The 144179-nt window shown below is 42.2% G+C and overlaps 1 protein-coding gene across 1 annotated transcript; it reads left to right on the top strand.

Annotated features, from left to right (window-relative positions):
• Positions 1–30388: 30388 nt before the first annotated feature.
• SAMD12 (sterile alpha motif domain containing 12) lies at positions 30389–136482 on the top strand (the record flags this gene model as incomplete). Its single annotated transcript, XM_082499252.1, has 6 exons — positions 30389–30482; positions 47935–48143; positions 76863–76992; positions 123030–123170; positions 135846–135917; positions 136370–136482. The coding sequence occupies 6 exons, from the start codon at positions 30389–30391 to the stop codon at positions 136480–136482; spliced, it is 759 nt and encodes a 252-aa protein (XP_082355378.1).
• Positions 136483–144179: the final 7697 nt, after the last annotated feature.

Raw genomic sequence — 144179 nt, 5'->3', positions numbered from 1 at the left:
CAAAATGTGGAGAACTATCGATAGCTAAATATGTGTCTTCTGTATGTCATGAATTGAAATCCACTGTCACTGCCCAAAGGGAGGGGCTGAATCATCATTTCTATCTTTAGGGTTTTATTAAATGCATTCTTTAATGCAGTGTAAACCAACAATGAAAATTACTGAACACCTGAAATGAAGATTTGAGAAGGCATAGTTCATGGGTAAAGACTCTCCCTGCTGCACCCATGCTGGCCCTACAGTGAGATGCTGAGAGCGAAGCCCTTCTGAAAATCAAGTCACTTCTTTGGGTGCTTGAGATAAAGTTTTCCTTTGAAATCTTCATTATGCTCCTAAGTTCATGCTATATGAGAACATGGCTAAATGTTCTTCCTGCGTAAGGACTTATCGCCAACATGCAGGAAACATGAGAAGGGTTCGGGTCATTTTTTACTAGGTTGGTATTTATATCACAAAAAACACAATCAAAATTGATTCTTTGATTTTCTCAGAGCTACATGAGTATGAATTAAAATGACTACTCTGTCTGAAACCATTTGTTACTAGAGAAAGTTATATACCCCAAAATAGAAAAAAAAACAACAAACTACCCTGTGTGAGAATGAGTTAAGAAAACCTCTAGCAAAATTCTAATAGAAAATGCATGGTATTTTATCATAAAAATCTTAAATGATGGCATTTTATGCCAAACAAAAAAACCAACATTTACGTTAAAGCCTGAGAAAATGAGGACTTAGTAAGAAAGCAGTGCTCAATCTCCTTTTGTCATATGTGCTACAAAATTAAATTAAAGACTGACTATGTACAACAGTCTAAACCATGCTTGTAGCAGCTGCAGGACTAGGAAAGTTTGGTAAAATTAGTGAAATTTTGACTGTAAAACAACAAAGGTGCAATGCTATAGTTGAACCAGAATGTCTCTGGGAAAATCACTATTGAAAAGGAAGCACTACAGGTATCGTATAAGGGACTTATGAAAATGCATCTTTTGAAAGCAATGTGGATTATACTCTTTGCAAAACAAGTGAAATAACTAATAGTGCAAATTGTATATGATCACATAATTCTTGAATTTCTCAACATCAGTTGATTAGAAACTGCTAGCAGCAAAGGTCTGAACAGGGGAATAGCAATTTATTTACTAGATGGCCAATGAATCAGCAGGAAGTGGTGGCGATTTGGACTTTGTTTCAGTGGGTGTGAAGCTCTTGCAGAAACAATGGCTATAAAGATAACTATGGATAGATCGAGTTCTTCCTGTTTAATTGCAATATGAGTAAATGCAAGTCTGTAATTAAGTTAGAGCATTAGGGCTTCCAGTTTCCATGATGGAAACAAAACTTAGACCATTTAATGTAATAAAATCCAGGACGTACTAAATTCTTATCCCAGACCATTAAAAGAACTGGAACATGAAATGGCAAGTCCTGCAGGAGGGACTTAGTGAAACCATAAATGTTGTCTAGAAGGTTGGAAATGCAGTAACTAACATCAGAGAAGGAGGAAAAAATGATTCTGAGCAACGCTAGGCACTTTTGATGTGAGTTTGACTCTGCAAAATTTTAGAACAGATTTTGGAGGAATACATAAGCAAGAGCAGAGAGGCAACAAAAAGTAGACTAAATTGCAGCATGGTTTTATCAAAGATAGCTCATGACAGACTAATCTAATATCTTTTTTTAATAAAATCAGTTATTTCCTACACAAAGGTAATGCAGCAGATAGATAGATTTAAGTTACACTTTATAGGAAATTATTATTTAAGTTGAATATATTAGAGGATAATGTGAAGTGGATAGAGAGCTGTTTAAGGAAACAATTGCCCTAAATAATATTTTAAAAAGAGTTATGAGGATGACAGAGGTTACTGCCCCAAGGATCAGTATTGGGATTTATGCTGCTTAATATATTAGTGGCCAAGGAGGCATAATCGAAATATTTGCTAATGAAATTTGCAGATGACACAAAGTTAAGATGTTATCAACACCAAGAAAGTAGAAAGTCACCACAAGAAAAACTTTTTGCACAAGACACTGAAATACTTTGGAATATCATTTTCTGTTCTGCTCACCTATGTTTAAGAAAAACAAAACTAAATTGGAATAATAACACAGAAGGCTTTGGAAAATAGAGTATCCATTTTATGAGGAAAAATGAAAATATGGTTTATTTAGCTTAGGCAAATGAAGGCTTGGAGGGGATTGACAGTTCCTTATATTCAGGGGAAATTGTTAAAAAGTGAGGAGAACTGTGTAGGTGAAATAATAATGCTGCCTTAAGATCAAATGACTTAAATCAATAATGATTACTTATTAGCCTAGCAATTTAGAACACAACTTCTAAACATCCCAGGAAGTAAATTCAGGAAGAGTTTTCAAAAAAAATAAAAATAAAAATGAGATAGAGTCTGAACTTACTTGCCCAGAAAGGCCCCATCCCTGGAAACATTCAAGGTCAGGTTGGATGGGGCTCTGAGCAACCTGATCTAGTTGAAGATGTCCCCGCTTATTGCAGGGCAATTGGACTAGATGACCATTAAAGGTCCCTTCCAACCCAAACTATTCTATGATTTTATGATTTTAAGATGGAACCTGGTAAGTTCAGGGAACTGCTGTTTGGCAACCTAAAATGCCTTATGATGGACAATGAACCCTGTGATGTTAGGTTTTGGTACTCAGTATTTTGGTATCTTCAAGAAAGTATGAAGGATGGATTCCTGTTTGCTTGCACCATATTTACATTGTATGTACATGACATACATGATATTCTATGTACCATATTTAGATTTATTTATGAGTATCATTCTTAGTAGGACAAAGGGAAATGTTGTTATCCTTGATAACTCTATTTATCCTTGATAAATATAATTCAACTTCTGAGATGTTGAGTGAGATGAGAAAGAAAAATATTTCATATTTTTATGAAACTCTGGGTGTTAACAACCTAAGAGAATGTAAATGGAAGACAGTGGTGGTTCTAGAGTCATTAAATTCTTAGGCGATTGACTGATATATCCTGTTCCCTTCCTCAACGGCAAAATAACTATCAGATTTGGAATCACACTGGTGGTCTGGGGAAACAGAGGCCTTGCTCTTTCTTCTGTCGCCTCTGTAACACAAGGTAGTAGACCACTTCCAGGCATAATTTAAGAGTTTTATTTAATAATTTCCGTCCAGGGACATTGATGAGGTCCTTAAATTCTTATATTTTTCCTATGGACCATTATAATGGATTTTTTTCATTCATCTAATACAGACTTGAAGTTTGTTATAAGATGATGGTATGCATTCTTATACTTTAGGGTATAGCCTGGTGTAGATTAAAAAATTTACAAACTAAGAGCTGTTGCATGGTTTCCCTGGATGAAGTAGAACTGAGTGACCCATGTGGGTCTTTATTATTACTTGGTTTTTTGTCCCACATTTCTACAGCTGTACAGATGTTCAGTCAGTAGCAAGGGGCATGGGTAGGTGGGTTGGTTGGCTGCCATCCCAGAAATAGCTTGTGTTCCTGTAATACCTTTTCTGTTCATGTAACTATGTTCAAGAGCCATTCGACAATCACATCTTCTAGAGACATCGTGTGAAAGACATCTGATACACTTCCTAAGTTCAGAACATGACTGATTTAACAAACCAAGGCGGCCTTTAGGGCGGGTCCATCTTCTTGAAGATTCTCCAGACAAGCACCATAAGCAGATGGAAGAACTGTGTATTGACAGGAAAAACCTCTTTCCTTAAAAAGAGCACAAACTCATCCATTTTTATAGATACCACACATAAATGTATAGATATTATTGGCACATGTTTTTTGGGTATGTGAGAGACTAGCAATGACAAGACTGTGTTTTTCTAAGATGAAACATTCTCTGTGTAGAAGTGCTGGACTGTAAAAAAGCCATTAAGTTTAAGCCTCACGTTCTCTCCTCTGGACTTTAAGAACCCATAGGATAAAGAATACATCCTAAAGCTGCAGTAGCTCCCAATTCTCAGAAAAATCAGATGTGACAAAGTAAGAAGCTCAGATAATGCATTCAATCTCCTCTCTTACCAGAACATGGAGAACAAACAGGCTGGTCAGCCTCCTAAAATTATGCAGGTGTCTTGTGTATCCTGGAAAGCTACTGATATTTTAATGCAGAAGGTTTTTCTTGATGGATGGAAGTCAACCTTTGCTATGCTACAAGGATACATAAAGGATAGCCAAAGAAGACTATAGCACATCATAAGGGGATCTAGTAGAAGTGCTTGCCACACTAGGCCCCTTCCATTCTGTATTTTTGGACACACGCCAATTGTTCTTTGTCCCCAAACCTGTAATTATCAATGCTCTTACCATGAACCCCATAGTCATATGCCAGATGGGTGCCGTGAGATGGGTACCAGTCAGGCTAGTTGCATGCCAAGCAGCTTCACAGCTTTAATTACTACTGTAGGCTATATCCATGCAGATACTTGCTGGTATGATTAGTGAGAGAAACAATATTAGAAAGGTTAACAAAACTGGTCACAATGCTCATGGCATTGTAATTGAGGTGGACAATTAAGAGGACAGATGTCCAAGTCCTACTTATCTTAGAAATTGCTAATATGTGTTGGCAGTATTTCAGGACCAACCAGCTGGACAAAATTCAGTATCTTTGCTCTCCTGCAATATTTTATACTCACAAATATTTATTCCTGTAAATGAATGCGTGAGGTTTACAAACACCTATTCTATAGAATAGGTCTTCTTCTCCTCACAGTAGAAGGAGGTGAACTTCTCTTTCCCTAGGAGTCCATGCAGATTTTTGCCGGAGAATTCAGGAGCACAGAGTTTCCCTGAATCTTACATTCCTTTTATCAGCAGGAGGTCATATGCTCTGCCAATCCCATATTCATGTAAATCCATAAGCCTAAAGGGGGAGATTTACAGAGGAGTCTGTGAAAGCAACTTTGCAATACTTGCCTGGTTCTGTATCTTATTAGCTTCTGCAGGCAATGGGCCAACCCAGCTCACAGTTACTGCAGTATTCAACTAAATAACAGTCTTAATAACACAGAGAAATATATTCAGAGCCCTATGGTGCAAAATATATTAGACTATTTCAAAGACAGGACAATCTGATTCTCTGGAGAAAAGCAAATGTAATTAAAATTATTTCTACTCCAAAAATTCACTTCTCATTACAAATGTTGCCACAGAGTATTCCCATTGCAATTTTTATTCAGAGTTAGAGAAAGAGATATTAGCCTTCCTGAAAACTGTGTTATCTTGAATAAGATAGTGTATGCATTGCCTTGAGTGAAAGAGGAATGGATATTAGATGCTAGATTGTGTCAGATGACTTTCAGTCTTCAAATTTATATGGTCTAGGTGGGAAAACGTAGTATTTGCTGAGGCAGAAGTGGAAGACTTAATCACATGTGACTTCAGAGTGCAATTATAGGTATTAAATGCAGTTATTAAACATTTGTGGAAAACACTGTGTAGGATACCAAGAAATATAGACATAGAAAGTGATGAACACTAAATAAAATCCTCAGGTTACTTATCTGAGAATACTTCATTATTTGGAATCAGGGCCATCAGCAGCAGGTCACCGTATCTGACTTATCTTTAATACATTTACATTTTATTTCCTTAATTTAAATATTCAGAGAAAAAAAAATGAATTAAATAGATTCACAGGAACTGTGAATACAAAACATATGCTTTTCAGTGATTTATAACAAAGGAGAGAGTTTGCTGAGGAAGATATGTGCTTATGTCTTTTATTTGGACAAGATATTTAGACACCAGTACATAGAAGCACCACTTGAAAATATGGCTTTACAAACAGTTTTGCTTCTCAGAAAATAATACATGGAGAGTGACAGGAACAAGATCATGATTTCTTTAAAAAGAGACTACAAAAGGGGATGTTGATACAGCAGGGAAAAGCTACAAGGCAATAATTACAGAACAGTTGATACAACTATAATTGAAATAGTTAAAAATACTTTGCCTGTGGGAACTCCGAATAGGCTTGAGATAGACAGATGGCTGTCTTTAAAAAACAAAACAAAAAACGCCAACTCTGTCATTTCTAGATAAGGCCAACGGGCTTAGATTTTTGATGCATAGCTGAAAAAGTGGACTATATCCAAACATACTAAAAATACCATATATTGATGCAGAGTGATGTCATACAGCTCCTCGATGGCAACTTACTGAGGGATTGGCAACAATCCAGCAGTAAATGTAAATATAGACATTAGTAAAAAAAGATTTGCCAGAGGTCAAACAGGGGGTTTATATTTTCCTGTTCCCCAGCCAGTCTTGTCCAGTCAACCACACCTGCTCTCAAATTGTACAGTCCTACCTCTGCATTTCTTGACCTTTGTCATCTCTCTGCTGAGCAATGAGTAAGCAATGTCTGCACCCTCCCATATAGTTTTTCAAGGAGACGCACAGCAATGCTTTCCCCTCTTCCATTTCTCCCACGTTGTCCAAGCAGCAAGATGAAAAGAAGCTCCATCACCCCGACTGGCAAGTGCCTCCCACAGACGTTGCAGCCCAGTAAGCGCTTTGCGGTTCTACATTCCCAGTATTTCCATCCTTTCTGCCTTTCTGGAGGAAGACTATGAATGTGAAAGAACAGCAAATGAGAGCCTTTCACCATGATTAGGAAAAGCTGTCTTTGCTAAGAGCGGTGCAGCATCCTTGAGATCAAAAGGATGGAAGTAAATGTTGTCCAGGCTCTTCCAGCTTCTTGCAGAGAGCCAAGTCTCCTCTTGCAGGAGGATCAAAGCCTACATCACTTCAAGTGTTACTGTAGCTTTCTAATAGCTGCCATTGGACATATAAATCAGATAATCTACAAGGAGAAGATAGCCCAGCAGTTCCTATTGTATGTGGTGCATGATACACACCTAGCATCCATTCAAAAGGTGCAGTTGGTGTTGCCCCGCCGTGGAAGGCACTGATCAGGCTCTCCTGCACAGGGAGGGAAGTACAGACCCTCTTCTCATGGCTGCCCTCCCTCTGTGTGCTTGGTGTCAGACTCTTTTCTGTCGTGCAGCTGCCATTGCCATGCCACGTCAGTACTTTTATGCATCTAGAATAAGCACTGTAAAACCTGGGCCTTCTATCAAGATGCTCAACCAGTTAGCAAAAAGAACATCAGCGTAAAATCCATCTGCACCATTTCTCCAAAGTCTGTGAAAACCCTGAATTCCTGAAAATTTGGAAAATAGGTACTTACGACAGGTAACATTAATCTCAACTGAGAAAAAGACCCATTCTGCTTATGCACTAAGGGAAGAGGCTCCAAGCTGTTTTGCTCCTGATAAATGTGATACTGTGTTGCTGCTGTTAGAGAACCGTCTGCTTTGTGCATTGATGCTTTGTGGCAAGTGGTGGTCACAGGTGAGTTTGCAAACATGGCAGATGAAACGCTGAGAGACCTGTTTGTAGAACATCTAAACCTTGCTGCAGAGAGCTCATACTGCTTGAACAAGATCTGACATTAAAGAAGGGTAGAGTCATTGCCATTCAGACCAAGCTGGTGACAGCTGAAGTAAGCAAGCAGGTGATGCACAGGTCACACTGTTCAAGCTGTAGGAGCAGTACAAACATGGCTTAAAGTATGGCCAAAAGAAAATTACAGTACTGCAACCTCCAAGCTCTAGGAAAGGCAGAGGCACAGCAGGAACCAGGGTGCTGCTGGCGGCCCACAGAATCTTCTTTATATGACTTCACATTCTTGTGAGGAAAGTTTGATGGGAACACTGCAAAAAAAGTGGTGATGTGTTTGGGTGGCACATGTCAGGGTGCATCACACAAGCGATAGTTCCCTGAAGTGCCGCCATTACTATTTATCTTTTGGACAGAAGCAATCTCAAATGCAATGAAGACACAACACCATTGACTGTCAGTGTTTCTGTTGTATCATCAGGAAGACAAGAATCATAGAATCATAGAATGGTTTAGGTTGGAAAGGTCCTTGAAGATCATCGAGTTCCAACACCCCTGCCATAGGCAGGGACACCTCTCACTAGACCAGGTTGCCCAAAGCCACATCCAGCCTGGCCTTGAACACCTCCAGGGATGGGGCCTCAACAACCTCTCTGGGCAACCTCTTCCAGTGCCTTACCACCCTCAAAGTGAAACATTTCTTCCTAATGTTTAATCTAAACCTGCCCTCTTCCAGTTTAAAGCCATTCCCCCTCGTCCTATCACTACGTGCCCTAGTAAAAAGTCCTTCCCCAGCTCTCCTGTAGGCCCCCTTTAGGTACTGGAAGGCCGCAATAAGATCTCCCTGGAGCCTTCTCTTCTCCAGGCTGAACAGCCCCAACTCTTTCAGCCTCTCCTCATAGGAGAGGTGCTCCAGCCCTCGGATCATCCTCGTGGCTCTCCTCTGGACACGCTCCAGCAGGTCCATGTCCTTCTTATGTTGGGGACTCCAGAGCTGGATGCAGTACTCCAGGTGGGGTCTCACAAGAGTAGAGTAGAGGGGCAGAATCACCTCCTTTGACCTGCTGGCCACACTTGTTTTGATACAGCCCAGGATACGGTTGGCCTTCTGGGCTGCCATTGCACACTGCTGGCTCATGTTGAGCTTCTCATCAATCAGCACCCCCAGGTCCTTCTCCTCAGGGCTGCTCTCCAGCCATTCCCTGCCGAGCCTGTATTTGTGCTTGGGAAGTCTATTTAATTCCTGCTGGATGCAGATTTTTTACTTTCCATAACATAAGACTGTTCACTTGCAACATCTTAAGACTTGTACAGCTTATGTGTAGTTTGTTACCTGAAGATGAAATTCCTGAGAGTGGTTGTTTGCATGTAGATGTGACTATGGATATGATTTGTGTACCTGTAATTCTCTGCCAGAAAAGCACACAGGTCCAGTACTGCTATAATTAATATGCAAATACACAATGGGAACTGGGCTTCATTAGCATCAGATGTTAATGCAGTGCAGAGTCCAGCCATTTATTATGGGAGTCACTGATGAAGAAAATTCTGCCGAATGATTTGTTCACAGAGTTAAAATTCAGTTTAATCGGATCCCATAGAACAGAAGTTACTTCAACAATCATTTACAGCAACAGATGATCAATCACAGAAACTTGTGTGATGTTTTAAGAGAAATTGAACCATGTGAATGACAAAATATGATCTGCAATGACAACAAAGTCATTGGCGAAGTCACTGACAACAAAGTCACAGAGCATCAGATCAGACCTTTATGACCAACAGAGTTCAAGTCGGTCGAACTAGCAGGGCTAGGAGGGGTATTTGTGAAACTCTATGGTACAAAAATATACTCCAGATTGAATCAGTAACACCAAGATATATTGCCTGAGCATAACAGACCCCTCCTCCCAGCATTTATTACAGGGCATGAACTTTTACATTTTAAATGCGTCTATATGAGTTTGCATCAGTACAGACTCATGGCACCATGTGGGCTGGAAGAGACCTTGGGGGTTTCTACTTCAGCCTCCTGCTCAAAGCAGGGTCAACGCTGAATGCGGATTGCGTTGTTCAGGGCCTTGTTGGGTCTTGAAAACCTCCAAGGATGGAGCTCTGCAACTCTACAGGGCAGTACTACAGTGGTGTCATTCAGGAGAAAGGCTTGTCAGACCGGCTCTGTCAGGGCTTGACTTGCCCTGCCTTGAGCTTTGTTTTCACCTGGTTTAGCTGTGATGGCAATTAAGTTCTTCCGACCAGGTGGCTGCACCTTATTTGTTTTACTTCGTCTTATCTCTGTGTGGTACAGCAATAGTTTTATACAGACAGTCGTAACAAGCAGTTATTCTGCGTAGAACAAGATATTTACGTTTCTAACATAAAGATGTAGTACAAAGAAATACAGGCCGGGTATGATGACAGAGGACTTGAGAAGTGAGGATACAGAATGCTGTGAAGTGGATACAGGCGAGGAATGATAAGGGATGGGCCACAGTCTGGAACCGGAGACCTGATGGTTATAACAGCTTACCCACCATCACTTAAAGAAATATAGATCAGGAGCTGGACAAAACCAGTTTTGGGGGGTAACAAGGAAAAAAAAGAACAAGCATCTAACATACGTAAAACACCACATATAGTAAATTTGGATGTAACATGGACTTGCAGAGCAATGAAGAAAAAGCAAAATATAAAATTATGTGTTAGAAAGCATAGAAAGATGATGCCCTAGGAGATCCTAGAGTGAAGAAGAAAAATCCATCAACATCATACTCTTCAAACCAGGACAGTGGAAAAAGACTGCAGATGCTGATGCTTCACCATAACACCCCCACAAGCGCCAGACTGAATCCAGGGATCTGAGGACCCAGAGGGACAGCGGATGGGTGAGCATAACACCAGGAAAAGGGGTAGGAACTGCGAAATGTGTATATAACAATTTTAACTGCATTATTATTGTTATTATTATTATTGACACTTCCTTTCTGTATAAAATATTAATTTTTTATTTTTCTTTCTTTCTTTCTTTCTTTTTCTGCAATACATAAATCTGGGCCAATAGTGATTCTTGAATGAACCTATTAAGACTTCAATTGTAACAACAATAAATTCTTGACTTTACATATAAGGCGTGTTTCCTCTTTGTCCATAGACAAGATTTTGAATCTAAATAGCAGCCTTTTTGGACAATTGTTTGAATGCTTCTCAGAAATGGTGTCCATGTTTTTCAATAACTAGTCCAAAATCCAATATTGCTTGGATGACTTTTTCAATTAATTTTATTACTTTATTTGAAAAGAATACAGAAGTACAAGTAGTAGAGGCATAGATCTTATACTGCATCAGATCAGCAGGACAGAAGCTGAACTTTGCCAGATGACACTTCAGATGGTATGAGTCATCTTTTCTTAGAAATATAAGTTTTCCAGCAGGACCAGAATCTAATCTGGACATTACAAAGAAATAGCTTACATGTATCAAAGTTTAGAACCAGCAGAAAATTGACAGGTGTACTTTTTATTTCATAGGCTTATTTCTTGCGTGTTGTTAAAGAAACTTTATCCTTATCTCTGCCTGAGGTGTAGATCAGCACCACTTCAGAGAATCTCGAGCCCACCCTAGGCAGATCTTGCAGAAACCTGCAGAAACAATCAAATCCTGGATCATAAGTAGCACACCACTTACCTTATTTCATCTTGTGCTACTGCAGCTCTGATTCCTGATGCCTCAGACTATGAAGTCAGAGCTCAACTTACTTAAACCTTTTGGGATAATAGTAAGGCCACTGTATTTGAGGCAAGAACACTTAATAAACCAAGAGAAAGTATATTGCTGTTGAAAGACTCTTGCACATAAAAATAGAGGAACTACCCTTCAAGCCATAGCTGCAAACAGCATACAGATTATTTTGTTCTATGAACAACAGAAGGATTCAAATGAGCAGAGATATAAAATGCCTAATGGTCAGTGAGATAACTTGAATTTACAGGCATAAATTCAGATCTTTACTGACATAAAAAGCAGATCAGAAGCTGAACACAGGCCAGATGTTTCACCAGTCTTTATCTTCACTAGGTGTCTGCACAATGACAAGTAATCATTGGGAGTACTGGAATGATTAGTGCAATTATCTTAAAGAGATTCCTCATCACATTTGATTCAACAAAAGTTAAGTGGCCTTCTGGCAACAAGATGGCCTAACAATCCCAAGCACCTTAGTTTGAGATTGAAAATGAATTTTCCCCAAATGCAATTGTGCAGTGTAAGTTACTCACTATCTTGTTATTCCATTAAAATGATAGGTAAAATACGTACAATTGGCTTATGCTAAACTTCAGCTCATTTTCAGAAGAAAAACCTGACAGTGTGTGTATCGGATGCTCTAGCTGAAGTTAATACGAAGTATTCAGTTACTTACAGAATTCCTAAGAAGATAACAGTGACCAACGTACTGCCTTTCCAGCCTGACTTACCTGGTTCGGCAAGGCACGGTTGACGTGATGGGCCTATCAGCTCATGCACCATTGAAGTGCTGCTCTGCTCTCCTCCTGGTAGGAAATACCCATAAGTAGCACTAATGTCACAAGTTGCACTTTTCTATTTTTTTCAGCCAAAAAGAAAATCTCAGATAATCAATATCTGACTAAGGATCACAATTCACTGTCTTAGGATTTGAACAACTTTTTCTAGGAGAAAAGCACGATGCAGGGGTATCACTGCAAGCTTGCCTTCAAGCAAACCAGAGAACCTGAAGACGTCAGTAGAAATTTGAAGGAAACTGCTAACTTAAGGAACGAGGGAAAATCTTCACTGGAGAGTTTCTATAAACCCTTTTATGGCATAACAGTGAGAGCATGTTAAGATGTGGCTTGCCAAATATTTTTGAAAGACCTATTCAGCCCACAGTCAGTGAAAGATTCCTTGCTTCTGACATGGGGTGAACTCACCATGGGGCAGAGGACCACCACAAAGCAGTATTGATTGCTCCTTTGGAGGCCTTATTAAAGACACGTCATTGTGCAGGCTCTCAGCAAAAGGGTAGAAGTTGTTTGGCGGAAGATATAAAGTTTTTCCACGTTCATGAGATTTGCAGTACTTTCCTCATAACATAGTGCTGTGTACTGTTTTGCCTTTCTGATACGGTGTCATCAGATGAGAAAAGACACTGTTGTAAAACAGGCACACCAGCAAGCATCATTCACTTTGTGGTAGAAAGCTTGTGTTTACTTTCTGCAGCTAATAAGTATTTAGCAATAGAGACTTTTTAGTATAGTTCTGGAATAGGCAGAGGTGAAATACAGAATAAAGGACTTAAAACTTACGCTAAGAAGACTTAAGAATTCACTCGAACTACAAACAGCACAAGCAATGGAGGAGCAGTTTAGAGCACAAAGGAAAAATGAAGCAGTCTTACAAGAGAAACTGAAGGAGGCAGATGGCAATTAGGTGTCGGTAAGTTCTCATTAAAAGTGAATGGTTTCCAGACTCAATTAAAAGAAAACTCTTCGAAAAGATCTTTTGGAGCAGTAGAGAGAAAAAGGAGATGCATTAAAACAGCCTAAAAGGCTGTTGTGTATTACAGAATATTTTCTTTTGTTGTTGTTTGGGAAAAGGGTGAAAAGGTCATATTTGGAATCTGTAGTTCTGTCACATAACAACTCAGATTTCTGATGCTACAACCTTGCAAAACAGATGTGTTCAAACTAGTAGAAAAAAAAAGGAATAAAAAGGAAAAGTAAAAGCATAACTAAAACATTGTGCTTTGTTTTCTTCCGGTGTGTTAAAAATAATGAACTCATTATGATTATATTCTTAAAAATAACCTACAGTAGGAGTCTTAGCAGAAAGCACAGATTTCTTACTTGTAAGACAAACAGTAAGAGACTACTTTTGCCCGTTATCTTGGAGAAATAATGCTGTGAAGCCATTAGGCTCAGAGCTCAGTGGCTTACTGCCCTCAGTAGTCACACCAGCTCAGGCTATGGTTCCTTGAGTTGTGTGGGTTGAACCAATAGCATGCCCGTGGCTGACCAAAGTTCACTCCTGGTCTGCATACCTGCACTCACAATGTATTCATCGGGGCTGAGTGTGGGTCAGAACTGTGCCCGTGGGCACCATGACGCCCAGCAGGTTTTGCCGGTGCGTGACCACACTGAATGCATCGCGCTGCCCCGGCGCTGGGGCTGAGCGTGGCCTCCAGCTCCTCGGAGATGCACCTGGGGTGGAGTGCAGGCTGACGAGGCTGAAGGCTAGCTGCACCTTCCACACTGGGCTGAGGAGAGGGCTGAGCCGTTCCCCAGCCTCTGTTGTTCCTGGCAGGCATTTCCATGCAGCTGGGACAACAACAGTAAGTACACAACTGCTGGGTATAGTCTCCTTCCCAGAGCCCAAGAGGACAGTCACACCAGCTCCTGCTGGTCGGTAGGAAGCCAGACTGTGATGGAAAAATCCACCACAAGGACTGTCAGAGATGTCACTGAAAGAATCTCAACGGGCACCAGACACTTGTGTTTAGACAGCTGAATTGATGCTGGAACATCTACACACCCGAGTCACAACCACCACTTGTATTTCTGGGCTTACCGCATGTTTCAGAGCTTCTCCATTGCAATGTGGCAGAGCAGGGCACTCAGGGACATCTTCACCCAGTTTGGTACAGCTGCATAATGTCTCCAAGGGCATTTAAGTAATGTACTCAGCCTGCAATGCTGCCTGGCACTGCTGTCTTCTGCGGTTTCCTTCTTTTTTCCTCTTCTCTTCTTTTCCCTAAGGCTTCTCAGCAGCTTAGGCAAAGCCACTTGCAAAGATGAGCACAAAATAACTTACACCTTATTTTGTGCTTATCTTTGGGGTGGCAAAATTCAACTTTGCAATGGAATGGGGCTTGGGGGTTACCGTAAAACACTGGGTTAAGGAAGCAAAACGTCAAGGGATTGTGGGAGGTTTTACGGTCATACAGATGGAAATAGAAGAATTTCATGTTCTCTCACTAACATTCCTCCATCTATCAATTCTGCACTGAAGAAACATCCTCCCCCTGTCCCCAAACAGACCGTGTTCACCTCCACATAACCATGGGGACAGAGAGAGAGACAGTGGGCTTCTTTGGCCACAGCAAAGCATGAAAAGGGGCCAGAGCTGGAGTGAAAGCTCAGAAGAGCCTCGGTGAGCTGGGCTTGTTGCTTCTGCTGTTGGGTGGCAGTGGGAAAGGTGCACTGCCCCTAGAAACCAACACCTCTCACATCCCTGTTCCTGCCCATGCAGCGGTAGTACCTAAGCTGGGCATGTAGCTATGTGCTGTTCCCCAACTGGTCTTTTCTCCTGCAAATAAGTATCACAGGGCATTACCTGGGTTATTTAACTACTCTTAGCAGTCTCTTAGCTACCCTTGGCCTTGACAGCAAGACCCATGCACAGCCTCTTCAGCCAGTGTGAACAGAGATTTCTGTTCTCCTGAGCTGTGGGTCAACTGAACTCAGGTAGATATTCCAGTTGGATCTTCTCCTTGCCTCTACACCAACCTAGTCTAAAATAATGCTATTCACTTTCCTGCAACGATGCTTGTGGGTGTGAGAAAGTCAGAATTGAGGACTTGTTACTCCCAAGGCTTGTCTTCATTTGCAATCATTATTTTAAGTTAATACGCCTGAATGACTTCATTTGTGCTTAGCTTAGTTTTAGTGAGCGCTGGCATTCAGGGAAACACCGCTCCAGCTACTGGAGTGATTTGATTAGCAGTGCTGAGTGATTAGATTAGCAGAGTGGCTGGACAGAGCCATTAATTACTTGTTGTCATGCCAGCTGATGTATCCCCACTGCACCAGCAGCTCGAGCTATGTATTTGCATAGATAAAACCTGTGCACACTTATATCCTGTTGTTTATTTGTAATTTACAATCTTGCCTCCTGTCAGTGCTTCTAGTCCCTTAGATTACACGGTAGAGGTTTGTACTAAGCTGTAAGCTGTTGTTAGCCTGTACTGGAGATCATTGTATGGTACTGAAAATGTCAGCGAGAGAAACTATTGGTTCTTTGTCATAACTCCAGCAGAGATGCATGTCAGATTCTCTGGGTAATGCTCTCTCTGGAGTGGTGTTTCTTGGCATACATCAGTGCCTCACTGCAGAAATATTATAGTTTTGTGATGTTGTTGCAAATAGCAGTAGTTTTCACTGTCTCTTAAGCTCTGTTGCGTTCCACATTGTGGCAGGAAAAGCTTCCTAGGAAATAACCCTAGTTTTATGGCTGAAGCTCCAGAGACAGAGGTGCTCACTTGCTATTTGTGAGCATTTGTGTTCGAGGACAAATGAAAATAAAGCAAGTAGGCAGTGACAGTAGGATTTCTCTTTGTAAACCTAGTCCTCTATGAGTTACCTGTTTAATCTCTTTGGTCATCTGGGCTCCTGCTGCTGTCAGAAGAGAGGATGACAAGCAGCTTCAACGAATGCTGCTTTTCCTCCCCTTGGTGACTTCTAGGAAATGTAGTCTTATTGAGTGCTTGATGCTTTGATAGATAAAGTTTAGTGAAATGAATCCTACCCTTCCTGCTCCCTGCCAAGAGGAAGCAGACCTATGCTGCTGCTCCTCTGCCAAGAAATAGCAGACGTTATGTTTGCCCATATGGAGCAGCGCTCTGAATTCTTGTGCTTGGAAAACACGTGGAATTCCCTTTCTATTAAAAAGCAAAACAAAACAACCTGCTCGGAAATAAGCAGAAGGCTTTTAGGAATATGGAATAGCTGTTCTTTCCTGGATGCCAGGCACAATTTAATGTTCTGTTGGGTCACTACAAATTCCCTTGTCTCTCTGGGTAGTAAAAGCATGCAAAGTACAAAGGGAAAACATAAAGTAACACTGTATGAATGATCTCAAAACATAACACTGATGAGGAGAAGTAACATAAGAAAGGGGATAGGGCTGTGATGCCTTGCAATGCTGATAACAGTTGATGTTTGCATAGTAACAGCATCAAATCCTTCAATACTGGACCTATACCTCCTCTGCACTGGGAATTTTCACTATATGAGGTGTGAGGCAATGAAAAATCAGAGTCATAATATCCCATTGAGTTTCTGACTCATCTTATTGCACTGAAATAAAGCACTTCAGAAAATACAAGCCATCTGTAATGTTAAATGCAATTACCTGATTTGCCTTAATACATGCTCACAAATCACTGCCAACCACTGTTCTGAGTCATTCATAAGCAGGTAAAGGTCATCATGCTAAGACATTATCAACTCTGATCATTCTCAAGTTATTATCTGCAATAATACAATTGCTTCCATCCAAATCCAGCACATAAAGATTTTAAAAGAAAGAGACAGGTTATTTTTTTAGCTCTGACCTTCAGAGGATCACACTAGGTATGTTATTACACTGAAGTATACGCAGTATTGATTATCACTTATAGCTTTATCCTACCGGCACTGAGGTAAGTGACAAACATTACTGTTGTTAAAGGTAAAATCCCAAGCTCTGTGCTTCAGATTCCCCATGGCTGGAGCTTCTGTACATCAGGAATTCCCCAGATATTTCCTTTTTCCTATTTGCCCAGTAATTTTGCCCAAGCATGATAGGGCCACTGTGACTGTTCAAATTAAATATTCTGGTTGTAAGTGCACTATGCTCAGGATGCAGCAGTCCTACTGTGCATACACAGATCATGTTCCAGACAGGCTCTGTACAGATGCACATGTCCCACACTGCACAGGTTCATGTCTTTCGCTCTGGGGAGACCCAGAAGAGCTACAATAACGCTATCTAAGACTTTGTTTCTCAGATGTTATTTACACCTGTAACAAAAACTACCAATATGAATTTAAAATCCATTTTGCATAAGTGTAAAGGTTTCTAGCTGCCCATCAGGAAGATCTGTGTGTATGTGTTACCCAAATCTGAGCACACCGAGGCTCCACAATACAAACATCAGTGCACACACTAATCAATGTCCAATGTGTGAGTGTAGCAGGAGTGGTCTGAATGCTCAGCCAGTAAAAATCAGCGTAGAAGTGCCAAAATAAGGACCCTACAGAAGCAGAGTTGACTTAGCTCCACAGCAGACCAGTATCCAGAGCCCCAGGATCCTCCAAACAGTGGAGAAGAAATTTGTTACAACCAGGAGGAATAGACAGGCACGGTCCAAGCTTGCAGTGAGGGTGCGAGGAAAGCCAAAGCCCACCTGGAGATGTATATCTGGTGAAGGACATGATGGACAACCAAAAGAGCTTCTACAGTTAGGTCAGCAGCAATAGGAAGACTAGGGAAAATGTGGGCCCGCTGCCAAATTGGGCGGGGGCCCTAGTGACAAAGAAAATGAAAAAAATGAAGGTACTCAATGCCTTCTTCACTTCATCTTTACAGGTAAGACCAGCCCTCAGGAATTCCAGGCCCTTGAGAGCACTGGGAAAGTCTGGAGCAAGGAAGGCATACCCTTGGTGGATAAGGATCAGGTTAGGTAACATCTAAACAAACTGGACATATATAAACCTACAGGACGTGATGGGATGCACCCAGCGAGTGCTGAGGGAGATGGCCGACACTATTGGAAGATGACTCTCAATTACCTTTGAAAGGTCATGGTAATTTGGGAAGATTCCTGGTCACTAGAACAGAGCAAGTGTCACTCCTACTTTCAAGAAGGGCAAGGGGAATCTGGAGAACTACAGACCAGTCAGACTTGCCTTGATCCCTGTGAAGGTGATGGAGCAACTAATACCGGAAACCATTTTCCATATTTTGGATGGGAATGCCATTGGGACGGAATCCATGGTCAAAATGGATTTACAGAGGGGAAATTGCGCCTGTCTAACCTAAGAGTCTCCTACAATGAAATGACTAGCTTGATGCACAGGCAAGGCTTTCAACACTGTGTCCCATAACACCTTCTTAGAAAAACTGATGAAATACAGACTCAATAAGTAGTTGGTGAAGGGGACTGAAAACTGGCTGATATGCTGGGCTCAAAAGGTTCTGATCAGCAGCACAAAGTCCATTTGGAAGTCAGTGTTATATCCCAGGGGTTGATACTGGGTTCAATACCGTTCTGTCATCTTCATTAATGATCTACTGGGATGATGGGGCAGTGTGCACCCTCAGCAAGTGTGTTGATAATACAAAACTGGGAGGAGTGGTTGATATACTTGATGGTTGTACTCCCATTCAGAGGAACCTGGGCAGACTGGAGAACACAGATACATTGGAGTGTGTCCATCAAAGGGCCATGAAGATGATTAAGGGATCAGAGGATCTTTCATAGAAGGAGAGGCTGAGAGAGCTGAGCCTGTTCAGCTTATGGAAGAAAAGGCCTGGGGGGATCTCATCAATGTGTATAAATACCCATTGGGGTAGAAGATGGAGACAAACTCTTCTCAGCAGTGCCCAGTGAAAAGAAACGAGGCAATGGCCGCAAACTGAAATTCCATTTAGATGGAAAAAGAAACTATGAGGAGTGATCAATCACTGGAGCAGGTTGCCCAGAGAAGCTGTGGAGTCTCCACCCTTGGCAATATTCAAATGTGACTGAACACGACCCTGAGCAACCTCCTCTGGTTGCCCCTGCTCTGAGCAAGGGGTTGGACTAGATGATCCCTAGAGCTGCCTTCCAGCCCCAATGACTGTGTGATTCTGTGATTGGGGGTTACTGAGAGCATTAAATTGTTCCAGCCCACATCAAGTTGCAGTTCAGGAAATACTAGCAGAAGTCAGGATTGTTTAAACAAGTTACCCAACTGTTTGCCAACTGTTCACATGGACCTGCTATGGTAGACTGATTCTCCAGCTCTGTTTACATCCTCTGTTAGGTATGGTTCTTTCATTTTCTATGAGGAATACTTACGCAGTAAGGCTCAATGGTTCCTACTCTCCAATCAAGAGCAAGGAGGGCACTCAGTGTTTTACTTTTCTCTGAAGAAAAGGGACCCAAGCATTTTTCAGGAAACCATAAATCTCATTCACTGCTCTTAGATCTCCAGTACAAACTCATCTTCAAAAGGGAAATGTGCAGCGTGTTTCTCTATTTGCATAAAACTTCTCTTCAGTTTACCACAAAGCAATGAATGAAATAAACAACTCATCAGATCATATGGCAAAAGTCAGTACCATCCTCTGTGCATGCCTTAAGGCATAGCTGTTACTGGAGAGTGCAATTAACCTCACACTTAGAACAGGATAGACACTTGTATGTACCGCTGTCTGCCTCAGACATGTACAGATCATATTAACCCATCTGCTTCCCTTCCCCAGCCTCCTATCATGTGGAATAAAAAATAATAAATTCTATGGATCATCTGAGTATTTTAACACTCAAATTCCTTTTTTTTTTCTTTGCAATTAAGAGTGGAAGACACTGGCTATAGAAGAATATAATTTTTTATTTTAAAAAAATCAGTTACTGAACAGACAGAATAAACCACCAGAAATTGCAACAGCTATGGTAAAATACACCTTGAAGACATCCTATGATCTATTCTGAGTCTCCTACAGACCCCCAAATTCACTTCTTGCAGTATTAGCAAGTTCTAGTGAGGGCCCTCAGCCTATTGCTCTGAGACGCACCAGCTACACTGCAGCACACTTGAAGTCTTACAGAGATGAGCCAGGGGCTTCTGAGGTAAAAGAAGCCAACAGGGAAACACCAGGAAAATAGCTCCAAGGAACTGGAGTGGGTCCAGAGGAGGGCCACAAAGATGATCAGAGGGCTGGAGCACCTCTCCTAGGAGGACAGGCTGAGAGAGTTGGGGCTGTTCAGCCTGGAGAAGAGAAGACTCCAGAGTGACCTTATAGCTCCTTCCAGTACCTAAAGGGGCTACAGGAAAGACAGAAAGGACTCTTTATCAGGAAGTAATGATAGGACAAGGGATTATGGTTTTAAACTGAAAGAGGGCAGATTTAGATTAGATATTAAGAAGAAATTCTTTACTGTCAGGCTGGTGAGACATTGGAACAGGTTGCCCAGAGAAGTTGTGGATGCCCCATCCCTGGAAGTGTTCCAGGCCAGGCTGGATGGGGCTTTAAGCAACCCGGTCTAGTGGGACATGTTCCTGCCCATGGCAGGGGGGTTGGAACTAGATGATCTTTATGGCCCATCCCAACTCTAACCATTCTATGATTCTACGAATTAAGGGGTGTTCCTTTATGAAGGTGACACGGCCGACAGTGCAGCTGAAGAGCCTCTGCACCAATGCACACAGAATGGGCAACAAACAGGAGGAGCTGGAAGCCATTGTGCAGCAGCAAAACTATGATATAGTTGCCATCATGGAAACATGGTGGGATGACTCGCACAATGCTGTAATGGATGGCTGTAAACTCTTCAGAAGGGATAGGCCAGGAAGGAGAGGCGGTGGAGTAGCCTTGTATGGTAGGGAGTGTTTTGATTGTCTAGAGCTTAATGATGGTAATAGGGTTGAGTGTTTATGGGTAAGAATCAGGGGGAAGGCCAACAAGGCAGATGTCATGGTGAAAGTCTGTTACAGACAACCCAACCAGGATGAACAGGCAGAGAAATATTCTACAAGCAGCTGGGAGAAGTCTCACAATTGCTAGCCCTTGTTCTCCTGGGGGACTTTAACTTACCTGATGCCTGCTGGAAATACAATAGAGCAGAGAGGAAACAGTTTAGGAGGTTCCTGGAGTGTGTGGAAGATAACTTCCTGACACAGCTGGTGAGGGAGCGAACTAGGGAAGGCACCCTGCTGGACCTGTTGTTCACCAACAGAGAAGGACTTGTGGTTGGAGGCCGTCTTGGGCATAGCGATCATAAAATGAGAGTGTTTGATTCTTAGAGAAGTAAGGAGGGGGATTAACAGCACTGCTACCTTGGACTTCTGGAGGGCAGACTTTGGCCTGTTTAGGAGACTGGTTGACAGAGACCCTTGGGAAGCAGTCCTGAAGGGCAAAGGAGTCCAGGAAGGCTGGACATTCTTCAAGAAGGAAATCTTAAAGACGTTGGAGCTGCCTGTCCCCATGTGCCAAAAACCAAGTTGGCGGGGAAAAAGACCAGCCTGGCTGAACAGAGAGCTTTGGCTGGAACTCAGGGGAAAAAAGAGAGTTTATGATCTTTGGAAGAAGGAGCAGGCCACTCAGGAGGACTACAGGGAGGTTGTGAAGTTATGCAGGGAGAAAATTAGAAGGGCCAAAGCCCCAGGACAATAAAATTGTTTCTATAAATACAGGAACAAAAGGAGGGCTAAGGACAATCTCCACCCTTTATTGGATGCAGGGGGAAACATAATGACAAAGGATGAGGAAAAGGCTGAGATACTTAACGCCTTCTTTGCCTCAGTCCTTAATAGTAAGACCAGTTGTTCTCTGAGTACCCAGTCCCCTGAGCTAGCAGACAGGGACAGGGAGCAGAATGAAGGTCCATAATCTAAGGGGACATGGTTAATGACCTGAGCACTTATACACACACAAGTCTATGGGGCCAAAAGGGATCCATCTAAGGGTACTGAGGGAGCTGGTGGAAGTGCTCACCAAACCACTTTCCATCATTTATCAGGAGTCCTGGCTAACCAGAGAGGTCCCAGTTGACTGGAGGTTAGCAAATGTGATGCCCAACTACAAGAATGGCTGGAAGGAGGATGCAGGGAATTACAGGCCTGTTAGTCTGTCCTCAGTGCCCAGGAAGGTTATGGAACAGACCAGCTTGATTGCTATCACACAGCACATGCAGGACAACCAGGTGATCAGGCTCAGTCAACGTGGGTTTATGAAAGGCAGGTCCTGCTTGACTAACCTGATCTCCTTCTATGACAAGGTTACCTACTTAGTGGATGAGGGAAAGGCTGTGGACGTTGTCTACCTAAACTTCATTAAAGCCTTTGACACCATTTTCTACAGCATTCTTCTGGAGAAACTGTCTGCTCATGGCCTGGATGGGCGTACGCTTCACTGGGTAAAAATCTGGCTGGATGGCTGGGCCCAAAGAGTGATCGTGAATGGAGTTAAATCCAGTTGGTGGCCAGTCACCAGTGATATTCCCCAGGACTCACTATTGGGGCTGGTTCTGTTTAATATCTTTATCAATGACCTGGACAAGGGGATGGAGTGCACCCTCAGTAAATTTGCAGACGCCACCAAGTTGGGTGGGAGTGTCGACCTGCTTGAGGGTAGGATGGCTCTACAGAGGGATCTGGGCAGGCTGGATTGATGGGCTGAGGCCAATGGTAGGAGGTTCAACAAGGCCAAGTGCCAGGTCCTGCACTTGGGTCACAGCAACCCCATGCAGTGCTACAGGCTTGAGGGAGAGTCACTGGAAAGCCACCTGGCAGAGAAGGACCTGGGGGTGTTGCTCAACAGCCAGCTGAATATGAGCTGGCAGTGTGCTCAGGTGGCCAAGAAGGCCAATAGCATCCTGGCCTGTATCAGAACTAGTGGGAGCAGCAGACTAGTGAAGTGATCAACCCCCTGTACTCGGCATTGGTGAGGCCCCACCTCAAGTACTGTGACCAGTTTTGGGCCCCTCACTACAAGAAAGACATTGAGGTGCTGGAGTGTGTCCAGAGAAGGGCAATGAAGCTGGTGAAGGGTGTAGAGCACAAGTCTTATGAGGAGCGGCTGAGGGAACTGTTGCTTAGCCTGGAGAAAAGGAGGCTGAAGGGAGACCTTATTGCTCTCTACGACTACCTGAAAGGAGGTTGTAGTGAGGTGGGGGTCCGTCTCTTCTCCCAAGTAGAAGTGACAGGACAACAGGAAATGGCCTCAAGTTGTGCCAGGGGAGGCTTAGATTGGATATTAGGTAAAATTTCTTCACTGAAAGGGTTATCAAACATTGGAACAGGCTGCCCAGGGAAGTGGTTGAGTCACCGTCCCTGGAGATACTTAAAAGATGTGTATATGTGGTGCTGAGGGACAGGTCTAGTGGTGGGGACTTGGTAGTGCTAGGTTAATGGTTGGACTCAATGATCTTAAAGGTCTCTTCCAACCTAAACAATTCTATGATTCTATGATTATGGATTATCATGCAAGATATTTTTGACAATAAGGGAATATAGGTAAAATAAACGATACTCAAAGTATATTTCAGCAGTAGTACAGACAAAAAATATTAATTACATAATTACAGTACTACACTATTAAAACCTGCTTTTCAGTGCCTTAATGGCATACTGTTGAAATCGCATTACATATATTTTAAACATGTTTATTATATTTTTGGGCAGACTCCCCACCTAATAGCTCTTCTGAAGTCATTCTCAGACCCCAGAAAACTGCTTCTGAATATTAGTTTTTACTCTAAAATGTAGGGTACCTTGGTTCATTTTGTGATGGTAAGATTGGATCCACACAAGCATAAGAATCTGTTTCCATCGGTCAGAGCATGGGACTTAGAGCTAAGCTCGCTTTCTCCCCTTTACTCAGTATATGCTTAGTTGAGTTATAGAACATCTTATTCTTTTTAAATCACCCCCCTGCAAAACATTAATAAGATACATTTGGCTATTGAAAAAAAAAATCTCCAATGCACCTAGCATTTTCTCGCCGTGCCTTTCAGGTATTTGCATGAGACTCAGCAGGTCTTCTTCTCAGGAAATGCCACTTCCTACCACAAAAAAGAGAATGCATAGAAACTCCACACCCTCCTCCTCTCCCTCCAGATCTGGCACCCAGTATCCCTGAGGCTGTTTTTCCAGCCACGTGGCTGGCTCTGACAAAGGGAGGGGAATTGGACAGGAATTCTCTACTTACCACATTCACACCTGAATTTCCAGCTACCTCCTACACTGTAGTGCCCATAAAATTTCTGCTGAAACTGCTTTGTCCTTCCTTACTAAACCAGCGCAGCTCATGGCCTAGGGCGTGTGCTGAGAGTGTGCCTGAACCTCCATGCAACCCTTCTCTCTTCTTCTTCCAGCCCTCAGTACTGGCAGAGGTACTGAAGTGGAAAACCCCGCTTCTTCTTACCCATTAATATCTGATCTGTATAGTCCTATGCATGTTTCTCCCACACCTTCCCCCAGCCTAACTGCACTCATCATCAGTTACCTTTGAAAAAACTCACCCATTTCCATGTACTGATGCCCAGCAGTACTCAAGGCAATGCAAGAGTCTAGATACTGAGTTGTTAGGCAGGTGCGATGGTCCCATGATAGGGCTATTTCTGTCACACTTGCGTTTGATGGCAAACTTTGAATGCTTTTAATTTCACCTTCACAGCCTAAGCCCATTCAGCAAACTGACTCACAGTCAAAAATGTCCAGTCATAGCTGTGATGCTGTTCACTGCCGGAGACACTTGCTGCCTGACTTGAGGTCAATGATTTTCAGATGTTTCTTCTGCTGTCCCTGAAAGATAGCTCTGTGCGCTTGTTTGGGCACCCAAAATAATTAATCATGTTTGAAAATCCTGGGTCACAAGAATATGGCAGAAGTACCTTGGTAACAAGGTCATCAGGTGAAGATGAGTGAGAATTTGACTATGTTTTACGCAAAGGACTTAAGAGCACAAAGGGATTCTTAAAACTTAATGACTGTTGAATTTCTGTAAGGTAAGAGGGGAATAAAAAGGGAAAAATTATGATGGATGATAGTGTAATGAAGTACACAAGCATAACATCTTGTTTAGACTTCAGAACTCTTCTAGTAGAGCCATGCTGTTAATGCTGTTAAGATGCTGTTAACTTTCATCTAATGTTTGCTGGCAGAAGTCCTACCTAGAAATAATTCGAATGGCTGAGCCTCTGGTCAGTATTGCTTATTTCATCTGCTGACCTAGTGCAAAGCACACAGCAAATTGACTTTGGCTGTGACAAACTGAGTCTGTTTAAAGGGAGTTTGCTACGCTTTTAAAAGAAAGTTTCGAAGAAACCTGTTTGGAGAGAGTCAAGGTAAAAAGAGAAGCAAGAAGGCAAGGAAGCATGATGAGATAGCTTTTTCTGAGCAGAGAAAGCTGGTCTTTTTCTACTCTATAATTTAGCAGGGTGTTTTTAGAAAGTTAGCTTGCTCTCACTGATGTTTTTGAAAGCTCTGCTCAAAACAGATTGTACTTTACCATAGATTAATTGAATCAATTTACAGCCTCTTTTCTCTAATGAGTGACATACATTAAATTGCAATTTGCCTAGTCTTGACCAGAATTTGAGAAGTTTCTTATGTTTTTAGATACTGTTAAATACTAGGTTTCGCTAGCTATCATGTAACATTAGGTATCACACACTACACCTTTTAACATCTGTCATGCCCTATTTGCTATCTAGTCACAGCCATAATTTTGCTGTTCTTCAGCAGGCACAAAGTCATAATTAGAAGCTACAGGGCTGTTTAAAGGGCTTAGTAAAATTGTACTCACTGGGGATGTCCTCAGGGCCCATAGCTGAAATGTAGTTACCAGTCAGAAATCCAGCATACTACTGGCGATAGGACTCCACATCCATGCCACTTGAACTCTGAGCCTTGATTTATTCACTCTATGACTTCTGACTCACTCTAACCAAGAAAGCACTGCTTCACATATGCATTAGCCAGGTAGTTACTCTAACATACCTCCAAATATTGTTATGATTAAATAAATGATTAATGATTAATTGAATACATCAGCTTAATACACTATGTCATCAAAATCACAAAAGTTTGTGTAGTGATGTTGAGAAGAAACTGCTGTAGGTTATATGTATGTATTACATATATTTGAAAACTGTGAAATCTAGCAATACCCTGTTTTCTTGACAGAAAGTATGTGAATATCAGCCCATTTCACCCAGCATATGGGATCAGGAGTGTGATTGTATTGTGCTTGGGAACACGAGCATACCCCCTCAATGGTTATTACTTATAATGCACTGTAAGTATGCCTACCATTTTGCAAGCACGTGAAAGACAAGGCTGCTGCTCCAGGGAGCTTGTATCTTGACTCATATACAACACAAAGGCTAATAGTTCAAATGCATACGAGAGCAAAGAACAAGTGAGGTCTTCAGGGCAATGTTAGTAATAGAAGGCTTCGGGAAAGAGTTGGGCTTTAAGGCTATTCTGTATAGGCTCTGTTTTTCCTTCATTAAATAAATAATGAACACCCCATTTTATTTTAATTACTTCAGATATGTCAAAATTCCTGGGGTTTATGAAGACCTTATTCATGTGCACATTGTATGTTCTTGCACTCTAATTTGAACTCATGGAGGTTTGTTTTGTGAATATAACTTGTCATAAATAACACTTATTAGCTGCAATAACCACTGCTAACAAACAAAAAGAACATGTGAAAATGCTTTCATGCCTTATCTGTATTTGCTCTTCTATATCTGTCCTCTGCTGTTCCTCTCGATTTTAGTAACGACATAAGTTTGGTTAGTGAAGGAACTCATAGACTCTTCCTGGGTAGGTTCATATTTATTGATATATTTAAAACAAAAAAAAAAGGGTATTTTTAAAGGAGAAAAATCTTCAAAACTTTTTTGATATCTCAAAATAAAACTGAAAAGGGCACAAAGCCATAGCTGTTTTTTGGACAGCAAACATTTTAGGACAGATCTCAAGGGTGCCAGGTTGTTTGGCATAAGATTTGTGAGGAGCTGAAGTAAAGGCTGTTACCCTGTCCCTAATTACCTTCATTTTCTGGATTTGTCAGACAATCTGTCAGAGTTTGACAGGATAAAGATGATAAATGAGGAAAGACTGAGGGCCTCACTGTGGGGTGAGGTGCTGATGAGGTCCCCGATGCCTTTCTCCTTCCCTGTGGAAAACCTCTGACGGTGCTAGGGAGAGCAGCGGGACGGGCTGACACCCCGAGTCCCCTGCAGCCGTCAGGCTGGAAGCCGCAGGGACGGAACCACCACGACTGAAATACCCTGTGCACCTGTGAAATGGCGTTTATCTGTTAGCAGGGTACCTGATCAGCCCCCTCTTCCCACACCACCCCTCCAGCCTCCTATAGCCCACCCGACGCCACTGGCCGCTGCCAGCCGCCCCCGCGCTGCTCTCCCGGCTCGGCAGGTACACTCGGAGCCGTCCGACGCCGCCAACTCCCCCACAGAGGCCTGCGGGGCCCCTTCGGCCGTAGGGGAGGCCGGTGCATCGACCTGGCGCTCCGCAGCCCCCGGGGGATGGCGGGCCCGGGGCAGGCCGGGCCTACATTTCCCAGGGTGCCGCGGGGCGGGCGCGCGGCCCCGCCCGCCTGTCAGCGGGAGCGCTGCAGGTTGATCGCGGCGGCTGCAGATGAGCCGAGCCCGTGCGCGGGCGGGGGGGGGCGACCGGGGCAGAGCCGCCGGGGCCGGGCCGGGTCGGCGGCCGGCGCACTATGCGAGGCCGGGAGGATGGCGGTGGAAGGTAAGGGCTCCGCGTCCCCTGCCCGTCGCCCCCGGGGTCCCTCCCCTGTCTCCTCCCCCGGGCACTCACCTGCGCCGCGGCGGGGCCGGCCCGTGCTTGGCCCTGGGGGAGGGGTGGGTGTGTGGGGAGCTGTGCCCGTTGGTGGGGCCGGCGGTGGCGGTGGGGCCGCACCGGCCTCCCCCGCGGGGTGCCGGCCACCTTCCGCCTCGGCCCGGCCGCCCGCCAGCGCCGCGCCTGCTCTCGGGCCAGGTGGGTCGTGGGGGCTGGCGGGGGAGGTGGCGGGGTCTGCTCGCTCCGCCTGGGGCAGCCGGAGGCTTCAGTCCGGCAACTTCCCGGCGGGCCCGGAGGTGCCGCCTCTCCCGGCCGGGGCGGCGGACCTGCGCCGCCTCCCTCCGAAGTGGCCCCGCTCAGCCCGCCGGGCGCCTTCCCCGCCCCGCCACCGCTGGAGCCCGGGCGCCGCCGTCCCTCGGTGCCGCCCAAATCCCCGAAGTGCCCTGAGGCCGTGATACCCACGAAGCTCAAGCAGCTGCCGGCCGTCCTGCCGCCTGGACGCAGAGTGCCGGGGTGTGCTCAGCCCCTCCACCCCGTAGGAGATGCAGGAGCCCAAGCGCCGAGGTGGCCGGGAGCTGTGAGGTGTTCGTGAGATGCCTACCAAGAACCTCTGAGAGGTTCATGAGGCGTCCGTCTCCTGGGGAAGTACCCGGTAATTCAGGTGGTGCCTACCGAGAGCTGGAAAGGTGGACGCTTTGCTGAGGTCTTCCAAGAGATGCTGGGCTCCTGCAGCAGTGTGACATTGGCTGCGTGTTAGAGATGTGACTAGGTGTATGGGAAAGGGCAAATCCACTTTCCTGCTGTCAGCTTCCAAAATTCATTCAATTTTCTAGCACGTTAGAGTGAGGCATTGAGAATCCTGGGGTTTGAGTCCCATATTGCTTTTTTCTGTGCCCTTGGGAAAGTTTCAGAAGTCCAGTGTGAAAACCAGCAATCTGACCCCTCTGAATGTGGGGTATGTTGGGTTTTTTGGGGTGCTCGTCTTGAGACCACCTTGAGGTTTGTTTCCCAGATATGCTGAGATCTACAGTTCCATCAGAGACCACTTGCTTTATTGCTGAAAATCATGCTGAAGCTGTCTTTTGCTGAGTACCCAAGTGAGCAGTGCAAGCGACCAGCAAAAACTTGGGCTTACTGAAGGCAGTGGGCAGCTTAACATCCCTGAAAACCACTTTCCTAGGGAAACTCAAATAAAGGTAAACAAAACCACTGTGTCTCAAAAGGTGTTTGTGTATGTCCATATCTGTCCATCCTAAGTCTCTCCATGAGTCAAACAGATTTCTTATGCACAGTCTGCTTTACTGAGTGGCAGTTTTGAAAACTAATGATATAAAGAAAGAAGGTAGTGGTCATGAATAAAAGCATTTCTTCTTTGGTAGCAAAAACTTAGCAACATGAACTGGCCATGCATGCCTGGTAGTGGGTAAGTAAATGAAACGAACTGCCATGCGCCAGATGGTTCATATGCCAGGAGCAGCCCCTATTTCAGTGTGCTCTCTAATGTCATCCTCCTTTATTCACTTGAAGTCCTTCTCAGTCTGTTTGCTAGATCTTTTCAGGTCTGTAATAATTCCTGTCATATCTGCAGTGCCTTCCATCTGAGAATCTCTAAAAGCTTTGTAAATATTAATGAAGGAAAGCTCTGTTAAAGCTTTGGGAAGCAGTGTCTTTCCCCTCTCCTTAGATGGGATTTTTTTTCTTTAACTCCTTCCCATTTCCTTCCCCCAGCTTGCGTCCCTGCTGTGGTCTCTCAGAACAGGCTTTCTTGTCTGTATGTTCTGCGTTCCTCCCATTTGGGGGTTTTCTCCCTCTACTTTCTTAGCTTTGCATAATTCTATTACCCTCACACTAGCACAGCAAGATGACTACTTACTTCTTCAGCACAAGTAGCTGTGTTGCTGTGACTGCTTTGTGTGAATGTAGCACATGCACATTTAAGGCCTTTTTTTATCCATCGTTTTCTGTTGGAACTATGTTTCTTTGTGTGACTGTGCTTAAAAGCATGCTTTTATCTTAATGCATCTTCTGCCGTATTGGAGCCCTGGGTGTGAGCCGTCTTCTTTTCATGAACTGTGACTTTTGGCAGATAACATATGGCATTACAGCTTCTGTTTGGGAAGCTGAGAGGTTACTTGTCCCTCGTGGCTTTGATCACCATAGTGTGCAGATCGTACTCTAGTCAAAGGTAAAGTTGCTGTGGAATCTTCAAAACTGATAGTTTTGTAGAAAAATGCCAATTTGCTGAACTCAAAATGTCTTGGACTCGGGAAGCACAGACTGTTTTGTTTTTTTTTTTTTCCTAGTTGTTTGATTTTTTTTGTTGTTTTTTTTTTTTTTTTCATTGGAAAATAATTTTCCTGGTTTGCTGCTTGAGATCTCAAGAGCATAACCTGCTGTACATCAGCTCTGGAAGTTAGGAAATAAGGAAAGCTCTGAAAACCTGGTTTTAAGCTGAGGTTGTTTGGCCTTCCGGTCTCTGTGGTAGATGGCTGGGAGCTTGGTGCAAGTATGGGCTTCCTGGGTCTTCAGACCTTTTTATAAAGTGTAGCCATGCTTCTGGACAGCAAACTCGCAGGTGGCTGGCTCTGGGACACAACTGGCATGGAGTGGAGAGGTCCCTGGGGCACAGGGGGCTCATGGATCCTGGAGCATGGGAGTTCCTGGCTGGAGCAAACATCCGCTGCGCCACCAGCTCTGCCAGGGCTATTGTTCTGGGGAAACTGACCATTTGTCAGCCTCGGCCACGAACCCAGAGACTCTTTGTTTCTCCTCTCAAAAATGCTCTGTGTGGTTAAAGCAAAGATATTTTGTAACTTATGGTTTGTGGAGAATCTTTGAAAAAATCTGATTTCATTTTATCTAACAAACTGTTGAAAACTTCCTCAAATTTGATTATTTTTAATGGTGTCATAGCATCGAGAGCTGGAGTTTAATTATGGCAACAAATGTCCAGCGGTTTACTTAAGGAAAACACACCAAATTTTTTACTGGGATAGCTGACAGCAATGGATTTGCAAATGCAAAATAGGAATTTTGAGGATAGTACAGTTCCTTGCCGGTTATATATAATAGATACCTGAGTGTCCCAAAAGAGATTATGTGGACTGGGAGGTCCTTTGGGCTGCATAGTACCAGTGTTTCCAGATTGATGAAAGGATTGGTGTGTGTATGGGGAAAGTGAGTTTGCAGTCCTTAATGTGAGCCCATCTAGATGGGAGCACTGCCAAGGTAAGTCTATTTTTAGACCTAACAGTTTTGACAATGTTCCTTTAAGTGTTTTTTTTTTTTCCCCTCTCTCTAGTAAGAATGAAAGAACTAGGTCAGAGCCAGTAGAAAAAGGCTTTTGATCTCTGCAACAGTGTTCTGAACATTTTTTTCTTTTTGCTCTTCTGCAGCAGAGGTAAAGGGGAAGAGAGAAACGGTGATTTCTCTCCCCCCCAGTGTTTATTGCACAAGAAAGTGAGAAATGGACAGCACTCACCAGACAATGTATGCATGCAGGTAATCCCACACAGTTCTGTCAGATCCCCTGCAGCTCTGACCTGTGGTGTCTTGGAGATTCCTGAGCAAAAAAGTGCTAATTATATCATGGAGTTCTTCATAGTAAATGTTTAATGAAGTTTAGTCTAAGGCCTTTCCTTCTGTGTGTAGGCTTTGGAAAGTGCATGCATATGGTTGTTGCTAGTCTCTTCCTGAAAGTTAAGGTAAAATGCTACCGTCCTGTGGGTCTTCTGTAGTGGGCTCGTGCTACTGAGACTCTGGATCTGCTTACTGGAGAATATTATTTTTTACTAAGAAGTGGAGTCTTGCTGATGTAAAATGGCAACGACTCTGACCTTACCCCTTGGTGATCCTCAAGGGGACTAGAGACTAGAAGGAGGTTAGGGCATCTTGGGGTGTGGTGTCAAGGTTAATTGCCAGAAGACTGAACTTATTTGCAGCTTGTAACCAACTTCTGTTGAAGCGGCCTTCTGAATTTCAGCAATGAGATATACCTGGGTGGAAAAGCCTTCAGTGCCTAGCCAACTCCAATGAATGTTGCCATGAGTTTCCTCAGAGACTTGAGATACAGTGAACTCATAGATGTGCTGTGCCAATTCTGCCAGGAATGTTAAAGTGAGTTCAAGACCATCCGAAGGACAGCTTTGAAGCAGGTTTCAGTGTAGTTACCTGTCATGCTGTTCCAGGGAGTGCCCAAAAGTACTATTCTTTTGACAGATGTTCGGTTATTCAACTTTTTCTTATTCTTGCACTCACTCCAGGCTCAGACTAGATGTCTCCACATCTAAGTTTCCAGGGAATGTGATCTAATAGATGGGTTTTCAGCACACTTAATTACCTGTGGAGCAAAGAAGTAACAAACCCTGTCATTCAAAAATAGCATGTGCTTCCATCAATGCTCTTGTTTTCTTCAATAGTTTCCAACCACTCCTTAGCTTGAGGGACTCAGACAAGCGGCTCGGAAAGAGCTGCCTGTTGGAAGCAGGGCTAACATACGCATCTGCCTCTCTAGTTGTAACTGTCACATCGGGTTATAGCATAGGAGATGGATAAGACCAGTGGTGGAAATGTACACAGGACAGAGAGCAGTAAGACCTGAACTCCAGCCTTTGGTCTTGGTACTGGTTCTGTATGTTATTTAGTGACCGTTTATTGCAAAAATGCATCAGCAGTTATGGGATTCCAGACTCAAACATAGATCTTTTCCCATCTACATTCATGTGGCAGCCTTCTTGTTGAGCTGTAACATCTATGTCCTTCTGTCTTGCTGAGCAACAGCAAAACTTCAGAAGATGGGGCTTCCTTTCTTGACACATCCCCACCACCCTTCCCCATCATGCCAGTGTGCTACAGCTTGGTGGCAACGTGTGCTCCTCTACTTTGAAGCACTACTTAGAGCTTTCCTATCTAGGTTGCTGCATTTGAAAAAGTCAGCTCCATCACAGTTCATTCCATCTGTCTTTAACAAGATAGATAGTCAATGATCCCTCTCCAAAGGAATAATGTAGCTATCAAAGGTGAGTCGTCTATTTTGCACTGCAAGTTCTCATTTTGAACAGGTATGCTATGCTCCCCAGGCATCTTATAGGGAGACTGTGAGCTGAAGTTCAGAATGAGCATTCCACTGTGGGAATTGGAGACCCCAAAATGAAGCTGTGGCAACAAGGAATGTCACTGTACTGAAATCTCATTGGATGTATTTAGGGTGAGTGGGGAGTGGATATGATTGCAGGTTATGTGGTCATTTTCTCCTTCCTGCTTTTAGAAATGAACCCATACTAGGCAGGAATCAAGATATAGTAGAGACTTGGTGTGTCGCTGCATTTCCCTTGGGTGAAATTTCATTGTAGGATGAGAGTGTACCTGGAAACTTAGAAGTGCTTTCAGGTCAACCAATTTAGACACAATTCCTCGAGTGTTTGGCCTCATCCTTAAAATACTTGGAAGACTCAGAAGCTCCAGGAGGACATTGATTAATATAAATTGGCTGTTTCAATGCAATCAAATCCCATCATAAGGATAAAACTTGTCAGGTGGTGGTGATGTATGGGCAAAGGGAAGGAATAATGCTTTGAAAGTTCATGTGCTTTCCCCGCCTAGAAGAGAAGGCAAGTGAGCAAATGACAAGAGTTAGACACTAGATGCATTTCCTAACATACTACTGGAAATCACTGACAAAGTCTGTAGTGACATTGTGAGATCCCATGTTTACTGCTTAAATGGAAATCATAAAATAGAATTCTTCTTGAGGTGGTTTTGGTTGTTTTTTTGTTGTTGTTGTTGTTTTTGTTTTTTTCTTGAGATGTCCAAGCATGGCAGGTAACATCCAAGGAGGCTGTGTAGCTTTGTTCTTGTCATTTACAGCTCAGTGTATGAAGCTAGGGCAAACTGTTTGGAGCCAGTCTTCTGCTTCCCATTCCCAGTATTGCTGTATCACTTGCTGCAGGTGAGCAGCAGTGAGAAGCTGAGAGTAAGGCCCTGTAGCCAGGTGGTGTCAGAGTTGCAGATTGTTTCAGGTTGTTCAGCTGATAACCATGGAGAAGTTTCTGTCCAAAGCACCATCTGTGCAGGCTTGCTAGTGAGCGCAGACCGAGTTTTTGTTTTGCCCATTGGACTCTGGAAGTGCTACAGCTAGTTTGCAGAGGTAGTAAAGCTGTTGGAGAGCTACTGCTCAGTGCACTGACTAATGACTTTCTGGGTTTGCTAGTGATACTGTGCCTGGTTCTGGTGCCAACTTCTCTGCTGTCCTGGCTGAGATAGCTTTACCCTCTTGTGCCCTGTCCCGTCTCTCTGGCATCTCTCTTTTTGTCCAAACTATATGATATCTGAGGCAAGGACTCCCCTTTCCGTGCACAGAAGATACTCAGAGGTTGGGACTGAGCAATGCTGTTGCGGGTTATTTCTCATGAAAGCTGTTGCGGGTTATTTCTCATGAAAGCTGTTGCGGGTTATTTCTCATGAAAGCTGTTGCGGGTTATTTCTCATGAAAGCTGTTGCGGGTTATTTCTCATGAAAGCTGTTGCCTTTGAACAGATACAGGTATTTAGCCTTGCAGATTAACAGTTGAACAACTCAGCCCTCAATTATTTGCCCAAAGCATGTAGAGAATGTAGAGGGAGTAGTTCTAGAAGGTGCTAAAGGCAAAGGTGGAGAAAATGGCCAGAAAATGGAGTAATTTTGAAGTCTTCTGAAACAGTCTGGTTGGTGGTGGGCAAAATAACAAATAAGATTTCAGGAACTATGAGGAAGAGCTCAGAATAAGGCAAGAAATGTGTTTGTTGCTATATCACTGTATGTTGCTCTTGTATTTTGAATGCTCCCTGCAGTTGTGCTCGCCACACCCCAAAAAAGGCACAGGTCTGGAAAGAGTATGGGAAAGAGCAGTCAGCTGGTCAGAGATGTGGTATGTCCTCTGAGGGCAGGTTACAAAGATTTGGATTTTTTAGCCTGGAAAAGAGATGACCACTGAGAGAATCCTCAGACATTGAATGGAAACGGTTTGGAGAATGTGAAAAAGGAACTAGTTCACAAGGCAGAACAATGAAGCTGTAGGGTGTTTAAAATAAAGAAAAAGAGGAAATAGTTCTTCACAGAAGACACAGTTCCCCAGGTGCAGCTTTCAACCTTAGGTCATTCTTAGCCTGCCAAGGGAGGATCAATTCATGCATGCCCTGCTCTCACACAGTTTCCTTAAGCAGCGACATAAAGGGCTAGACTTTTAGCCTGACCCAGCTTGATCGCTTTTATGACAAATTCTAGCTCGTCTTGTATGCATCCAGAAGAATTCCACTCACCACAACAGGTTGATTTGCATGAATTACCTGAGAGGAGAATTTGGCCAGAGCAACCTAGAAACACAGAGAGGAGATGGGGAACTGGGCACCGAGCTATAAAAATGTTAACAGACAGGGTCATGATATATAAAATATGTAGCTCTTTTTGTCAGTATATAAGAACTGATACTGTCCTGTAAGAGGAACTGTCTGCTATGTCAGGTCAATGGGACTGGGGGGGAAGGAGCTGGCAGCTGTAGAAATGCCATCCTGGAAAATACCAGTTCCCCACAGCAGGTAGGGTTGGAAACTACTGTACTGCTCTGCATAAATGAGGTGAAATATGGCTGAGGGAGACCTTCAGGAGAGCCTGATGCAGATCCCATTTACAGATCTCGCCCTTAGTGGCTTCTGCCTTGGGTAGGTTATATGTTCCCTCACCTTTGCATAGGGTGGTCTTTCTCTCTCCTGAAGTGTCCTATGGCAGAAGGACTACAAGGAGAATGATAAGGGAGTTGCTGTCAGTAGCTGCATGTTCTGCGTGCAGCGTGAGCTAAACTTGGCATTAAAGAGCGGGTTCATTACTTGGAACAGCAAGAATTCACCCTAATACGTGCTGCTCCAGGATGAAGCAAGCATGTGGGCAGGAGGACTGAAGTGAACTCTGCATTCGATTACAGGATCTGACATGATTGCAGGGAGTTTGTGACTGAACAGGAAAAAGGTGCAAGGAAGACATTTGGGGTGGATTGTAGCCTGTATTTAGTGCAGTCCTATCTGTCTCTATATAACATGGAAGCTTTCTAGCTCATACTCTTCAGCTGAACATTCAGATCATTACTTCTCTCCATTCCCCTATTCATTTGCTCTCCTATGCCCTGTTTTTGTGCTCCCCCCGCCACCCTGAGGGGATTTTAGTTGAGTTGATTTGTGTCTCTGCAAATAACCTAGTAAAAGCAAGAAAGAGACTTTTAATAATGCTGTTTCAGAAACATAAAGAAAGGAGGATTGTAAAGTGTGTAAATAGAAGCTTTCTCCTGGATTTTCTTCTAGCAAAATAATTGCATGCTCTCAGCGAATGGTTTGTCGCTACACAAATCAGCTGGGGTACTAGAGTGAGTAGGATACAGTGGTATGAGTAAGCAGTAGGAGGTGAAGAATTCTACTGGGGGAAGGAAAGGAGGCATTTCCAGGCTTTTCAGTTAAATGTGCAAGGGAAGGGGTAGCCTCAAACAATGATAAAGGAGGTAACTTTTAGGCAGTCGAGAGAAGGGCTGAAAACAGAAATCAGCTGCCAGATTGCAACTTAGTTATGCTAGTGAGAATGAATAAATATATTTCCTCTGCATTTTGATGACTTTGTGCATCATTCATGGGATGAGAAATAGAGCCTGGATCCACAGCTGAATTGCAGCCGTTTCTGTGCCACATGTTCAGCAGACAGCAGCTTTCATGAGTAGGGCAAAGGCAGAGATCTGTGATGCATGTCTGGGACAGTGTACCTCTGGGGCCGCAATAAAGACTTGTGTGTGTTTGAGCTGTTCTTTGCACGCTGGATAGGCTCACTAGCGTTTAGAAAAGGTTTCTGATGTCATGCTGGCTAATGATAGAATTGAATAGTAGTGCTATTAGGACCTGAGATGAAGCATTCTTAGAAATATAATTTGTGGTGGAGGGTGATTAGCTCATCTCCTAAGCAGTGATTGCAAGACAAGTTTCTTCCAAGCATAGTGGAATAATGAAGACTTATTTCTTACCCTGGTGTGTTCTTTATCTTTTCTATCCACTTCCTCTCCATATTCACTGGGAAATCCTCAGAGGGCAACAGTGGTACCTAGTTTGCTTAAGTCAGTTGGTGACTGACAATTGCAATGTATGGTGGATACTTTTCCTTCAGAGCGCACCTTATTTTAGGTCTCTTCCTCTCTATCTACCCACTGATTATTTTTTGTTTGTTTGTTTTTCATGCTTACACTTCTTAACTCCTGTAGGACCCTCATTGATTGCAAGCCTGTACATCTCACAAACTTGAAATCCAGAGGAACTGTTTCTCTTTTCAGAAGCTTTGTAGATGCTTGCACGAGCCTTCATATTAACAGAGGATGAAATTAGTTTGCAAAATAAATTACTATTTCATACTGTAATCCGTTGCTCAAATTATGTTCCTATACACATATGATGCATGTTACTGATGTTTATTAGTTTGTTCACCAAGATCTATTTTGCTCTGAGCTAATTGCATAGCTCACCAGTCCGCTTCTTTGCCAGTATTCTCCTCTTCTTCTATACCTGTGCAGGACTTGCGGTAGACTTGCCTTACTTATTCACTGAATTGGTCCATTTTTCAGTGAGCCTCTCTGTGGCCAGTGTGAGTTCAAGAGCCGCTTGTACCAACTATACATTTATTAAAATGGAATGAGAAAATGCTTCAGAAATAATTTGGCTGTCCAGTCATGCTGCCTGTTTTTTATCATGAAATCCTGTTGCTATTGCAAAAGCAGAACCTGCATTGCTGAGGCTCCAAAGTCTGTCTAGCATAGTGGTAATGTGCAGTCTGTCTCCTGAAGAACAGGTGTAACAGAAACTGGTTTTTATGTTTACTGCCGTTGCTGAAGTACATGAGATAAGGGATAGCACGTGGATATTGCCATACATAAAATAAGTAGTTTTCAGTAGGAAAATTGTCAAAAACGCACAAGTAAATTTCTTAGCTGAGTAAACATAAGTGTATAAGTATCCTAGTGGGATGAGGGTCTTAAAAGGCAAACTTAACCCATACAAAAGGAGGATTTCTTATTCTAAGCTTAGTGTTTCTGTTCTGTAGACAACTAAGGAGTATTTCTTCTCTCTCTACACTCAAGATTTGCAAGGTGCTCAATCACATTACGTGTTTAGTTTGATTCTGAATGAAACTCCTAAGTTACTCATTCTGGTTTCTTAGAATCATAGAATCAGTGAGGTTGGAAGGGACCTTTAAGATCATCAAGTCCAACCATTAACCTACCCTGATAAAAACACCACCACTTCTAAACCATGTCCCTAAGCACCTCATCTACCCTTTTCTTAAACACCTCCAGGGATGGTGAATCCACCACCTCTCTGGGCAGCCTATTCCAATGTTTAATAACCCTTTCAGTGAAAAAATGCTTCCTAATATCCAATCTAAACCTGCCCTGACATAACTTAAACCCGTTTCCTCTTGTCCTATCACTTGTCACCAGGGAGAAGAAGACAGCTCCCATCTCTCTAAAACCTCCTTTCAGGTAGTTGTAGAGGGTGATAAGGTCTCCCCTCAGCCTCCTCTTCTCCAGGCTAAACAACCCCAGATCCCTCAGTCGTTCCTCATAAGGTTTGTCCTCCAGACCCTTCACCAGCTTTGTAGCCCTTCTCTGGACACGCTCCAACACCTCAATGCCTTTCTTGTAGTGAGGGGCCCAAAACTGAACACAGTACTCGAGGTGAGGCCTCACCAGTGCCGAGTACAGGGGGATGATTACTTCCCTAGTCCGGATCACCACACTATTCCTGATGCAGGCCAGGATGGTGTTGGCCTTCTTGGCTGCCTGGGCACACTGCTGGCTCATACTCAGCCAGCTGTCCACCAACACCCCCAGGTCCTTTTCTGCCAGGCAGCTTTCAAGCCACTCCGCCCCCAGTCTGTAGCGCTGCATGGGGTGGTTGTGACCCAAGTGCAGGACCCGGCACTTGGCCTTGTTGAACCTCATACCATTGGTCTCAGCCCACCTGTCCAGCCTGTCCAGATCCCTCTGCAGAGCCAATCTACCCTCAAGCAGATCAACACACCCCCCTAGTTTAGTGTCGTCTGCGAACTTACTGAGGGTGCATTCGATCCCCTCATCCAGATCATTGATAAAGATATTAAAGAGAACGGGCCCCAGCACCGAGCCCTGGGGGACACCACTTGTGACTGGACACCAACTGGATTTAACTCCATTTACCACCACTCTCTGGGCATGGCCATCCAGCCAGTTTTTTACCCAGCGAAGAGTACACCTGTCCAGGCCATGAGCAGCCAGTTTCTCCAGGAGAATGCTATGGGAAACGGTGTCAAAAGCCTTGCAAAAATCCAGGTAGATAACATCCACAGCTTTTCCCTCGTCCACTAAGTGGGTCACCTTGTCATAGAAGGAGATCAGGTTTGACAGGCATGACCTGCCTTTCACAAACCCATGCTGACTGGGCCTGATCACCCTGTTCTCTTGCATGTGCCGTGTGATGGCACTGAGGATGATCTGCTCCATGACCTTCCCAGGCACCGATGTCAGACTGACTGGCCTGTAGTTCCCTGGATCCTCCTTCCGGCCCTTCTTATGGATGGGTGTCACATTTGCCAACCTCTAGTCAGCTGGGACCTCCCCGGTTATCCAGGACTGTTCATAAATGATGCACAGTGGGCCGGTGAGCACTTCCGCCAGCTCCTTCAGTACCCTTGGTATGTTTCTGATGCGACATGAGACTCTACAATCAGCTGACTCTTGCAGCTGAGGTGTGTGTAAGAGATGTATGTGGAATGTAGTAGACTGTCACATTTTTTCTCTTTCTGTGTTTGGCTTTAGTTTTGGGCACTTCATTGCTTCTGGAGAGAGCAAACAGTTTGTAGTAGTAATTGGCTTGGTACTGTGGGATAAATACTCGGTTGCCCATCTAGGGAGATTCGGAGATAGCTGCATCAGGAGTGCAGTTACTTTAAATTTTGTCTTGCTGATGGTGATTCTGTAGGGGTAAAAAAGGCAAAAGCCCCATTATTTACAGTTACAAGCTAAAATGAACATCCCTTCTCTGAATGCTTTATCCCCTTCTGCTTCTTTCCTCTTCCTACACCTGTCTCCCCTCTGCCCTCCATGCCCATCTTGCCCTGGTTCAATGTTCCCTTGCTTGCTGCAGAGCTGTCGCTTCTTGTGCCCTTCAAGATACCTCCCAGCTGGAGGTTATGTCCCACTGCTTGAACAAACTCTTTATTGTAAAATGCATATGTTGTGAGAAGTTTATTGTTTGTGAAATTGATTAATCTAGTGGATGATTAATAGTTGTGATAAAGAGAGGCTAGAAAGATATGCAACTCTCTGGAGGGACCTGATGGTACAGCAATGTGCTGCTGTGTCTGCCAAGCCGTGCTGTCTATGTCTGTCTGAGCTTTGAACTCAAACCTTTGGGTAGAGCTCATCAATACCAGCACTTTTCAAAGCACCCCACTGCTCAGCGCTGGTTTGGCTTTTGGCACAGCCTATTTGTAATCACTTAATGCTGATTTTTGTTGCTGACCAACAGAAGCAGATAGCTGGACACCAATATAACTTCAGTGAAGTACTTTGAGACTTCAGCATTAGAGGAGGTTTCTGATAAATTCATGTTTTCTGTACTGAAGTAGAAAAGGTCCTGACTGATTTGGTGGACTTCTTTGCTCTATGTGAATGCTGCTAATCTGGTAGCCATTAGATAGGCAGATCTGAGAAACGGAGTGGGCAAAATTTTGAAGCTACTTCCTCAGCAGGTTGCCAGCAGTATTTACTAGGTGGCAACATAAGGAGCAGGTAGGGTTCATGTGAAACTTTGCAGTTTGAGCTGGTCCAAAGTGATGGGTTGGGGGAACTGCTGATAGGCAAAAGCCAGAGAGTTTCTCAAAACTAGAAACTGACTGATGAGGCAGATGGACCATCCAAAGGAGTTGCAGAAACTGATTACTGTGGAAAAACTTTCTGCCAGATAAAGTAGTCAAATAAGCCTAAATTTTGTGATACAAATTAAGGTCATCTTTATTAGCTGTTTTTAAACTTGTTTTTTAGTACTGTAGAAGTGGTACTGACTGCTTAGGTCAGACATAATCTTTGAAATAATGCCATGTTCTGTAGGGATATTCAGAGTTACTAATGAAGTACAAGCTTCTGGAACTACAGGAAGGGCTTTGCAGTAGGGATCCTTCTTGCTCATTTGGTCGGTGTAAGCGGCCATCTCAATCTGGAACAAGATCTCAATGCTCTCAATGTGAATGTGTCCCTGAATCTGATCAGCCCAGTTAAAGTGGGTTCTGAATGATGGCAAGCAAAAAGCCCTAGGGATGTTGTCTGACTACTTGGTATTGAAATACAGCACCTGGAAGCCTGACTGAAGGAGCTGACAGCAGAATTTTGTGTGGTTGGAGGTTTGATTTGCTTTTGACAAAGAACTGGGCAGAAATGGAAGAAAGAGGGCCAGGGAGAGCTGCTGTCCAAAGGTCTTGCAGGACTTCTTTCCTGGAAAGACCTGTTAAATCTTCATAACCTTCATGAAGACTTGAGGTGACCGAAAAGATATTTGGATCCTTTCCATGAGGCCCTTCTATGTCCAACCTGAGTTTGTTAATGTTCCAGCTCTATGGACTAACTTCTGCCTGTATTTTTCAACAATGTGGTGTCTTATGATGGGAGCAGCAGGTGGATTGCATGGACTTACCTCCTGGTATCGTGCAGCTAAGTCTGTGGCATGAATACATAAAATGGAGCTTGCATGTTTACCAGTATTTGACACATGAAAGTTTTCTAAGGATTGTTAGAGGTTGGATGGGTATCTCCTATGCCTTCTTTTTGTCTCTGAATAGCAAAAGCTAGCATATGACTGTGATGCACACAGAACAAGGCAGATGAGTAAGAAGATGCTATTTTTACACGATCACTTTTCAGAATAGAGCAATTGTTATTGCATGTAACTCAAGTACTTGCCAAATATGCTTTAATGTAGCCTTAATTGATCTGCTTAAAATTTTAAGCAGCCAGCAGTATTCCCACTGAAACAAGTAGTTATGAAACGTTTGACATGGTAGGCAGTAGAGAGCACAGAGGTAGTGATTGATCATAGATTTGATCTGTTCAGCCTTGAGCCTACAGATGGAGAGACAAAGACTTTCCATCTGCCCATCCAAAACTTTGGATGTATCAAAGCTGTGTTTTGAAGAGTGCCTGCAGGCTTTTCTCAAGACAGGATTCACAGAGTATCCTCTAGTAAAAGGCAAAGCTTGCCCCCAGATGCCAGTAACTTACTATGGCTCCTGGTGACTTTTATGTACCATCAAGCGTGCTCAGACAAGCTGTCTCTTGGCTGCTTGCCATCTGGGAGGCAGGCAGGCAGGCATGTATGGCAGGGAGGGAGTGAGGGGAGCAGAGCATTCGTGTTGCCCTGCGAGCTTTCTTTTTGAACTGCGATGCATGCCATAAGGGATCTGCGTGGGCACAGAGCTCGGCTCACGCATGTCAGCTTCTGCAGGGCAACAAATTCGCTTGCTCTGTCTACATGGAAAGGACTTGGGTTTGTGTTCTAGCATGTGGAAAAAATACACCATGCATTGCATTAGTTTTTTTCCTTCCCTATTTTTTAGGACAGACATGGTCATTTTTCCATTTGGGTGCTCCACTTAGTATTTTCTCACAGAGCTTTTGAGTCTCAAACTTGGCAGATCTCAGCAGTCTTTTCTTTAATGTTCTGGAAAAGTAGATATTTTCCTGTACATTCAGCTCTGCCATTGAGCTAGGAGTAAAAGAGCACTTAAGTACCTTTGTTTTAAATAATAGTTTGTTTCATAAATGTAATCTGTGGATCTATGTTATTCTGTCTGGCAGCACCATTCATCATGTGCTTGTTGCTGTGCAGTCAGAGCTGTACAGAACATCCACCCTCCCTGTCCAAAAGAAAACAGGTTCCCACCACAGAAAGCTTTCAATACAATTTAAGTGACAATTGTTGGGAAGCATGAAGAGAGACATGGCATTAATAAACTCTTAGATGTGGCTTTCAGCAGGGAAAGGAGAATTCAAGTGCTCTGAGACTGGATGAAGAGTTGTATTACTGAGACATATGGATGATATATGAATAATGAGATTGTATGGAAAAAGAGAAGGCTCTGGGGAGATCTTATTGTGGCCTTCCAGTCCCTGAAGGTGGCCTACAGAAGAGCTGAGGAAGGACTTTTTACTAGGGCATGTAGCGATAGGACGAGGGGCAATGGCTTTAAACTGGAAGAGGGCAGGTTCAGATTGAACATTAGGAAGAAGTATTTCACTTTGAGGGTGGTAAGGCACTGGAACAGGTTGCCCAGAGAGGGTGTTCAAAGCCAGGCTGGACGTGGCTTTGGGCAACCTGGTCTAGTGGAAGGTGTCCCTGCCTATGGCAGGGGGGTTGGAACTCGATGATCTTCAAGGTCCTTTCCAACCTAAACCATTCCATGATTCTATGAATATTTGAAGAGGTTTTGTTTCAAAATCTAATGATACTCTTGATATCTAGTGGTATTAGGCTGATACTATCAGCTGATTTGGAGGTAGGGTTTGGTGTCTTGTTGGACTTCCAAAGTCTAGGAATGATGAGATGGATTTAGTTTGGTACAGTGAAGAGGTGCTGAGACAGTAGGGATATTGTCAAAGCAGCGGTGTGGGAAAATGGTCTGAATGCAGAGGGTGGGGTGAGCAAGTGTTAGCTAATAGCAGGGTAATGAGAAGTAAGAGTCTGTACAAGTATTTTAGCAAAAAACTACTTTGTTGGTAGACAAACGCAGTTGGGTTGTGATAGTGTTGGTGATTTGTCGTTCTTTTGCAAGAGCTGCTTAGACTCAGTTCTACAGGACGTTAACGCTGGGTGCTCTCAGCCCCTTTAGTTTTTCATAGTTGATCCCAAGTTTAGAGTGGGTCTTATCTAGCTAAAATTATATAAGATGATGATTTAAGAAGAGAATATGTTGTTATTGACCAAACCTTGACCTCTTTCACTGCTTTTAAGAAATATTGAAAGGGAGCAATTATGGTTTGTATTGACATTTAAAAGGAGGCAAGAGCTCCACCTATGTCTGCCACAGAAATGGAAATACGTATTTCTGTGTGGTAACAGGAAATAAGAGAGCCATGCAAGCAAATATTCTTTCCTTCTTACCCTGTGTGTAGCTGAGAGTTGGAGAGGGCAGTAGGGGAAAACAATAGAACTGGCTACCTTAAGATGTCTGATGACAAAAAGAGATTAGCTTTGCCAAGTGTCTCACATCTGCTTTTTTTCCTCCTGCCCTTCAGTCTGCTTTCTCCCCATGCTGTGGTTCTTGTTCTCAGTGTGTCTTCCTTAAGGAACAGATTCTGTCTAGCTGTATGGTAAGCCAAGACTGTGATGAGGGTGAAGGAGAGAGATGAACTCTTTCCTTCTCTCTCTACCTAGGAAATAAAAAAAAAGTTGTCCCCTCCACCTTCCAATATCAGCAACTTTGGAAAAGTCTTTCCTGAGGCAGGCTGTGTTTCTTTTAACCAGTCACCTCTTTTCAATGAAAAGGTAATGGGCATTTCTGTAATTGCTAGCAGCCTCTCCAATTTTTTTTTCTCTCTTTTGTATCCTGAAGGAGCCCAATGTAAAGCATTGCTGAAACAGCACTAACGTTCATTATTTCTGAAAGAATGATGGGCTAAGAGTCAAGTAGCATCTTGCCATGTGATTTATTTCTTTTTTTAAGCCATCTAGGTGATGCTTACGCTACCATGTTATTGGAAATCTGGATCATTTGCTCCCTGTAATGGTAATTACAGCATGGTAAACCAATGCTGTAACCCAGAAGGCTTTCCTTGTCCATCCCCTATCAGCCCCCTCCTTAATCTGTATTGTTTGGGGGCACTGGGAAGGGAGGCGTCGCACTCCACAGGACGCTTGCTGCTGGCAATGTTCTTCCAGGCAGTGTTAAGTCCCACTCTGCTTTGCGATTTCTCTCTAGTGAGAGCTGGGAAGGAACTGAGGGCCAAAACCTGCCTGTTTCTGGCTGCTACTCGGGTGTGGTAGTGTTTCAAAGGTGTATGCAGGAGTCTTCCTGTTCAGCTAGGCAAGATCCTTCAAGATAGTTGGAGGGATTTTTATGGACTGCATTCCGTTCCAAGCATCTTTCACTACTATCTAGCCCTGGCTGGAGCAGGGGTGTGCTGGGAGTAATTTACAGGTTTGTTAGGATATCTCACATTTTTTTGTGAAGGAGGGAATTAGTTTGGCTACTAACAGAACAGTTTCCATCCTCATTGGGGTGGAAAAAGTCTGTCTTGGTGGATAGCATCCATCTTTTCTGTGGTGTGACGGATAACCAAAGTAGTCATTAGTAATTACTTGTTTCTTTCAGGTAGGTAAGTATGATCTAGAGGAGACAGATAATGACAGGTGGATATGATCTAGGGGAGAGAGAGAGAACTTTTTGGTGTCTTAAGACACAATGATGTAAATATAAACCACAAAATAATATCTCTTGGAAACCTCCCATGGGAGCCTAAAAGCCCTAAAGCCTCTGTTCATCGTAACAGATTGGCAGGTTCTGGATACCTCCCCATAATGGCCATACAGCCGGAGCAGGTGAAGCCTGATAGCTTCACTGTGGAAGTAAAAAAGATTTTGCATTTTCTCTGACACAGAAAGAGGTCCTGCAAGGGAAAAATCAAGCAGCAGCTATGTTCAAGTTCAGTTCCATTGTAGTCTCACAGCCACGACCAAAAGCAAAATCCGTGAAGGGGTAAGTATGGAGTGTACCTAGAAATAAAGAACTCAAAAGTTAGAAAATGCCTGTACTAATGTTACTAAAGTTTAAGTATTTATGTGTTGGATTGCCTCAGTGGTGTGGCTGGGAAAACCAGTAGGAAGAAAGGACTGACTTGAAGAGAGTCATCTATTTTTCCCTTCCTCACCAGTGAGAGGCAATGCCATAATGATGGGATTTGGTTTTACATTATCTTCAGCCAACCTACAGAATTGGTTTGAACCAGGGAGGATAGAGACTTGCAAGAAGAGCTGCAGCTGGACTTGGGGAGAAGCTCCTTAGAGCTGGCTTGGGAAATGAGGCTCTGTAGCGGCTCTGTAGCTGCTCTCTAGGTATCAGGAAGAAACTGCAGATGCTTGCCCTACTAAAATGAGACAGAAAGATAACAAATAAGGACAACAGCCACACAGACTGCTGCAGACTCATTTTCCTTATGTGCTTTTTTTCCGCTATTAAAATAAAAAAAAAATGCTCTTGGTTTTTGAGAAATTGGTGCCTGAAGGGGAAACCCAGGAGTTCCCAGAAAACTTGTCAGAGGGTTTTTAGTGCTTTTAAAGCAAAACCACTATGCAAGACCTAAGCAGGTGGAGGATCCCTTTTGAGAAAGAAGGGATTTTTAGCCTATGGTGGTACCTGGGATGGCTAGTAGAAAACCTGCCTCACTTCCAGAAGGTCTGTATCGTTCACCTCTTCTGTTTCCTTCCCCAGAAGGAGGTTTTTGCAGGGCTCAGCTCTGGACATGACGTAGTCTAGTGATTCCTCCTCCTCTTCCTCTCATGCTGTCTGCTAAAGAATTGACTATTTGGAGAGGGGGGTCTCTGTCTCTTTTACATACTTGTAAAAGAAGTCCAGGGCTAAACCCCTACAGCTACTCACAGTGAGACTGAAATTTAGTTCCCTTCCCATTTTTAGTTTCATTTACTAGTTTTCTGTGGGCCAATGACATATTTTTCTCTTCTTCTATATAAAATTGCTGCAATTTTTAATAAAATATTGCAAATCTTTACTGCTTTCCCTCATTCATTGTTGTTAATGAATTATCCTTTATAATGTTCCTTTCACTTGAAGACAGGAGATGTTTCAGTCCCTAGTTTGCAGGTGTAGGTATTGTAGTACTTGGACAGATCACTTACCTTCTACAAATATTTGGATGTTTTTAAAATCCCCAAGGAGAAAAGGACAGCTTTTTGGCCTTTGCTTTAATTTGGCACCAAGGAATTGCTGTAATTTAGGCTCAAAGTTTTCAATTAAGACACTGGGATTTAAGGTGGATGGAATTTCAAAAGGTGCTGTAGTTGAAGGACCCTTTGCCTTCTCCGGCAGCTTGAGCCTGTTTCCCCCGAGAGGCTTTCAAGGGCTTATTCGTAGCTGGTAGAAACTGGCAGTTCTGATTCCTTCCCCTGTTCCCCACCCTTTGCTTCTAAGCCAAGCAAGAGTAAAAGGGCAGCTTTTATTTTAGTTTTACATTGTGTGTTAGGTTTCTATTCAGGACTGTCAAACATTGCACCACAGTATCTGAGCAGTGTCCTTTTGTGTACATGGGAAGTTGGGACCATTAATTATGAGTAATGCTAAAAGTAGCAGTTACCCAGGAACATGAATGCAAAAATCAGATAGTCACGCGAAGGGGATGTTGTCTGGGGATCCACAACTTTTAAAATTGCTACACGTGCCAAGAAGGTTGTTAAGGCTACTCTCTTTGTAAGTGTGAAATTTTTTACAGAAAGCTATTAAACTACTGCAGTAGTTCTAAATGTGCATTTCTGTGGTATGGTCTGCATTTGTTTTATTTTTTTCTCTAGCTGCTTTCCTTATTCTGCTGTCATTAGTCCACACCTCATTATATGCTCCTAGAGAGTACATCCCTCTTGCTTGTTAGGTTGGTGTAGGTGGTAATTTGCAGTGGTGCAAAGTGCTGAAGGAGAGATAATCAGCTGGGTAAGTCATTACTCTGTGCAGAGACCAACTTGCTGACTCGCTGTGCACAGCTTACTTATCCCACATTGTTTAAGGCCTAGAATGTTGTAGTAATTGAAAATGTAATAGAAAAAATTTAACTTGCTTGCCTAGAACAGAAAAAAAAAGGTATCACTGAATGATGAATACATTGTCCTACCCTAGTAAAAGCTGTAAGTTGAGGGTCTTGGACGCTGTAGTGAATCCAGTAAAGCACAGTTCAATTCAGTAGCCTGCACTAAATAGCCTTATAGAGTGCTCCGTTGCCTCTCATTTTCTTTCTCAAATATCTCATCCTGAATCCATGTCAAGGTACAGGCAGGTCTTTTGCTATGATCTGACATGACTCTGGTCACCACATGGCACTTCTTAGTACTTTGTGATAAATGTTTCTAACACTGGGTTCTTCTTTCCTAAACAGTATTTTCTCTTTCTTGTATTTTTTTCCCAGCTATCCATTGCAATCTGAATCCAAATGGTATTGATCACCCTGTCCCCACAGAAGGTATTAATCTGCAACTTGAAGGTGAAGGAGCTGAATCGCCCTCTGTTAAGAACACTAGTACTCCAAAAGGGTCTGAGTCAAAAGAGACACCCAAGAGACAACAAGTGGAGCCAGAAATATCTAAGGTAGGTAGGACTGGGTTCTTATTTATTTTGGCGAGTCTTAAAGAACACAGGCTTCTTGAAGTCCTGGCTACTGCTTAAAAAGCATTTACCATCCTGTTAAAGACATACAAAGCTGCATAAGTAACAGTCTGAGGAAGCGGGTGTTATAGAAGCAAGGTGTTGCTGTGGACTTTTAGCCCACACACATTTTGGACGTTACACTATTTTATTTTCCTTTAGATGAAGATAATTAAAATAATGGGATCTCTCCTTTTCAGGCACTGTGAAGACTTTTTTTCCAAATGACTTGGGTAACAACTAGAATGGGAATACAGATGTTTTTCTTGAGTGTTTTTTTGTTTGCTTGTTTATTTTTTCTTGGGGCAGGTAAAGGAAGCAGAAGGTTCTATGAATATATGGATTTTTATATGGGTGACTGAGTTTAATAAACTCTTAACTAATTTTAGGTAAAATACCATCTCAGTTCTTCCGTATCTGGTATGTCAGTGCATAAACATACTTCAGAGGTGAATTCCTAAAGATAAATGAAGTGTCTGTCCTTATTCATAAGCTGCTATTTCTTGTTTGTGTGCAACAGAAATGACTACCTGCAGGTGAATATGTGTGCTCCAGACTCTTTCAGTATAGGATAATAATTTGTCATACTAGGTATGTTTTTAACTAGAATGAAAAGTAAGAGAATGCTAAAAAAAATGGGAGGTTCTTTAAAAGCCTTGTCAGTCTTTTTGATCTTTAAAGGCCTAAACCCAGTGTTTTGGGGGTGATTTCTGCGGAGTGGAAAATTGAGTTTTTACTGAACTGGACACTTTGGTAGTTAACTGAGCAAACAAAATGAGTATCTTTTTTTTTTTTTTTTTTTTAAGATCCAGAAAAGGCAGTAACAATTAATTCAATGACTTAACAAATAAGAGAGTTTCCTACTGTTATCAGCACAATAAATCTAACAAATAACACGCATACAGTTGTGATGTATTTCACTTCAGAATAAAATAGCATTAAACATTTTGAGCAGTAGCCTTGACAATGAAAGCGTGGTGTGAATTCTCCATTCTGATTTTTATCTAAAATACCTAGTTTTAAGTGAGTACAATTTAAACTCATTTCTTTCTGTCTTAAGTCATTGTCTAGATAAAGTACAGGTTGGCTTTGATCAAAATCACTGGTATTTGCAGTGTGTTTTGTGGCCAATTGTCAAGCATATTGTTGATATCTCTTGAACCCTTGGCAAACAGGTTTGTGCTTACTGCTTTGAATCATCCATATGGTAAGAAGACCACCAAATTTTGGATGGGCTTTGAGACAAAGCTGAGCTAATAATGTATTTACTCAGCCTTTTGCAGACAAAAGCAAGCTAGCCCTGCCCGTGTTTCAACATCACCAGATGAAAATCTGCCCTGTACTGAAAGCTAAGGAGGTGTGTTAAGCTCAGAGGAGATCTTACAAGCTTGGACGTGAAGAAGCTAAATGACGCAATGGGGCTTCCAATTGAGAATGGGCTCATGTGTAGTTGACATGGAACACAGGCAGATCAAGCTTGTCTTTGCTTGCAAAAGACTCATCTTAGTGGAAAATCAGGATGAAATATATCTGTGATCTGACGCAATGGAGTCTGTTTCCACTGTCTGAGCTGTACTTTTTGGACTGATGAATAGAAAACCGTTTCCCAGGCTGTCCCTGCTGGAGATTGCTGGGGAAGATGGGAAGCGTAGTGCTCTTAAAGAAGTCAGATCAACTATTGGTTTCACACATCTGATTGCGGTAGCTTTATTTAGAAAGTTTGGTGTGCTTCAGATTTAAAAACAAACAAACAAAACACCACTAAATATTCTCCTTGATGGAATAAGCTTAGCATAATAGTATCAAGCTATTGAAGTGGACTTTTTCTGAATGTATTGCTGCCTTGTTAGTAACTTTGGTTTTTATGTGCTTTATTAACTTAGTGATGTTTTTCATCTGACTTCATATGTTATAGCCTGAGGTGGACCATCTTTTCTGGCTTGCTCTGCCTTAAATTTAAAAATCGTGTTGCTTTATCCTCTAAAATGTGAATGAGAGTTGGGTTTGTAACTTGTGTGGCTTTGAGGGTTGAATTAAACTGTCGTCATGAAACTTTATCCATTCAATCATATCTGTACAGTGGAAAGATGAGTAGGAATAGAGGAAAGTATTGTAAATAAAACATTGTGGACAGATCATTTGTTTTATATTTCCTCATTGCTCAGTTGTTTTTAAAAAGGTTTCTTTGCAATCCCATGTATTCAAATATTGTTAACGCATACCTCATATCCACAGTAGTGAGACTTACATTGCACAAAGCAATGCAATGTATTGAATGCAATTGAAGATGGCTTGTAGACCATCTTGTCTGCTTTCAGCTTTCTAATTTGTCTTCATTGGGACCAATTCCAGCACTTTAAACCCCTGGCTGCTTTAAGATTTTGCTGTCCAAAGGAAAAAAGAAAATATCCTGTCTAATGAAGTATGTTCTTCTTTTTCTGTCCTCAGCTATGGACTTGTGGAACAGCATTAACTCATGGGCTACAGATAGATTTAAAGTTCCTTTTTATGCAGCTCCTGCAATGTAAATGGGGGAATAGAAGTGTTTGTTTCTATATTTGGGATGCAGACAGCCGGAAGTGTAGCATGAGTGAAGGATCAATCTTTTAGAAGTTCTTGATGAGTATGCAATCTAATTTTTATAGGCTGACTGAGGTAGAATTTTAATGGAAAATGGAACAATGATCTTAGTATCCCTCAGCTGGTTCCCTAAGGAACCACCTTGTTACAAATGTGAGCAAGTCTGGAAGAGGCCAAGGTTTTTCCTATCTAAACTGATGTGCATAATGCAGGAGACTCTGATAATGTACAGGATATAATGCAAACTAAGGAAATTATATAAAATAAAAAAGTTCATTATTTTTATACTTCATATATTTATTTTAAGGTGTGTATATCAATATACACACTTTTTGGTCAGTAACTGATTTTTCAGTATTCAATGGTATATAAAAAATTCAGTGGACACTTCTACAGAGCACAAAACTTCCTTGGAGAAAGCAAGGATGTTTTTTAATATATGTAAAAAAATGTATATTATTTCTTAAACACCTTCTACATCTAACCTCTGTTGTGTGTGTTTTCTGGAATTCTTACCTTTATTTCATTAAATAAATATTTATTTCATTTTATTTCATTAAAGCGCTACTTCTGGCTCTTATGTCTGGTCTGTTTGGTTTAATATCATAGCTATCTCTAGAGAAATACAGTAAATCAGGACATTTAGAGTTAGGTTTCTGTTAAAAAAAAATTAAACTTTTATTGTACGTAAGCAACAAGCACAAACAGAAAATAATGGTCTGCTGTTAAACAGGAGAGGTGAATTAGTCACCAACAGTGCTGAAAAGGCAGAGGTTCTCAACACTTTCTTCATGTCTGTGTTTACCAGCACTGCTGGGCCCCAGGCCTTGGGAATAACAGTCCAGGTTGATGCAGACACAGACCCACCGTCAATGAAGGAAGGGTTGGTATGTGAGCTATTACAGGAGTTTGATCCATACAAATTGATGGGCCCCAACGCTGTCCACCCAAGGATGTTAAGAGAGCTGGCTGATGTCGTTGTGAGCCACTATCCGTAATCTTTGAGAAGTTGTGGAGAACTGGGGATGTCCCAGAAGACTGGAAGAAAGCTAATGTCACCCCCATCCACAAGAAGGGCTTAAAGGAGGATTCAGGAAATTATAGGCCTGTCAGTCTTACTTTAGTCCCTGGGAAAGTCATGGAGTGAATCCTCCTGGGGACTGTCACAAGTCAAATGAAGTACATTATTGGAAAAAGCCAGCATGCATTCACCAAGGGCAAATCATGCTTGGCAAAGCTGATCACTTTCTATGATAAAGTAACCTGATCGGTTGATGTGGGGTGAGCAGTGGACATTGTCTACCTGGATTTCTCCAAGATTTTTGATATGGTTCCCCACAGCGTTGTCCTAGAGAATCTGATGTGTTATGGTCTAGTCAAGTGGTCTGTGTGGTGGGTGGGGAACTGGCTGACAGGCTGCACCCGGAGGGTGGTGATAAATAGCTCCTTTCCAAATTATGGCAGCCTGTCACAAGTGGGGTCCCCCAGGGATCGATACTGGGCCCAAGGCTGTTTAATATCTTCATAAGTGATCTGGATGATGGGATCAAGCATACCCTGATGAAGTTTGCTTATGATACCAAACCGAGTGGGGAGATGGACACTTGGGAAGGGAGAGCCACCCTGCAGGAAGACCTGGATAAGCTGGAAGAGTGGGTTAACAGGGTCCTTATGAATTTCAACAAGGACAAGTGTAAGGTCTTGCAGCTGGGAGAACATAATCCAGGAGTACAGCACAAACTGGGATCTACCTGGCTGGGAGCAGCTCTGTGGAAAAGGACCTGGGGGTTCTGGTGGACAACGAGCTCGTTATGAGTGAACAGTGTGCTGCAGTGGCAAAGAAAGCCAACAGGATGCTGGCTTGCGTCAACAAGGGCATCACCAGCAGAGATAAAGAAGTCATTATTCCACTGTACTCAGCACTTGTCAGGCCACACCTGGAATACTGTATTCAGTTTTGGTTCCTGCTAAACAAAAACTATGTGGACAGGCTGGAGAGGGTCCAGAGAAGGGCCACCAAGATGATCCAAGGACTGGGAAAACTGCCATATAAAGAAAGGCTGCGAGAACTGCGGTTGTTCAGCCTTGAGAAAGGCTTAGGGGAGACCTTATCACCACGTTGCAGTATTTAAAGGATGGCTACAAAGAAGATGGGGACTTCCTTCTTACAAGGAGTCACATGTAAAAGATGAGGGGTAATGGGTACAAGTTACTCCTGGGGAGATTCCGACTGAACACGAGGAAAATTTTTCACAATAACAATCAGCCATTGGAATAATCTCCTCAGGGAATTGGTGGATGCACCAACATTGGATACTGTTAAGATTTAGCTGAACAGGGTGCTGGGCCATCTTGGCTAGACCATGCTTTTGCCAGGAAAGGTTGGACCAGATGATCCTTGAGGTCCCTTCCAACCTGAGATTCTATGATTCTGTACTTTTGAAGTTGTGTACTTCTCTGAGTATAGGCCTTAACAGAAGGTGACTTTCCTAACAAAATTCAGAAAATCATCTCTTACAGAAGTATTAACTTTTATCAAGACTTCCCACATGTTGCACTCATAAAGCCCTGGTCATTGTGAGCGTGACACCCAAATCTGGTTGTCACTTATTCAGAGAAGATTATTTATTCAGGTAGTTTTGATTCCTAAGTAAGGTGTGCATATCTGGTGACACGCTTTGTCTCATTATGTGGTAGCAGCAGTAGCAAATAATAAAGGCTTTTTAATGGCAACCACTACAGTTAGACTTTTTATCTTGTGTTAGCAATGGTGGGTTTTTTTTTTAATCAGACTTGGAGACAAATTAACAGTCCTTTAAAATGTTCATGAAAACTATGAAAAGAAACTGGTAAAAGAAGTGAGAAGCTTTTCTATCTTGCCTTCTGTTGATAAGTGCTCTGTAAACACCAGTAGACTATACTTCTTTGTTGCAGTGTAGCTCATTAATTCTTTTGGTTAATTTTGCTTTCTTAAAAAAAAAATGTTTTTTCAAAATTACATCGAACAGCACTGAAGGCCTGACTGAACTTGCCAACAAGAGGATGAGAATTTATCTCTGCTTACTGGGCCCGGTGCAGGACTGATTGGGGTGGAAGTAGCTCCTCTGGCTTCCTGGGGAGTTCTGCACTGCTCGGGAAATATTTGGTGTGTGTCAAGTATGTGATGAAATGTCCAAGCACAAAAGAGTGAGGCTTCTGAGTAATAATGGTGTTACAGAATTCTTCTTAGAAATATAAAAGTGTTTTGTCAGTTATTTTAAAAAATAAAAATGTTCTGGTACTATTCTCTAATGAGAGACTAGAAAAAGTAATTTTCTAGAAGAGTTCTCCAGGTTTTTCAATCAGTGGCTTCTACTTCACAGTGTTTATCCTTTTTGGTCAGGCATATAAAATGGGTTGGATGAGAAAGACAGTATTTGCCAAGCAGTGGTCCTGGTGATGACTGTGATGGAACATACACGTTCATCAGCATAGCTGCTTGGTGTGCCAAGACCATTTTATCCTCCCCCCCCCCTTTTTTTTTCTTTTTTTTTTTTTTTTCAATTGGTTGTGAAATGCCAATGGCCACTGAACTAGGACAATGAGGTTTTACCTCATTGGTAAAAGCATTTTTTTTTATTCTTTTTTTTTTTTCCTCTCCCCACTCTTTCACTGCAACGGTGACAAAACACCACTTATTGCATTGGGTCTTTTTATCACTAGCAAAAATGGGTACAGAATCTGAGTGTACAGCATGTCTGAAATGGATTTAAAAATATTTGGTAAATGTTAATATCAAATAGCTAAAATAATTACACTTCAGGGCAATGTGCCTTTCTAACGTCTCATTCTGTGACTATTAGTTATACACAGTAATTGGTGTGCTCGCTTCTGTCTTCATTTTCAATAAACTTTTTCTTTCATGTGTTGCATAGTTAGAAGTATGTGTGTTGTCTTGCTTTCAGGCGTCTAAATTGGTGGCTGAAATGTTTGATGTGTATGGATCTCTTCCTGTCTCAGCCTGTCATTCGTGATTGTGACCTCTGGCTGAAGTCTGAAGTTTCAGAACAGTGCAGTGAACAAACCTTTTATCCTGAGCGGTGAAACAGGAGTTCTGGGTGACCTTGTACATTTCAAGAAGCTGAGGCTGATGTTTTGTTTATCACTCTGGGGTTTTACTGGTGTGAATGAAGTGCTGGAGTAATCCTACCTGTAGTGCGGAATATAGCTGCTTGGTTCAGGATTTACATTGTCATGAGCCAGGGAAACAAGAAACACCTCTCTCTCCGTTGGGGTCCTGTAAGACCGCTTATCACAGGAGGACAAATGCCTGTTTCAGAATCCAAGTGTATTCTTGCTGTAGCATGTTTTTCCCCATTGCTATATGATCCATTGTTGTTATAAATACTGTAATATGAAGGCCCACATTTTTTGCAGCGAGGTTTCTACATTCAGCGTAAAAGGTCTGGCTTCTCCCGTTCATCCTGTTTGCCTTGACTGCGTGCCTGGGGATTCTGAAATATCATCTGCCCTGACAGCAGCCGCGTGTACGTGGGAGATCTTGCCTGAGTTAGTTTGTTGTGCTCTGCCCAAGACAGCGAGGGGAAAATGAAGGGCATCTGCAAAGGACCGTTACTCATTTCCTTCTCCTTAACCCCCCATCACAAGGTGGGATTATTTTCCTACTGCTTCTCTTCTTTCTCCCCATAGGAAGTCGAAATAATTAGCTCAGACTAATACTCTTTAGATGGGTATAAGTAGAACAGATGAAGTTTACTCACGAAGACCATGATTGATCTACCTTCCAAGCGATTTAAAGGGGTCCTTTATGAAATTCATCTCGACAAGCATGCCCTATCTATGACTTCAGTCCATCAAGTGATAATAGGAAGAGAAATTTCTGTTTGTCAGGGTTTTTACAGTTGGACTTCCACCAAAAAATCGACAATGAAAACATTTTCAGTGTTTTCATGGGAAGGACGGCAAGGTGTGGGCCCGTGGGAAGCCGTGCAGCCTGTGGCCCTGCGGTGCGCTAAGGGCTGCACAAATGCACAGCAAAGCGGTGGTTTATGCTGCAGGGAGTGAATGCAGTCCTCATATAGGGCAGGCGAGAGCAGATGGTTACGAAGAGGCAGCTGAAAGAGCATAAGGAAGGAAATGTAGTCTGATCTGGCTCCTGTTGCCCTGTAAAAGCTATCAATGTGAAATTTGTGTTCTTTCCCATTACACTAGTGTGAAAAGGAGCAGCAATTGCAGTATGTATTAGCAAACATAAGCAGTAAAAAGCTGTGGAAGTACTCTCAGAAATAAGTGGGATGTCTAATACTATCGACACATGTAGACACCAGACACATTATTGAAAAGAACTTCTTCTCTTCGGGGAAAAAGAAATATAGATAAAAAGAAGGAGAGGCTTTTAGAGGAAAAAGCAATTCCATACAGTGTGTGGATGCATAATGTACTTATAGTGCCAGTTCTGCTGCTTGCCTTGTTCTGAAGGTGCTCCACAAAGCCATCCAAACCCTCTGCTTTCACTTTGAAGCTACTTTAAAGGCTTCGTAGAGATTGCTGAAAAAATAAAGCGGTATTTTAATGACACAGCTGCCTTGATGGGGAAGGAAAAGTATAGAATTGTCCGGTAAAGAAAATAATAGCTTTGTGATTAAAGGGATTATGAAATGTATTATAGAACCAATTTAGCATTTAAAATGGGAAAGCAGTTTAATGTTCCACTGCTGGCACTGCAGGTTCTGCAAATAGTGCATCTCATCTGAGTTATAACAATAATTTCATTAATCTGCCACATGTGTTTGCTGGACACTTCTGACAAAACTGATTAGCAGTTGCTGTAGTCTACCTTGCTTTCTACAAGTGGGAACTTTTTTCTTTTCCATTTTGAAAAACATAACGTAATTGCTGAGCACTGGGAGTGAAATGTGTCACAATCGGAAAAGGGGTGTGGGACTGTAATAGCCTTGATAATGCCTGAAGGGCGTTTCTTGTGTTATCAACCTGTCAAGCTTTCCCTCAGTGCAGAGGTGTGCCGAGGAGGGAAGGGATTTCATTAGGAGAGTCTGGAAAAGGGTGGCCTGGGGCAGAGTGGAGACTGTCTTCCCCTCAGTTACCACAGGTGGAATTGAGTTTGCTGATGAGGGCAACTTAAATTAAGTGTCTCTGTGTAAGCTAGGTGTCTAGACTCCTATTACGTTTGGTGGAGATTTAGTCAGTGTGCTCAGAGGAGCGTAGAGAGGGATCAGACTCCATCTGAGGAGAGCACTGCTCAACTGAATCTGTCTATGCTTTGGGGACTGCATTGACACTTGAGTTTATGTATTCGGATCTCAAACTCCATTTTGTATTCTGCCCTACTAGCCAACCAGTCTCTGCGTTTGATGTTGAAATGGTTATTAATGTCTGATGGAGGTGAAACCTTGCATTAGGAGACTGTCTTTCAGGAGCTGCATTTACCTCAAAAGATACTTTGAACGCTTAGAATAGAGTAGTGCCATGTATATGGCTATGTTCAAGATGATCTTCTAGCAAGCAAATACTGCTTAATCTGAAAAAAAAAAAAAAGACTGTCTTTTAGATTAAAAGGAACGGAGTGTGCGTGTTTCATTTTCCCTCTTTCTTTTAATTGGTTTTGGACTTTAGAAGCCTGTCGCTTTTCAGTAAAAGTGGAGTTCTTGCTCTGTGTCTCAGTTTTTCCAACAGTAGAAGAATGATGATAATTGGGACCAATTAAAACTGTGGTTTCAGTAGCAAACTGAGATTTGGAATAAATTTGCTACCAAAATTTTGTCTTTTGCATGTGTATGTATGTGAAATTGTTTGTCCAAAAATTCTGCAGTGTGTCCCTGAAAACTGGAAAACATTGGCTTGGTCAGGCTACCGGAGAATAACCAATGCAGCAGCACGTTTGCTGCCTGTTTCTATTCCTCTCCATGGGTCAGATTCTCCAGCTGTTTTCCATGGTGGGTAGTGGTGAAGGCGCCACTGGTGCTTTGTGTCATTCCTCTGATTTTGGCTGGAAGCATTTGGTGGATGGGGACTAGAGTGTGCATGGTGTTTGGCTCTGAGGGATATCTTGTCTCATTTAGGGCCTATAGGCACTGCAAAAATGCCAACAATAATGACGTCTGAAATCAAGGAGGCTTTTCAGTATGCTTTCATTTCACACTTTGCAAATACTAGTTCTTTTTAGCTATTTCTGAATGTGGACTTCAGTCAGAAGTGTTTCTGTTTTATCTCTATTCCACAGTCAGCTGCAGATTACTGTGTAGCTGATGTGCCACTGCAGGGAGCAGGGAAACAACTCCCAAATGTTAAAGCCGACATTTTCTATGATGCTGTGTATTATCAGTGGGGCAAGCAGAAGGTAAGGAGAATGTACTTTTTAATGAGAGACAATTCTTCCCTTTCTCTCTTTAATTTTTTTGACCAACTGATTTGTAAGTAGCATGGGGTTTCCTTGGTTGTGATGCCATTAAGTGAAGCTTTGATACAGTGATTCAGCCTGGGGATGGCTTTAAGTGCCTGTGTCCTACTTCTAGTACTTCTGTGCTTCTAGTTATGTTAAGGGAGTGCTTTTATATTGTCATTAACCACTCTGGGCATTTGCAGAGTTCGTTTGAAACTAAGAAAGATATCCCAGTATGACAGACTCTTAAACTAAAAAGAAGTGTTGTAAGTTTGCAATGGGCGAGCAGAGGGAGGGAGGAAGCAGTACGACGCTGTGTTTCTTTGAATTTGGGAGGTATAAATGTTAACGTGCAGCTGAGGCCTTCGGCAGTTGGAAGAGACAAATGCTGTTGGTGATAGTGGCATCAAACATCACAAGTAGTTTCCCTTTAAGAGATTGGGGAACATGAATCCAATTCCTTCAACAAAGCCACAGTTTAAGAAGAGGAAAGAGATTACCTTCTGGTTTTAGGCTATTTACTTATTTTAGCTTTTGAACTGTCTCTTGTTCAGTTCATACAAACTTGTGATGTTTTCCTGTTCTCTAAGTATACTAGCTGCCAACTGTGGTCTGCCGGCCCTGTGAGACCCTACAGACCGACACATGGCCATCTTCTGCCCACCGGTTCAGTCTTCACCTGCCAATACCCCTACAGCCTGTATCTTTTCTCTTCATCTACGCCCCTTTGGAGAGCAAAGAGTTCACTAGACTCAAAGAGTTGGCTACAACCAGTCAAAACTGATGTAGTATTCAATCTTGCTTTGCAAACTGTTGCCTGAAGTGGGAGATGCTGATCCTGGTCCCTGTGGTGCAGTGCTACTAAAGCCCGCCTATGCCTGATTCAGATTGAATAACCAGCAGAATCTGTTTAGGGCTTCCCACTAGTCTGACTGCGAGTGTACAGTGGGAGAAGCTCAACATGGGTTTCAGAAAGCAGCCGTGCCCATGTTATTTCCCACAGCAGGTCACAGATGTGACCCTTCTTGCAGCCTCAGGAGCTGCAATGGTAGAAGCAGCTAGAGCGTGCAGCCTGGGCTGTTGGGGAGAGGGAGCAAGGCCACCGTTTTGGGTTATAAGAAACTGTTAAATCGGCCATTTCTTACAACATAAACATTGCATTTCCTGCCTACCTGGAGGTTGCCACACAACTGCTAGCAGTCATTAACATGGTCTGGAGCATCAATTCTTCCATCTTCCTTACTCCTAGTTCCTCACCCAGAGATCGTGGTTATTACTGGTAGGGGCTGTTCTCAGAAGATGTACTTGGTAGAATGAATATTTCTAATTCTACCAATGTCTAGTAATGAATATTGTAACGATGCATCGAGCTGCACTTCTAGGGTTAAATGTGTCCTTGACATCCATATCTAAAAATAGAAAACCTTCAGCTCTGAACAAGGTAGAATTACTGCATATCTTGAGGCCTTTTTTTCTGTCCTTAACACAGAGAATCTCGTAAGTGGTATTATGTTCTGCCTATTTTCCTCTTTTCTCTAATGTCTGTAAGTGCATCCATCAACTACTGATGACTTTGCTGACCTAGACACCCTCTACTTTTTTTTGCCTTTTTTCCTTGCTTTAAACAAAAGCACGACAATAGAGTCTGTATCTAATGGTTTTAGAACTGCTATTAATTCATGTTTCATTCAAGGCTGATCGCTTTCAATCTTAGAAGTACACTTTAGATTGTAAAGGATTTTGTGAATATGTTTTCATTATGAAAAGGTAGATGTGACTGAACTTCAGCATACCTGTGCTGATAATAGTCTTTTATCTAAATAAAGCTTGTGTATGGTTTGAAATGTATTTTTAAATAATCAATATCCTTGCTGATTAAATAGAAAAACTTCTTCTGGAGATAAAGACTGTCACAATCTTATGTTCTCCTTCAGATATAAGACTTAAGTCTCAAACTTACTTCTCTTTTGGTGACTCAGAATTTTTGCTTTTGTTCTGGTTTGTCCTAAAGAACAAATAGTTTAATTGTCAACATTTCAGCATCAGACAGTGATTTGTGAAGTTGATGAGGAAAACTGAGAGTGTTATTCCATGTACTAAGCTTTCCTGAAACCTTGATTATTGACTGTAGAAGAATCGGAAGTCCTTGTTAAGGTTCATGCTTATTAAACTGTCACTGCTGTTTTCTTTTTCTGTAGGGAAGGCTGCTTTATGGTTTGCAAACTGTAGTTAAATGTCCACAGTAACTGGTAGCAGATTATTTTGGAAAAGTTTTTTCGTTTGAATAATTATCAGCTTTGTTTGCCATAGCTGTTGATTCATGTTTCCTTACTCTCTGTTGAAATAATTTAGCATTGGAAGGGTTTCATTTTTAAACAATATTTTTCAAGGGGAGAAAAAAATAAAGAACTGTGCCAAATGAAATGCTCAGATCAGGTAAGCGTTCAGCACGTTGATTAAACTCTCAAATTCAGATGAAATTCAATTAGGTGTATGTGTCCATTAGTACAAATTTCCCCTTTTGTCTTTTGCTGGAAGGATAACAGTGTACGATATTACCTTTCCTTTTTTTTTTTTTTTTCCTGTTGTCTTTTTCTCCCCTGCACTGATTTCCAGGTTCCAAAGGACACCAAAATGCTGATTAAAGCCAAAAAGAAGAATAATTGGAAAGGAAGTTGTTTTAGCTTTTGATTCCAAAAAGAATACTGTAGAATGTAGTCAGGTTACGTGAACAGGCCTGACATTTGGGAGGAAAAAATCCCACACCAGAGTGCATCCTGTTGTTGTGCTCTAAAATATTTTATGGAAATTGCAAGGGATTTTAAAAACACAAAATAAACTAAACAGATGAAACAAATTGAAAGTTAAATTCTCTCCTCTATTAATGGCATAATGATGGCAAATAAAACTGGGTCGCTGTTGATTCAGTTCTTAAATTCTTACTTAACTCTTCTCTGCATGTTCATCATCATCTTCTTCCTCTACCCCTCTTCCGTGGTTAGGTTTTTGTTCTGGTTTTGTGGGCTGTTGTGTGCTTCCCCCTCCCCTGCTTTTTTGTTTTGTTTTGTTTTGTTTTGTTTTGTTTTGTTTTGTTTTGGGGTAGTTTGTTTTTTTGGACAAACCTGATTCCCTTCAGGATCTTACAAAGACTTCTACCAGGTTGGAGTGGAAGCGCAAGGGTGTCCTAGCTGAACCGAGCTGATGATGGAGCATCCCCTTTAGTGGTGTATTTCCTGCAGCACGTTTCGGTCCCCAGCCTCTACTTTTTCTCATTTTATTAAGTTGACTGCTCAGTTCTTTGACTTCAGTGAGTTGATGATCAATTTATCATCCACCTGAATTATCGCACTCTGGCTTTTATTAGCGATAGAGTACTCTGTAATAGTTGGTCAAGAGCAGCCAATGAGAACTGTCCCCTTTGGCAGCATTTCCTTGTTAATTTGTCTTATTTTAATCACTTTGCCGTGCTGGCAGTAGTTAAGGAGAGTATTGCTTTGCTGCTTTTGCTGCTGAGACAAAAGTCTGTGGAAGTGCAGTCGAAACAGAGCTAGGGGGAGACTGAATCAGATTAGAGTTGCAATCTAAAAGAGCAGTAACCTTAATAAGCAAATGTGTTTTGATTTTATACCACTTCAGCAGCTTTACCAAATGCTTCTGTTTGTCCTCATGTTTAAGAGATGAGAATTGGGTGATCTTACAGTGAAACGGGAGATTGCAAACATTTTTTGTTCAGAGAAATGTAGCAGCCCTCTGTGTCCAGTGCTATAATTACGTGAACAATAAAATGGGGAGCAGTGAAATTATCCATCTTGTAGCCTGGGATATATGATTGAGCTCAAAGGATCAAAAGAAAAAGCCAAGGAAGGCATATACTGCAAGGATAGCAGGTGGATGATGGAGGTCAGGCAAAGTAGTAGAATACGTGCAGCAAAAGGGAATCTGTCTGCAGAAGATGAAATATAGTGCAAAGGAAGAATAATTTCTAGGATGAGTCTGAATGTCCCACTGTATTTATAAATCTTAGAATTGAGGAGGAGGTAAAAACAGAAAATTGTTGCTGCTGCATGCAAATACACTAGAAGAATAAAACTTCTGTGCTGACGCAAGCAAGTAGGGCTATAAAACAAGGTAGAAGTTGAAACTTTCCTACCTATTAGAAAGTTCTTCTCATAATTTTATTAATGGGTATTAATCTACCACATGTATAAACAGATTGACTACAACCTCTCCCTTAGCAAAGTTCATATCAGTTGTTGCTCTTTTAATTCTGTTAGGATTAGTTAATCAGATTGATAAAGATTATTGTATAAAAACAGTGTATTGAGTTTCATTGACCTTTGGAATATGCATGAAATATAAAAATATAAGTGATGAGCTTTAGATGTCTTATTGATGTTTTAATCAGTGAAGCAACACAAAGCAAAAACTATATGAGAATATTTCTTTTCTACATTCACTTTCAAGATTAATTGTCACAAGTGGTTCTTATGTTTGTTAGCGAAGGCCTTTAGGACCAGTGGATATTGACCAGTTGGTTAGAAAAGTTATTCTAATTTACTGTTTTTATTCTCTCTAAACATATATAAAAAATAATCTAGCTCTTACTGTGTTGCAACACAATCTTGCACAGTAAGTAACCAAGATAGTGCTAGCAAGTACTTTCAAACAATGTGCCGTAATAGTTCAGTGCATTTTTACTGTGTATTATGCCTGGGTTTAGAAATGATCAAGATGTTAAAAAGCATTCCTAAAGGTTATTTCTGATTATACTAGCCAAGAGAATAGCATTGGAACCATTTGTGGGTATTGATAATGTTCTCGTCTGTCAGGAAACAGCCTTTTCTTCTGCGCATCTGCTAATAATTTTGTGCAGTAAAATAATAAAAAGGTTATAGTACTGTATTCAAAGAAATAGAAGAACAGTAGGATAAAAGTGAGGAAGAAACGTCCACCTCCATGTAATCTCTTCCATGAGAATACAGAAAGATATTTAATCTCGTGAAGTAAACCTTGAAGCTGTCAGTAATCATGAGGTGACTGCATCTCATGTAGGGATGGTTCAAGAGTGTTTGACTTCAGTGGAAAATCCGTGTTGACTAAGGAGGTTTTGGAAACGTCCTCATAAACAGCTGGTAATAAAATGTTAATTTATTATTGTAAAATGGCAGCATAGCAGCTATGTATCAGTGGTGAGCGGCTCCATGTGGAAAGCTTCAATGACAAAGTGGAATGGAAATGGGAAGAAGGCGGGGGCTGACTGCTACAACTGTGCTGCCGCGTCTGGGAGCGAGTGGGCTGTCTGGTGAGCCGCGAGCAGGAGAACAGCTTAAAGGGCATACAAGAGACAGGGCAGGTGAGAAAGAAAATGTGAAAAGTACTACACATTTCCAAGAGAAAGCTGAATTCCTTAAAAGCTAGATTGTCTGGGAGCCCCATGCAGTGCCTTGCAAAATTGTCTGGGTCTGTCAAAACGCTGCCTGTCAGTAGATGGTGCTCTTTATATCAGCTATTTACTCACGCTGCCTGTGTTTGACTGTGTTTTCATGTAAAAGGTCTGGTAACATTCCTTAACAGTTCATTTCTCCAAATTCTGATGACTGGGAGATTAGAAGATGAAGGCTTTTGAGGGACTGCCAAAAAAAAAAGAGGTGTTGACTAGGTTCCTTTGAAACATCCTCCATCATTGAATTTTACCAACAACTTCTTTTGCTTGTGAACCTGTATTGTTTTGAACTTGGACAAATTCAGAAACTTCCAGTATAAAAACCTTGAACAAAAAAAGGTGGATTGGAGAATATATAGCAGACTAACTCAGCCTGGCACCTGACCTGTGTGACACTTCAGTAACATGGTCTAGAATAAAACCGCAAAGCAGATTTGGCAAGTCAGTTGCAGTTCTAAAGTTTTCTTTTGCCCATTAACTTTGCAGTTTTACCTGCTGTTTCTGGATAGATAGGAATTAGTTTATTTTTAAATGTAATGCTTCTTAGAAAGGACTTAAATGAATCGATGCAATTGTGAGTTTTACCTGGAGTCATCGGTAGTTGGATGGATATAAAAAGCTGCATAAAAATGAAGATTTCCTTATTAATGTGATTGAAATATTATTGGACTTGCCTGCATGTTTTATTATTCAGAAAATATGCCAGCTCTGGAGGAAAAAAGTTAAACGTGTTAATTGTGTAAAAATATCACTTGCCAAAGGCTGCTATTGAGACGAAAGCCCCGATCTGGGCTGCGGCACAGCATGGCAGACCTAGTGGGGAATTTGAGATGCTTAAAGTTATGTGTGTCTTTATGGAGTTCAGCTACTTAACCAAGAGTTAAATTTTGGCTTGTGAGCTGAATTTGCCCCTGGAGTGAATCTTGAGAACTGCCTGCTGTTCGCTGCCTGACACGACTGGTCTTTTCTGCAAACAGAAACTGAAGGATTAGTGTGAATTTTTCATGTAATCTTAAACTGCAAGCAAACGATTCAAGATACAGAAGGGAACTGAGTTCCTTTCAGAAATGTAATTAAAATATTTCTCGTTCTTATTCAGGACCAGTTTGTCTTCCCAGCACATTGATTTAGATATCCCTTCACAGATCTCTCTCCAGAAAGTATATATATTGTATGTACTCAACCCATTACAGCAGATGACTATCATTCCTCACAATGCTTAATTTACCTTCTCTCAGCCCTTCTCTCACATTCATCTTACAACACCAGTTTCTTATATTGAGGTCAGCTGGGCATAATATTTTTGTTGAAAATCTCAACTCCAAATTTCTAGGGACATCTCACAGCTGCCTCCCCCAGGAGGATGTTGCTGGGACATTTTGGTCTGGATTTACAAATGGTACCTGGAACCGAAGATGCAAGTCTTCACTTGACTGGCACTCCTCCCCTGCTGAGCCTCCCCGTGCTGCCTGTCAGGATGTTTCTGGGAAAGTCCCATTTTCCCATGAATGGCTTGATCTAGGAGATATGTTCAGAGCATCGCAACAATATTAACCTCTGCCTTCCTCCCTCCACCCCCTTCCCACCCCTTGAATCTGGTCTGCCAAGTCCCATCTGTGTGGGATTTCTAGCTCCAAATCTTCAAGTTTTTGAGACGAGACGGTGCTGCTGCCACAACATTCTATTTTCTTTTTAAATACAGACAAGCTTCTAACTTTTCTTTTGCACTACAAGAAGAGATGCTTCCTGTGAGTGAGATGTCCCCTTTGGCCTGGGCTGGCCTTGATGTGAATATGGGACTTGTGCTCTGTGGCTTTTTTTGTATCTTCTTGTTGGCTAGCTGAGGGTGCTTCCTAGCCAGGAGGGGCTGGCCTTCATGAATCTCAGTTTGAGGCTTTCTGCTTTCTCTAATAAAGGGGATAAAAGGGCATTGTAGTGCTTAAGCTCTTCTTATGAATATAGGACTTCATAGGGATGATAAGAGAGCACAGGAATTCCCTTATTAGAGAGAGAAGACTAGTTTCTCAAAAGCAATTAGCAAGCAATTACATTGACGTCAGAAGTGCCCTGCTTATTTTGAAAAATAAGTAGTGTATTTGCCTTCTGGATATTTATTTAAGTTGAGAAATCCATTATGACCTTCTACAGAGGCACTGCGATGCTATTGCATGCATCAGATGGCTGGGCTAATCTGCCTCTTCTATCAACATTTGCCTTTTTTCTCCTGCCTTTGCTGGAAGTGGAAGCAAGGTCTTACTGGGAAGCAAGAGGTTGACCTGTCAGCTGAGGCTCAGAGACCTTTCCTTATTCATACCCATGTACACGTCTGGCCTATAAAGTTGTTCTCCTCAAAATGTATTTGGCTCAGGAGAACATAGTTAAGAGTCAACTGGCAAAGATATCTAGAAAACTTTGATTGCTGTTAGGGTATGAAATGCCTTGGCTGCTGCACTTGCCTTCTGCATATGAATGAGCCTATCCATACAGACTGAAAGTTGGCATGGAAAGGTTATACTACTTCTTTCAGTACAAGCCTCCTAATTGGCACATCTGCTGGAAACAAAGGTGCCAAAAATGGGATTCACTCAGAAGGAGTAAACCTTGTAAGAAAGCAACCTGTCATTATTTAATAGGGATTAAGATCCTCTCAGGGTGTTAGATGTTCTCCTAGTACAACCGTACTTTTGTTGAGCTAATGGCAGAATTAACCTCACTACCTGCTAATGCTGGAGTAACAGTTTCTTTTATAGCTCTTCTCATGTAGAAATGCTTCACTGTCCATGTCTTTAAGATCAAAAAATGGACTGTATCCTTTACCTCTGACATACAGCAGCTATTAAAAAAAATACACGGCTACTTCTCAAACCCTAGGTTGTGACATGTCAAGTATATTCTCAACAGAATACTGTAATTAGAAATGGAAGGATCGAGGTGTGGTCTGTGCTGGACAGATTTATTATGTCAGGGTACCTCCACCGGTAAATCCCAAGAATAAAAAAATTCCGCCAGTATCATTAATGATAATTCCTCCAGAGTACACTGCCTTGGCAAAAGCAGTATTATGCCATAGATGTGTTTCTCTTTAAAAAGCGTGTCACCAAAAAGCACATAACCCTCACCGACACTGTTAGGTACATGTTTCTGAGATTAGGCTTAGCCTATATTTGAATAACCTTTTTATTATAATATCCTGAACGTTTAGAAACATAGGGGAGATTATTTTTTTTTAAACTCAATTTGTACGGAGAAGGACTTGGGATTTTAGATACGTGTTTATGTTTTGTTACTAGTGTTACCTGAAATCTCTGGAAAGATCAGAGTACTGATCTGTACCTCTTTTTCTTTTTCTTCCGCTAAAGACTATTTGTATTATAGTAGTATTCCTAGTAAAGAAAATTAATTTTTATAAGCCTTAGAAAATTCTACCATTAAGTTACACATCATAATTTTTAATTGACACATTTCAGTTCATATCCATGTTAGTATGGATAATGTGCATATGAAACAGATGATAAATTTAAAACTGTCATGGTCCTGTCTAGTTGTTCTCATTTCAAGGCAGCCTGTTTTGTCATTCCTACTGCTAACTATTGATAATTAAGCTGTTTTTGAAAGAATCCAGTTAAGTGACTGCAGAATTGCAGATAAGGCATCACCAAATATATGCGCTCACGAGTCAGGAGGATTCTCATGATCCACAAAGTAAATACAGGCTGACCGAGCGCCTTTAACTTTTATTATTGAATTTGCAAGTATAAAATCAAACCTTTGTGCTGTCCTTCAGATCTTTACATTTTTAGCTCTTGTCTTTTGCTGTTTATTGGTCTGTTATTAGAGGAACAAGATTTCAGTGTATTATTGATACTTTCATGCAAATTAAACATTTTTCCAGCCTAGTTTGGCCAGTGGATTTTGTTGCTGTTACAGGTTGTATTTTAGCTAAATTCTTCTATATGACCATCTTTAAATAAGTATGTGAGAAATTCTAAGAAAATCAGTGGACCTACTTATACACCTGCTTTGTAGTTATTTTGATGGAATTCCTGTTAAGCAATCTTGGTTTAGTTCTACTGTAGATGTAACTGCCTAAGATGCAGAGGTGCCAGAATTGGTTTAAAAAAAAAAAAAGTGGGAATGGAGACCCCTTTGTAATTTTCTGTTTTGTAGTATATGTTGGGTTTGGGTGGTGTTATTTTTTTATTTTTATTTTAATCTAGACTTGGAGAAAATATTTCTAACAAATACTGAACTTCCTCAAAGGTGGAATTTCAGTTGCTCTGACGGTATTTCTGAGTTCAGGACAAACCGTTGGAAAAGGGGGAGCTACATTTCATCACTGTCTTAGTTATTAGATATTCCTGTTTGCTTTTCTACATGTACCTTAATGGATTTGAACTTACAGCTTTCACCAAGATAGGGCACTCTCCTGTGCCTACTACCACTCTGAATGGAGTATTCTGTGATGAAGACTTACGCCATAAATCTTCTTTGCAGTAAGCGTAGTACTTAGTCCTTAAGACAGGATAAAAGATGGGCTTACCTGCAAGTTATGTGCGCCATGTCGAGGGTGAATGTCTTGAATTTTTAATCTTGCTGTAGTGGATGGTTAAGTGCAATAAAGAACATGTGCTTGTAATAAAGTTTAGTTAATGACTTTTAAGTTGCTGTTAATACAGGACTGTTAATTGAAATTATTTCTGTTTCTTCTTTGACTCAATAGTGGTAACAAGCAGGCCAGAGAAGTTCAAGGAGGAACCTTTCATCTTCATAGCTGCACAAGGCAGGCTAGTAGGGCACCTGCTGTGTGAACAGAAATTGTCTGTTCTCCAGACCTATGCAGGATACAGAGTAGGTTTCTCTTTGTAAAAGCAGGAGGATTTGTATTTACTTGTGAAGACTCTAATCTCTCACATGAGAGAGTGATAGTTAGAGCCCAGACTTGGACAGGTTTGAATTGTCTCAGGTAGAGAAGGAGAATCAAAGCCACCTCAATGAAGTATCAAACAATTAAACAATTGACGTATCTTGTGAAGTAGGAACCTTCACATGGACAGAGCAACTCTCCCTCTCTGCGTTTCCTCTGCAAATATCCAACAGCAGATATTTATTTTTGGACTGAAAGGAATCTTCTGCACTGAGTGAAATGGATCCTTAGTTTGGCAAGATTAAAAATGCAGTGTTTTTAGATGAATTTTAAAATATTACACTCTTTGATTTGGATTTGGCTGTCAAAACCTAAAATTGATTGTGTACCTGGTCCTGGTGGTTTTATTTTAAGCATTGTTGGCCTGTCTGTTCCGGTTGTAGCTTTCAGGATTTTTGGTAGCAATTAGAATGATGGCAGGCAGGCTTCGTGACAATGCTGAGGACTGCTCTGTCTTCTTTCTCATCCTGACACTTCTGTTTTTCATAGTTTGCTGATAGTGCCACTGCCATTTATCTCAACACCGGCATCTGCCGGTCATGATTCTTGCTTTCAGAGTGCAGTATCTCATTGAAAGAGAGTACTCTCACGGGAAATGTGTCACCTTATTTATCCTTGCTTGTTGTTTGGATATTGTCTTTATCCCGATAAGGATAATGCTCAGTGATACTGGTTTGGACAACTTTATCCTTTCCTGTTGATGGTTATACTTGTGATAGCCTGAAACAACTTCTTGTTTTCCCTATCAATTTCATTACTTTTCATAATTTGTTTCCTTTCCCCCGCTTTGCAGTCTGTTTGTAGTACACCTAAGCTTGTGGCACCAGTACAGAAGGTACTGGTTTGGGTCAATCCTGGTGTTTCTTGAAAGCCAGGTAAAACCTGCCTCTTTGTTCATTGGTCTTTGAACAAGTGGTGGTGCTACACTGATTTGGGACCCTGGGGTAGAAGTTTCTGCTTGTGCAGAGCTGGCTTTAAGCACTGTCAGAGCAATCTCTTGGTAGGGACAGCAATTTGCAGCAGTCTGCTGGAGGCAACAAAAACAAGCCAGTGGCTGACTTGGCCCTTGGGGTTGTGAAAATGTGAAGAGAGTCTGTAAGTGAGAGAGATGCAAGGCTGTGGACCACTGCTGCTAATATAGGAGGTCGGCCCTCTTAGAAGTGGCATTTGTCCCTGTCCTTTTCCTCCTGAAAGCAGGAGGATGGGAATCTACTTTACAGGGTCTTTTCTACTTCTCCTGCACCTTCCATGACTTCCCTGCCAGTCTCCAGTCTTTCCCCTACCTGGTCCTTCCTGGAGAGGGTTGACCCGACCCTGTTCGCCTTGTGCTCAGAGCCCTGAGCTGGTGCTGCTCAGGTTTCTTCATCTCCATCTTTAACTCTGTTCCCTTCTCTCTTCCCCATGATGCCAGAGGACCGTCCCTATCTGTTCAGTGTCCGGATCGAGGGGGCAGTGATCTCTCTGCGGGTCCAGTTTGTGTCTCTCCTTAGACTTCAGGTGTGTTTGAACTATCTCGGAGTCAGTGAGGACATGGTTCTCATGAGGCCTTGGGTACCTTATCTGGACTTCATTTGTGCTCCCGCGAGACACAGCAAACTGGCTCCAATGAGTTGCTTCTCTTAAAAAAAAAATATATATATATATTCTAAGAATGTGGATTTAGGTGAACCAGAATGTATTACAGCTCTACTCTGATCCTTCTGCTGACCAGTGGTGGGAAATAACTCCTTCTTGCACATACTTGTCTTTTGTGGGAACCTGTATGTGGACCCTGATGTCAGGCAGCATGGTATGGCCATGTGCTAGTGGACCAGACCAGGGAAGGAGGGACCACGTGTAGGACAACATACATAGGAGTGATGGGGAAGGACTGAGATGTGGGCTGGGTACCACTTCCAGCAGAATGCTTAGAGGATCTGGCTGTGCTCATAGGTGTGAGTGCCCTGGGAGCTGCACAGCCTCCAAGTCTTGCCCATGGCATCATTATATGAAACTCTGCCATGCTCAGGGGGTCATAGATCAGGCCAACCTGATCTTGCCATGTGGAGCAAGTAAGTTTGGGACTGCAAACGTGAGACACAAGCTTGCAACTCAGGGAATGCAAGATGCTAGCTGACCATGCTTCCAGCACAATTTGGGAGTCTTGGTAGGTCTCCCATGTCTCTATAGTTTTGATTCAAAGAGGACATTGTGAGTTGATCAGTCGTAGGTGTATGACTTGCATGATAGCTGCTGTAGTGTGTCGGTTTTAGTCCTGCCTGGGTGGCATTAGGGTTTATGTCCTGGCTAAACCAAAGTTGGTGCAAAGTTGGACTTGAAAGTGTGCTTTAAACTAAATTGCAATGATTTGTTTTTTAAATATAATTTATTTGTCATTATGATTTTTTTGTTTTTCACAATGACTTAAGTAATAAATTAGAATGTGACTGTTTGAACTTCATAGAATCATCAAATGGTTTAGTTTGGAAGGGACCTTAAAGATCATTTAGTTCCAACACTGTGCCATGGGCAGGGACACCTCCCACTAGATCAGGTTGCTCAAAGTCCCATCCAACCTGGCCTTGAACGCTTCCAGGGGTGGGGCCCCTACAACTTCCCTGGGCAACCTGTTCCAGTGTCTCACCACCCTCAGAGTGAAAAATTTCTAATTTCCTAATATCTTGTTCCCCAGGGCTCAGTACTGGGGCTGGTTCTCTTTAATATCTTTATCAATGACCTGGACGAGGGGATGGAGTGCACCCTCAGTAAGTTTGCAAACGAAACTAAGTTGGGAGGGAGCGCCATAGAATCATAGAATTGTCTAGGTTGGAAGTGACCTTTAAGATCATCATGTTTTGGATTTATTTTTTTTTTTAAATAAGCACATTTCCTTTGGTTTGTTGTTTTCATCTCTTCTTAGTATTAAAATTCTCAATAACACAGATGGGAACCCAGCACAGTGGAGGTTTCAGTGGTTTTATGGGGTGTCTGCTTATTACTGCAATTTTCTTTAGTCTTTGCTGGAAAAATCTGTAAGTATGACTATCTGAGAAAGCGTATTTCTAAACCAAAATGTATCCTTTTCAGATTCTTGAATATTTTAAGATACCATCTAAAAACACTTTGAAAAACCTGGCTTATTTCTTCTGTTCTTTCCAGAATTGAAACCAGCTTTTATGTTAGTCATTGATTCTGAATTCTATATAGGCAGTTTAATGTTGGAAAAGTAATTTGGAATATATGAAAAAGATTCTTATTTTCTCTTTTTTTATATATATTTTTATATTTTTTTTATAGTTAGAAATATAACCCAAGCCAAAAAAAAAATCATGCTTTTGAAATTCTTACTGGGCATTGCTGCTCCTGCTGCTTCTTGTCATAATCGAGGAAGATGATGCTGTAAGTTTTATTTCTGGAGCAGCCTGAAAGATTTGACAATAACTTAGCTTTTGGAGCTGTGTAGTTTAAGTTCTCTGCTATATGTATCTATATCAGATAAACATAACACTTTATTTTTCTAATTTTTAAATATATCATTGGCCCTTTATAGATTGCTTGCAGAAGGTATTACGGTTTGATTTAACAAATATTTCCTTCTCAACTTCATGCGTGAAGTGATCCCATTTCTTTCCTCACAGTCTCTCTCTCTGATAACAAGCACATCAATGGTTTCCCGACACATTTTAATGTTTCCTGCCCCAGCTGACTCTGCATTATTCTAGGGGTGAGAGCCACCCATCTCACTCTCACTCTTCCTACTAGATGGCAGTGACCTTATCACTTCTTTCCTTTGCTTTTCCCATACCTCCCCTCGCAGCTATCAGCCCCCTTCTCTCTCAAACTGCCTAACGTGGTTAACGTAATGGTTCGACGTTGAGCAGTTGTGCTCCGCATCTACTCCGTGTGAAGATTTCTTCGTGTCTGAAACACAGCTGGCAGAGCTCCACGCTGCTGGTCTAAGAAGTGATGTTCCTTCTCCTTGCAGCCTTGCCTTGGTTATGCCCTCTGACCAACACAGCTATAACAGGATTGGTCCTGCTTTGTCGTTTTCTAGTTAAACTGTAAACTCCAGAGCAGAGTCTCTTGTGGTGTGTGTTGGAGAGAATCTGTCTTAATGCTTTGAGCAGTGCCTCTTTCGTCCATCTCTGTTTCATGAAAGCCTTTTTTTAGGCAGAAACTGCAGGGTCTGACTGGATAAATTTGAATGTAAATGTGCATTGACTTTGCTTATACGTTAGGATCAGTATGTTGGCAAATTGGATGTTACAAATGGTATCAGGCAGCCTTCTTCCAGCAGACCTGCAGCCCTGTTTGACTGAGGACCTGGATCGCCACAATCCATGGATTTTGTAAGCTGAGCAGATTGGTAAGTGCACAAAATGCTTGTGTTGGAGAAGCTCTTTTGAATAACTTGGCTCATAATATGTAAAGTAGTTTTAATAAGAGATTGAATCCTCCGTCACTCAAAAATACAGAAGCCTTTCTTTCTTTTCTGGAGTAAAATACAACAAATAAAGACAAAGCCATTCTGGTGAGTAAATTGACCTTCAAAACTGGCAGGCTTGGTAAACTGCACCTGGAAGGCTGAAGAGATAACTTGTATGTCATTGCTTAGGAGGAGCGGGGCTTGGGTGCTAATGGTATTGTGAACACTGAAATACACTCTCTGGTAATGCACAAGCTGTATGTCTGATTTTTTTTATTTATTTATTCTTGAGTTGGTGGTTTTAAGTACTGTCTTCTCTGCAGCATGGGACAAAGAGAGCATGAAATGGTGTCATGTATTAAATATGCTATTTTTTTTCTTCTTGGAAGTAATTTTTATGGTTTCAGATACACATACCAAAAACTGGGGTTAGGCAATTTAGAAGAAAGAGTTTGACACAAAATCCTGAAAAAACAGGTTTTCCTTCAAATATACAAGAAACGATCAGAATACTGAAGATGTTTATTCTCATTAGATCTACATCTGACACATGAGTTGGCATAGCGTTTGGCAGGATTAAAACTATTGAAGCGTTGCCAGCAAAGGGTGATTTTAGGATGAGTTTATGTCAAGGAAATTAAAGGGAAGGCTGGACCAAAGATTTTTTTTTTCAATATATTATTTTATTTTAATCTGTTTAGGCCTATTGTTTGACTGAGCTGATAAACAGCAATAAAGTAAAACATAGCATGTTTTTCACTTGTCTAGGTAGTTTATATATAGGTAGTGGCAGGGGACTCATTTGATAGGTATATTTATGGTAAGGGTAATTTTCCCTGGTTTACTGGGAATTTTTTTAGTATGAGATGTAGCTTTTGAGCAGGGAAGAAACTGACAAATGAATTTTGTGGGAGGGAAGCATATTTTTTTAATAGCTTTTCATTTAGAGCATCTGGTTGGAAAATATTTTGGGTATGATGTTCCAAAAATGAAAGTGACAACAATATACTTTTTATAACCATTGCTTTAAAAACACTCTATTCCTCTAACTCATCAAGTCCTTGTGAATTGGAAAATTAAACATAACGCTTGATGGTGTCAATGTAAAAACGTCCTCTTTGGACTGCAGTTACAAATTTAAGTCAAACATGTTTCAATCATAATTCTGAACACGGGACAGTAAAAAATCAGCATGTATGTTTGCTGTGCATCTGTATGTTGCCTAGCATAATAGCTACATTTGAAACTGTCATTCAGTTCTACAGGCACAGAGGGAAATGTTAAATTTGTACTGTAATTGCTGATAAACTTGTTCTCAGATGTTTAACACGATGGTGCTTAAACCTTTTATAAGGGGAATAGTCGTTGAACTGAAAAGAGCAACCTCTTAGTTAAAACAAACTGGCACTACATGTGTACTTTCAGCTAGGAATAAATCACTTGTAAATCTATAGCTAGCTATGTATATTGGTATACAAATATTTTTAATTTTAGTATTTTTATGATGCACAAGTAAAGCCGTTGACAATTCATTTTTCAAGAGCTGACAGACTTTCTTCTAGTCTTCAAAAATTCCAATGCCTAAGAGATATCTTTATATGAGTTACTGCTTAAATTTGAAGATACGCATTCAAGTCTTGACCCTATTGTTCAGGGATTTCTATGGAATCAGAGAGACTGTGTTATATGACTATTTTTACTTGTTTTTTTTCTTTGATGTATTTGTGAAGGACACACATTTATATAGGCATGTAACAAAAATCAGCTAACTGATACAATAATATTGGGCTCTTCATTGAAATTGAGTTTCTTCCTCGACTCAAATAGCAGTAACAAGCAGGCTAGAGACGTTCAAAGAGGAGCGTTTGATCTTCCTACTTGCACGAGGAACAGTCACAGGGCACTCGCTCTCTCTCCAGAGGTTGCCCCTTCTCCAGACCTATGCACTGTCCAGAGCGGGTTTCTGGATGTGTAGAAGACTGACGTGCTTCTCAGAAAAGATAGTTGTGGAGCAAGTGCTGTCCTGGTTATAGGGCACCGTCAACGCCTCTGGAAGTTTCTTTTTTTTGTGGACACCAAATCTATCAGTTAGGCTTCTGCCTGCTGCAAGTTGGTGGGTGGCAGCAAGAGATGAGAATCAATTATTTGGGGTGGTTTTGTGCATTATTGTGATATCTCTTAATGTGGATGGTGCCTATTCGTGTGTTTGAAATAGGATTCATGTTTCTGGTGAGTGTATTTTTCTTCAAAACAAAAAAGGCTGAGCTAAGGATGTGCATTGTGTTATATATTCAGTTATAACTTCCCTGCTGTTTATTTAATTTCTACCCAGGCAATGAAAAAGAGATAGGGAAAATTGGACATGAGACATTCAAGACATGTTTGCCTCTTGGAATTTTAGCACTGCCATATTACCTAGCTCTAACTTAATATTTTTGCATGATGTACTTTATGAACTTAATAGGACATCCAAAGCACTAGCTTAAAACTGCTTTCGTCTTTTGGACTTCTAGTAATGAAAAATTTCAAAGCAACTTTGAAAAGGTCTGTCTGACAAAGTACATCTGCATAAATGCTGGGAGAAACCCTGGCTGGCAATGTCAAGGGAATCCGCCATGAGGCCTAATGGAGAAGAATGGTTGAGATGACATTGTCCTTCACCTCAAATTTGTGCAGAAAAACTTCTCTTGGACCTTCTCCACCGCCAAGGAGCTGGAGTATTCTGCATCCACAGCGTGGGAACAAAGATACTATTTTATTATGTAGACTCAGTTGTTTGACAGAATCACGAAGTAAATCGATACCGTGGTATTCACACCCACTTACATCAGCAATGTCCAATGTTAAACATTTATCGTTGGTAATAACCGCCCATCTATTTAGGATTTTCTTAGTCTCCTGGGCAGACTGTGTTGCAAAATAAAGATGAAATCACTTTTAATATATTTTCTTTTTTTTTGGTGTTTTGCTTACTTTGACAAGAGGCCCTTAAATCCCAGCAGTTCAGGTCACCTAGAACTCGGCATTTTTATATTGTTAAAAAAAAGTGTATGTACAAAGGTGAATTGTTTGAAATGAAATGTGACTTTATACGTATGATTATGCAATTGACTTCATTTATGAATGTTTTATATATAAACTGATAATGTGTTCGGATAATCTATTATAAAACTGATTTTTCAGGAAACTATCGAACAGTATTGAAGTATTTATTTATTTATTTATAAAGAAGTGACTGTTTTAAGCAGGAGTCCTACTCATTTCACATAATGGTGATTCTAGGAGGGTTAAAGGTAAAAGGAACCAGAAAAACTAAAACTGCTTGTGTAAACATCACTCAGACTAGGAATGATGTCAGCTGAAATGCTCAGTTTGAACCCATATCACCAGCTCTACCTCCATTGGTGTGTAGTCTCCTTTTCCCAGGCAGAACCAGCTTGTTTGCACTAAGGGGCTTTGTTGCAAAATCTTCTCTAATTGTAGTTGAGGAACATGCCTTGTCTGAGGATACTCCTGGTCTTCCATGGTCATATCCAAACTGGGACACAAATGTACATCCCTCTTGTGAATTTGAAGGCTTCAGAGTCTGTAACTATTACACTTTGGGTGCAGTTGGAGCTGGTCACTTTTTAAACTGTTACTCAAGACATGGTGCAATATGTTTCTGTGATACAAAGATGTGTATGCAATGCAGAATGCAAAGAACCTTTCACCGTGTGTGATTCCTGCCTGATGTATTTGAAAAGCTGGGTCTTATGTAACATGCTGGTGATTATTGGCTATCCGCCAGTCAGAGCAGCTCTGATCTTGCATTTATTATTTTAATATCGTATACGGACATCACAGATTAATTTTTCTGAAACTTGTGTTCTGACTAAACATCATTTCTGTTCTTCATTCTGTGTTTCTAGTCCGGGAATGTGAAGCTGACCAAGCCTGTGGCGCTATGGACCCAGCAGGACGTCTGCAAATGGCTGAAGAAACATTGCCCTAATCAGTATCAAATCTACAGTGAGTCATTCAAACAGCATGACATAACTGGTAAAGTATGCACTATCAGAAATATTTTACTTACTTAAAATGTGGCAAATGGTTTTACTTTGTTGTTAATAGATTGTGACTGTGCACTGAGGGCTTTTTGTTGATTATATGACTAAAGAGTTGCAAGGTTTAGAGCAGGGGGAATATACCAGCTTTCCTAGGATGTGGTAAGTGATTTCCCCGTCTCTCTAAAAGATGAATTTCAGATTATTTCAGGTTTATTCAGATATCTTTGGGAAAGAAGTTACTCTGTATGTGGATAAGGGCCACACCTTGTTCATTCCAAATAAGTAAAAAAACTACCCAAAACATTAAGAAATGTCCTGTGAGGAAAAATGTAAATGAGTCTTTTCATTGAGGTGTTTCACCTTGTGTTCGTATTCTTTTTTGCCTTTTTTTCCTTGTGATTAAACTCAGAGTCCTTAACACGTAGGATGGGAAGCAAGCCCAACTAAGCCCCTCCCTAGGGCTGAAGCGGGATCCATACAGCAAGTTCATTTCTGACAGATGTTTGTCTAACTTTGTTCTGGAAAATTTGCAATTGAGGAGATTTTTCCATCTCTCCATCCCAGTGTTTTACAGTCCTTAAAGTTGGTCATTTCCTAGTATCAATCTAAACTACTATTTCAGCCAACAAAACTGATTTCTGCTCCAAACATAGCTCAAGTACAATCATTCTTTCTTGCAGTCTTTCCTTTATTGGATAGGGGGCTTTGCACTTGCACATACTTTCCTTGTCTAGTCTAAAAAATATTTGTTTGTTCTATCATGGTTTGTCCCTCAAATACCCGCAGGACCTCCAAACCTTCAATGCTTGGTGTCTTGTCTTAGAAGAATATATTAAAAAGCATCATTGTGTTTTATTTTCCTAAATAGGAAATATTTGAAGTTGATACTGATTTTGTTGATCTACTTGACTGTTTAACTTGTATTCAGTTTGCTGTAGTGGTAAGACAGGCTGAGAGAGTTGAGGCTGTTCAGCCTGGAAAAGAGAAGGCTCTGGGGAGACCTTATAGCAGCCTTCCAGTACCTAAAGGGGACCTACAGGAAAGATGGGGAGGGATTCTTTATCAGGGAGTGTAGTGATAGGACGAGGGGTATTGGTTTTAAACTGAAAGAGGGCAGATTTAGATTAGATATAAGGAAGAAATTCTTTACTGTCAGGGTGGCGAGACACTGAAACAGGTTGCCCAGGGAAGCTGTGGATGCCCCATCTCTGGAGGTGTTCGAGGCCAGGCTGGATGGGGCTTTGAGCAACCTGGTCTAGTGGGAGGTGTCCCTGCCCATGGCAGGGGGGTTGGAACTAAGTGATATTCAAGGTCCCTTCCAACCTAAACCATTCTATGATTCTGTGATTCATTCTATTTTAGCTGACCACTTTGAAGTGACATAAGTTTAGCAGAGTAAATGGATTAATATAAATGCAGATATAATCTGGGAGTTAAGTAGCATTTTTACTCATGTCCCAGGCAGCAATTAATCTGTAAAAAAGTTAATATGGAACACTAATTTGTTCTCTGAAGTGGTGGTATACAAAACTGAGAATTGGCTGTTCAGCCATTTAATATCAAGCAGATATTTGAGTTTCACATACAAATCTCAGCCTTAATAGGAATGTACTGTTAACTAACGCATGTTTCAATCAGTATCTGTTTGTATATGTGTACTTGTGGTGTTCAAATTTTCCATTGATTCCTGTTGCTATTCTTTCCTTTCTGATAATATACAAATGATTGCAAACGTGGCAAACTAAAATACTGACATTTGTTGACTATGTAGCCATGAATACGCGTACACACTTATATGTGAGAGGTGGTTTGTATTGGCTTGGTAAGTGTTGAGTGTTAGGTTGAGTACATAACCATGGTGCCCATTTCCTCTAAGTCATCATCTGCTGAATGCAGTCCATAGGAATGTAGTCTGTGTCTCCACCCATATGTACAGACCTGACTGCATCCAGGGCACTACCAGAAAAAAATGAACTATTTTTTAAATTTTTCTAGTACTGTTTTACTATCATATTGTCTCCTTTTAGAATTAAGGTGCAGTGACATGAAGTTGAAAGGAAGAAAAAGTTATTTTCATTTTAAGATAAACATAGATTGAAACCTTGTAGTTTCATTGCAGATGTTCAAAACTTTGAACTTTATAGACCTCGATGAAAAAGAAGAATCAAGATCAAGCTTTCTTACTTTACACAAAAGAGGTATAAGGAAAATATTAGTAGGAGTGTTAGAAAGTAAGTCTGCGGGAAAGAAAATAACTTCAGTTCAGTAACTACCAAAGAAAAGAAGAAACAGGATCAATGTTTGTATGGATTTTATAAAAGTATATTGTGATAATATTATGAGTGAAATCAATAACTCGGGAGGATATTTCCAGTGCTGTTGGTCGTTGTGGCTCTGATTATTTGAAATCTAATAAGGGGGATATAACAGTGGATTTGTGGCTCAAAAAAAGTAGAACATGAAAGGAGCGTGGAAACTAATGTGACGATTAAGCCAAGGTAGTGTAACTGTTTCCAGATATGGCTATGGAAAAGTGATGTGATTGTTGAAAATTTCTCAGGAATTAAAGTGACTTTGCAGGCTGCTTTGATATGGAGAAATACGATGGAAAAGAACTTGAAGAAACCGACATGAAAAGGATATTTAAACTTTATTTGAAGATAAAATCTAAGGCATGGTCATAAGCCAGGAAAATAGTCTTGGGCAAACGTATCTAGCAGTTGTTAACCGTAGGTGTTGAAAAGTGTGGCATTTTACTTTGGACTATTAGTTGCTGATTACAGCTTATTGAGTTAGGGGCAAAACCAGAACCCAAAGTGTCCTTGCCTTTGTGGAGATTTTATACCTTTTTACTACTCCTGACAAAGAGCAGCTGCAGATGCATAAGGAAAAAAATGCTTGATCTGGTGCTTTACCTAGTAAGAAAAAAATCTTCATATTAACAGTGATCTTGAGGATGCCATGGGACAGAGTGTACTCTCATCAGATTTGCAGATGACACCAAATTGGGGGTGACAGTTAGTAGACCCAAGGCAGCCATTCGTAGGGACCTAGGCATAGGGACCAGACACAGGCTGGAGGAATGTGTCAACAGGAACCTTATGAAATTCAACAAAGACAAACGCAAAGTTCTGCAGCTGGGAAGACCGAGCCCCTTGCACCCTGTTCAGCCTGGGGTTGGCTGGCTGGGGAGAGGCTTTGCTGAAGAGAACCTGTGGTCTTGATAGTCAGCCCCTTTACTCTGCACTTTTTAGACTCCAGTTCTTGGTTCTCCAGTGCTGTAACTTGCGCTCCAGTGCAAGTTCAGGTGAGGGCCACCACGATGCTCGGAGCTAGAGCACTTGGCCTGTGAGCAGGGGATTCAGGGAGCTGGGTTTGTTCAGCCTAGGGGAGAGGCAGCTTGCTGGGGTGGGATGGGGGGACTAGCAGCAGGCCCCCAGTGTTATCAAAAAGATGGATCCAGACCCTTCATAGTGATGTATGAGAGACACGAGACTTGAGTTGAAACAAGAAACTGAGGCTGAACATAAGAAGAAACTTCTTCCCCTTGAGGACAGTTGGGCATTGGAACAGGTTGCTCAGAGATGTTGCACAGTCTCTGTCTTGGGAAGGTTTCAAGCCCTAGCTAAATAAAACCTTGAGAAACCTGATCTGATCTCATAGCTGACCCTGCTTTGAGCAGGAGGTTGGGCTAGCTGCCGAGGTCCCTTCCACCCTGATTGCTTCTGTGGTTCTATGATTTGCTGAGTACTTACTGAGTACCTCAGAACCAGTGAAATGCATTTTGCAGCCAGTTAGCAAGAATTATATATAGAAAGGTCTAATAAGAAATTGGGAGACTTCTTTTATACACAAGATCCTTGAGTTCTCAGAGTGGAGCGTTTGGTTAAGTTGACTTATGCAGCAACAGCTCAGAGGTCATTTTCATGGTGTTGGACCCAGAGGCAAAACCAAAAGAATTTGAAGGACTAATACTGAACAAGATCTAAGGGCACCTGATACGAGTTAGCAGTGGTAGGAAAAATCATAGAATCATAGAATTGCTGAGGTTGGAAGGGACCTTTAAGATCATCAAGTCCAACCATTAACCTGCCCTGACAAAAACCACTTATAAACCATGGCCCTAAGTACCACATCTACCCTTTTTTTAAACACCTCCAGGGATGGCGAATCCACCACCTCCCTGGGCAGCCTATTCCAATGTTTAATAACCCTTTCAGTGAAACAGTGTTTCCTAATATCCAATCTAAACCTCCCCTGACATAACTTGAACCCATTTCCTCTTGTCCTATCACTTATCACCAGGGAGAAGAGGTCAGCCCCCGCCTCTCTACAACCTCCTTTCAGGTACTTGTAGAGAGTGATAAGGTCTCCCCTCAGCCTCCTCTTCTCCAGGCTAAACAACCCCAGTTCCCTCAGTCGTTCCTCATAAGATTTGTCCTCCAGACCCCTCAACAGCTTTGTAGCCCTTCTCTGGACATGCTCCAACACCAATAAGACAATAAAAAGGGGGGACAAAGATGACAGTGGTCTATACAACCAAGACAGCATGCCATGTCACCATAGGCTTTACAGCTGGTGTTTGCGTTTACACCAGTTTGAGGGGACATAAAAAGTTGCTCTGACTGGCAAGTTTTTTACCCTCATTTTATACTGGTATAATCCAGGGGGCAAACCTGAGAAATGGACCTTGCTCTCAGTGTGCATTTGTGGCTTTGAATTTGCCAAGAAGCACTACTTTGAAATGACTAGGGAGTTCTTGAGAGATGAGCTGTTCTTTCATGGTCTTATCCTGTACCATTGAAACAAATGAAGATTCTTGCAATGTTTTGGCATTAACAGGTGCAAGACTGGGCATAGAATGACTAAGGTATAACCATTTTGGGGAAAATGGTCCATTGACAAAGTAATAAAGATGTCTAAGTAACTGCTTATTGATGTGTCATTTGTTGAAAGAAAGGAAGGAGGGAAAGGAAAGAAACCCTGCTTCACCTCTTGTTTTTACGCCATGTTCCCCAGTGTGCTAATGCATGTCTTCAGAGCACGAGGTTTTAATGCTACGATCATTAAACAAACCTCATTCTGTCAAAGTAATACCCATGAGGTACCTTGGTCCAAGTGGAGGAATTTGATAGGAGGTACTTGAAAGGACTCAAGCCTTTTAAAATTAAACTTTTAAGGAGGAAAGGAACAGGACTCAAGAAAACCTCTTTTTAGTTTTAGAAGGGACCAGAACTTATGAATATTCATTAAATACCAAATGGCACCTCGAAAATGAAATTTGAACTGCTGCTGCAAATAGTCTTAAAATCTGGCTAATTCTATAACCTCTAAAGATGCTTGCATTAAATCAGCTATATTGACATATATTTTTATAAAATTCATATAACATCTTGCTTTTAAAATCTGAATTGATTTATTTTTTTCCCTTCAATAATATCTTTGCAAATGTTAGGGGTTTGTCAGATCAGCTGAAATGCTGTAGTTATTTAGCATGTTGGTGAAGGGATGGTCTCATGGTTTAAGATACTACCCTGGAATGTGGAGAAATCTTGGCTCTGTTTAAGGTTACTCTGATATGCTGGGTTTCATTCCTACCTCTGGGGCAGGAGGGGTGACCAAAACCAGGTGGCTTATTCTCCATGTTGTGACCTCCTGTTCTCATTCATCCTCTCTGTATCCATTTTGGCATCTGTATAACAGAGATAAAGATACCAGTGTTGTTAAATGTGTTGTGATACATGTATAAAAGACATTGTTTAAGCCAGCTGAGTCTTCCTGTTAACAGGTCCGTTTCATTTGGAACAAATTCTGCTCACTTCCTGGTTTCTCCCTTGGCAAGTCCTTCCAACTTTGTTATTCTGCATCCTTCCATTATGGATGAGTATCACATTGACCCAAAATATCTCTCGTGCCAGTGAAACAGCACACCTAATGTGAGGCCTGATGCAAGAAGCAAAATGAGGTCTTCTGTAAGGTGACCTCAATAGATGTTCACCCCGATGCTTCCCTGTCTGTACTACCTGACACCGGGCCCTCCGGAGTCTTCTCACAAATCCTACTGTAGTTACATTGCAGAAGACTACACAAACCAGCACCTTTTCTTAGCTTATTTTATTGGACATTGTTTTATTGTCCCTTATAAACTGGTCACAACCTACCCTCTATGTTGTTATTGGTAGAGGACTGTTTTTATAATCAGATGTAGGACTAGTACCAAGTGAAGAAGGTCCTGGGTCAGGGCAAGGTGGTGTAGGAAGTACTTTAGCCTCCTTTAAAGCATCATTAAAGTTTTGCTTACCACTTTTTTCTCTGTTTGGTCCCAAATCTGTAGCAAGTTTTGAGCATTCCACAGCACTGTCGTATATCTCAGAAAGCATCTAGTTTATTCACGGAAGAAAAGAATTTTTTAGTAGAAGCAAAAAGAACCTTCATTTTGTCCAAATGGAGGGTATTTCTGATAAAATATTAGTTATCTTCCTTGTTTCGCATGTGACAGTGGTCTTCAGCACAATAGATCTCTCCTCCCAAGCAGTGTTCATCTAATAGTGGTGTTGTAGAAGCAACTTCCATCTCTGTGAAGCCCTTCCCTTCTCCATGGTGCAAAGCGTAAATCAGCCTTGCCCACGGTCCTTATTTATGCCACTTTTCTCTGCTCTTTCTGTGAGGTCTTAACAGCAATGTTGGTTGGTGGGCTGTTGCATCAGTCCTGACTATATCCATCTACGGTTTAAAAAAATAAAATAAAATCACTGCTTCACCCTGGAGAGAGCTTTTATCCTGCTGCCTGGATAAGGTCGGACTTATTTGCAGCATTTTTTGTTGAGCTGTGATGCTCGTGTTGGAAAATGTGAGGGGCTAAAGAGTTTTCCCTGTTTCATACTTGGCTGCTCTCAAATTTTTAACATGTGGAACATATCAAAGAGTGATGGGCGTTGGGATAAGGCTCCTGTTTGCATAGTATGTAGCAAGTGTTCTTTTTGTGTGGAAAATAATAGCAGAAATATATTAATGTAACCCTGTGTTTAGATAGCGTAGAATTGAAAGAAGTTGGATGAGCTAAATAGTTGGAAAGTGGAAATCTTTTTTTCATTATTCAACCTCTTACCGATAAAGAAAATTTTGCATGAAAGTAATCTTCTCTTTTGTCTCAGCAATGGTTCCTTGGTCTTGCTTTTCAGTCAGATTATAGCTCATGCAATATATAGTGAACTCCCACAACGGGAAGCAAAACTGTAATGGCTCATAAGAGATCTGTTATGACCAGGAAGGCTCATCTGTAGTTGAGAAGGGGACAGTGTGGCATTTGAACACTTCATGGAAGTTGTAACTTAAGTATTACCATAGTTTTTACTATGTATTTACTGATAAATTGGCTCTTCTGTGAAAAATAATCCATGGAGTATTATGGCAGAAAATAATCTTTTTTTTGAGTTTTGGTTTTGTTTTGTTTTGTTTTGTTTTTTTTTTTTTTTTAATCTGGAACAGGAGAACGTTTCCTAACTAGCTGCATAACAAAGTCTTTAATGCTAAACCAACTTGCTGCTTGTGCATAGAAGAACTAGGCCCTATATGCGTAAGAAGACATGGAGTCAATTAAGTCATGACGTGGAGCTATCTTCTGTGTGCAAACCTGTGGGGTGTGTCTAATGCCATTATTTGTTACATAAAATCCTGTGTGGAGGAAGTGATATTATCATCTGTTTTATTTAATAGGAAAGGGAACTTGCTGAAGGGCGATTGAGGCATTTTTGGCCTTGCTTGCCAATGACATAGTAATGTGATTGCTTCTATATCTACTAAATTCAGAATGAACAGTTTCCATGCTCCTGCTCTATTATCAGCTGCGAGATCTGCTGTGCACGTAGCTGATGAATGTTGAACACTCTGTCCTGCCTCGTTGGGTATTTGTTGGGTCTGGTTGCTTTTCCTTGGTGTGCTCTCTCCACTTGTAACTACCTGGAAGGTCTCTCATGGTTTCAATAAACGATTGCTCTACAGCATACTCAGAAGTGAATTGCACTCTAGCTGCCTTTTTCTTTACTTGTTGCTGTATAAGAATTCAGTAAAAGGCATGGTAGCTTGATTTGCTGTAGCTTTTACTCCTACCTGAGGTGTAACACAGAATCCAAATCATCTTTGAACTGAAAAGTGTAATTCCTTTCCTTTAGCTTCAGATTTGAAATTCCCTGTCAACTTAGCTTAGATAAGTTCTTCTGCACTGTGTGAGTATTTAGGTGACAGGAGAAAAAGGTATATTGCTCTCCATTTGAAGCAGTGTTTACTTGCTCCTCAGTACTTACTCTTCAAGTGCTGTCAGATGTTGGGGAATTAATGTTTCATAATTACATGCAATGATAATTGGATTATTCCTTCCCTCTAACGCAAGGGGGTTTTGCATTTTTAATGTAATCTTGTTCTATTTATTTTAGTCAACTTCTACTAACTAGACATAATCTCATCTTTTACCCCTCTCCTTGAAAAGATCCTCGTTGTACAGTCTTTGTAAACCTGATCCACTGTATTCTCTACGAAACACTGATTCACATCAGTATCATGTAAAACTCACCCGCAGAACCTCTCACTGTGGCAGCCAGTTTCAAAATGAATTTCTGTTTTTTACTTAGAGGAGAGCTAAAAATGTGAATTAGGGTCAGATATGGAAAACTGTATCAAATGTCTTAGCAAAGCCTATTTCAGGAATTCTCAAACCATATTGTAAAGCTGTGTGATATATCCTAGTTTATTGATAAAGCTGTGTAGTGTGTCTGCAAGAACTACTGAACAGTGATTGTGATCCACTGACAGAGCCAAAAAGCTTAAGAGACACTGATTTAGCCTTTGGGTGCTTACCCTATCTATCTTAGGTGACTTGGGCATCCAACTTAAGTGGGATTCATAAGACCAAGGGTAAGAGAGTAAATTGCTGAAGTAATCAGCAGAGGGGTGAGGGATGCCTCCGAAAAGATTGATGTAGTGGACTTAATACAGCTAAGAAAACATTATGAAAACACCCCTTTTATGTTCACCCTGTTTCCTTTGTCCGCCTTCTTTTATTTTGCAAACCTGCACATGTTCTTGACGAAGCACGCTTTATATCAACTGTTTTAGCTACTTTACAAGGGTATTGATTACTTTATGAATAGTTCTAACACTTTGTCAATTATTGAAGCTCTACCCTCTCATTTTATTTCTTAGGAATTTTCTACAGGTTTTTGGAACCATCACCGACTGTTAGGGATTACATTATTACTTTACCGCGTTCTTTGATCAGTCACTAGGCTGTGTGATCCCTTCATCTAGAAGCTAGGCAGGGTGAAGCACTGTTGTTACTTGGAGACCTCCAAAGAATGGCTTGAAGCCATAGGATGTGGCATTGTTAACCCTGATGGCACTTCTTTATTTCCTTTTTTTTTATTTCCCTGCTTGATTAATACTGATGAACTACTTCAATATGGTGCATAACAGCCTGGAGTCTTTCCACTCAAAGGACAAGGTCCTCAGTTTAGAACTGGCCAATGAATATTTAGGCCTTCCTATGAATTGTGCTGATTCCAAGCATTGTACCCTGACCAAAGTCTCATCAAGCTGTAATTCTGTGTTGCTTTTTTAAAACTTCTGCGATATCTGTTGAGTCTGGAAGTTATTTTTTCAGCTCAGTTAAACTGCTGGTTAGCACTGCTGGGCTCTCATTTCCCACCAAGTCAGCCTTTCCTGCAGTGCTTCAGAAGTTCTGGTTCCCATTCTGGTGGGAACCAGGACAAAAATGGGAGGTATTGGACGGTCTCCTTTTGGATTACTTGTGCTAGTGCCTGGGAAGGAGTATTTGTCTTCTTTGCTGTGCAGACACAAACTCAATTTTATGGCTTAGTTGCAGGTAAGGAAAACTTAGATGGGGAAAACTTCAGTGATTAAGTGGAGGAGTTGTTAGAGGACCTTACAATTCTTCACTTCGAAGAAGTGAATTAATTTGCTGCTTAGTGGGTGTGTGTTTGTGATATCAGCGAGGAGCTAGAGCTGCTTCTTTTTATTTGTGATATCAGCGAGGAGCTAGAGCTGATTCTTTTTATTTCAGCTTGTTGCTTGCCAGCATGTGCTATTCATGATATGGGGATTTAGTCTTAGTGTAATCTTATAATTATTTGGCAGTGTTCCCCAGTCTAATAGCACAGCTAACCTAATGATGAAATGCAGAAGGAAGCTCGCTGGAAATCTGAACCTGGAGGAAGCCACGGCTGAGAGTTTGACTTCTGGTTTGTGACACAAACGAGCGAGTGCATATTTAATCTCTCATCTGATCGGTCTGCAATTTGTTGTGTTCCTTCTCTCACCTCCGACTCTCACCGATGTCTAATCCCCTGCGGTTCTTCCCAAACCAGACGCCCTCTGTCAATTATTCTGCGATTCCGGCTTCTTTGGGGTCTCTCTTTTTTTAATATATACGCAGACAACAAATCCATTCTTGCACCACATCTGTAACAAATGGATTTACTCATATCCTATATGTTGCCCTCTGTCGTGGCCCCATGTTCTCAGCCGCTTCGTGCTTTCTCTCCCCTGGACCCTTTGTCCGGACTCAAGGTGTTGCTCACCCCGCGGGGGTGCCCGCACCCCGCATTGCCCACCATCACCGGGGGAAAGGCCGACAGCCGCCCGCAGCCGCCGGTCCTTCCCGGCTGTCCCCGGGCTGGTGTTCAGAAAGGGTTGGAAACGCGCCTGGGGAGAGCGGGTGGTGTTTGACCGCGACCTCTCCGCGCCGCCCGGGAGGCGGGCGGGGGCGCAGTAACCGCTCTTCCCCTCGGGGGGGCGCCGGCAGACCGGGCTCTGCGCCGGCGGCGCCGGGAGCCCGCGCCCCGCTGCCGGGAGGACGGGAGCGCCCCGCTGGCGGGAGCTCCCTGCGGGGGTTACCCCGGCAGAGCACCGGCCTTGCTGTAACCTTGTGTAATCCGTGACGGCTGCGCTCTGTCGCTTAGCGGGACAAGCCGGTCCCTACCCTTGGCTTTTCAGTCTCTTCTAGTTACCTTGTCAGTTCCTAATTTTTTTCATGTCCCTCTTTGAAAATGATTCTGGTTTTGGAACTGTCAGCCCAGCCAACTGAGCCTTTTACAGAGAGCAAAGAGACTGGAAGAAAAAGCACTCTTCTCTTCCCTACTTTCCCCGTATTGTAATAAAAATAAAATCCAAAGCTGCCTTTTTTTTTTTTTTTTTGAGCCGCTCAAGTGGTAAAACAGCTGGCCTCTGAAAGTCAAGATTTGCCAAGGGAATAGCCTTCAGTAAAAAAGAAGTGCTTCCCAGTGCCCTAGTGAAAATTATTGTTTGATTTGATATAGTTAATTGAACAGGTTGAAAGCCTGACAGGGTCTGGTACAGTGCACTTGACACTGAGCTTTATCCTTGTCATTGTAGAATGCACAGTGGAGGGAGGTCACAAATACCTGGCTCTTTTAGCAAAGATTTAAGGGCCCAGCTCCAGCATTTTCCTCTGAATTCAGTGGAAGGAGCTCTTGGAATAAAAAAAAATAAAAATAAAAAAAGGCTGGCTTGTATCCAAGCCCTTACTGCATTCAGGAATTGATTTTCAGCCCTTCCACCCAACAAGGATCTGCACACCCTCTGTGAAGGGCTTATCTGATTCCTCAGGTCCCAGTGGTGATCAGCACTTAACTGAGGCAGGAGAAGGCTTTCTGTCCTTCCGTGTGCAGCCAGAAGAATTGCTTGCTACTCCAAAACAGGGAATCCACTGTGAGAATCTTGCGTCTTTTAATTGATTTTGTCATCTGTGAACAGAAACTTTATAGATATAAATGTGAGTCTAGGCACACAAAAAAGTAGGATCTTAATAAGCCATTTTGGTCTGAAACATGGACATGCAGATTAATCCATGAACCTTCTTAACAAGGTGCACTGAAGGCATGACTCCTTAAAAAACCCCAACAAATTACAGTCTTTCCTCCCCTGAGGTTTCATTAACCTTACTGAGCCCCGAAGTACTTATCAGAGGCAAACTCTGTTATACAGAAATCAACATTAAGTGGTTAACCTCAGATAAAACTTGGGGGACTCCTGTTCTAATGGTTTATTATTAACTACAGCTACTATCTAACATAATCCAACACGTGAACGCATACATTTGAGGGCTGTGTTGTTGCTGAAAATCAGGTGCTCTGTTCTTACTGAACTTCAGTGGCTGCTATTACAGTCTGCTGTGGATTTTAGTCTTTCAGGACTAAATTGCTGCTTATTTACAGCAGAAGCAGGGTTAAAGGATGAAATAAACCCAAACAAACACAAATAAATAAAAAAAAAAAGAAACCCCAAAGAACCCCCAAAACTGTGTCAGAACATGAGCTATCCCAGAGGAGTCTTCAGAACCTCAAGAGCCTGCAACCCGTCAGGCTGTGCAGACCTCACCCTGTTCCCCAATAGCTCAGTCTGAAGCACAGAGGGATTCTTGCCCACCAGGTTGGTAAGAGAAGCCTCCAAGTTCCACAGACAAAAATGTTGCTTCTTAATCACCGACTAAAAAATACCCAAATGCTCCCCCAAGGGGAATTTGAGGTTTTGTTCTGTTTTGTGAAATGCCAAACAATGATACCCTTGAGGAAATGTGTCTCTTTTGTCAGCGTGCCATGTATTTGAGACAAGCCGTCAGTGTAATCCCAGTCCTGTCAACTGTACTGACAGGGCACCTGCATTGGACAGGGCCTGGTGATATTGTGCTGTGATTAGAGGGAGGTCTCTTACAGAACTATTTGATCCCCCAAACAAGTTCATGTGTATAAACCCCAGTCACATTCTCTGCAAGTTCTGTTAGGTGCAGTGAATTGCAGAATTGAGATTATTTACCTGTTCGCATGTCAGAATCACCAGCTCCTGGAGTTACTTAGGTTGGAAGGGTCCTTTTGAGATCATCTAGTCCGAGCCCCCTGCTCAGGCAGGGTCAGCTGGAACAAACTGTCCAGGTCCGTGTCCAGTTGTGTTTCGAATATTGGCACAGATGTTCTCTTTAGTCAAGGTTTTCCTTGACTTTCATTTTGAATGTGCACTTTTTAATGTTTGTTATGTATAGGTTGTGTAGATTTTATCTTGCAGTACATGTTCTCGATCTAAATATAACAGCTCAGAACCTGAAGATGGATTAATAAGGTTATTCAAAAAACAGTGCCAAATGTGGAATAATCCCAAATGGCCTATAAGGAAATGTTTGTTACGTGTTCTAATTTTTTGTTGCTGTTGTTAAGTATAAACACTGTCTGGAGAAATGCCAGGAATGTGACAATCTGTTACGAGCATATCAAATCTATGGAGTACTGCAATCCACTCCGCTGTCAAGCACTAGTTGAATTGCAATGCTAAAATGCGTGTGTCCATTGGTTTATGGATGTTATACGCATGTAGATAAAGCTTGTCATATACTGGCTTATCAAAAACAAACAAAAGACAGCTTGATTGTGATGAATGTCACCTGTAACCTTTATCCTAAACTAATCTACTTCTGAATTTGCCATTCGCAGATGTGTGCAGTCCTTTTTTATGTCACATTAAGCCATACACAGACCCATATCATTCTGACTCATTCCAAGTCAGACGTATGGAGAAAGCTTCTGTGAAAAAAATGATGTTCTGAGATTTTTTTTTTTCTTTTCATTACACTTAATACAAGGAGCTACAGACCTGTTAGCCTCTTGCCAATTCTCCCAAAATAATGGAACAGTTAATTTAGGTTTCTGACAACAAAGAATTGCATTGTATAGTTAATACCACTCATCTCGATGCCCAGCCTGTCAAACTAACCTGGTACTTTTTTCTTTCTTTTTTTCTTTTCCATTGGCAAGGGTACAAGTTTAGTAGTTAACAGCTACCACGCAGAATCACACACAGAATCACACACAGAATTATCAGAGTTGGAAGGGACCTCTAGAGATCATCTAGTCCAACTCTCCTGCTAAAGCAGGATTGCCTAGAGCACATTACTCAGGACTGCATCCAGGCGGGTCTTGAAAATCTCCAGGGAAGGGGACTCCACAACCTCCCTGGGCAGCCTGTTCCAGTGCTCTGTCACCCTCACCGTAAAGAACTGTTTCCGTGTATTTGAACGGAACTTCCTGTGTTCTAACTTGTGCCCATTGCCCCTCGTCCTGTCACTTGGAACCAATGAAAAGAGCCTGGCTCCATCCTTCTTCAACCCACCCTTTAGATACTTGTACGCCATAATAAGGTCTCCCCTCAGCCTTCTCTTCTCCAGGCTAAAGAGTCCCAGCTCTCTCAGCCTTTCCTCATAAGGGAGGTGCTCCAAGCCCTTAATCATCTTAGTTGCCCTTCGCTGGACTCGCTCCAGCAGTTCCCTGTCCCTCTTGAACTGGGGAGCCCAAAACTGGACACAGTATTCCAGTTGTGGCCTCACCAGTGCCGAGTAGAGGGGGAGAATGACCTCCCTCGACCTACTGGCCACACTCTTCCCTATGCAGCCCAGGATTCCATTGGCCTTTTTGGCGACAAGGGCACATTGCTGGGCCATGGATAATTTACTGTCTACCACAACCCCCAGATCCTTCTCCTCCAAGCTATCTCCCAGCAGGTCAGCCCCTAACCTGTACTGGTGCCTAGCATTCTTCCTCCCCAGGTGCAGGACCTTGCACTTGGTTTTGTTGAACCTCATTAGGTTCTTCTCTGCCCAGCTCTCCAGCCTGTCCAGGTCACGCTGGATGGCAGCACGGCCCTCTGGGGTGTCAGCCACCCCACCCAGTTTGGTATCATCAGCAAACTTGCTGAGGATACACTCTGTCCCCTCATCCAGGTCATTAATGAATATATTAAACAAAATAGGACCAAGTATTGACCCCTGGGGGACACCACTGGTTACAGGCCTCCAACTAGACTCTGTGCCGCTGATCACAACCCTCTGAGTCCTGTCCCGCAGCCAACTCTCAATCCACCTCACTGTCACCTCATCTAGCCCATACTTCCTCAGCTTCCTAATGAGGATGTCATGGGAGACAGTGTCAAAAGCCTTGCTAAAGTCAAGGTAGATGACATCCACGACTTTCCCCTCATCCAGCCAACCAGTTATAACATCATAGAAAGCTATCAGATTGGTCAAGCACGATTTACCCTTGGTAAATCCATGTTGACCACTTCCAATAACTTCCTGTTCCTCAACGTGATTGGAGATGACATCCAGAATGAGTCGCTCCAATACCTTCCCAGGGACAGAGGTGAGACTAACCGGTCTGTAGTTCCCTGGGTCCTCCTTCTTGCCTTTTTTGAAGATTGGAGTGATGTCGGCCTTCCTCCAGTCCTCAGGCACCTCTCCTGTTCTCCATGACCGTTCAAAGACGATGGAGAGTGGTCTAGCAATAACATCCGCCAGCTCTCTCAGCACTCGCGGATGCATGCCATCAGGGCCCATGGACTTGTGAATGTCCAGCTTGGCCAAGTAGTCTCTGACCCGGTCCTCCTCAACTGAGGGAAAATCTTCCACCCTCCAGACCTCCCCCTTTGCCTTCAGAGGGTGGGATTCATGAGGGACAGCTTTAGCAGTGAAGACCGAAGAAAAGAAGGCATTCAGTAACTCTGCCTTCTCTGCATCCTCCACCACTAGGGCACCTGTCTCGTTCACCAGCGGGCCTACATTTTCCCTAGTCTTCCTTTTTCTATTGATATATTCAAAGAACCTTTTCTTATTGTCTTTGACTGCAGTGGCCAAGCTGAGTTCCGATTGAGCTTTGGCCCTTCTCATTTTCCCCCTACATAGCTTTGTTATATCTTGATAATCCTCATAAGTTGCCAACCCCCTTTTCCAGAGAATGTAAACTTTTCTTTTTTTCCTGAGGTCCAGCCAAAGTTCTCTATTTAGCCAGGCTGGTCGTCTTCCCCGTCTGCTCGTTTTTCGAGACAAGGGGATGGCCTTCTCCTGAGCTTTTAAGAGCACCTGCTTGAAGTATGCCCAGCCTTCCTGGGCACCTTTGCTCTTCAAAACTGCCTCCCAAGGGACACTCTCGACCATGCTCCTAAACAGGCTAAAATATAGTATCATTTTTTGCCCCCAAAGCATACAGCTTAGGATCACATGACATCTTAATTAAACATGTGCCTTTTAATTCCGTATGCCGCATGCTGGAGTCAGGCTGGTTCATTGACAGATGCCTGTACGCAGTGGGGAGACGCTAATGAAAGGGGCCTTTATTGGTGTCCCCTGGTTTAACTGGTTGTGCAGCGTCGTTCAGACTTTCTGTGTTTGTTGCCTAAGTGCTGCGGTTGATGTGGTAGCAAACAATTAGCAGGACAGGTTAATGGCGCAAGTATGGTATAAATAATCTAGCTAAATGGTTCTGACAAAATTTGTTTTATTGTAGCCAAGTGTAGTGCGATATATGAGAAATCCCTTCATCCCGCAGGTATGGTCTCTTCTCCCTTGAAAAGCAGACTGTCGAAGATGAAAATGGGTTGGGAGTTATTGTAGGTAGCCACGTTACGTGTACTCTAAACGCAAAGCTAATGGGACTAACGTAATCTCTGGTTATAAAAGTTGTATTGAGTAGCAGGGACTGTTGTAACATACACAGGTCAGGTCGCTTAAGTCTCCTACTAGGATCCTGTGTCCGATTGTGATGTTTTAATTCTAAGAATAGCATAGAAGTAGATGAAAGGCGGAGCCCTGCCTTTTCCCAAGCCTGGAAGGTGAGCCTTGTGTTGTCATGTTACAGGAGATGAAGCTGCTGAAAGGAAGGTTGATAGGTGACTTGATAACTGGGTATAGGGACTTAGCAGGACAACAGCATGTGTTCAAAAGCTGAAATTGGAAGCTTGAGTGATTCAGTAATCAGAAAATGAATCCTGGCTTTGCAGGTCATTCAGCAGTGGAAGTGCTTACCAGGAAAAGGGTAGACGCTGACAGACTCGAGTTTTTAAAAGGTGAGAAAGGTGGGTGGAAAAATACCCGGTAAGCGTGTGTACGTGCAGCACCCACGCTGCCTGGTCACAGTGGTCCTTTAGCAGAAACATCTGCAATCTCTAGATTCTGGTATATTCAACAACCTCATTGTATTAACTTGGGTGGAGGGTGATTTGTATTTGCCGTTTTGTTTTTCCTACTTCTTGTGAGTCTAGACCTTCAGAAGCAAAGGCCCCTGGGAAGCTCAAATGAGCCTTGAACTCAGCACCCCACATAGCGGGAGAAACTAATTAGCAAAATAATCTGCCAGTTACCCAGCTGTTCTTCCTGTGCTCTACAAGTGGGTTTTCCTACTTGTTCAATCAGTATGGCAGACTAGGTCTGGGGTAAAACTTTTGATAGAAGGGCAGTTTATCTTTGTATTCCCACTTCGAACTGGATGTGAGCAGGCTTGCATGCCACTAGATGTACCCCTGTTGTAAACATCACATTTGGGGTAAGTACTTGTATTTAAAAAACTGCGTGGTAAACCCACTTAGTAATTTGTATGTGTAATGTGTATTTTCCCGACAGGTCTCCCAGGGTTTGAATCTATTATATTTTCCTGTGTTTGACCAGACAGCATGTTAGGCTAGATTCATGTAGTACAGAAAGGATAACTGTGAGATTAAAGTCCTCCTCTGTCTTCTTTTAGAATTCCCCTGTGACTTGAATTTTGCAAATGTACCGAATGTGACATATGCAAAGATGATGTCTGTAAACAATCTGTTACGCATTTCTCATGAGTCCAGTAGGATGCCATACATGCTTACATACCTGCCATTCCTTTAATTCTCTTCTTAGGTATAATTTCTGTACAAGATTCCCCACATAGCCTATTGATACCATCTGTTTTCAACATCTATTTACACATTCTTTCTAGATCAGATCAATGTTTGTTGCTGAAGCTGCATGTGATGCTCTCTTGCTGGGACAGGTACCAGAACGTACAGCCTGGTAGGAGACTCTAAATTCTAGAGCTGTTGCCTGGGAATTGCTGTAAAAAGCACCGTAGGGCAGGTATCTAATTCTTATGTCATGCTATGCCTTTTCTTACATTTGCAATGTAAGAAGAGGCTCTTGCAGTGTCATAAAAAAGATAATGAAAATAACTATTTGAAGACCATTTATTCTGAAGGCATAACACTTCCAGTATTTTTTCTGATTCAGACGTGTGGCCATCAACTGATGTAGCCTGGATCAGATTAATAGAAGGATTTTAACCGTGGAGCTATCTTTGGTCTCCATACGCTACATAAAGTAGTGCCATAAGGTTTTCTGATCTAATGCTGTGTTGCTGGGATGAGACTTAGAGCTGCAAAGTGCAGACATCAAATCAATCTGAAAGAAAGGAGGGTTCACACTAGCTGTGTTTGTCTGATTTTTAGGCAAGAGTATATCCTACTTGTGCAAGTGCCATTGCTTTGTTTTTTCTGTGCTTATTGTTTCTTTGGATTTAAATAGATTACCTAATCTCGGGGTTTGAGATTTTGCAGAAGCTCTTGAAGGATTCATATTGCGAAGTTCAGGTGTTCTCTGATGTCCATTCAGAAAAGTAATTCAAGGACTGTAAGCTTCCAGGAGATTTGATCTTGGTGCATTAATTTTCTTTTATAAAAGAGAAACAGCTACCTACTCAGGTCGAAAGGATACCTTGGCTATAGAACTGCACAAGAATTTTTTTGACAAGTCTAAATCTTAAACTACGATGTGAATGGTTCAAAGAGAACCACTGACACTGGATCATCCGAGTCTAATTTCCTGCACCTGTAATACCACTTTCATAATTTGTAGATCTGCACTGTTGCAGCATGACACAGCTTTGCCTGGGAACAGCTCTCAGGCTAGATGAAAAATTGTGTGGAGTATTAATGAGCAGTCTTCTCTCCAGGCCATGAGCAAGGTAGAGCCTCATGAGGGAATGGTCTGTGATACTGCAGTGGAGGAACACATATTTCAATGCATATGCACCCACAAACTGCAACTTTAACGCATGGTATTGAACTGCATTGATTCCCACGTTGCTCATCACCAGAGCTGAATTCAGTGGAGCTGTCCCTGACTGCTTATGGCGATTACAGGTGTATGCGATGGTTTCTAATCTTCTACTGAGAACAGTCACTAGAGGACAATGAGGGCTTCATTTTGCCAGTGAATTTCACAGCAACTGGCCGATAGCAGAGGAAGTCTTCAGAGTCTTCTTTTTCAGGTACAGATGAATGTCCATTCAAAACACTGGAAATTCAGGCTCTGTTTTGGTCATATTTAACTGCGACCATCATTTTTTTGTCCTAGTCTTAGTATTTTTAAAACTCTTTTTCTCCTGTTTTCAGATTTTTGGTCCTTCATTTGAACAGCCTTCTTTTCCAGTAGTGGAAACCTTTAGAAGTACAGGAGGAACAATTTTCTTCTCTTGTTGTATCTGGCTCCATAAAGGCACTATCTGGCTTGGATGACTCTGTCCCTTATGCACAGTCTCTTGAAATGACTTTTTGAGTGGGTCTGTTGAGTGGTTGCAGACTGAAATGCTTTAAAGGTTCTAACATGACCAAATTTAGGCTGATCTTCATGAAGCCAGCATATTGGCACAAAGGCTTAGTCTCAAGTTGTGCTTTCCAACTAGAAACTGTGGGGTTTTTTTCTTCCTCGCAACAGTTATTTAATTCTTTTAACTGAACTGCAAGTATTTTCCCTGACCTTGTGTTGAAAACCATTGACATTTTGGCAACAACAATTAAGCCTACCAAAAATCAGTCTGATGCAAAATAACCGACATGGAAATTTTCAACCTCAGTGGTTGTGGTTCAGCAACACTCGATGGTTATGAAAGGTGTCAAGTGGCTATAATCATAGTCATCAACACCTGTGCTGTATGTGTGTACCGAAACATGTATTTGATCTCCTTTGTTAGGAATACGTGCAATGCCTGGTTGTTACGAGTCTCTCTATTGTGTTTCTATGTGTAAAGGGAATGTCTGTTTAGAGGGGCTGCTGCTATTCTGTGAATCAAGAGTGTACTTTTATGGAAACTTTCATTTTCTTCTCTTATTGCTTTATTTAAAAATGTTTTTTTCAAACTAGAAGTACACTATAATTCCTTATATAGAAAATAATTATCAGTAAGTTTCATTTCTTACAAATAATATGTTGTATAAGCAGTTTCCATGTGTTTGGAAAAAAACCCAAAGATGTTCCATCCGTGTTTTCATGGATTCTCGGATTTCTCATGGAACCTCAGTACACATGGTTTTCAAATATATTCTATATGCATCTTTAAAGCAGTGAAGTAGCTGTGGTTAGGAGTGTGCTACAACAGGCCGAAGATGTATCTAGCCTAGAATCCTCCCTTTGTCCAAAAGTAGTGCTTAGGGAGGAGTGTGAGAAGAGGAAAAGCATATTCCCTCCTAATACCCTCCTGCCTACCAAGTTTGTTGTTCGCAGCCTTCCACAAGCGGGGATAACTCATGTGTTTGAGCAGCCACTATATGAACATGTAGCTGAAGTCTCTGGGGTAATATGTATGAGTAAGGGACAGAGATAAGAGTGCTTATGCAACCTGAAAGCTGACATTTCCTGATTTCTGACATCTGAGCAGTGCAGCTTTAATATTGACTTTTCATGTGCTCAGCGATGGTGTTGTGTTTTGTACTAGAAGAGATGAACGTTTTAAGATGCAAGGGGGAGTAATAAGGGTGTTTAAAAAATCCCACAAAACACACATGAAAACCACCAGGTTGATGAAGTAGAAAACTGTGTGCTGCTTGAGCTTGTAGTTTTTGGTGATACTTAGTTAATATTTTAGTTAAAAAATGGATTCTCTGGGTTACTTGGTGGCATAAATACTTTTACTTCTAGAAAATGCAACCTAAATGAGCACAATATTGCCCGTGGGAGTCTGTTTAAGTTTTTGTACATGATCCAGACTTGTGGTGTTTGAATCATAGAATATAGTTTGGGTTGGAAGGGACCTTTAAAGGTCATCTAGTCCAACCCCCCTGCAATGAGCAGGGACATCTTCCACTAGATCAGATTGCTCAGAGCCCCGTCCAACCTGACTTTGAATGTTTCCAGGGATGGGGCATCTCCCACCTCTCTGGGAGACCTGTGCCAGTGTTTCACTGCCCTCATCATAAAAAATTTCTTCCTTCTATCTAGTCTAAATCTTCCCTCTTTTAGTTTGAAACCATTACCCCTTGTCCTATTGCAACTGTCCCTGCTAAAAAGTTTGTCCCCATCTTTCCCATAGGCCCCCTTTAAGTACTGAAAGGCCACGATAAGGCCTCTCCAGAGCCTTCTCTTCTCCTGGGTGAACAACCCCGGGTTGAGATATTTCTCTCATTGATGGAAGTCTGCTTTGAAAAACTTGCAGTATTTACTTAGAGATCCCTAGTGTTGCAATACAGTTCTGACCTTCAGAGACACCACTTCTGAAGAACTCACAAAGCCTTTTTATTTTGTTGAATTTGATGAATGATGCCTGGCTTGCATTTCCCTGACAGACCGTTTATTTTCACCAGGTGTGCTTCAGGACTGACTCTTTGTTTGTTTTTCCCCTTTATTAGAGAGCTAGTTAGTTGTCAGTAAAATAACAATTATAGTATTCGAGCATTTATTACTTGTTCTGGAATGCCAGATGTCAGAATACAACTTACAGGAAAAGATGGAAACTTCATCTCTTCTTAGTCATCGTAGTCTTGAAAATTTAAGGCAAAGTAGAATATGATTTTTTATATCTCGTCTGAGTGAATCCTTCAGTAGTAAGCAACTATTTGCATATTCTCTGGTAAGCAAGCTCTAGCTAAACAGCATCCACTAAATCTTGTGCAGTCTATTGCTGACTTGCAAAAATTGCTGGGAACTGTTATACCAATATGATCATCCATCTGGCAGAAAAAAAAACCACTGTAAACTGCAGTGCTGTTAACACTTTTGCACGGCAAAAGCTCTGATGTGCTGGATCCATTCTGTACCTCAATGAATTACCCACAGTAAAAGAATAGTATAAACAATTGTAGTCTGAAACACTCACTTGTACAAACCTGCAATTATAATTGGTAGTGAGAGGCTGTGGGAAGCAGTGTCTTTTGATAGTATCTCTTAAAAACATATCAAAATGATGAAACAGCTTTCCCAAAGATTTGAAGACTTGCTAATTCTAGACTGATACGTGACTTTCAAAAATTATGCAGCTTGCTGTTTTTCAATAATTAATGGCTTTCTCTGAATGGAGAAAGGTGAATTTGCCAAATTTGACCTTGGACCAGAATCATAGCTGGAATGTTGAACTTTTTTTGTTTTATGTAAACCACACCAGTCATGGAATTGTCCTCTGCAGGAGGTTGTTGAAAAGCACTGGAACTGATTGCAACTGCACTGGCCCAACATCGACAACAGGTTATCATAGAATCATAGAATCATAGAATGGTTTAGAGTTGGAAAGGACCTTGAAGATCATCGAGTTCCAACCCCCCTGCCATAAGCAGGGACGCTTCCCACTAGAACAGGTTGCATAAAGTCACACCCAGCCTGGCCTTGAACACCTCCAGGGATGGGGCCTCAACAACCTCTCTGGGCAACCTCTTCCAGCGCCTTACCACCCTCAAAGTGAAACATTTCTTCCTAATGTTTAATCTAAACCTGCCCTCTTCCTCTTCCAGTTTAAAACAATTTCAAATTGCTTTGCCTTGTGTCCATAAACTTTGTATGTCATCTGCTTGCCAAACCACATCGGAAATGGGTTAACTGAGAAGTGGGTTGGATTTGCCCTCAACAAAGTAGGCATGGATTCTCTTGTGTCCTCTTGCAATTCTTGCAAGCGTACTAAGTTTTCTGAATAGTTCCTTATGACTCATACTGCCAGTAAAGCCATATCTCTTTGCTGACTGATGTGTTCTCTCCTGCTCCAGGGGCATCCAGGCAGGATTTCATCTCTAGTTTTAAATATTGGTGTGTGGCTGTTACCATCCTGTGTAATTTTAGTTTGTGGGGAGATCACATATCTTTGTCCCGATTACTCCCCAGTCATGCCTCAGGCAACTGTATTGTGGTCATGTACTGGAAATGCTCAGTGTAACTGACCCCTGGAGAGGGGAGCTTTATCTTTGCCAGCTGTCAGGCAGTAGCTAAACAGAGCTATTAAAGCAGGAGTTGGAGCAGGTTCCAAGTAAGGGGACAACCAGGGCTCTCTCCGGTGCCTTTGTAAAATGAAATAGCTGTGGTCAAACTATATTGTATTGACTATTACCTTCTGACAATATGATGGGAAGTGCGATGCTGAAACTTTAAAATCTTCTGCATATTTTGTTAGGTGTGCCGCATTGCTTTCAAAACTTGTGGTGATAGGAATAATACAACTCATATTCAAACCCATGTGCTGCTAACCCCCTGAACCAGGTGGAGTCATAGAAATCTCTAATAAGTCCAAGTTAGAACAAGAGAAATCTGGACCATAGATCTCCACCTTGACCGATCGTGTTTTCAATTCCTGTAAGTATTTAAGAGTATGTAGAAATAGAACTTAATGGAAGGAGAAATAATGTACTTACTGCCTTCCTGCCACACCACCGCTGGACTGAATGTAGCAGTTAGAGATGATGCAAATTCTTTATTCCTCTTTTAGGGTGATAAGAAAGCTCAGGAAAAAATATACTTATTTGTCTTTCCACTTGTGTGGGTTTTTACCACAATCCAAAAATAAAAATAAAGAATAAAAAATGACAATATCACCTGACTAAAGGACTTTTAAGAAAGGCACCAGAGATAACTGGTGTGTTTTGTTTCATTGTAGTATCAGTGTAAGAAGATAGAAACTTAGCTGGTAGAGAAGCAATTTAGCCTCCTTAAGCAAATGCTGTTCTAGCTTTTCACAACCTTATGACTCTACAATAAAAATGCTTTAATGTGAACAACTTTCATCTTGGTATACTATTGAGTTTTTATTATTAAAAATAATAAATAATACCCTGAAATTTCATTGCATTTGTCATTTGGTGGCTTTATACTCCTCTCTTTCTGTTTTGAAGCACCACTGCCATGACATCCAGGCAGGCCTTATAACAAACTGAGAACAAGGACTATGTGAAAATAACTTTGTAATAAACACCTCATTAAAACTGAAGATATGAAATACGAATGAAAGCATGAATACCTCAGTTTAGAGTAACACTTTGCATGAGTTCACACTTAAGTAGGTAAGTATATATGGGGCAATATTGTGCTTTATCACACAAGTAAAATTTCTTATCTAAGAACATGGAAGTCCCACAAACTGCTCCTAGATTTGAAATAGGACTCTCTCTCTCTCTCTCTCTCACTCTCTTTCTTAAATCACTTCATTTCATAGAGGCTGTTTCATGTAACTGGGATTATGTGATACTCCATATCGAAGTGCAGGTCTCTTCCTTTCAGAAAACCCTTGATTGCATTCCAGAAGTCAGTCGTAGCAAGAAACATTTCCATGTTAAGAGGGTGGTGAGCTGGCTGTTGAGCTATCCTTCAGCTTTCTGAAAGCCCTTTCCCCAAGTCATTCTGGGTCTTCTTCAGGCAAGCTTGAATTGATTATCTTTTCCAGGGAAGTGTTTAGTGAAAGGTTTTGCAAGCTTGAGGGGTGCATTGAATGGCTGGCAATTCCAAAGTGCTGCAAATCAGGACTCATCTCAGGAGATGCTCCTCTGTCTGTAGATGCAAAAGTTCATGTTGTCAGCATGTGTGTGGGTGTAAGTCAGGACCTTTCTAAAATCCTGGCATTGTGGTTCTTTCTAACTTCTTCAATCACCTCTCCAGGTAAACCTTTTACAGTGGTCAGTACAGTGCTTTAAAGCCCGATGAAAATATCTACGGAGAATCTCAAAACTGAGGGCGGGAAGCGGCAACAAGAATGGTTCTTATTAACAGCTTTGTACCGTTCAGGAACCCCAACATTACAAACCATTCGTAACTGTTTTCATATCGATCACCTTTGTGACAGCAGAGTAGTTCTCTTGATACCTGTGCATGCTTCTGTTACGGCAGTCCCGTAACAGCTCTGCTACTACCCAGTCAGTCTGCAACAGCAGGAGCCTCTTGGCTAGCAACAGGCAGGGGCTTTTCCATACTGGGGAAGTTACTGTGCAGACAGTGTTCAGTCTGCAGAGTTGTAGGACAGTGATTTACTTTTATCACATGGTGTTTATCCCAAGTTTGAAATTTTATCTTATCCTGTTAATTACTGTGGTTAGGTAAAGACCAAAACCTGGTAACTATCTTTAGAAGTATCAGGTTTTTGTCAGTCTTCCTTTCTTTCTCACATGCTTTTACTGCCCTTGCTTTAAAGCCGTTTCTGTGGCCAGCAGTTTAATTGTACTTGCAGGTGGGAGGAGACCAATCTTTATTAGCATTTTTCCTGTGTGACCTGACAGCACTTCAGAGGCGGTACTGGCTTAGAGGTCAGAATTGCAGAACACATTAAGGGTGTGCCTAAGAAATGCAAGTGAACTCACACAGGCATACCCTACAACTATAATGAATGGTCCCTGTGAATCAGGCAGAATACATGTGTAAAAATCCTTGACGGCCCTTCTGACTTGTGCAATGTGATATGCCGCACGTTGCCCTTCAGAAGTAATCTAAAACTGGATTTGAGATTACTGCTTTTGGGGCTCTTTTTCACACATTGTCTCTTACAGGACTTCACGGAAACAGCATTCCTTGAAGAAATGTGTTGTTGCTTTCCTCAAACACAGTATCCCAGTTATTTGCACCTCTTCTCTTTCTTCTCCTCATTTCCAGTGTTTGGAAACGTTGGAACACCTTTCTCGTGGCATAAGTAAGAGCTGAGACAGATCTGAAAACAGTAGAATCCTTCAAATGCCTAGAAGTGAAAATTAAATCTGCATAAAATTGCCATAGTCATCAAAAACTTAACCCAACATCTCTTTCCCATTGCTTTTCCTTATTTCCACTGTTGAGAGACAACTTATTTAATAGTTTAGAACAGGTAAGAAACAGCAGAGGAAATCCTTCCAACTGCTCTGACTTGTGCCAATGGACACAGAATTCACAAGGGAGGAAATAATTTTATCTCACCTCTGAATCTGATTTCTGAGAAAGAATATTATGCTTTTACTTTTCAGGAAGAGGTAATGAATCCTGGAAGCCCTCTTGTTTTTTACAAATGAACAGACCCTTATGTAGCAGATGTACTGTGTTAGTGGAGCTGGTTGGGTTTTGCCAACAGAATTTGTGGCTCTATAATGTTGCCATGTTGACGTCAGTGGTATTTCCTGAAGCATCTTTTGGCACTGAGGTTAATTAGTAAGGCGTAGCTTGTGCCTATGCTGCTTAGGACTTTTACTCTTCAGGACAGGATGGCTGTGTTCACACCATCTATGGGGAACAGCCCCCAGTCTCTGCTCGTTCCGGAACCATAGCTGGGAGTTTCTGGGGAAATGTTAAGTGGCCCAGGCCAGAATCATCCCAGGAACTGCTGGGGTGATTTGATAGTAGAAACAACTGAGTTCCAGTGCCTGGACAATGGTGGCAGTGGTTAATTTACTGGAGTGGGCAGCAGTGGAGAATGCACCTTCTTGGAACGAGGTGCAGCCCTGTTTTCAGAGCGTGTGATACCCAGTGAGCTTCAAAGGGCTCAAAGAAACCATGTTTTACATGCTTAATAGCCTCTGTCCTTCTGCCTTTCTAACCTTGATAGTCATAGCATTTCCTTTGGAGAAATCCAATGTCCTACTGAAGGATACGGCAGCTGGTGTACACTAGCATATGAACAATTTTGAGAGAGGTTCCAAGTAGATAGGTATTTTTTCACCTGTCTCCTTGTTTTGCACATTTCAATTGAATATATTGATACACAAATTATGTAAGACTTGTATTCAGTAGCTGCTAATTGTGACCTTGCTTATTCTATTCAAGTTCAGGCAGCCAGATTTGCTTCTCTGTACCTCCATGGAATGGAATCAGAGAGTCATTGACTTTGGAAGGCAACTCTGGAGGTCATCTTGTCCAACCCTCTGTTCAAAGCATGGTCAGCCAGAGCAGGTTGTCCAGAGCTCTGTCCTGTCAGTTTTGAGTATCTCCAAGAATGGAAACCCCACAACTTTTCTGAACATATGTTCTAGTGTTCAAGCACACTCATAATAAAAAAGGTTCTTTAAGTTTAAATGGAACTCCCTGTGTTTTGGTTTGTGCCCGTTGTCTCTTTACTCCTCCCATCACGTGTTTACAAATGTTGAAAAGCTCCCCCCGACCCTTCTCTTCTCTTGGCTGTGAGCAGTCTCAGCTCTCTTAGCCTTTCCTATCTGACAAGTGCTCCATTAATCATCTTCATGGCCCTTTGCTGGACTTGCTCCAGTAAGTCCATGACTCTCTTGTACTGAGGATCCCAGAAATGGACACTACTCCAGATGCGGGCTTACCAGGGTCAAGCAGAGGGGAAGGATCACCTCCCTTGACCCACTGGAAATGTTGTGCCCTACTGCAGCCCAGGATGCTCTTGGCCTTCTTTTCTGCAAGGGTACATTGCTGGCTTATGTTCAACTTGGTATCCACCAGGACACCAGGTCCTTTTCTTGCTAGCTGAATAACAAAAATGTTTCCTACACCACTATGAATGGACCTTGTGCGATCTCCTCTTTATCATTTAAGTAGCACCTGGCTGCTGGGAGCAGATACGAGGTCTTGAAGACATGACTGGGAGTGCCCATGGCTCGCTGTATGTTGCAGAAAGAATCTTGGCCTACCTGTCTTCAAAGGTCATCAGAAAATTGCTTGGGAGCAGGCTAGAAATAACTTGATTTAGATCATCTTATGCAACTGTGCTGAAGGATTTGTAGTTGGTACTTCAATCTATAGACAGCTGTGATCCTACTTACCATCCAGGTGATTTACTTCTGGGGTATTGACAGGATTTCACACTGTCAGTGTTCACATGGTGCACAACATTTTACTTGACCAGAGAAGCTTTGCAGTCAGAGAAAACTGCAGAAAATAACTTGTTCCAGTGGGGAAAAAAAAAAAACAACAGAAAAACAGTGGTGAGGAAAACCAAGCACAATGTGAATCACAAAGAGGACTCAAAGGAGAACATTATAGAAGAAATAAAAGTGAATTGAGCAAAGAGTATTTACAGATCAGCATATTTGTTTTAGAATTTTAATTATACACTGGAAGATGAAGTAAATAATTTCTTTGTATCTGTTGTCACTTTTTGCGTTTGTATTGCTTCTATTCAGATCTTGCTATGTGCATATTGTTACTTACTGGAGTTTCACAAGACATACCTCTGCAAGCCAGGAATGAGTGTTAAGCCTAAATGTTTATTTATTATGTAGAAACAAGAAATGTATTTGGTGTATAACCAAAACAACATTTGAAACTGACCCTAAAATGATTTGGCTTTTGTATTGAAGACTGAGTGCAAAGTTATGAATGGAGACAGAGAGATAAACAATTTAGTACTTGACTGGAAACACCAGTGAAATACCTCAAAGGAATTAAGGAATGTTCCTCTAGAAAGGTGGCATGGCTGACAGCCCAGCTGAAGTGCCTCTGCATCAATGCACACAGCATGGGCAACAAACAGGAGGAGTTGGAAGCCACTGTGCTGCTACAACCTAGTTGCCACTACTGAAACTTGGTGGGATAAATCCCATGACTGGAGTGTGGCTCTCGATGGCTACAGGCTGTTCAGAAGAGACGGGTGAGGAAGGAGGCGTGGAGGTGTTGCCCTGTACATCAAGAAATGGGTAGAGCATGAAGAGCTGTCTCTCAAGAATAGCCATGAGCAGGTTGAAAGCTTATGGATAAGAATTAGAGACTGAGGCAACAAAGGGAACCTTGTGGTTGGTGTCTACTACAGGCCACTCGATAAAGGGAAGCCTATTGATGAAGCCTTCTTACTCCAGCTACGGGAGGCATAGCACTTGCAGGCTCTCGTCCTGCTGGGGGACTTCAACCACCCCGACATCTGCTGGAAAAGTAGCACAGCAAGCTGTAGGCCATCTGGGAGACTCCTGGAATGCATTGAGGATAACTTCTTAAGTCAGGTAATAGACAACCCTGCCAGAGGGGATGCAACACTGGACCTGTTGGTCACCAATGCGAGTGAGCTAATTGGTGACATCAAGACTGGAGGCAGCCTGGGCTGCAGTGATCATGCACTGATGGAGTTCGCAGTCCTGAGGGATGTGGGTCAGGTGAATTTTAAAGTCGGGACCCTGAATTTTAGGAAAACAAACTCCCAGCTCTTCAAGGAGCTAGTCAATAGGACCCCCCTGGGAAACTGCCCTCAGGGACAAGGGAGCAGAACAGAGCTGGCAGATCTTTAAGGATGCTTTCCATAGAGCGCAAGAGCTCTTGATCCCCAGGTGTAAGAAAATCAGGAAAGTAAGGCAAGAGACCGGCATGGCTGAGTCAAGACCTGCTGGTCAAACTAAAGGGCAAGGAGGCAATGCACAGGCAGTGGAAGCAGGGAGATGTATCCTGGGGAGAGTATAGGGATGCTGCCCAGTTGTGTCGGGATGAGGTCAGGAAGGCCAAGGCACAGCTGGAGCTGAACTTGGTGAGGGACGCAAAGAATAATAAGAAGGTCTTCTACAGGTATGTCAGCCAGAAAAGGAAGGTCAAAGAAAGAGTACCCCTCCCATGAGCAAGACTGGCAAACTGGTAGCAATGATGAGGAGAAGGCTGAGGTACTCAACACTTTTTTACCTCCGTCTTCACTGGCAGCCTCTCTTCCCACACTGCTCAAGTGGATGGACCGCAAGGCACGGACTGGGGGAGCAAAGTCCCTCCCACTGTAAGAGAAGATCTGGTTTGTGACCACCTGAGGAACCTGAACGTACAGGAGTCCATGGGACCTGATGCGATGCATCCCAGAATCCTGAGGGAATTAGCTGATGTAGTTGCCAAGCCACTCTCCATGATATTTGAAAAGTCATGGCTATCAGGTGAAGTCCCTGGTGACTGGAACAAGGGAAACATTGCACCCATTTTTAAAGAGGGTAGAAGGGAGGACCCTGGGAACTACCGACCTGTCAGCCTCACCTCTGTGCCTGGGAAGATCATGGAACAGATCCTCCTAGAAGCTATGCTATTGCACATGGAGGACAGGGAGGTGATTTGAGGCAGCCATCCTGGCTTCACCAAAGGCAAGTTCTACCTGGCCAATCTAGTGGCCTTCTATGATGGAGTGACTACATCAGTGGACAAGGGAAGAGTTATGGATGTCGTCTATCTGGAATTCTGTAAGGCCTTTGACATGGTCCTCCCCCCAACATCTTCCTCTGTAAATTGGAGAGCTATGGATTTGATGGGTGGACTGTTTGGTGGATGAGGAATTGGTTGGATGGTCTCATCCAGAGGGTAGTGGTCAATGGCTCAATGTCCAGATGGAGGTTGGTGACAAGTGGTGTCCCTCAGGGGTCCATACTGTTCAATATCTTGACCAGTACTGTTCAATATCTTCATCAATGACAGATGGTGGGAATGAGTGCACCTCAGCAAGTTTGCTGATGGCACCAAGCTGAGTGGTGCAGTTGACACACCTGAGGGCTGGGATGCCATCCAAAGAGGGACCTGGGCAAGCTTGAGAAGTGGGCCTGTGTGAACCTCATGAGATTCAGCAAAGCCAAATGCAAGGTCTGACACCTGCATCAGGGCAACCTCCAGTATCAATACAGGCTGAAGGATAAAGGGTTTGAGAGTACCCCTGGCGAGAAGGGCTTGGGGGTACTGGTGCATGAAAAGCTGACGTGAGCCGACAATGTGCGCGCGCAGCCCAGGTGGCCAACCATATCCTGGTTGAGGGAGGTGATTCTGCCCCCTACTACGCTCTGGTGAGACTCCATCTGGAGTACTGCATCCAGCTCTGGAGTCCTCAGCACAGGAAAGACATGGACCTGTTGGAGCAAGTCCAGAGGAGGTCCATGAAAATGATCAGAGGGATGGAACACCTCTCCTATGAGGACAGGCTGAGAGAGTTGGGAGTTAGTCAGCCTGGAGAAGAGAAGGCTCCAGCGAGATCTTATAGCAGCCTTTCAGTACTTAAAGGGGACCTACAGGAAAGATGGAGACTAACTTTTTAGCAGGGCCTGTTGTGATAGGACATGGGCTAATGGTTTTAAACTAAAAGAGGGAAGATTTAGACTAGATATAAGGAAGAAATTTTTTTTACGATGAGGGTAGTGAAAGACTAGAACACGTCGCCCCATCCCTGGAAACATTCAAGGTCAGGTTGGACAGGGCTCTGAGCAAGCCGATCTAGTGGAAGATGTCCTTGCTCATTGCAGGGGGGATTAGGCTAGATGACCTTTAAAGGTCCCTTCCAACCCAAACTATTATATGATTCTAAGGATTAAATTTGTGGCTCAGTGTTAGTACTCAGAAAACATTTTCTAGGCTCTTGTGGTTTAGGGAAGTTTTGCCAGGCTGAAAATTATGTATTTCTTTTCTCTGTTCTCTGTGTGTGTGTCTAAACCAGTGGAAAAATGATTTTGTATATTTGTGTCTGAGTTCTGATATGAATGGATGCATCTTCATTGGACCTGTCAGAATAGTCACTCTTTGCACCAGGAAAGTATCTGGCCCTTGGCTTAACCAGGGTGTCCCTGATACCTAATGCATATTCTGTAATTTAAAGCACTGTGTTTAAACAGTGTCATCTGCTCTTTTGGTCCACTTAGAGAGATAGTCTTCAGTATTACCATAGGAAATTTCTGTGATGCTACTTTCCAGTCTTCTTCCTCTGTATAATTTATTACATGCAAATAGTCGATAAGGGTTCACTTACATTCACTAGCCACAGTTGTTGCTTTTTCTCTAATCTGATTTTATTAGTTGATTAGTGTTTTTTCAACTCAGTGGCTCTTTAACAAAAAGACTTTAAGGTGGATCATGTCATGTGTTCAAATGCGTCCTCTCTAGATACTCTTTCTTAAAAACAAGGTGTGGTGTAACTGAAGATTCATACATAATACAATACTTTTCTGCTAGTCTGAAGTGATGCAGACTCTCTGAAAGTGAAAAGGTTTAGTTTATAGTAGAAAAAAAAAAACACTGACGCTATCAGAAAGAATATAATATAAAGCAAAAAAAAAAACCACCCTATTTCCTGAGGTTTGGGAGTTTACTAGTACTTGTTTGGCTTATATACATTTCTTCCTCTTTCTCTTTCCCACACCTTTTTCCAAGTCCTTTTGGAATGCTGGATATCATGCAGAGGTGAAGAGCTCCCTCAGTATTGCTGCCTTCCTCTTGGGCAGACCCGAATAACCTGAGCTCCTGTGAATTGTCTCTTCCAAAAATTTCATTTGAAGACAATAAAGACCTGCGAATCACCCATTTCACTGCTAGATGGCTCTGGTTGTGAAATAGCCTCATTAATGAAATAATTTCTCATTTTAATTAGTTTAGCTTTACCATGCAGCCTTGTTTGTTGTTCTGCCCCTTCCTGCTAGATCGAATCACATTGGGAATGGGAGAATTGTTCTGGCATTTTAAGATGTTGGTGAGGTTCCTCTTGCAAGCAGGTCTAAGTGTTGCTATCGTCACTGGAAGCCATCCAGTGACCTTAGGCTCAGCTGTAGCTCAAATTAGCCAACTCTATTTTTCTTAATTAGTCCCTAAACTACAAGCTTTTGGAGTCTGAGAGGATTTGGGGAAAGCGTTGTTATATTGTTGCTTTGTTCCCTGGCTCCTTTCTAGGCATCTGCTGCTGAGCAGTCAGAGAGTGAGCGACACACAGATCCAGGTACGCCTAACGCAGGGCCTACGAGCAATGCTCTGGATTGCAAATTGAACTCCTGAATTATCATCCAGAACAGTCCCTTGTGTGGTTGCTGAAAAAGCCTGGAGGTGCCTGAACAGCCTATTTCCCATTTTATTTTAGCTGTGAATTTACCTTGGTCCCTGGAGTTTCTTCTTTATGCGCGCCCAGAATTGTCTCAATGTGAGCGTAAGAGCAGAAGGGAAAATAAGTCTGGCTTCCCCCTCAGCCTGAGGGCTTTCAGATCCTGCCTCCAAGCTAACCACCTGCCTGGGCTTTCCCTGGCGTGCCGGGAGGGGAGGGCTGTGTAACACCACCGCTGCCGCCGGGATGCTCCCCCGAGAGCTGGAGTGGGTCCTCTGTGTCTGGTCTTGGAAACAGGCTGGGACTTGGCAGAGGCTTGTGCCCCTGCACCTCACATAGAGGTTCCGGAGTGCGTTGCAGCAAGGTCAGTGCAGCCTTTTCTCAGGAGTCTTGGGGCCCCTGGCTTGGAGGAGGAGCTGGGCTTCGGCACGTTACCCTGCGAGTTCAGAGATGAGGCATCTCCCTCTTTTTGTGAGAGCTCCCTTGCTCCTCGCTATTATAGGTATTTTTATAAAAAAGGTCACACAATGTCTTGCTGCTGTTCTGTTCCTGGTTGGGAAAATGAGCTTTTATTTTTCCTTGAGAAAGTGAGACCCAAAGCCTGAGCGGGGGTCTGGACTGCTCATTCTGCTTGGACTGCAGCGCAAGGCTGCAGCCTCTGGTAAGGCTCCTGTACATTAGGGTTATGTTGTTATTATTATTATTATTGGTCCTGCTTCCGTATGCATGGTGGAATGTCTTGCTGAGTCAAATACATGGGGTATTGGAAGCAGAATTTGAAAAAATAAGGTCTGGATTCTGTTACGGGGACCAGTTGCTTACAAATTAGGTACAGTAAGTCATGGTTTAGGTATCTGTTTTATTTCTGATCCAAAATGACTGTGGTCCCACAGTTGGTCGAGTGTAAGTATTAAACAGGAGGAATAAGCCAGCAGGATAAAATCCTTATGTCCTGATTCTCCTTACAGCTACAGTAATAAAAGCTGTAAGAAATGCAAAGGAGCTCTGCAAAGTTTGCTGCACTACTGCACCAGCAATGTAGCAACAGATTAGTGTCTGTATCTGTCAGACTGTGCATATAATTGAGTAGAGGTGACTCTTACAATAGCAAAATTATCTTCACCTAGGTTATAAAATGGGCAGCATAAACTGTAAGTTAAGGGCCCATCAGAGGTGGTGTGCGCAGCCTGACAGGTGCCAGGCTTCGAGTTAAAGCCCTCAAAGAGAAATGGGAGAGCAAAAAGTGCATCCGGAGAGATGTGGCTGATTATTCCTTCAGGTTAGGAGAGTTGAAGCAGTCTACGGTGCTTAACCTATGAGCATGCTGCTTTTAATTTTCCATTTTTATTAATATGAATTATTAACATCATGAATATTAACACAAAACCTTTCTCAATTTCATTTTTTATTAAAACATGAAGGGTAAAGCTGGTACAGGCATGGAAGAAGGCACCACTGAAAACTCCTTGGAGATGATGTGGAGCAGGAGGTAGCCAGGGATGCAGACTGGGGAATGTTGTAATACTGTATGTACCTCAGCATTGGGATATGAAAGCTTATTTTAATATTTAATAAAATTTTCATTTTGCTCTTTTTTCTTTTTTTTTTTTCCAAACAAAGCAGTGATTGGAAAATCTTACTAGAAAATGTAAGTTCTCAGATTCTGGTCTGCTGGAACCTATGATTGCCCACAGAGCTTTTGTACACTGAGCTGTCTGGTCACATTATGTTGGTTCTCCTTGCTTCCCACAAGTTTGGCATTAAAAGAAACTCAGAAAATGAATTAAACATGTTCCAAATACTAGTTCTTTGTGTAGGTTTTTGCCTGAATGCTGTATGGTGGTTAGACTAATGAGGAGGAAGAAGGGACAGCCTTCCTCAGCATCACAGAATGGCTAAGATTGCCTTCTGAGGCATCTCAAAAACATGAAAGATATTGCATATAAATGATTTGTCTTTCCTTATCCTTCCACATATTGCATGCTGAAGAATTGTGTCCTCGGTGTGCATTTTGTGGCATAACACCTTTGGGTTATTGATTGGATTGATTAGTAGCAAATTAGAGCAAGCAGCAATATTTACTGACAATTTCTGTTCCTTGGATGGGGGAAGCAGGCTCCCAGAGTCTGGTCTTCAGCTGCGTGAGTGTTTCATACTAGAGATTAGTGGGTACATTTGTCTGTGACAGGAGCAGGTGTTTTTCCTCAATTAAATGGCAGCTTTTTTTGAATTCACACGTGTACTTCATGAGGCTCGTCCCTTTTGCCGGATGCACAGTTCTACTTCTAGGCAGAACTGCAAAACCCCTTTTGCTTTAGAAATGTCAGAAGGTAAGACAGTCTTCTGGGTGATTTCAAGGATTTCCCAAGTTCCAGTCGGGTTGGGCACTTCAAGAATGAGTGTTGTTTCTTTTGTGTGCGTGTGTGTGTGGTTATTTTTCTTGTGGTAATAAATGATCCTTTTTTTCTGGAAGAAAACTGATTTTTGTAAGGTCCACCGTTAGGAGTTACAGGAAAGGCTCTTGTTTGAATTCGTTGTAAAGAGTTCAGTCGATTCTAATGCTTTCCAAATTGGCTTTCCCTTTCCTAATCTGTTCTGTGTAGAAGCTGTGCATTATAATATATGAATGTGTGTTTACTCCTGAATAAATTAACAGGAGTTTTGCCAGCAGGCATGATGTAATGTGATTTTTTTTTAATTAATAGAGAAATGGGATATGTAATGCATAATGGGTTGCACACTGAGCGACATTAGATTAACTGGGAATTGAAGAACTGTGGGTCCTGCTGATGGTGGGCAAAATCAAAGGTGTTGACAGATTCACTCACTCCATCGGAAAGAAAAAAGACCTTGAGGTTGTTTATTTGAATAGAAGGAACATAAATCTAGCACACAGATACCAGTAAACAATAGTCCTGGATTTTGTTTCGTTAAAAATACGATGTGCAATATAATAGAAGTCCATTATTATATGTCTTTATATCTTTATATATAGCTGTAGATAATATATAATTTTGTATGGCCAGGAAGTAGGTTGGCAAATGTATATACAACAAGCAGTGTGGATTTATAGACTGCCTGCTAAAGGTTTACATTTATCCTTAATTTACTTTGTGGGTCCTATCGGGTCCTTCCTGAGAGCACTAAAAATGGTTGTCTCACATTTTACAGTACATTCGAAAAGTGGCGTAACATGATTTGTGCCTGAATTTATATTTCAGAGGGGAATTCAAGTTATTACTATTTCCTCCTATTAAAATCATCAGGTCCTGAATATGTTCAGCTGAACACCAGGACTGTCTAACAGTCTTTTACTCAAGACTTGTAAAGAATCGATATAGTTCCCATCAGTACAGTAAATTACTTACTGAACCACTTACAGTAATCACGATGCACAATTTCTCATTAACCCCTTCCCTTCTCTGTATAGAACCAGTATTGTCTTAGAATAAAGTTATTTTGGAATATATTTGTAAATCATTAGACACTAGAGTAATTAATTCAAAATTTGATAACCAAGGATGTTTCATATCTGTAACAGTTCTGTTTAATATCTTTATCAACGACCTGGACGAGGGGATCAAATGCACCCTTAGTAAGTTTGCAGAGGACGCCAAGTTGGGCGGGAGTGTCAACCTGCTTGAAGGTAGGATGGCTCTATAGAGGGATCTGGACAGGCTGGATTGATGAGCTGAGGCCAATGGTATGATGTACAACAAGGCCAAGTGCCGGGTCCTGTACTTGGGTCACAACCACCCCATGCAGCGCTACAGGCTTGGGGAAGAGTGGCTGGAAAGCTGCCCAGCAGAAAAGGACCTGGGGGTGTTGGTGGATGGCCGGCTGAATATGAGCCGGCAGTGTGCCCAGATGGGCCAAGAAGACCAACAGCATCCTGGCCTGTATCAGGAATAGTGTGGTGAGCCGGACTAGGGAAGTGATCATCCCCCTGTACTCAGCACTGGTGAGGTCCCACCTCGAGAACTGTGTTCAGTTTTGGGCCCCTCACTACAAGAAAGACACTGAGGTGTTAGAGCATGTCCAGAGAAGGGCAATGAAGCTGTTGAGGGGTCTGGAGGACAAATCTTATGAGGAATGACTGAGGGATCTGGGGTTGTTTAGCCTGGAGAAAAGGAGGCTGAGGGGAGACCTTATTGCTCTCTACGACTACCTGAAAGGAGGTTGTAGCGAGGTGGGGGGTCGGTCTCTTCTCCCAAGTAACAAGCAATAGGACAAGAAGAAACAGCCTCAGGTTTTTCCAGGGGAGGTTTAGATTGGATGTTAGGAAGAATTTCTTCACTGAAAGTGTTATCAAGGATTGGAACAGGCTGCCCAGGGAATTGATGGAGTCACCATCCCTGGATGTATTTAAAAGATGTGTAGAGGTGGCACTTAGGAACATGGTTTAGTGGTGGACTTAGAATCATAGAATTAGTTAGGTTGGAAAAGACCTTCCAGATCATGAAGTCCAACCGTTAACCTAGCACTGCCAAGTCCACCACAGTCCCTAAAATGAATATTCAAGATATGTGCTCTGTTAACTCACTTTTAGTATTTTTACGTGACTTCACCATTACTGCAGGTTTGTTGTTTTCTTTCAATAGCATAAATCCAACATCATTGTGACTGAGCAGATGGCCATCTGCAGATGGACAGGCTTGAGCCTGTGTAGCAGGGTGTAGGAGCCCAAAGGTGGTGGTGGCTGTGGAGAAGCAGCTGGGGGTTGCTAGCTGGGAGAGGTCCTTGAGAAGAGCCAGGGAAAAACTGAGTGCCAGAAAGACATCTCCTAACTTGGTTCATTTTTGGAGACCATTGTCGAGCAGGAGATATATAGTGCAAAGGACTGTATCAGAATTAAGAGAATAGAAAATGACAGCGTTATTTGATGGAATATGGAGGGAATTGGGAAAGACAGTGTTAAAGTGAGAGGAAGTTATGCCAAACTAAATAGCTATGCCAAGTAAAATAGCTTCACAGATATATTACTGACCACTTAATAAGTTTGTCAAAACCAGATGAATTTAGAAACAAAGTCATGTCTTGGTTGTTGCTAATTTTGTATTTGAAAATGCAGCTAAGTTAAAGGTTGTGTTGAGTTTCTTTTCTTTCATATCCTGTTCATGCTTGTGGTTCAGAAGTGTGGAGGAAGGGCAGAAAGGTGCAAGAGAACTGCAATCTGAGAGGGGGGTTATGGAAATAAACTGGTTTTATTGTAGATTTACTGGCAGCAGTAGCAATAGTCATCACTTCCTCTTGTCAGAACTATAAACAAACATGATGTGAAGGCAAAGGATGCAGATAATATTCAGAAAGTGCCTTTGTTTACATAGCTGGTTTTTTGAGTTTAATTGGGCATTAATTGACCAGTATGACAGTGTTTTCTTTGAGAAACTTTACTGTAGAGTTGGTCTTATCCAGATCCAGCAAATAATGAATTAGAAAGAGCCAGAAACTCATCTTATTCTTCTTTGATGATGTTAACAAATAAAGGCGTGTCCAAAGCTAATTTGGTACATAAGCAAATGCCTTGCTGTGCTTTCCTGTGCTTCCACTGGAGCCGTACTAGAGTTACAGGCCTCTCCTATTCCTGTGACTTACCAGAAAGTAATTCCTACAGCTCCATGGAGGTTTGCTATATTTGTTAACAGGATGAAAAAGCACAAGAACGCTGGCTCTGATGTTGGAGAACTTCCTCAGTTGGAGATCTCTGATATTCATCAAAGTTAAATAGTCATCTTTGCTCCTTCAGGTCCCTATCATTAGAAACTGTTGTTCCCTCTGCTTTATTTCCGTACCAGTATCCCTTTGTGTCTCCTATCTGTCTAAGTTGGTCCCCAGCTGAGAGTGGTTCATCGTGTCAGAAGTACCAGGCAGCTACCAATTGCAATTTTGGGAGCTAATTCTCCTTTGCCTAGGCTGGCAGCTGCCATTATGCTAGTAGGTAGATCAATAAAGTGTTTGCTGCTATGGTGACTCTGATGAAAAATCATAGAATCATAGAATGGTTTAGGTTGGAAAGGACCTTCAAGATCATCGAGTTCCAACCCCCCTGCCATAAGCAGGGACACCTCCCACTAGACCAGGTTGCCCAAGGCCATGTCCAGCCTGGCCTTGAACACCTCCAGGGATGGGGCCTCAACAACCTCTCTGGGCAACCTGTGCCAGTGCCTTACCACCCTCAAAGTGAAACATTTCTTCCTAATGTTCAATCTGAACCTGCCCTCTTCCAGTTTAAAGCCATTCCCCCTCGTCCTATCACTATGTGCCCTAGTAAAAAGTCCTTCCCCAGCTCTCCTGTAGGCCCCCTTTAGGTACTGGAAGGCCGCAGTAAGATCTCCTTGGAGCCTTCTCTTCTCCAGGCTGAACAGCCCCAACTCTTTCAGCTTCTCCTCATAGGGGAGGTGCTCCAGCCCTCTGATAATCTTTGTGGCTCTCCTCTGGACACGCTCCAGCAGGTCCATGTCCTTCTTATGTTTGGGACTCCAGAGCTGGATGCAGTACTCTAGGTGGGGACTCACAAGAGTGGAGTAGAGGGGCAGAATCACCTCCTTTGACCTGCTGTCCACACTTCTTTTGATGCAGCCCAGGATACGGTTGGCCTTCTGGGCTGCGATTGCCCATTGCTGGCTCATGTTGAGCTTCTCATCGATCAGCGCCCCCAGGTCCTTCTCCTCAGGGCTGCTCTCCAACCATTCCCTGCCAAGCCTGTATTTGTCCTTGGGATTGCCCCAACCCAGATGCAAGACCTTGCACTTGGCCTTGTTGAACTGCATGAGGTTGGCTTGGGCACACCTCTCCAGCCTGTCCAGGTCCTTCTGGATGGCATCCCTCTCCTCCAGCGTGTCTACCTCACCAAAGAGCTTGGTGTCATCGGCAAACTTGCTGAGGGTGCACTCAACCCCACTGTCCATGTCACTGACGAAGACGTTGAGCAGTACAGGCCTCAGTACTGACCCCTGAGAAACGCCACTTGTCACTGCTCTCCACTTGGACATCGAGCCGTTGACCACAACTCTTTGAGTGTGACCATCCAGCCAGTTCTTTGTCCACCAAGTGGTCCATTTGTCGAATCCATGTCTCTTCAATTTAGAGACCAGGATATCGTGTGGGACAGTGTCAAACGCTTTGCACAAATCCAAGTAGATGGCATCAGTTGGTCTTCCCTTGTCCACTGCCACTGTAACCCCTTCGTAGAAGGCCACCAAATTTTTCAGGCATGACTTGCCTTTGGGGAAGCCATGCTGGCTGTCACCAATCACCTCCTTGTTTTCTACGTGCCTCAGCAGAGTTTCCAGGAGGATCTGCTCCATGATCTTGTCAGGCACAGAGGTGAGACTGACTGGCCTGTAGTTCCCTGGGTCTTCCTTGTTTCCCTTTTTGAAAATAGGGGTTATGTTTCCCCTTTTCCAGTTGGCAGGAACCTCGCCAGACTGCCACGACTTCTCAAATATGGTGGCTCGTGGCTTAGCGACCTCATCTGCTAGCTCCCTCAGGACCCACGGATGTATCTCCTCAGGTCCCATGGACTTGTGCACCTAGGCTGAGCTCCATGCATTCCAGCTGCTCCTTCACATATAAGGCAACACCACCTCCTCGTTTCCCTTGCCTGTCTCTCCATTTTTACTTTTGAAGCAAGTGAGTCTTCTCTGATTAGTGAGATATTAGATAGCCGAAGTGAGGCAAAGAGGGTGTTAAAGCAAGCTGCAGTTTACCAAGAGTCTGCGCCAGTCTTAGGGCTAAAATGATCAGTAAGATGAGCCAGATCTAACTACTTTTGCAAGAAAAGCTATAGATTTGCCACAAGGCATTGATGACAAAGTGGCTGCTGTGTCTGGTTGACTAGTGATGAGACTGGCATGAGAAGGAGAGATGTGCTCTTAAATTCTCACGTGGAAAGCAGAAAATGTAGGACTGTAGAAGATGTGGTGGGTTATCAAGAACAGCATCATGTAGTCATATCAAGTTTCCTCTGAATATTTGATTGATTTCTGGTTTGTGCTGCTTCTTTTACAAGATATTTCTGAACTCGGCACCCTCAATTGTATTCATATCCATTTGTTCTCTTTTCCACGTAGTTCCTTAGTTTAATAGTTCTCTTTGCCGGATGTTCATCTCCCTCCACTGCCCTCCTGAGGCCGTGTTCGTTCTGTAAGTGCCTATCCTTTTCTGGTGTCCTCTCGTAATTTCACCGTTCTTCACTATGTAGTCACAGCCTCTCTCTTTGCCTATTCTTGTTTCAACTCTTCTTTCCTGAATATATGGTGAGAATTTTATACTTGTGTCTCCCAGAACCTGAACAATGATATTAATGTCTGTGTCTCTGTGATAGAAATTTCTTACTTTGTAAGTCCTAGGAGGCTTGTTTTTAAGCAATGAAGTGAAGAGAAGCCAACAGTCAGCCTATATAAGCAAGAGGAAAGCTGTCATCAGACTATTTGAAGTAGAAAAACCTAGTGAACTAGAATTATGAATGCGGAACTAAAAAGGTAAATACAAAAGCAGTATGTTTGAAATTGTTCTACCCCAAAACTGGAGGAGCACATTGCTGTCAGTTAAGTAAGAATATCCTGTTACATCAAGAACGGTTTGGAATGGTGTTTGCACTATTTAAGTATAAACTTGAAAAAGTTTTCATTTTGCATATTTAGTGGCTCAGTGAATCCCATGTTCTGGTTTTACTAGGTTTGTCAGCTGAAATATGATCAAAAGGCATATGACTAAAGTTTACAAATCACGGCAGCAACACATAAGCTGGATGTTGAATTGTTAACCAAATACTGCAGTGCAGGAACTAGGGAACACTTGAAGCAATTAGTAAGAAATCAATATAAAACAGACAAAAATGGGCAGTGAGATTCTGGAATTTGCTACCCTAGGAGGCTGCAGAGGCAGGAAGATCAAAAAGACAAATTTACGGACATCAGGATAATAAGTAGGTGCTAAAAGTGCCATACTCTCTAATAAGCGTGGTGTAACAATTCTGGACACTGGCACGGTACAAAGGGAATGACTTCAGAAAGTTGCACTCCCAATAACTCTCCCAAAATATATCTTCTGCTGCCAGTCTGAATACAGGGCTGGGTGAGCTGTTGGTCTGGCATTAGGGCATTTTTTAATGTCCTTGTGTTCTCCACCTTGTTCTTTCTTTTCTAGATTCTGTGGCCCATGGTAAGTGAACTGAATATCTTGTCTTGATATTCAGGTATACCTGTCATATTGTACTCAGGAGATAAGATCACCTTTCTTGGCCATATTTCGCACACATCATCTGTTCCCACTAGTGGTTTATCATCTTCATCAACTTTAAATTAGTCATAGTTTTCTTCAGGATTTATGTGAGACCAGCCTCTTACTAACTATCTGCTCTCATTTCCCTGTATTTCTTCTGTTCTTTCTACATGTTTAATAAGTCCTTTCTTACCTATTCATTCACCTTCATTACAAGAGTACTTTCAAGGCTTCTTGCGTGGTGTCCCACTAGATTTCTGTGAACTGGCAGTTGGTGCAGAGCAGCTTTGCAGGCTCAGGGAGAAGAGCAGTAGGCTATAGCAGTGCAGAGAGGTACGAGCATTTCTGATTAGGTACAGCAGGCTGTGCCCCATTCCTTGCTTTAGGGCCAATGCCAAACTCAGTGGACCAATGCTTATACTCATATTAATGTTCTGTGGCATGCAGTGTTTCTCCCTCCGTTCAAATTTTTGTCTAATCCCAGCTTGATCAAATGAGATCTGCAGCAGCTAAGTCATATTAGAAAAAATTAGGCCATCAATCCATTATTATGCTGGAAAGTATTTTATAGTCTGTGTCTGCCCTTGGGGTGTCTCGGAACATTCCACGGCTGATCTGTCCTGAGTATGAGAGGGCGGAGGTTTAGGTGCTAAAAGATGCATATAGATACTGAGGGAGTTTGAGGTTTTTTTTTAAAGCGTTTGGTTTCCAGCCTTGCAATTAGCTAGAGCCAAGGCCTAGGTGTTTGTGACTGCGATCTTTATGGTTCTGTTGGTCAAGGTGCTTTTGAAAAAAATCCCCTGGTCTCTTTTATGCATATAGGTGCTACATCGAAAAGGTAGTGCCAGTTCCGTAGTGTTGGGAAATTTTCCTGAGCTGTAGGTAAAGTTCTTTTACTTGTGTCCTAGCAAAGATCAGTGTACACTCGTAGAAAAAGTTACGTTTGTTACAGCTTCTGCTCCTGATAATATATCCTATCCAGCACTCTCTGAAAATTAAAAATCTGTCCCCAGTTTTTTCTGTGTAGCTGTCTCTGTTTTAACCATGATGCTTGCCAAAATGACCATCTTTTGTGTATGCTTATTAATTTCCTTTGTTAATCTTTTTTTTTCAAAGAAGATAGGTCTTTATCTTGAGATCCTTGATGCAGGTTGTTTCACAGAACCACAGAACAGCTGATGTTGCGAGGCACCTCTGGCGATCATCTAGTCCAACCCCCTACTCAAAGCAGGGGCAACTACGGCAGGTTGCTCAGTACCATGTTAGTCAGGTTTTGAATGTTTCCAAAGACGGAGACTCCACAACCTCTCTGGACAACTGGTTTCAATGTTCGATAACCCTTACAGGGTTCTTAGTACCAAATGATAACTCTTTCAGACATGTACAGTACAGGAAACAAGACAGTGAAGCATCAAAAATCATTAGCTGATTGTCAGGACCTTGGCCTTAGTAACTAATTGGCTTTGGTGGGGATCCAGGCATTAGTGAAATCTTTTCAAGGGCATGACTTAGTACCAGAGTAAAAAATTATTCCAGTTCTGACTTGGATGTTGTTGTTCTGAACGCTGAGGGGGAAGAAAGTATGGGAAGGGTTGAATTTTCTTAGTTCAGGTCACTTACTGCATTCCTGAAATGCCACATTTGGATGTTTGCCCTCTTGCCTCACCACTGCCTCAACATGTCACATTGGATTTAGTGCAAGAAAGAGTTAATTTAAGTCAACTTGTGCAAGCTGCTGTGGATAGTATGAGTCAAAGACAATTTTTTCCAATGGCATTGTGCGTTGAGCCTAAGCTGCAGAGGAACTGGCATGCCAGGAGCTGAAAAGAGACGTCTCTGTTTTGTGCACACTCAACTTCCAAAGGCAGTGACTGGGGTAGAAGACCGATTTGAATATGAAATAAGGAGTTGCCCAGAGGAAGTAAAGAGTAATGACTATGTCCATGGCCAAAAAGAAGCGGAGGGCACGAGATGAGATGCATGGCCTCTGTCTGTCCTTTCTTATTACTGTTGCTGACTCCTTGCCCTAAGATGACATGCATGTTGGCACTCTTTAATCTGATGACGTGTTTATTTTTTGTTTGCTTTCAGTTGCTAGGTTCACATTACAGACCATAGTCTTGGACTGCTGTACATCCTTTATAAATTGCTTTAAGATGTTTTAGTGTGATAAGATGATATAAAAATTGAAGTCATTATTACTATCTGTATCACCAGAGGAACTGGACAGCTGGCATTGATCTGTAAGAGACTAATTTCCATATTTTGTTATTACATTAACCCATAGAATTCTTCTTGTTTATGATCTCAAATAAAATTTTCCTAATCAAAAGGTCATCCTCTGTAGCATGTAGTGCTTGAGAGACATGAAAGGGCAGAAAATGTGTGAAGCCTGTCATTTTTTATCTGATCAATAACATCTTGCTTTGTTAATAGAATATCCCAATATTTCACATTGCATCATATCAAGATCCCACTAACTGCTTCACAGAACCATTTGTGACTGAAATCTAGCAGTTAGTGAAGGGTATACCACTAACTGCTTGGTTTGGGGCAAGTATTATGTGCCCCTTTAAATACTTGGCATTTATCTTAAATTTTTTAATTAAAATAATCATAAAAATTCTGTACTCATTGCTGTTTTGTAAGGAAAGAGATTGAATAAGGGCCTTATCTTGCTGTGTTGAGTAACGCTTTATGATGAGCCAAATTGTACCATTCATCCAAAAGCCACAGTAATGGTAGCACAGAGGCTGCTGTGTTGCAGAGGGAGTAACTTGTTCTTCGCTATCGTCTTCTGGTTTCAGAATAAAGCCTGAGAAATCAAAGAATAGATTTTTAATAATTAAAAAGCACTTACAGTCAGAAGTAGAGGAGGTAAAAAAGTTGAGTCTATTTAAAAAAGTGAACCAAACAACATTCCATTTTCCAAGGTAGTGTCAATGTAGCTCCGGTGTGATTTACCAGCATTGGCGAGGGCACCTTTGGATAGCAAATGTATATGCTGGGAAGCAGGAGTCAGTAGAGGGCTGCAGGGCTCTCCTCCCTCTACTAGCTCACAGCAGTGGTGAAGACCAAAGAATGTAATTTTTGGTTTTCTTTGTCAGGTAAAGCTCTGCTTGATGCTTTGGTTCTCTGCTTGGTCCAAATAATTCCTTAGCGTTGTCTCAGGCAGTGTGCTGCCTTCCTCCTGTTTACTTATAGCATAGAGATGCCCAAAAGATGGAGTCAGAGCTCCACTAGCACAATCTGGGGAGTGTGGATTGTTTGATTTTTTTAACGTCTACAATCTGCGTGGGACTGTGGTTCAACATTACCCTAATGGTAAAGATAAGTCACAAACAGGGAGTGATTGCCTGCAAAGACCATAGGGTCCTTATGGTTGGGCAAAAGCATCTTTATAGTTGGGCAAACATGTTTTTCAGGAATGGTTTAGATGTAACTGCTCATGTGAAGGGAAACCTCTAGGTCTTCTGTTTTGCTGTGACAGGTTACTGTTGAGAGGGAGTTGGAAGGCTGGACCACAAAGTACAGGTCCTCCTGAGAAATGGTGCTATTACACTATAGACATGTCTGAGTTGCAACAATATTCATCCTCAGTATATCTTAAATTTATTAAATTGCTCAAATTCACTTTCACTGGTGGTTTCTTGACAGTAATTTAGATGCTTGAAAATAGATGAGGGTCTATTTAGACAGACCAATTGTAGACTTATGGGGGATATCCTACCTGTGGGAAACCAGCTGGCACTCAAGAATAGCACTTAGTTGTCTAAAATGGCACAAGATACCTATTTCACATGCCTAAATATCTCACAATGCATCAAAACAATATATAAAATCGAAAGAAAAGGGAGGAGTGTAACAAAGATGCCTGAGAGTAAGGAAGTACCTAACTGATGAAACAATATGCTCTCAAACTGAGGTGTTTCAGGTCTGCAAATTTTTGCTGTAGCAAATTAGCCTGTCAGAGTGAGAATATCACATTAGTGGAAATCCTTGGGTGATTTTTCTTTTTGACTTTTGTATCCAGGCCGTGCTTTGCTGAGACTTACTGACAAAAAGCTTGAACGAATGGGCATTGCCCAGGAAAGCCTGCGACAGCACATTCTGCAGCAAGTCCTTCAGCTGAAGGTGAGGGAAGAAGTCCGAAACCTCCAGCTGCTTACACAAGGTATGAAAAATAATTTTGATATGGACAGTTATTGAGATCAGGTAGAAGAAGTTTGCCTGAGGGCATAAAAGGTGACTTGACGTTCTCCTGCAAGAAATGATGCGTGAAAATGTCTCATAGATTCCACATGCTTTCCAAGCTGGGAACAAAAGGTAAAATAATGCATAAATAAGTAGAGATGTTCAGCTGCCTGTTTTGCATGATGAATAGGCTCCATCTACAGCCGGATGGTAGTCTTACTTAACTGTCTGCTTACTAAGATGAAAATAATTACATATAAAGGGCACAAGTAGTGAACATGCTGTCTTTACAGACAATGTATATTTTGCATTAATTGTTTACTTTCAGTGTTAGATAAAAGAGTAATCTCTGTAACCTGTTTTATGGTAAGAGCTGTCAGTGGAAAATTACCTGTTAGACTCCGTTTTTTGCAGATGGTTGATTCCTTTTTCATGTTGGAGTAATTTTATTGACTTGAATAGAGTTGCTTCTAATTTATGCTGCTAAGAAAACGCAAAACTGGGTTCAATATGGAGATCTTGATTAGAAGACAGGGAAGAAGGAGTAACAAAAAAGCTCATAGATATTTTCCAAATGAGGTTAAGATGTTTTATAATGACTTGTGTTATTAGCTCCATATTAAGGCTTTTTAAGAACTGAGGTAGCACGGAAGAAAAGCAATAATTATGGTAACAGTGTAAAGTAAAATTTAGACATCCTCTACTATATATTTGCAATACTTTCTCAATGTTAAATGTTGTTTGGTAGTCCAGTGAGATAGCATAAACCGCATACTTCTGTGGTGTTTTGGTTCAGTGCCCGTTATATGTCACATCATATGAAAAAAATAGACTTCTTCAGTTCATGCAGTGTATTTTTAACAAAATGTCCTTCACACATGACATTGTGTTCCTGATTAAGACTTGCTCACTGTGTTTGGGGAAAAACTCTCTGATTAGTAGAGTAAGCTGCATTTTATCTGAAAGAGCCAATGTCTCAACTGAATTGTGCCTTCAGGCTTAGTGTCATGTGGGTTATGATGAGGAGCTTCAGGCCTCCTTCATTTTGCCATGGCCTATGAATATGACCTCACCTCATCCTGTGCTATGTCAAAAGCAGCGCACGTGCTGAAGCATCGGTGCCTTCCCCAGATATTTAAAGCTCTTCCTTTTCCCTTCATCCATTCATCCTTTCATCCATCATTCCTACGTCCTTTTCTTCAGTGTTGGCTGGGTTTTCTCTTCCCCTACATCTGGAATGGTACTTGAGAGCTTGCCAAACTGTGAAGTTCTGGTCACCAACCATCACTGTTTTAGGCCTGCTTACAGAACTTGGGTTTTTATTGATATGGGACAAGCTATAAATTTGTGTCAGTTTATCACTGCAGTCCAGATAGATTTCTCCATAAACCTGTATTTGGCATTGAGGACTATGTGTTTCCAGGCTTCTCCTGGAAGTTTATCTCTGGTTCCCCTCTGGACACAGCAACTGGTGTATGAGTCATATCAGTCAGACAGTGGCGACTGCCGTTTCAAGGAATTCAGGGCAGCATCCTTTGAGATTTATTCCTTGCCCGTGCAGCTGAGGATACAATTTTGGACTTTTGTAAAAGGATGAATAAACACATGCTGGACAATGAGGGACAGGCTGGTGATAGATGTATGGATGTGTTTAATGTAGTCTCTCTGACATGTATAGAGAACGTTGTTATTCAGTCTGATCAGATAAAGGCATGCTTTATGAAATCCAGCACAAGCTTACAAAACCCAGTGATCTGCAGCTCCTGCTGCCTTCCCCCACAATGGTGCTGGCCATCGCGCTGCGCTTCAACACAACTCCATCTTTCCTAAGTAGAGCTGAAGTTATAGGCCAGCACAACAGTCCATAAAATGTTCTCCTGTGCAGCAGAGCTATGTTAATCATATGATCCCAGAGCAGGGGGACAGTGATTAATAGGATGACAGCAGTATTCCTATCCCTTATCACCTCATTTACACCAAGTTGGAGTGTGTCTCTGTTGAAAGTGCTTTTTTGCAAGTACTACGGTTAAGATATAATTTCTCAACTATGGGGCAGTCTGTAAAGCTGTGTGTATGTCTGTTGTTCTCTGAAACTGGTTCTGTCCCCTTGCCCAGCTTCTTCAAACTGTGTCCACAGGTATTCTTGTTATGGTTTATATGTTCCTAATCTAGGTTGGTACTGGAATAGCTTTCTGTAAGTGCGTTTTTGTTTAGGAGAACATTTGGAGAACATTTTTTCTCTGAAAAGTAACACATTTGCATGCCAGCAGTTTCTGCCTTTTGGAAATTCCACTTGCAAAATACAGGTCACAGTGTAGCTATTGCTACATTGTGCTTTGCTGTCGTCCAAAATTTCCACCAAAATGAGGGAAAAAAAGGCCCTCTGTCTCTCAGTGCACAAGTTAGGAGATCGATGAGTGAAAGAAGCCGTTAGAACTCCTTTCTGAATTAATTTAGCACACAAGCTGGGTTGCAAGCAATGAGGTCCTAATTCAGCGCCCATTGATGTTAGCAAAAAGACTTCCACTTGACTTTAGTTCGTACCCCAATTGAAGCTGGAGCGAACAGGGAAAGTTTTAAAAAAGCATTACATAATACTTATCAGATATTTTAAGTGTTTTTGTCTTCTGTTGTCTTCAGAGAAAGTTAACCTCATTTTAAAACTCAACAGAGAACTTGCATTCTTTTCTACTCGTGTTTCAGAAAATGACTTAAAACTGTTTCATGCTTCTTCATTCAGGACACACCATCCAGTCTGTTCTGGGGATCTTAAAGCCAGAATAGTATGTGATTGTGTAATTGAAGGCTTGTCTTGAGTTTTAGGAAGACTTTTCTTTGGAGTAAGAACTGCCTGATTGAGGCTATTATCAGCAGAAACACTATTCCAACCTCCACTAGGATAGAAGGATAGAAGGGCACAGGCCCAACTACTGATCTGTGCTTTTTCCCCAGACTTAGTGATGTTGAGGAACTAATTTGACAAAATATCTTCCAATGTCTCTTGGGGAGAGCTGCACACTGTTGGAAACACCATTATTGTACTGTTACCACAGTAAGCCTGAGTTGAAAGATCATTTTTTTTCAAAAAAGCCTTACATAACTACACAGAGAAGAAGCTATTTTGAGATTTTTCAATGCGAGTCCTGCTTTTGGCTAGCATAGAAGAGACTGTCCTCAAAGTGGTAGAACTCTGCCATTCTGAGCAGAGTATCCATAGACAGCAATCTGCTAATAGGGCTGAGCTTAAGAAGCATTTTTGGATTTGGATTAAATGATACCTGCATTTAAGATGACGTTGTGCCCCCTCCTAAGGTCCTCTGTGAGTTTCATATAGGGCAAAGTGCTACTTGAATATGCTGCCAGGCCACAGAATGTGCCAAATTTTCTTCAAAAAAAACTCCTGCTAGCAAAATGTGTTAGAATAAGGCTTTATGCTTCATTGAAGATCATCACAGCTGTTGATACCTGTTGAAATTATTTCTCCAATAAGTTTTCTGCTCATCCTGCACTTGTGCTCAGCTACTGAAAAACATATGTGCCCAATGATAACCACAACAAGACCAATTTTGTCCTTCCTTCAATTTCCAAAATAATGATAGAATCATAGAATAGTTTAGGTTGGAAAGGACCTTGAAGATCATCGAGTTCCAACCCCCCTGCTGTAAACAGGGACACCTCCCCCTAGACCAGGTTGCCCAAGGCCACGTCCAGCCTGGCCTTGAACACCTCCAGGGATGAGGCTTCTCTCGGCAACCTGTTCCAGTGCCTTACCACCCTCAAAGTGAAAAATTTCTTCCTAATGTTCAATCTGAACCTGCCCTCTTCCAGTTTAAAGCCATTCCCCCTCGTCCTATCACTACGTGCCCTAGTAAAAAGTCCTTCCCCAGCTCTCCTGTAGGCCCCCTTTAGGTACTGGAAGGCCGCAATAAGATCTCCCCGGAGCCTTCTCTTCTCCAGGCTGAACAGCCCCAACTCTTTCAGCCTTTCCTCATAGGAGAGGTGCTCCAGCCCTCGGATCATCCTCATGGCTCTCCTCTGGACACGCTCCAGCAGGTCCACGTCCTTCTTTTTGGGACTCCAGAGCTGGATGCAGTACTCTAGGTGGGGTCTCACAAGAGTGGAGTAGAGGGGCAGAATCACCTCCTTTGACCTGCTGTCCACACTTCTTTTGATGCAGCCCAGGATACGGTTGGCCTTCTGGGCTGCGATCGCACATTGCTGGCTCATGAATCCCATTTAAAACCTTTTATAGTAACCTAGCACTGTATTCTTCCAGGAAGGGAATTAGAGGGCCTTCAAATATGCGTCTCATCTTTTGAGGAAAGATGAAGTCAGAGCTGTGTAGTCTAGTGATGGATTATTCACTGGGGTCCACACGGTGAGTAAACCAGGACCATGCTGAAACATGTTACAACGATTTTTACAGCATTATCTGCCTCTTAATACTAAAGTGAAGGCAGGCTTGATCAAAATTTGAGCTGTTCGGCACTGAACCCTCCCAGGCTGTCAGAAACATGATGCTAGTTCCTGTTCACCTTAACTGCCTCTTAGAATCATAGAATCGTTTAGGTTGGAAAAGACCCTTAAAAGCATCAAGTCCAACCATTAATCTAGCACTGCAAACTCTACCAGTCTACCAGGGGCCAAAGAGAGATTTGTGTGTGCTGCATGTTGAGGGGCTGGGGGTACATTGCTTTGTTGCGTTTTTATAGGAAAGCCATGAGCTAATTATGGGAGGAACCTGAGCGCTGCCATTCCAGATTGCATCACCGCGTGTGAGATTTGTTGGAGGTGTTTAAGGCCAGGCTGGATGTGGCCTTGGGCAACCTGGTCTAGTAGGAGGTGTCTCTGCCCATGGCAGGGGCGTTGGAACTTGATGATTTTCAAGGTCCCTTCCAACCTAAACCATTCTAGGATTCTAGGATTTTCCGTAATCAAAGCCTCGAAGTACTAGACTCACTCCCATCTTCTGAATTCCCACATATGAAGACCTTTCCTGCTGTAGTGGCTCTAGTACACAGCATGAATGAGTGGGAATTGCACACATGCCTGTAAAGGGACTTGAGTGGTCAGAAAATTAGACAACATGTGACCTTGTGAAGCACAGAACTGGAAGATCATTTGGAGTTAAGAGAATACGATTGAAGCTTGCTGTGTAGGCTTCATAGTATCTGAACTTCCACTGCCTACTCTCTTTCATGTCCTTTGAAGGAGCATTACTTCAGATTAGCACATTTCTTTGTCAACCCTGTAAAGAAGTCAGAACAACTGAAGTTTGTGATAGAAGGTCATCCTGTTACACTTCCAGGATGTACTGTTTTCTTTCCTGGGTACGTTCTGGACTCGAGGCTTTGGCACCCAAGGAATCATGAGTTCCTTCCACCAGAAATACTCTTTTTCTTGTCTCTAAAAAACAGCAGATGTTGCCTCTGTGAGTGCTCCAGGTAGGCAGTGTATTTGCCTTCCCAGGCAGCTGGCGGGGGAAGTGTGTAATGCTTGAGGAATCTCGGTTTCATGTCCCTGTGGTGGTGTTCAGAGGCGTGTGGTGTTTGAAATGTTGACTGTCCTCTTACCAGGCACCCGTTCTTTTGTTTTCATTGTCTTGACCTCACCTTTTTGTTTTCCCTAACCCTGAAGCTTCCAGCTAGTCAGGAAGGGCCTTTCTTCTTATAGCACAAATTACTATGCAAATGTTTCTTGCATATGCTGCATACATGGCATCTATCCAAGGCACAGAAAAAAACACTTGATATTTCAGAAGAGCTCCAGCAAACTTAATTCCCAGCTGATTTCCTTTACTCTGTGCTCCTGTTATGCTCCAAAATCTCTGAGAGACCTTGTGAGTGGAACACAAAGTATAGCACGGAAACACTGGCAGAAATTACCCAAAAGTAGTAGTTTATCCCATATCATAGGGATAAGTGATACCGTGTTCCAGGACTCAACATGCTAAATTGCCTGATTATAAGTAAAGAAATCTTAACCTTTTTCTTGATATGGCTTTATTTTCACTATACGTCCATATCACTTTTACTCCTTTCCATTGTATGTCCTTTTTTCCTGTACTGCTGTAGGAATCATAGCACTTGTACTTAACACTGCTCTTCCAAGACTCTAAAATGACTTTGCTAGCATCCATTAGACTGCAGAAGAGCAGTCTTTGTTGTATTTCCCCCAGTCCCAGTCAAGGACATTTTCAGCACTTACAGAGGACGTAGGCTCCGGAGTCAGAAGCTCTGGTTGTTCCTGAGAGGTTTTTCAGACTTTAGGCACTGTTAAGACTTCTGAAAATCAATTTTTTCAGGTTACAAGTATGCAGTGAGGGGTTCTCTATAGTTTTCATTTGTTTTAGCTGAAGCAGAATATCGTATGTGGAGTGTGTATCTAGGCGCAGATAAAATGTTTAAAACACATGCATCAGTGATGATAAATATCAAATTCCATCTATGGCATCAGTTATTTGAATTTCATGTGGCTGGTTTCTAACCTGAAGAATATACTTCGCAGTGCAGTCAATGGTCCCTGGTAGACCATTGAATTACTATAGTTCTGTTAGTTACCTTTTAGCTATCGCTGTGATGCTAATACATATTCATATCAAATAACTGAGTGATTCAGCTGACAAGTAAAATAAGTTCCAATACACTGGACAATACATTGTAATGCACTCTGGATAGGCTTAGTACAGAATTGTCCTTCAATATGTGTAGTGTATTAGTTTGGAGTAAGAATAAGGAAACATGTATGCAACTATGAAATTTGCATTGATGAACTTCTATGGCAAGATTTTAGCTGTATAATATTATGATGTGCTTGCATTTTTATGTGTTTCTATAAATAATACTGCAACTCAGTCTAGTGGGAATGTAGTACTAGCTGTTTTGTACGATTGCAAGGACATGATTACGGTTGTCTGGTTTTCTTATTATTTTATTAACGTTGATTTTTTTTTTCATGCCTGCTTTTCAAAATCCTCAGGTGTCAGTCTGCCAGAAAATTTGATCTGGAAAGTTTAGTCCTTCTGAGCTAATGCATACCCAAAACTGTCTTACATGTTTGATGAATAGATATTGCATATATACACACACACATATATATATACATATTTCCTCACTCGTGTAAACTGGAAAGAGAAAAAACAATTTTGCTCAAGGTTTAAGAAAAAAAAATTAAAACATTGCTGTTTGTGCTGCAACCAGTCATGAGAGACTTTCAACTAAATAGGAGAGTTTTGAGCAGTCAGAGGCTGTGATTTAACAACAGCTGTTTGTGATCAGTGCCAGTAGAAATCACTTGTTTTCACCCAGCCGAAAAGAACAGGCTGGTAAAAGGGATTCCAGGAATAGGTACAGTCTTTCACACAGAGTTTAAATAAATCAAGTCTACATATTGTAAGATGGTGCCATTTACAATGTAACATATTTATCATTTCTAATGAGATTTTTCCAGAAATCAGACATAGAATAAAATTAAGGTTGATAGTTTTTTTATAAGAGAGTTGTGGAAATTGGAGCCCTAACTATACTTCTGACCCCTTAGAAAGTGCACAGAAATTTTCACTGCTGGACTTCTGGTTCAAAACCTGACTGTCTTCATCAGCTAATACCTTTACGGTCAAACTGAGTGGGTAGCATTGGAAATAAGAAGATAAGAAATGCCATTCTCGGTCGGATCCAGTATCCCTCTGTCCCAGTACTCTGACAGTAGCAGATACTGTTTAGGCAGAGCCCAGAACCCTGGCCTCTCTCTGTGGTTCCATCCCCTCGGGTTCCCCAGCGCCCAGAATTGCTGCATTAGGAAGAGTACTTCCCTGCCTAATTCTTTTAGTATCCATTGAGTATTTATCTCACTCTGTCATGAAACAAGTTGTTCAAAACAAGATTTTTTTACAAACTAGAATATAGTCACTGGCAGCCTTAGCAGTGCCGAAAGCGCCAAAGCCTAACTTGGCGTGCCTTCGGTCGGGCATCTTCTGCCTTCCACAGAGACTCTAAGCAATCCTACTATCGTGTGCGCAGTAGTAGCTGCACGTTCTCTGTATTTCAGAGACACCAGTCACACCTCAGACACATCAGATGAATTGTGCCTGTTGCTCTCCATTGATTATTAGAGAAGCTCAGGATGGCTGCCAGATGTATTTGTCTACATGGTAGATGACTAAACTTAGGTGAGATCAATTCCCACTCGCTATGCCTAGATGTAAACTCCTACGCTGAAAAGAGTTGGTCTGAAAGCTGGATGAATTGCCCTCTTCACTCAGATGAGCTTTGGTAACACCAGCTTTCTGATTTTATGAAATTGGTGTTGCTGACGCCTGTATGAATGCGTTCTGTTTGCAAAGTGTTTCACCATATTGGCACTTTTAACAAACACGAAAGTCACTTAAAGGCCTTTTGAAAATATAAAATAAGGTTTTGCTGTTTTGAATCCCTGAAGGTGAATCTTGCCAAATAGTTCAAAAGCATTTTTCTTCCTGTTGTTACTAGCATTTACAGCCTGTGCAATAAAGATTTATAATTACTGGAAAGATTCAAGGGAGGCAGGAGAAAAACCCTCTCCCTTTTATGCCTTTGTAAAGTTGCTTTTCTAAGTTGTGTAGAAAGAACCCGTTTTATTTAAAAGCTTTTCTTTTTTCATTGACATTCTTTAAAAGCCTTTCTGTAATATAATTTTAAAAATGAATGCGGTTCTATTCAAATAAAAGTTTACTCTTAATGGCTTTTATGCTTCATATGATAGAGCACCTTCATTTACTTTGTTATACATAGGCAGTCAGCAGTGGTAGCAACTATTTCTTTATTACTAAGCAGTATTCAGGTCTCTGGCATCTTCCCCAAAGGAAAGGATGGGGTTTTTTTGAAGCCTTTATTTGACATGATCATAAAGCACGAGTACAAGCCGAGTGTTTTATGACATGCTCAAGTCTGATTAATAATTCTAACTATGCTGGTTCCCCCTAAAGATCAATATTATAGAATTTTTCCAGTCACTATTTGAATGGATTTTAATTGAAATTGATTCCCTATAAAATAATAAATTGAAGTGTATTAACAATGATCTTGTGGTCCTTGGCATTAAGGAGTTCTGAATTCTAACAAAATTTTGAACAGTGTTCAAAAAATACCTGGTTTTCCTCTATGAAGCCTAAGTACTCATAAAGCACCTATAGGGTTTTTTTCTTTAAGTGCTAATTCCAACAGATGACAGCACGAATACAGCAGCCTTGATTTTAACATGAATGTGAATGGAAATGTGGCGAGGAATTGATTTTTAAATAAGTCTGGTTTGCTGTTTGCAGTTCAGCTACAGCTGTATTGTGTGATCCTAACATTTAAATATATACCGTTATGCATGGTGTTACCTTCAAAGTTTTTATCTGTAAAAATACCTCCCAGTCACCCGACATTAAAAGTTACCTGTACAAAGAAAGGACACATTGAGAAAATCTGCAGTAAGTAGCTCCATAAGAACCTCCATGTTTTTCCAAAGGAAAAAACTGTAAGTGCATTGAGTCAGTCTTGGACTGTTTTTCTCAGCATAAGAGTGACGGTTTGAGTTTTAGGCAGTCTGTACATGCCAATACCATACAGTTCTGAAGCTCCTCAAGCACACTAAGGTTTCGTCCACATTCTAGAGCTTATTCTCTGTCAAGCTTATGCACATCGTTGGAAAAGTAGTTGGTTTACATGCATTTGGTTTGTACAATGACTTCAACTTGAAGACAACCTGATTAGAAAATAACCAGACTCAGGAACGCGCACATCGTTTTATATCCAGACAGCCTGGTATAAAATGTCAGGACTCTGACTTGGCGTACTCATTCAACTGTATAAGAGGGCCGGGGCTCTCATCCTCAGGAACTGTAGGGATAAGCAAATTAGAGACTTTTGCATGTGCACGAAAAGGCATGTCGAGGTTCCCCTTCAAGCTTGAGTGCAAGTCTGAAGGTGTATACCTTGACCTCGTGCTCACCAGGCCACTCTGCATCATTTATGAACAGTCCTGGATAACCGGGGAGGTCCCAGCTGACTGGAGGTTGGCAAATGTGACACCCATCCATAAGAAGGGCCGGAAGGAGGATCCAGGGAACTACAGGCCAGTCAGTCTGACATCGGTGCCTGGGAAGGTCATGGAGCAGATCATCCTCAGTGCCATCACACGGCACATGCAAGAGAACAGGGTGATCAGGCCCAGTCAGCATGAGTTTGTGAAAGGCAGGTCATGCCTGTCAAACCTGATCTCCTTCTATGACAAGGTGACCCACTTAGTGGACGAGGGAAAAGCTGTGGATGTTATCTACCTGGATTTTTGCAAGGCTTTTGACACCGTTTCCCATAGCATTCTCCTGGAGAAACTGGCTGCTCATGGCCTGGACAGGTGTACTCTTCGCTGGGTAAAAAACTGGCTGGATGGCCGTACCCAGAGAGTGGTGGTAAATGGAGTTAAATCCAGTTGGTGTCCAGTCACAAGTGGTGTCCCCCAGGGCTCGGTGCTGGGGCCCGTTCTCTTTAATATCTTTATCAATGATCTGGATGAGGGGATCGAATGCGCCCTCAGTAAGTTCGCAGATGACACTAAGCTAGGGGGGTGTGTTGATCTGCTTGAGGGTAGATTGGCTCTGCAGAGGGATCTGGACAGGCTGGACAGGTGGGCTGAGACCAATGGCATGAGGTTCAACAAGGCCAAGTGTCGGGTCCTGCACTTGGGTCACAACCACCCCATGCAGCGCTACAGACTGGGGGCGGAGTGGCTCGAAAGCTGCCTGGCAGAAAAGGACCTGGGGGTGTTGGTGGACAGCCGGCTGAGCATGAGCCAGCAATGTGCCCAGGCAGCCAAGAAGGCCAACACCATCCTGGCCTGCATCAGGAATAGTGTGGTGAGCCGGACTAGGGAAGTAATCATCCCCCTGTACTCGGCACTGGTGAGGCCCCACCTCGAGTACTGCTTTCAGTTTTGGGCCCCTCACTACAAGAAGGACATTGAGGTGTTGAAGCGTGTCCAGAGAAGGGCTACAAAGCTGGTGAAGGGTCTGGAGGACAAACCTTATGAGGAACGACTGAGGGATCTGGGGTTGTTTAGCCTGGAGAAGAGGAGGCTGAGGGGAGAACTTATCACCCTCTACAACTACCTGAAAGGAGGTTTTAGAGAGATGGGAGCTGACCTCTTCTCCCTGGTGACAAGTGATAGGACAAGAGGAAACGGGTTCAAGTTGTGTCAGGGCAGGTTTAGATTGGATATTAGGAAGCATTTTTTCACTGAAAGGGTTATTAAACATTGGAATAGGCTGCCCAGAGAGGTGGTGGATTCACCATCCCTGGAGGTGTTTAAGAAAAGGGTAGATGAGGTGCTTAGGGACATGGTTTAGAAGTGGTGGTGTTTTTATCAGGGTAGGTTAATGGTTGGACTTGATGATCTTAAAGGTCCCTTCCAACCTCACTAATTCTATGATTCTATGATTCTATGACATGGTCCTGTTTTGAGTCCTCTCCACTAGAAATAGGATTCAGACCTTTCCAGTTACTTCATCTGGGACACCCAGCTGCCATCAGCTGGCATTTGATGATGTGAGATGGAGTTGAGGCAACTCCAACACCTGGGCATCGAAGCAAGTCATTTTGCTGTATTCTTTTATTCTTTACTGAGACCGCTTGGGGGGCTTACTGTCAATAGCGTCAGCCAGCAGACTCTGAAGTTCAGTTGTTGTTTTGTGTTGAGAGAGCACTGTTGTGTAGGGCTTTCAGGAACTGATTTTTGAGAGAAAGACCTGAAAGAAGAAAAGGTCTTGCGCAGCAAAAAGAGGAGGTTCTTACTAACTGATTACGCCCTTGTTCAGAGAGTAGTACTGCAAAGCTTCTGTTGTTGAAATTTACTCTCCAAAGTCCTCCAAGCTGTATGGTTTTTGGTTTCTTTCCTCTTCAGCATATGTCAGAGGTAGAGATGGAGAGGGAATTGTAATCACATTTCCTTCTTTCTTTAAAGTGTTAGGTCATTCCAGTCTTGAGAAATAAAGAGCAAAGCCTTCTTTCTTACTCTATTTCTTTTTTTCTTTCATTCCTTTAAGAACCCCTGAGTAACTAAGGATTGCTGTTAAAGCTGGGCCGAGAGATTAGTATCTCCTGCTCTAGTTTTCTTTTGTCAATTTTCCTTTAGCCTGAGTGTTTAAAGGGATGATTAGACTACAGTTGTCCGGGGAGGAATTTATTTAGCTTTTCAGCCTTTCCTTGTGATTTTCTGTCATAAGGTGCCAAGATGGTCCAGCCGTATTTAAAGAATCCTGGATGCCGGAAGGAGCAATCAGCATCGTCTTGGACCATCTCTTAAAAATGTCAGGCAATTAAGGATGCCAGCAGAGCTTTGAAAATTCCCTACGCTGATCACTCCCACAGTGTCACAGCAGTTATACTTCTCAGTCCAAACTTTAAAGACTTTGAAGCAAACAAACTATATTTCAGACGAAAGGGAGAGGAAAGAGGAAAGGAGGGATAGTCCTACCTCTAAAGCTCCAATGACAAATCAGTTGTCACCTGTGTAGTTTCTGAATGTGGCTTTCTCTAGACTCAAGAATTGCTTTTATGTGTCCAGCAGTGCAGCTGCCATCCATTCTGTTACAGCTGTTGACTGTGACACTAACCATTGATATTGTTGACTTTTGTAGATCTCTACTTAAACCTGGAGCATGGTTTTTTGAGGGTGATAGAAAAGCAGCCAGCCCTTGCAGCCCATCAAGGTAACAAATGTCTTTTTGCTGGGATGTATCTTCATAAAATGAGACATCTATGAGATTTTTTTGTATTTTCCTAGAAATGTTTCCTTTAGATGTAGAGGTTTTTTCAGCTATCATCATGAAAAATAGTGTTTTATTTTCTTCTAATCCTAATAAGCTCTTTCCGAGTGACTTATTATTGTTTACTGATATTTACTTGCTAGAATTGTTTGTTGATATATTTTCTTTCTCCATTCTTAAATATCAGCTGCTGTGGTAAGCACTAAATGTGTGACCATTCCTTTGTCAGCAACTCATGTTTTCCTTTATTTTCCTGTTACTGCTATTCTTGAGATCTCTTTGGTTCCCTCTAGTAATGGGAATGTCACTATCGGAATTTTACTGTACTTCTACATGGCTTAACTGATCACATGATAATTCTGGTATAAGAATATATGTTTTACTGATTTCTTCAGTGTTTTCTTTTGATCCAGATGATCTGAATCCAGGGTATTTAGGTGAGGAATGTACACAGGTGCTGGGACCAGAAGAGGGGAATCCTTTTATCAAGGATGTCTCTAGGAATTAGGAGCACCTAAAGCTAGTGTCTTCTTAAAGTTTCTGCTGCTTATAATTAATTTGGCTAGAGTCTTTGGGAAAGTCTTTAGCTGACTTAAAACTTGATCCATACTCTTCATGCACATGTTCTGTATCAAATCAGTAGGGCAACTAAGATGATTAAGGGATTGGAGCATCTGCCTTATGAGGAAAGGCTGAGAGAGCTGGGACTCTTTAGCCTGGAGAAGAGAAGGCTGAGGGGAGACCTTATTATGGCATACAAGTATCTAAAGGGTGGGCTGAAGGAGGATGGAGCCAGGCTCTTTTCAATGGTTCCCAGTGACAGGACGAGGGGCAATGGGCACTAGTTAGAACACAGGAAGTTCCGTTCAAATACACGGAAAAACTTCTTTATGGTGAGGGTGACAGAGCACTGGCAGAGGCTGCCCAGGGAGGTTGTGGAGTCCCCTTCTCTGGAGATTTTCAAGACCCGCCTGGATGCAGTCCTGAGTAATGTGCTCTGGGCAATCCTGCTTTAGCAGGGGAGTTGGACTAGATGATCTCTAGAGGTCCCTTCCAACTCTGAAACTCCGTGATTCCATGATTCCGTGAAATCTAGCACAGTGAGCAAATACAAAAGTAGCTACTCTACTAAGAAGAATGTAAATTTATGTCTACCACCAGCTACAGGTTGGTTTTATCCCAATTATCTCCCTTTGAAAATCTGAGACCTCAACTTTGGTCTTGGTTGTGTGAGGGCAAATGAAGGAGTAACGCTCCATTGATTTCAGCGAAATGTGAAACTAGTTAAAATGAGAACAGGATCAACCCCATTTTTCCTCTACAGCATGAGACTATAAAGCCCATTCTAATCAATGAAGGGTACCAATGACTTTGCTGACCTTTGGATCAAATCCATAAACCTTTTTAGTAACTTAATTAAAACCACAAATACAGAAGCATAAGTGTTCTGTTCTCTAACCCAACATAGGTCTCTCTAAAATTGAAAAATATGATCCCTTGCCAATTTTATTGTATCAAAAAATATTGTATTCTGTTTAGAACTTTTTTCTTAACTCTATAAAACCTGTTTTTCACTTGGTCTCAAAATCTCATTTTATGATGTGCACTGCCTATGTTATTTGCAATCCTAATTTCATAATCACTGTTGAAAATCAAACTCACAAAACTTGCCTTTATCTTACACTTTTTATTCATGTTCTTTACTAAAATGACATCATCAAAGATAAAAACAAGGATACTTCTTTTGACCTGAGCAGTTTCAAGTGTCTTTGTCTCCTCTTACATTAGCCACCTAAAAGTTAGGTGTCCAGTTGAACTCATTGCTCACGTTCCTCAAATAATGAACGAAGAACGACAGCCACCTCCGGAGATAATCTGTGCCCTTCTAAAACAGATGCCCATGAGGTGTAACGCATTGCCCTCTGGAGGTTCCTGCTTCTGTCGGCTGGAGGACTCGCCTTCTAATTTGGGATAGCTAAAATTAAATAGAGGAAAAGTATGCAGTAGCTTTTCCCATTTTTTGCTTCTCAGCATGAAGCACATAACAAGTGATGTTACCCACTTTTAATTTGCCACCGATCTTCCACTGCCTTATTATATCAATTTTATTGTCTTTATCTGTACTGTTAGCAAAATTTGGTTATGCTATGCCCTTAAATTGCTTTTTTTGGCTACAATTGATAACATTGTCTTTCATATTCTATTATTTTCTATGAACATTTTTTTTAACTGGGTTAACTACTGCTCACTGGTAGTAGAATTAAAGCACCAACCAAAAAGGCTAAAATTAATGAGTTACACGTTCTGGGTTAAGAAGTTTTGGGATTGCTTTACTACTTGTAATTTAAATGGTCCTTTAGTCTGAAGGAGACGAGGACTCATTTTGTATATTGTCTTGGGATAAGGTTATCACTTACCTGTGCTTTGGCAATTTTTCTCAGACATAAGTGCTTTCATAGCTGCAGTTAGACAGATCCTAGTCCTCTGAGTTCTTCCTTTCATCTGGATGTGGTTGAGCCTGATACAAATACTAAACCATTATTAATATTATTATTGGTTTTATTTTATTTTATGATTGTGGCTTTCATCGCCTCTGTGGAGCTGGATCCAGTCTTACAGACAAAGGCCAGGACCAGGCTGAGAGCCTCAGATGAAATGCTCATTGAGAACTGAACTTTTGCTTTATAATTCAGAAAAGTTACTGAAAACTTCTTCCCTTTCATGTAATTAATTAGTACAGTCAATGAAGGTGTAAGTCTCTTGAAAACCACAAACAGCATAGTTTCAATTAAATAGAAAAGTTGGTAAAACCTATCCAAAAGTTACTTTAAATAATAACACAGAAGAGTGACTGAAAAAACAAGATTCTTCATATGTCTTCTCTTCGGGCTTTGTATGTCTCCCTTAAAGGGCAACTAAGATGATTAAGGGATTGGAGCATCTCCCTTATGAGGAAAGGCTGAGAGAGCTGGGACTCTTTAGCCTGGAGAAGAGAAGGCTGAGGGGAGACCTTATTATGGCGTATAAGTATCTAAAGGGTGTGTCGAAGGAGGATGGAGCCAGGCTCTTTTCAAGTAACAGGACGAGGGGCAATGGGCACAAGTTAGAACACAGGAAGTTCCGTTCAAATACACGGAAAAACTTCTTTACGGTTCAGGTGACAGAGCACTGGCGCAGGCTGCCCAGGGAGGCTGTGGAGTCCCCTTCTCTGAAGATTTTCAAGACCCGCCTGGATGCAGTCCTGAGTAATGTGCTCTGGCAATCCTGCTTTAGCAGGGGAGTTGGACTAGATGATCTCTAGAGGTCCCTTCCAACTCTGAAAATTCTGTGATTCTGTGAAATCTCTCTTACATTTTCACGCAGCTCGTTCGTTTTATTGAATGCTAAAGCCTTTTACCATCTGCCAAAAGGTTTTATTTTGGGGTTTCCTCTTATGTGGGAGGGTGGTTTCCTCCTTCCCTTCGTGCTAGTTTCATTGCTATCTTTAGGACTCAGAGCCTACTTGAGACCTTCCTGTCTCCCTTTTATTGCATAGTCTCCTCCTTCCTTGCTGCGAGTTCCTGCTCCCGGGGCCAAAGACGAAAACAAGAACTGAAGCTGCCGTTTTGAGCTGCCTGGCTGATGCAGACGGCTTTTGTTTTAAACACAGGAGTCCAGTTCCTGGAGTGCAGGGTTGTGTGTGTTCAGCACAAACGTTCCTTGGAGTGGGTGTTTTTAGGAATGGTTCCCGCGTGAAGGTGCGCCTAACTGCCCAGTGCTTTGGCTACAGAGTGCAATGGGCTTTCGGAAAAGGGTGCTGTAACTGGAAACGTTTAATCTAAAAGCAGTTTACTCCTCTCTATTTGTTAGCCATTAGTCAGCACATTAATCCAACCTGTTCTGTCACTGTTAAGACATCTGTAGCCATAGCCCTTTAGTTTCTTCCCTTTATGAGAACTTTTAGATGCTTATTTTTTCTATGAACATACTGATTTCTTATCTTTGCCTTTCTTGTGCAGGCAAAAAAAAGCAGTGAAATTGGAGGTGTTGTATTTGCAGGGGGATAGAATTTTTATTTTTTTTTTTTTCGTGAGAGGAAAATAAAGTGGATGCCAGTCTGGGTTTTTCAGCACAGCTCTCAAGGATGCGGGGAATACAGCTATAGAGCTGCAGCGGGATGTGAGTATCCAGGTGCCGAGCCACGAACATGGCAGGTGGAAGCAGCAAGACCAAGTCAGGCACCTCCATTTAAATCTCTGCTGTGGAGCTCTTCAGGTACCTGCCATCGTCTCTCCTTGAAGCAGATGCTACGCGGGCGAAACAAAGGGCCCTGCCTTTTCCCTTCAGCCTCGGCCTGCTGGGAGAGAGAGCAGTCTCTGTCTGGGGAGTGTGCAGTCCTGTTACTGCCTGTCCTAATTTGCTGTACAGCTGAGCCCCTGACCGGAGGCGGTCTGAATGTGGAGGACGCAGGCACAGAGAGTTGCGCTTGGTGTCAGATCACCTCCCGAGAGCTCTGCCAGGATCCATATCAACCACATTATGCCTCTGCTGAGTGCATTTCTGGCTTTCCTTTTTTGCCTTTTTTTCAGTCACTGGCATTGCACCAACCAGTATGTCAGGTAATAATAGGAATGTAAGATTATTTATTTGTGATTAGCTCATCTCTTGGACTCTGACATGTTCTGATCTCTATCCTTCCGTCATCACCCAGCTCTCTGAAGCTCTATCCTTCTTTGTTTTATTTACTCTCCCTCTGTAATTGAGAACTTTATTGTTGATTACCATGCAAAATTGTCAGTGCTTAAAAATAAATGATCCATATTCCATCCATTCAGTGCATACGGTTTTTATGGCTATAGGAATCTAATGGAAAGTTGAAATGGGGATGAGGAGGATGAAGGTGTCCCAGGTTGTTACCTAAACGTCTGGTCTACAGATGAAAAGGGATGCTGGGATTTCTGTTCAAGAGAGTGCCAGTAAAACTGCCCGTTTCTTAGCACTGGATGTTTTAATGACATGCAATACCAAACTCCAAGTACAGCATTGCAGAGAGAAGTCAGTGGTGCCCGTTTCTAACAGCAGAATGGTGCAACATAACATAGCAGCCTGAGATGGCATTCTCCTGAAAAATAAGAAGGCTGTGTGAAAAAATTTCAAGCAGGAGACACATATCTCCTTGTTTAGAAAGCAAGGCATTGTACTTCTGAATAAACACGGTTTTCCATGTTCTTTCCATCACATAGATGCACACATATGCACACACTCTAATTGGATAAAAATGTAAACAGTAAATTAAGGATATGATTAAAAATTAAGCAGCCACTGCAGAAATCATCAATAGTAAGTGCTTATTAACTTACATATAACATCATGCTGGTGTGATAGCTTCAAATTGGCTGCTGAAACTGATTTGCAGCAAATAAGGCCAGCTTTCCAAAAGGATATTTCTGGGTTTCAGTAATCAGACCCTCAGCTCTGATTGCTTGTTTTGTTCCTTCACAATTTTTGCCAGCCTTTTAAAGTAACTGATAATATGCATGACTTTCTTGAACTATAGTGGGTGATATGCTTAATCCTTCACCTCTGGTGCTTAGCAAGAATGAGACAGTATGGGTCTGACCCAGCTTTGTCCAGTCTCATGCATTGTGAGACTTCTATGATTTACCCCTCATTTCCTTCCCTTTTTTTCTGCAGGGCTTCACCAGAGTCCCTGTCCATTCTGTGACCCACCTTGCTGGCTGTTTTATGTACGTGCTGCATGATAAGCTGAAGGGCAAAGTTGATATAGACATATTCACCTGCCCATCCAAGTGCCACATCCACATCTGTGATCTGCAGACCAGCTCCATCTGGCACTGCATGGCAGAGGCTGCAGTATCTGGAAAGGGCACCCCCCAGCTCCGTGGTCCCTTTCCATCCCCCCTCATAACATTTATACTCTCCTCTCTTGTGTGACCCGCACGTGGAGCCCTCAAAGGACGAGATGACCATCTTGCTTTGAAGTTAGAGTCAGTCAGTGTGGTTTTGAGCTAGAACAAGTCATTCTCAGTAGAACTGGTACAGCCTGATTTCAACACTGGCAGCTTAATATTAGCTTTAAACATTTAGGAGGAAGTTGAAACAAGGTTAAGGTCCTCTCAAAACTGGGGCTAATCTGGCAGGGCTGAGCAGAGCATGGCCTCTTCCAGTGAGCTCTGTCTTCTTGGATGTTTGCTTTTTAGGCACGTTGGATAATATGGATATGTGAACTGTGTATGTTACAAAGGAGCTTTTTGCATACTTGTTTCCTGCCTTCATATGGCCAAAACTGAGTTCTGCTCACTCCAGAAAGCGGCTGAACTTTGTGCTTGTTGTCTGGGTCTCCTGTGTTCATTTAGGCTGAGTCCTCCTTCCACCTCTACTCCTGCCAGTCAAATGTGAGAAATGAATGGGTGTTACTTGAGTTAAAGATCTATAGCCAGCCCAATATCAGTAGGTTGTATATATCCTGTAAAAAAACTTTAATTCTACCTTCCTGTGAGAAAGTAGCACATCCCCTGAATGGCTGCCAAACTCCTTGAATGTGGCTGCAGGTGGCTCAAATGTGGTTTTTGTTAAAACACAGCTGGAAGATGATTTCTGTCGTGAACACCTCAGCCTCGTTTTGCTCTAATTGGTGTGGTCCATATTTAGAGCCATACAATAGGTGGCTCTTTGGTAGCTGCTAGTGTTGTCGTTCAACGTTGGCTGCAGCTGCGCTTTGAGGACCTGGACAAATGAGTGGCAAATACCAGAGTGGCTGTTGTCTGTTCAGGGTTGCCTTCAGTCGCGTAGACCACTGACTTGCATTGTGAGGGATATGAAGGCTGCCCTGATTGGAATGTTCACGGTGGGACTTTTGGATGTAGCAGGGGAATAGAACAAGAAGTGATGCTGTAGCTCTAAGAAAGTGGAGGACATAATCGATGTTAACCAGGTCTTAGATGCAGAGCGGGGTGCCTGCAGTTGCTGAGAGCCTCTGCTGGAGCCAGGGTCCGGGATTAGGTGGACTCAGTATCACAGAATCACAGAATGGTCAGGGTTGGAAGGGACCTCTGGAGATCATCTAGTCCAACCCCCCCACCAGAGCAGGGTCACCTACAGCAGTTGCACAGGACGGCGTCCAGGCGGGTTTGGAATGTCTCCAGAGTGGGAGACTCCACAACCTCTTTGGGCAGCCTGTTCCAGTGCTCTGCCACCCTCAAAGGAAAGAAGTTCCTCCTAATGTTAAGATGGAACTTCCTGTGTTCAAGATTGTGACCGTTACCTCTTGTCCTATCACTGGGCACCACCGAAAAAAGACTGTTCCCATCCCCCTGGCACCCTCCCTTTAAGTATTTGTAAGCATTAATAAGATCCCCCCTCAGTCTTCTTTTCTCTAGCGTAAAAAGACCCAACTCCCTCAGTCTTTCCTCATAAGAGAGATGTTCTAATCCCCTAATCATCTTCGTAGCCTATTGCTGGACCCTCTCCAGCAGATCCCTGTCTTTCTTGAACTGGGGAGCCCAGAACTGGACACAGTACTTCAGATGCGGCCTCACCAGGGCAGAGTAGATGGGGAGGATGACCTCTCTCGACCTGCTGGCCACACTCTTCTTGATGCACCCCAGGATGCCATTCATCTTCTTGGCCACCAGGGCACACATTGCTGGTTCATGGTCATCCTGTTGTCCAGCAGGACTCCCAGGTCCTTTTCCACAGAGCTGCTCTCCAGGAGGTCAGCCCCCAACCTGTTCTGATGCATGGGGTTATTCCTCCCCAGGTGCAGTACCCTACAGTTGCCCTTGTTGAATTTCATAAGGTTTCTCTCTGCCCAACTCTCCAGCCTGTCCAGGTCACGCTGTAAGGCGGCACAGCCTTCCAGTGTGTCAGCCACTCCTCCCAGTTTTGTGTAATCAGCAAACTTGCTGATGGTACACTCTATCCCTTCATCCATGTCATTGATGAATATATTGAAGAGGACTGGACCCAGTACTGACCCCTGAGGAACACCACTCATTACTCACCTCCAACTAGACTCTGCACCACTAACCACAACCCTCTGAGCTCTATCTGTCAGCCAGTTCGCAATCCACCCTACTGTCCATTCATCTAACCCACACTTCCTAAGCTTGCCTATGAGGATGATGTGGGAGAAGTGTCGAAAGCCTTGCCAAAGTCAAGGTAGACAACATCCACTGCCCTCCCCTTATCCACCCATCCAGTCAC

This window comes from Vanellus vanellus, assembly GCF_965231255.1.
Source record: "Vanellus vanellus genome assembly, chromosome: 2".
NCBI classification, from domain to species: domain Eukaryota; kingdom Metazoa; phylum Chordata; class Aves; order Charadriiformes; family Charadriidae; genus Vanellus; species Vanellus vanellus.
The sequence above is the reverse complement of the archived record's forward strand: the minus strand, read 5'-3'. Positions and strand labels throughout refer to the sequence as shown.